Genomic DNA, 112,500 nt, shown 5'->3' with positions numbered 1-112,500 from the left:
GTCACGGCTGACAGCCTGGGTCACACAAATTTATATGCAGGTGCACAGAAGTGCAGGGTTTCCTGCAGCACGCAGGCAGCTTCTCATGTCAGAGACCTACTGAGGCATGACTTGAGAAGACACACACACACACCTCCCCTCTGGGCAGCCGTCCGCCACAGGACGGCTGATAAAAATATCGCAGGCCCTATCAGGCAATTAAACAAGGAGACACAGCAGAGTGTGTTGGCTGCTAAATGGCTTCAGCCGCCCTGCAGAGAAGTCCGTGTGACTGGCCAGCAGGAGGGAGGCGGCGCCCTGGTGGAGAGCAAAAATCATAAGGAGGGAGAAGAAGCTGCACTGGTCACTGGTTAGCCGTTCTCTGTCAGGTCCTCAAGCATTTCAGCTGAAACGTAGGTTAAAAACCATGCAACACCTTCTCTGAAGGCCACATTTATGATGCAGGAGAAAAACGGTCCTGAGACGCTTTAATTTCTGCAGTCTTTCCTAAAATCATGATGTAGAAGTCTGGCTGCTTTCTATTTTCACACTTTATGATGAGTTTGAGCTGCAGCCTTCAATCGTTTAAATGAGCAAAACTCAATTATCTTCACAAAGTTTATTCAGCACAAAATAACATGTAGTAATATCACCATGATGTTCTCCTTTTGGACACACACACACACACACACACACACACACACACACACACACACCACATCCCAACCCTGAAAGTGAGCCTGCCGGCTGATGCACAGAGCATCATGAGGGTGACGGGTCTGTGCTCCATAATGGACGTTCCTGGAGGACCTAATGGGCTCTATCTGAGGGCTGATAGAGTCCGGTCGGTATCTGCTCCGTGTCTCGGGTCCTGCCATGACCACCTCTCTCACCTCAGCAGGAGCTCTTTGATGAACTCGGTATCACATCACACAATCTCAGCGATACAAGGTGGCACCATCATGGACCTGGGCAGCAACATGAGATTGTGTGTGTGTGTGTGTGTGTGTGTGTGTGTGTGTGTGTGTGTGTGTGTGTGTGTGTGTGTGTGTGTGTGTGTGTGTGTGTGTGTGTGTGTGTGTGTGTGTGTGTGTGTGTGTGTGTGTGCGTGCGTGCGTGAGAGAGAGAGAGAGAGAGAGAGAGAGAGAGAGAGAGAGAGAGAGAGAGAGAGAGAGAGAGAGAGAGTAAAGAAGATTTTTTCACCACTGACAGCGTCTGGTCCATGTCCTCAGTTCAGGCTGCCGTTAATGGAAACCGATAGGAGCCCCTCCATCACAGGCCCGGTTCTGATAACCCAAACAGACATAAACATTCACCACAGAGGCCGAACGCCATGAGGAGGAAATGATTGCTTGGCTGGAAAAACCCTGTTTAGGCTCACGCTGACCGTGACACTCTTCTGTGAACATTCAGATATTTTAGTTTGATGTGTTGAAGATCCCAAACAGAAAATACGTGTATGGGCTTTAAGTAACTTAAGATCCTCCGCTGGATGATCATGCATGTGTTTGTTTTGTGTTGTTCACCTGTAGATTGATGCCTGAAACTAAAGATCAGCACCAGCTAGGATCGTGCACCCAGCTGCGTCACCTTACCCGGTTTTGGAAAAGGGATTAAAAATGTCTTCCCTGACTTCCGGTCTGGGTCTCTAGAGTCAGCTTTGCACAACTCACAGCAGCCATGCTTCGTGTCTTCCCTTCTGAAAATCTTTAGGAGAGGAAACGTTATGACGAGTGGAAACACTCAGACCCATAAGCACCCATGCAAGTTACACACCTGTTTTCCTAGGATACGTCCCAGAATGCATTGCAACATTGTGTCACGATCTGTTTTGAAGCACTGTGAAAGGCACTACTAAAAACAGTCATCTCTAAAATATCTCAGGCTACTTTTTCAGTTACTAACAACTTGATGTTCCAGTGAAATGTGTTTCTCTACTGCTTTTGTGTGTGTGTGTGTGTGTGTGGGGGGGGGGGGGGGGGGGGGGGGTTGTCCGTGTCCAAAAACAACATGACGTTTTATTTAACAGACACTGGTCGAACACTAGGACCCAGCGGAAAACAACCGCTGGTGCTGACGCTCATCTATTGGCTCTGCTGATACTTGCTAACGTGTGATTGGCCATTCCTGCCACCTGTGTTCTTGACATTTCTGCATTCCTGACATAGCATAAAAGAGCCTCTAGGCTGTAGTTTTATACATATTTTTTGTATACTTATCGTAAAGACGCCCCCACCACCACCACCACCCCCCACCCATGCTGGTTGGGTCCCCCCGACTTCTTAAGTCAAAACTCCACTGATCAACTTGCTGTTTGTGACTCTTGTTATCCAGAATCGTCGGGCGCTGATCCGTAGATGGCAACAGCCATGAAACTCTCAAATATGAGGGTGTTGCTTGTTTGTTTTCAACATAGACTGCAGTTCCCACATTTGACCACAGGGTGTCACTCTTACTTCATCCACCTTTGAATAATAATACTGTCACCTGGTCCCAGCTTTATCTGTTTGGTTCTAGTCTAACATCAGGAAGGGTGGGGACAAATATTGCCTTTTAAATGTTGGGCAGCAATTACAGTAGTAATACAGGAATTCAGTTACAGTTACTTTAGTTACAAAGGCTCATTAATAAGTTTCAGTGAAGATCCATTTTGCTAAATATACTTTGATGTCTTCGTTATGAGTCTGGTGACAACGTGAATGACAGTGTTTATGATGAGCGGGGTCCAAGCTTGCTGCCAAAGTGGCACTGGTCCACCCTGGACCCTCCCCCTGAACTGCCCCTGCCTGTAGAAAGCTCTCAGGTGTATTCTCATGACCTGATTGAACTCTCATTTCCTGTCAGCTCTTCTTCAGTGTTTCCTTTCGTAGACTCTTATTTTGGGAACCCCGCCCACTATCGTCCACTGGATCGCGGTCTAGACGTGGTGCTTTCCACTCATCCAAACCGTAATAATGCAGGACCCACACCCTCCGAGTGTTTATATCCTGCAGCTCGTAAGAGATCCAGCTGGATTCTGCTGGAATTTGAAGTCATTGTCAGAATTTAAAAGTGATTATCGGGAGAAAAAACAGTTTTTCCTAACAAGTAACAGAGAAGGGCGCTCACCAAGGTGAACAAGGGAAGGTGGAGAATAAAACCCACACAGGAAGTGGGCCACAACAGATACCATTGAGACTAAGGCCTAGTCCACACGTAGCCGGGGTTTTTTAAAAACCAATATCCACCCCTCCAAAAACTTGCATCCACACCACCGCGTTTTAAAAAAACTCTGTCCACACGTACCCGGATAAATACGTTGTTAAGGACATGCCAGACCTGTAGGCGGCAGTACTTCCCCCGTTCTTAACCTCGTCCTTCGTCTGTGGTCTTCCGCAAGGAGCAGTAATTCCTCTTGCAAAAACAAACAAGCAAAAAGCGCTTGGACAATTGATAAAGCGAGCGCAGCTCTGAGGGCATCCATGCTGTCGGCTAGTGTAAACACAGGTCGCACACGTGATGTCAGCATTTTTTTGTCGCGGAAAGTGACGTTGCGAACCTTAAAACTCCGGTTTTGTCCGTCCACACGCAGACACCCAAAACGGAGAAAACGCAGATCTTCACTTTGGCCGGAGTTTTTAAAAAGATCCGTTTTCGTGTGAAAAAACTCCGTTTTCGTGTGGATGACAGGCCAAAACGTAGAAAAATATCTACGTTTTGGCAGATCTCCGACTACGTGTGGACAGGGCCTAAAAAATGCTCATCTGTGTGTGTTTTCGTCCTCATCCAGCTTTGCTCTGTGCCAAGAACATCTGGAAAAGGGGCTGCTAAGTGAGTTCTGGTTCTGCTGCCCTTCCTCCCGGTGTGTGTGTGTTCTGCAGACAACATGACCTCAACGGGCCGGCACAATGCAGCTCAAAGGCTCGCGCTTCTGTCAGCTCGCTCAGCCACACATTTTCTGATGGAGAAAATAAACTAGTCCACACATCCCAACATGCTGGACCAGTGACTAAAGGACTCATTACTCCTTGCTTCACCACCTCCCTCTCCCCTCCCTCCAAAATGGCTGGCACCTCCTCGTGCTGGTTCAGCCTGCATGTCACCTTCCTCTGCAGTGACCTTGAGACGGCAGGACGTTGTTCCCATAACCGCTGCGCCGGAGTTCCTCTCCCGGCACGACAAACACACAGAAACGGTTCTCGCTTACACCGAGAGCTCGGGGGAGGGCAGAAAAAACTCCCTCAGCATCTTCACATCAATCAAAAGAAGATGAGGCTGTCTCTCCCTCCCTCTCTGGTCCGTTTTACTTCCTGTTCATTTAAAGTTGCTAATGAAATACAGGACGGCAACAGAGACACTTTATGGCTTTAACTTTACTTTCATTCAGTTTCATCTCAGCAGAGACGACAAAAGCAAACATGCATCCCATAAAGGATTCAGTTTCCCAGCATCAGTGCTGGTGACCTGCAGCGAGAAGCTCAGAAGAAACCGCGTGGGACACAAAGCTGTCGTGATCAACCACCCCCACTTCAGGAGGAGGCAACTTGTGACCGGTCACATGACCCGTCCAATGCTATTCGTCCATTTCTCCATAGAAAAAGACAAGCAGCCAACCAATGAGTTGTTTATCAGGTAAAGACAGTGGGAGGTGATGGGAGTGGACGGCGACGACGGTCCGACTGGTCGTCCGGAATAAAGGCGCCTGCTTCCACTCTCACGCCGGGTTTCTGAAGGACATCAGCCAGCTTCCTGTCCACCTTCGTCCAGCTGGGTGAGGAGGAGGTCCGGGCCTTGAAGTGTTGGACCCTGTTTTGGGCCATAATAAAAATTCTCATTTTCCAGTCACGGCCCAGCTGAGGATGAGAGGGTGAATTCACGACCTCCCAGGGCCTCGAGGTCGAAGCCCATCCCAATTCTGTCCAGAACCACCTGAGCCTGTTCTGTGTGTCCGTCTGCTGGCAGCTGACTCAAGCAGCACATCTGATGCTTCACACGTATTCGAGATAGAGTTACACACCCACCCTGTCAGCTCACACGTTTACCTCCCACCCTCCCCCCTAAAAGGCTCACCCCACAACCAGTTCCCCCCTCGGAGAAAGTACACATTAGTGGTGGAACAGGTGAGCATTCCTGCAGCAGCCGGCTCCTGTGTCATACGCAGCGATGTCAAACCAAGCCCAATGCCATTTGCATACAAATTGCCCAGCTGGTACCTTGTTGTTATGACAACGGCACACAGCCCTCAGAAATCATTTGAAAGTGAAATATAAAAGGAGAAGAGGCAGCGAGGAGTGCCGTCGTTGATGAGACTCCCTCTGCTTTAAAATGTACACGAATGCATCCGCTCATGGTCCAGCAGCTGTAGGACGTGTCAACCGGGGGGGTCTAAAACCCCCCAACATCTGCAGTCTCAAACCTTCAAAAGTAAGGACGGAAACAGCAAAGTCCCGTTAAGTTGCTGCTCTGAATCAAAACACCGCCTCCCCTCTGACGCTACCGGATTTAGCTAAATAAAAACGATGTCATTTGTTGCACGAGTCACGTCAGATCCTCGGAGCTGGAGGGAGAAGCTGAAGTCTGCTGACAGCACAGTGTCCTCTGCTGGTGGAGCTTGGACCACCACCGCCTGCGCTGCTAAACAGATAACATTTAGCTGAAGGGCGAGCGCCCTGATGCTGTCCCGGAGTCGTCCTGGCTCAGCTTACTGGGCAGTTAAATTGCCCTGCGTTAGGCTCCGTGAGCGTTCTGTCTACCCAGCAGCTGGCCGTCAGACCATCATAGTTCCTCCACCCGGAGAGAAGTGCACCAGATGTTTGACCCCAGCTCATTTGAAGGCGGGGTGAGCCTTTGTGTGTTAAATCGTGCGCTGCTGATCCCATTCATGACATGTTAATGATGGGCAAGACCTCGGCGATCGTGCTGTTGCAGATTGTTGGATAACCGGTGCAAACCACCTCTGCCTGGATGGAAAAGCCTGCATCAGCAACCGCAGGGGACGTGTGTGTTTGTGTGTGAGTGTGTGTGTTACAACCTCCACCTCAGGGTGGGAGCAGCAGGAAGGTGACACATTGTGCCTCTCCAGCATATAAATGGAGCCTGCTACCCGCTGGCACGGCAGCTTGACAGTTTAGTGAGTTTCTCCTCCTGAACGCGCTGAACTCCTCCCAAGGTCACGACTCGCCTGCAGCTCAGACCCGAACCAAAGCAGCATCTCTCTCGTTTGTCACTCACCATCCAGTTCAACACGGCAACTCGATGGGGACTCTGTGGCGCGGGGAAGATCAGCCACGACTTCAGCGTGACCATGAAGACCCTCCCACCTGAAGATCACCGGGTGATCAGCGCGCAGACTTCCTCGTTAAGACCTCAGGTGTCTGCTTTGATCCTGACTACAGTTTTGTCTCACAGATTCCTGCCGTTGCATCAAGAAGTTTGGAGAGGGCCAGAGGTCTTGCCAAGAAGGCTCATGGCCGTTACGAGGAGCTGGCAGCAGGTCCAGACATTGGTGAGAGCAGAGCAGGAACGTTGTTACCTGTGAAAATGAAACACCTGTGTCATCACAGACGTCGTACACCTGGGGGTGCTGCACACGGAGCACTGGAGAGTTGGACTTCTGCTCCTTGAGGCTGGGAAGAACGTGCTCTGTGAGAAACCCTTCGCTATGAACGCCAGACAGCTGAAGGACCTGGTGGAGGAGGCCGAGAAAAGCCGCGTCTCCTGATGGAGGTGAGGCGGCTCCTGCTGCTGCTGGTGATCATTTGGATCGGCGCCGGGTGCAGAGCTTCTGTCTCTTTGCATGAACTGCAGACATAATGAGAACATTTAAGACGCTTTATGAAGACATGACGTCAACAAAGCGTTTGTATTTTCTGTGGGTCGCGGGCGTCTTGGAAAAGTGTTTTACAGCAAAACAGGATTCCAACTGATGAGCTGGCTTCAGGAGTCGTTCATCACAGCTCACCTCATCTCCATCCTGAAGTACTCATGCTGAGTTTGATACTAGATTCTTGGTAGTTTTCACAAATATAGTAAATGTAGTCAAATGTGTTGCTAAATACATTTTACCACACTCTCAAGGTACTTAAGGAAGTACCTCTTCTTTTAGGGTTCATCTAGACTTTTGGCCTAGGTGGTGATTTTCATGGCTAACTTGCATGTGTGCAACACTAAACACTGGAAGTTCTCCACATCTGCCACAGATCTGGGTAATAACCACCCCACTGGTGAAAGTTTAGTCTGGATTGTTTTGATGCGAGGTTTCTGCCTCTTTCCCTCCAGGCCATCTGGTCCCGCTGCTTCCCCGTGCATGCGGAGGTGCGCCGGCTGCTGCAGGAGGAGGCAGTAGGGGAGGTGAAGCTGGTGACAGACTGCTTCGGTTCCCGTCAGCTCCACATCCCCCGCTGGGTGGAGAAGGAGCTGGGGGGAGGAGCGCTGCTGGACATCGGCGTGTACTGCCTGCAGTTTGTGCTGATGGTGTTTAACGGCGAGAGGCCAGAGTCCATCCAGGCCACGGGGGTGCTGCTGGATTCTGGTAGGATCCAACATTCAGCTCAAGTCAGCTGGATTTCAGTTTGATTAACACTTTAACAAACTGGGTCACAAGGCTGTCGTGTGGTTAGTAGTTTTGTGCCAGGGGCGGCACATCTGATTGGTCCTGGGTCGGCAAATTAAACCTCGATGTTTAGAGAGACACGAGAACGGACGAATCCTCAAAGGGACAAAGAAGAATCTTCAAGAGTAAAATCACGTGTAAATGATCCTTAAGGAGCCATTCTGCTTTCACACACTCAAAGATTACTATTATAAAGATGTCCCACTAATCCAAATCCCCTCAGAGAAAACAGGAATACAGAGGAACTGGCGGGGGAGCACGTCTCCCAGAATCCTTCACTGTAAGAACATGGCAGCATCCCTGCATCAGCCTCCTCCTGCCAACATAGGGAGGAATGTCTCCTTTGTGTGTATGTAGAGATTTCCTTTTACAAAAGTATCATGCAACAAGTACACCACTGGAAAGTATCATGCAACAAGTACTCCACTGGAAAGTATCGTGCAACAAGTACTCCACTGGAAAGTATCGTGCAACAAGTACTCCACTGGAAAGTATCGTGCAACAAGTACTCCACTGGAAAGTATCATGCAACAAGTACTCCACTGAAAAGTATCATGTAACAAGTACTCCACTGAAAAGTATCATGCAACAAGTACGCCACTGAAAAGTATCATGCAACAAGTACGCCACTGAAAAGTATCATGCAACAAGTACTCCACTGAAAAGTATCGTGCAACAAGTACTCCACTGAAAAGTATCATGCAACAAGTACTCCACTGAAAAGTATCATGCAACAAGTACTCCACTGAAAAGTATCATGCAACAAGTACTCCACTGAAAAGTATCGTGCAACAAGTACTCCACTGAAAAGTATCGTGCAACATGTACTCCACTGAAAAGTATCGTGCAACAAGTACGCCACTGGAAAGTATCATGTAACAAGTACACCACTGAAAAGTATCATGCAACAAGTACTCCACTGAAAAGTATCATGTAACAAGTACGCCACTGAAAAGTTTCATGCAACAAGTACTCCACTGAAAAGTATCATGCAACAAATACTCCACTGAAAAGTATCTTGCAACAAGTACTCCACTGAAAAGTATCATGCAACAAGTACTCCACTGAAAAGTATCGTGCAACAAGTACTCCACTGAAAAGTATCGTGCAACAAGTACTCCACTGAAAAGTATCGTGCAACAAGTACACCACTGAAAAGTATCGTGCAACAAGTACTCCACTGAAAAGTATCGTGCAACAAGTACTCCACTGAAAAGTATCGTGCAACAAGTACTCCACTGAAAAGTATCGTGCAACAAGTACTCCACTGAAAAGTATCGTGCAACAAGTACTCCACTGAAAAGTATCGTGCAACAAGTACTCCACTGAAAAGTATCATGCAACAAGTACTCCACTGAAAAGTATCGTGCAACAAGTACTCCACTGAAAAGTACCGTGCAACAAGTACACCACTGAAAAGTATCGTGCAACAAATACTCCACTGAAAAGTATCATGCAACAAGTACTCCACTGAAAAGTATCATGCAACAAGTACACCACTGAAAAGTATCATGCAACAAGTACACCACTGAAAAGTATCATGCAACAAGTACACCACTGAAAAGTATCGTGCAACAAGTACTCCACTGAAAAGTATCATGCAACAAATACTCCACTGAAAAGTATCGTGCAACAGGTACTCCACTGAAAAGTATCGTGCAACAAGTACGCCACTGAAAAGTATCATGCAACAAGTACTCCACTGAAAAGTATCATGCAACAAGTACTCCACTGAAAAGTATCATGCAACAAGTACTCCACTGAAAAGTATCATGCAACAAGTACTCCACTGAAAAGTATCATGCAACAAGTACTCCACTGAAAAGTATCATGCAACAAGTACTCCACTGAAAAGTATCGTGCAACAAGTACTCCACTGAAAAGTATCGTGCAACATGTACTCCACTGAAAAGTATCGTGCAACAAGTACGCCACTGGAAAGTATCATGTAACAAGTACACCACTGAAAAGTATCATGCAACAAGTACTCCACTGAAAAGTATCATGTAACAAGTACTCCACTGAAAAGTTTCATGCAACAAGTACTCCACTGAAAAGTATCATGCAACAAATACTCCACTGAAAAGTATCATGCAACAAGTACTCCACTGAAAAGTATCATGCAACAAGTACACCACTGAAAAGTATCATGCAACAAGTACACCACTGAAAAGTATCATGCAACAAGTACATCACTGAAAAGTATCATGCAACAAATACTCCACTGAAAAGTATCGTGCAACAGGTACTCCACTGAAAAGTATCGTGCAACAAGTACGCCACTGAAAAGTATCGTGCAACAAGTACTCCACTGAAAAGTATCATGCAACAAGTACTCCACTGAAAAGTATCATGCAACAAGTACTCCACTGAAAAGTATCATGCAACAAGTACTCCACTGAAAAGTATCATGCAACAAGTACTCCACTGAAAAGTATCATGCAACAAGTACTCCACTGAAAAGTATCATGCAACAAGTACTCCACTGAAAAGTATCGTGCAACAAGTACTCCACTGAAAAGTATCGTGCAACATGTACTCCACTGAAAAGTATCGTGCAACAAGTACGCCACTGGAAAGTATCATGTAACAAGTACACCACTGAAAAGTATCATGCAACAAGTACTCCACTGAAAAGTATCATGTAACAAGTACTCCACTGAAAAGTTTCATGCAACAAGTACTCCACTGAAAAGTATCATGCAACAAATACTCCACTGAAAAGTATCTTGCAACAAGTACTCCACTGAAAAGTATCATGCAACAAGTACTCCACTGAAAAGTATCATGCAACAAGTACTCCACTGAAAAGTATCGTGCAACAAGTACTCCACTGAAAAGTATCGTGCAACAAGTACTCCACTGAAAAGTATCGTGCAACAAGTACACCACTGAAAAGTATCGTGCAACAAGTACTCCACTGAAAAGTATCGTGCAACAAGTACTCCACTGAAAAGTATCGTGCAACAAGTACTCCACTGAAAAGTATCGTGCAACAAGTACTCCACTGAAAAGAATCGTGCAACAAGTACTCCACTGAAAAGAATCGTGCAACAAGTACTCCACTGAAAAGTATCGTGCAACAAGTACTCCACTGAAAAGTATCGTGCAACAAGTACTCCACTGAAAAGTATCGTGCAACAAGTACTCCACTGAAAAGTATCATGCAACAAGTACTCCACTGAAAAGTATCGTGCAACAAGTACTCCACTGAAAAGTATCGTACAACAAGTACTCCACTGAAAAGTATCGTGCAACAAGTACTCCACTGAAAAGTATCATGCAACAAGTACTCCACTGAAAACCATGCAGCTAAAACGATTTAAATCAACTTTATTCAGATCTTTTAGTTCCTTACTGGTTTATGAGAGTCTGCTGTGTTTTGTAGGAGTGGACGAGTCAGTGATTGTGGTGATGAAGTTCTCCAGGAAGAGGATGGCTGTCTGTGCTTTTTCAATCGCAGCTCAGCTTCCCAACGATGCCATCATCAGCGGCACCGAGGGCTCTGTTCAAGTACGCTAAACAAGTACTGCACGAGAACACTTGACTTAAAGGGGGAATAGGAAATTTGTTTTCTTGCTGTTTAATCAAACGCTGCTAATTAAAAACATACAGGTCAAAGGTTGAACATCTCCAGAATACAAGAACACACAATGCCAATTCCCAAAAGTTCAGTTTTAGATTTTGGACCTGCTGTTGGCACCTATATAACTATAACTACATAACTATTTAGTAGGCTAGCATTCATGGTGTGGTGAAACACGATGCCGTTTTTAGCTTTCTTAGTTTATTCCTAGCTTTGCAATCATAGCAGTTCAATTGCACCAGCAATCTGGGAGAAAAGAACGGAAAACAGGTTAAAACTTCTAGAACTCAACCTGAACCTTGCTCTCTCCTCTCTGCTGGCTCAAACTAACCGATGGCTCTGCCAGCCGACAGAAGACCAGCTGCATTCACAAACAACAGGTCCGTCACCTAATGAAACTAGTTCTGACCAGTTGGGCCGTGTTGTTGCCATCTTTAAACTACCATAATCTACGACTATGTAAGACAGAATTATTCACAATAGAAATGGCAGGGCAGCAGTTACTTCATTGGGCAGCAGCAGCTCAACAGGTTGAGCGGGTTGTTCAGTAATCAGAAGGTTGCAGGTTCGATCCCGGCTCCAATCCTGCTGTTGTTTAACCCAGCTTGCCTGCTGGTGGTGGTCGGAGGGACCGGTGGCGCCTGTGCTCGGCAGCCTCGCCTCTGTCAGTGCGCCCCAGGGCAGCTGTGGCTACATCGTAGCTCATCACCATCAGTGTGTGAATGAGTGTGTGAATGGATGAACGATACACTGTAGTGTAAAGTACTTTGGAGTCGTTACTCGTAGAGGCGCTATACAAGTGCGGGTCATTTATCATTTATCCACAGACCTTTATTACGGACCGCTATGGCCAATCCCAATGCTCGCACCGCGCCCTGCGGCCTTCAGCAGGGCAACGTAAGGCTTCTAGTGCGTGATACACAAATGTGCAAATGATTGCTGAATTGAGATGGGGAGCATTGTGTCATTGACCACAACGTATGCCGGGATGCTGGTCGCTGTGAAACCTTTTCAAAAGAAACTTTATTAACAACTTTCCAACAAACAAACAAACAAACAATTATTTGAAATAATTGAACATTTGTTGCTGCTTTGTCTAAAAGTGTTAGAGCATCAACTAATCATCCTGCAAGGAACTACTTCCAATAGGAAACAACTATTTTCAGACAATGAACTTGAGCCTGTTCTCCTGCAGCGTTGGCTTGTGGGTAACGCACTTCACCCAAGTCCGCATCGATGCAGACTTGGGTGAAGTATGGATCAAGGATGCAAAAGGGGCGTGATCAACTTCTGCACTTGAGAATCAGGACACCCTACACACTCGCACCCCTAGTCGGGATCGTGCAATTGAAGGGCGCAAGTGTGCGAGAATTGGGATTGGGCCAATGTCACATCCGGCTTCCATCTTACATTCTTCTTCTCCTCTGAATGTCTGCAAGCACATCCTGCCCCCTAGTGGTCACAGAACATAACAAACATGTGAGATTGGCGTGATTTCTGTGTTGTTCTTGGATTCACTGTAACTAGTTTGTCAGTGTAATATCTAGTTCTTCAAACTGAGGTCATTCAAAGAGCTATCTAAAACAGGTAAGATGCTGACTGTTTCAAGCCTTTCCTCAGAACCAACTTTCATAGATCCTGTTAACTTAATGCTGCTAAGTTGCCAAATTAATCAAACCAAAATGTTCAGATTGTACATCTGATGGTTTATGGGTGATGGGATCAAACATTGTGGTGTTCTAGGTCCTTGGCCCCATGCACTGCCCCACCGAATGTGTGGTTAACGACAGAGAGACGGAGCACCCTCTGCCTGAACCATGTCTCCCTCTGAACTTCACCAACAGCACCGGGCTCCTCTACGAGGCAGAAGAAGTGAGACGTGTCTGCTGAGAGGTAAGTCAGGATATCACAAAGATCACATTATTATCTGGAGGCTCAAATCTGTGTTTCAAAGAGGAGGTGAGTTTAAAAGGAAGACGGTGCAACTGAGCTGCATTTTTGTGGCTTCTGGGAAACTTTAGATGAATGTTCCCACACGGATGCATCGGCGCGGCTTTCTGCCCTTGAGATGTCCTCCGTGGTGTGCTCTGCTTCAAGCTCGTTGTCTCTGCTTCCTACGCTCATTTGCATAACTGTTTCCATCCCGGCTTTACCAAACTGTCTGCTTCAGTATGAATGTGTACATAATTTAAACGTGCTTTTGTACAAATGTGAATCTCTCTCTCTCTCAGTCTGTCTGCCTGACCTGGTTTCTTCGTCTGTCCCTGCAGGACTGAAGGAGAGTCCACGGATGCCTCTGGCAGAATCTGTCTTACTGACAGAGATCATGGATGAAATCAGGGAGCAGGTGGGAGTCATCTTCAACCAGGACAGACAGTGACATCACTCCAAAGTGGAGAGGTTTCACGTGACCCCACCCAGGTGGAACAGAGAGAGGGAGCCGCTGAAGGCAGGCTGGTCTGAACGAGCAGATCCAGCACGGCAGCCTGGGACAAAGCCTGAGAGACTCCGAGGATTTTACTGCAGAAATGAGAAGTGGGATTTGCTTTGGAATTTAACAATAAGGAAATGATGAGAAAATGAAACTCTGATTGCTGATCGCTCTGCATTTCTTCTCCGAGCTCTCGTTTATTTCTGTAATTCACACGAGAAGCATCGTCTAATGATTCTGCAGAAACGGAAAAGAACACAGATGAATCAGAGTGCAAACAGAGAAACGGCCTCCTGTAACGATGGACCCGTCGCTGTGAGGTGTGTGATTGTAAAAGCTGCGATTTATTTGAAACTGCATCAAAGACGAAGAAGACGAGATCCATGTGGGAACATTTAAGTGAAGGTTCAGAATTACTCCTCCAGGTTACGGCAGTAAAACGCCTCCATGAGTCAGCAGCCTGGCCTGCTGGTCTCACGGGACATTTAGACATCTAGGGAGGTAACTTTAGGAGTGTTTCCCCTTGTTTTGCTCTTTGTGTTGTAATCTGATTACAATAATAAACACAAAATGTTCCTTCTCTTTTGAACAGTTATGGTAATTAAATGATGCAACTTCAAACAGCAAAGGGACAAATGTCAGCAGTCAGACTGAATCTCAACTCAACCCAGGCGTGGATCTCCATCACGACCCCAGAACTGGAGGAGCTGACCTCTTTCCGACCACTTCGACCTTGAACCGCTCCGGCGCACGCTAGAGGTCACGTCTCAGAGAGGTCCGCTGAACGGCAGAGCTGAAGCCCAGAAGTTAAACTAGACGCCCTCCTGTTCTGGACTTCTTTCAGGCTTTGGAGTATTGTGATGTAGCACAAATCTTCTGCGGTGAAGAAGGAGCTGATGCACAAAACAAAGCTCTTTTTTCATGTTTGTTGACACAAAAACCCACAAGACTCGGATCGTGACCAGAAAAACAAATCTGGATTAAAACGAGCTTCCTTTGTCAGGAAGGCTCAGAGTCTAGGATGAGGTGAGAAACATGCAGAGCTGCTCCTCCTCGTGGACGAGTCAGCGTAGCAACCAGGACTCCTTTACGTTAAAGGTTTTGCGACAGGTCAACGCTTAACCGAGAAGCCTTGCTCTGGCAGTTTATGAGAAAAGTAGTAAAAACTTTGTTCATATTTGATGTTTAATGAACGTCTTTGGCGGTGGTGTGCCCGAACGCGTTCATTGAACGATCGTTCGTGAATGTCTTCGTTTTTCCGTGAACTGAACTCGTTCGTGTTTTGCCTGATGAACTTATAAGTGAGTGCGTTCGTCCAGGCGTGCGTGAACGGGTTTATGGGCGCGTTCTTTCGTCGTACTAGCTCCAGATCTCCACGGAGCTTTTCCGGAGCTAAAGCCTAGCTCAAACATCCTGTTAGCCACAGAGTTTATAAAAGTAGAACCCGCAAATGCGGCCAAACGTCGGCAGTAGCAGCGTCTACTCTCCTACGCCTATGCTGTGTGCAGGGGTCAAAGTTCATTCAGAAAAACTGAAAAGGGACTTAACTGAAAGAATATACATTTTTTAAATGTTTAGCACTTTTAATATTGCACTTCCTCATTTCCTATAAAAAATCCTCATGTTACTGAGAATATACTGCAGCTGGCTATGAGTGTGGACTGAACGGGTGCCAGCTATTGGAAAATTATTTCATCCATCCATGATGAAGAGAGCGGTTGAGAGTCAGTCTCATGCAGACTGACCAATGAAGAGAAGGCCTCAAGTTAAGACCCTCTCCTCATTGGTCAGTCCACACGAGGTGGGTCAAAGGTTACCCTGAGCGGGTTACGTGACGTCAGGCATTCAAGTATTGAGTATATTTACTGCATATTACAGTAAAGTATTCTGTATGTGACCATATTATGGTGATCCTTGGGTCGTGATGATGGGGCCCTTGAATATTGTTGCCCAAAGTGCTAATCTGGCCCTGAACTGTGGCTCTTTATTAATAAACAAACAAATAAAAAAAACATTCACAATTGTTACAAGTATTGAAAACAACTTAAAAAAAAAGAATCCTGCATTGAATTACCAAACATCTTCAGAGCAAATGAAATGAAGCCCAACAGGTTTTCACCTGAGATACATTTGCAGAGTTTGTCTGAGGAATTGAGAAATTTAAAATATGCTTTTAAAATATAATTTTTCTGAATAAATGTTGCACGCACCAAAAAAACAAAAACAAAACAAAAAAAAACAACAATCGGTTTTGTAATACAGAGTCCAGCAGATACGGTCAAAATGATGCTTTGTTGCCCTCATGAGGCAGAAAAGACAAACTGCTCATTCCATTTGCTCATGTTGGACTTTGACTTGTTTAGCAGGAAGTTTCAATGAAACTGTAATAAAGTATTTTCTTATCTGTTGTAAAGAAAACTCGTCTAACAATCAGGTCAGAGGTCAGAGGTCATTTCTGACCAGAACGAGTGGAGCAAGCATGCAACAGGCTTCTAAACTGTACAATTCAAATAAACCCTTTGATGCATGAATTATGAAATCTTCAACCATGATTTTTTTTAACATTTTTTTTATTCATCTTTAGGTGTGAATGAAACAAATTTCAACAAATATTTTTTGTAAAATTTTATAATTTACAAATAATTTATTACATGCCCACCTCAGTGGACAGCGTGCGTTCTGAACATGAAATGTGTTGGCTTGGCTTGCTGAAGTCCAAATGGAGGGGCTCACATGCAACAAGGTCTTCAACAGCTGTGCTTAATAGCAAAAACAAATAAAAAACAATTTTGAGTACCTGTCCACTGTAGTGACCATTATGCACCAAAGGGTTAAATGCTCTGTTTCAATGTGTGCAGATGAATTTTTTACTGTTCCTTTCTGATCAGGACTTCATAATTCCTCCAGAATAACCGGGAAATATCATTAAATTGTATTTGCACGAAATTGTTCTAAGAACCATTTGCTGTTTCTCCACAACCATAAATATAAATATAATTTAAAAATGAATCATCAACAAACTTCCGCACCAACGCGCCTCTGAAGAGGTGAACTTTCAACCCAACATGATTCTGATAAAGCAGCCAGAAACGGGGCTGTCGCCACCTTGTGGTGGAGAACACCCACTGCACCTGCCAGCACAGAGCAACATGGCAACCAGGTGGGGGATCTGCAGCGCTGGGAAGATCAGTAATGACTTCACGGTGGCTCTAAAAACTCTTCCAGCTGAGGAGCACCAGGTAAGCCAGCCAGCAGCAGCGGAAGGACGCGTTAAACACCCGGAAGCGCGTCTCTAACCGGCTTTTTCTGCCCGGCCGTGAACCCGCGGGTCACAAGTTCAGCTAAAGCTGTAGACCTGCTGGAGGACGCAGCCATGAGTCACCTGTCCGGCTGCAGGTGTTGAATTTAGAACGAGTTTTACCGTAAACGACATCTAAACGCGCACTTAGATGTTAAAAAAGTAGTAAAAAGGCGTGGGATTGGTCGAAGCGACGTAACTTCCGTGGCTCTGTGGTGACCACGCCCCCTTTAAATGTGAACGTTGATGAGATCAGCATGTTTTCATTTTTGTTACACCCTTAAATAAAATGAGACATTAAAGGAGAAATTGGTTTTATTGGTTAGGAGAAATAAACACGTAAACGTCAGAAGCTGCTGGGTTAGGGTTCTACACGCCTGGGTGCTGCACAGAAATGGTATGCAGCCTTCACCTGTGACGTTTTTACAGGTTGTTGCAGTGGCAGCTCGTAAAGTGGAGGATGCTCAGGAATTTGCCGGAAAGCACAACATCCCCCGATCATACGGCAGCTACGAGGAGCTGGCGAGAGATCCAGACGTAGGTCGGTGTCTGTCAGAGGTTGCTGGTTAGATTCTGCCTGATAGTCACTAAATGAAAACTTTTGCTAGATGTCATTTCCTGCTGTCACTCCTTCAGTTTTACTCCTGATCTCTTTCTGTGTGTAGATGTTGTGTACATTGGGGTCATCCACCCTCACCATCTGAAGACGTGTCTGCTCTTCACGAATGCCAAGAAGAACGTTCTGTGTGAGAAGCCTCTGGCCATGAACACCAGAGAGGTGAAGGAGATCCTGGACTCTGCTAAGAGGAACAACGTCTTCCTCATGGAGGTAAACACAGAGCAGGAAGGAAGTTCCCAAGTTTGACGTAAAAGCCATCCGACTGCTTATTTTCTCCAGGCGGTCTGGACCCGATTTTTCCCGGTTTCTGTGGAGATCAGAAGGCTGCTGGCTCAGGGGCAGCTGGGGGAGGTGAAGATGGTCCGATCTGAGTTCGGCGTGCCACTGATGCACGTACCGAGAGCGGTGCAGAAGGAACTGGGAGGAGGGTCCTTGCTGGATGTTGGGATCTACTGCCTGCAGTTCACGTGCATGGTGTACAACGGAGAAAAGCCAGAGAGTATCCAGGCTACTGGGGTCTGCCTGGAGACAGGTAACCGAGCAACGAGGTAGAAACTCTGGCCTGTTACCAGTCATTGTTCAGCATCTATCCGTGTTTTACCAGAAACGTCTGTTTTTTACCTGCTGCAGGGGTGGACGAGACTGTGGTCGTCTCTCTGAAGTTTTCTGGGAACAGGCTGGCGGTCTTCACGTGCTCATCAGGCGTGCAGCTGCCCAATGAGGCCATTATAGCAGGAACGAAGGGAACAATCAAGGTATCGGCCGAAGCTCACTACAGAGTCCGTCGGTGACTTTGAAGGTCTGGGTTGGAAAAGGCTTTAAAGGGTAAAAAGGCCGGCTCAATGTTTGAAGCACCTGATGGTAGAAATTTTATAAAAGTATAAAATATTAGCCAGAAAGTCCTGATTCAGCACAATGTTTAACATCAAAGTTGTTCAAGTTCAAAGGTTGCAGAATTAGCAGCCATGGGTCCAGGGTGAGACGGGTCAGCTGTTACCCGACCTGCGCGCCTCAATGACCTGGAGGTGTACAGGTCCTGTATGGAGGCGAGTTTGCAGCCAGTGACCTTCTCAGCAGAGCGTGCAACACGCTGCGGCTTCTTCATGTCCCTGGTGGCTCCAGCGTACCGCACGGTGATGGAAGGGGTGAGGATGGACTCGATGACTGCGGTGTAGACCCGCCTCATCGACTCTGCTGGCAGGTTGAACTTCTTCAGCTGCGTCAGGAAGTTCATCCTCTGCTGGACCTTTTTATGGCGGAGGTGATGGTGGACTCCCACTGGAGGTCCTGGGTGATGGTGGTGTCCAGGAAGAGTCCACCATCGTGATGGGGGTGTCAGACAGGGTTATGGGGTTAGCACCAGGTTGTTGTGGCTGCACCAGGACACCAGCCGTTCCTCCTTCTGCTGGCAGACTCATCACAAAATCAGACACATGGTATGGCATGACTATTAACATATAAATATAATGAAACAAATTAAAATGTAAAATCACATCAGGTAGGCTAGAAAAGTCTAAAGTAATCCCATCTGATCTGTTTTCACCCGTACGGAGCACGGCCATAGTTGCTCAATCTGCTTTGACTAGAGAGCAAAGAGACCCATCCAATATGGCGGAAACGCTATTACACTCTCCAGCACCCAATGGATCGTCTACGCATTCATGTCTATGGGTAACCCCCCAATCCAACCACCTAAAGCTGAACCTCATGCAGGGAGGCATTGGGTCCCGTTTTTAAGGACTTTGGTACGACCCGACCAGGATTTGAACCCCGGCCCCAGGGCGGACACTACCACTAGGCCACTGAGCTGTTGATTTCTCCCTGCTCTCTGTGTAGGTTCCATCCCCGATCTGGTGCCCCACATCTCTGATCGTGAATGGGAAGGAGACCCAGTTCCCGGTACCAGAACCTGGTTTGCCTCTGAACTTCGTGAACAGCACAGGGATGTGTTATGAAGCAGAAGAGGTCCGGCAGTGTTTGCTTAAAGGTAGCAGCACACTTGGCATGTTTCAGTATTTAAGCTAAAAGCAAATGTGCTGAAAGCCCCTGAATAAGAGAAAAGCCCAGGATGATGATGATGATGATGAAGTCTCCATTAAACCAGCCTTCCACGGCCATCTTCTCTCTGCAGGGCTGAAGGAGAGTTCAGTCATGTCCCACGCCGACTCCCTTCTCCTGGCTGAGGTGGAGGATGAGGTCCGCAGGCAGGTGGGGGTGGTGTACAGCCAGGACGGCCAATAGGTCCTCATGGGCAGAATGAATGAATTAATTCACATGAATGACTGGATGAACAAATATCTATTAAATGAATTTCTTTGCAAATGATTAAACTGTGGAGTCTTGTTCGTGCTTTCTCCTAAGTTCAAGTTTATTTATATAGCGCCAAATCACGACAAGAGTCGTCTCAAGGCACTTCACATAATAAACATTCCAATTCAGGTCAGTTCATTAAGCCAATCAGAAATAATGTTTCCTATATAAGGAACCCAGCAAATTGCATCAAGTCACTGACTGTGTGTCAGTGACTATACAGCAATCCTCATACTAAGCAAGCATAAAGCGACAGTGGAGAGGAAAACTCCCTTTTAACAGGAAGAAACCTCCAGAGCATCCTGGCTCAGTATAAGCAGCCATCCTCCACGACTCACTGGGGATCGAGAAGACAGAGCAGGCAGAGACACACACACACACTCACACAGACAAGTAATGTGTCTATAGTTATATTGTGATGTCTTGGTAAATATTCTATTTGGCGAGAGATAAACTTTATTGTATTTATCCTAGTGAATCTATAATTAAACGGGTAAACTAGTAGTAGCACATCCAACGTCAAGGAAAGCAAAAAGTTATTATCAGGAGAGGGAGAATGTTTTAGTGGTTAGCAGCAGTGTGCTAGTCGATGGCCCCCTCCATGAGGCCACCACAGCTCAGCAGAACATCGTTGTAGCTTCTTCTGGGGAGAAAAACACTTAGAGAGAAAATAAAGTTAACAGCTGAAATAGCAGGAAATAATACAGTTAAAGAGCAGACTGTAGAAGAAAGCAGTAGAGTGTGGAAAGTGGTCAGTGTGTCCTCCTGCAGTCTAAGCCTATAGCAGCATAACTACAGAGATAACTCTGGATAATCTATCCTATTTAGATGGAGGCATGTTGGAGGCAGGGCAAGGGAGAGCCGTCTTTACCGACTGTACACTCCACCTCCCTGTACCCCCCCCCCCCCCCCCCCTGTCCAGATTTAGGCTAACATCAGATTTTAACCATAGGCCCTATCAAATAAAAATGTTTTAAGCCTATTCTTAAAAGTAGACAAAGTGTCTGCCTCACGGACTAAAGCTGGGAGCTGGTTCCACAGGAGAGGAGCCTGATAACTAAAAGATCTGCCTCCCATCCTAATTTTAGATATTCTGGGAACCACCAGTAGACCTGCAGTCTGAGAGCGAAGTGCTCGGTTAGGAACATATGGAACAATCAGATCACTGATGTATGATGGAGCTTGATTATTAAGAGCTTTATATGTGAGAAGAAGGATCTTAAAATCTATTCTGAATTTAACAGGTAGCCAATGTAGGGAAGCTAAGACAGGAGAGATATGATCTCTCTTTTTAATTCTCATCAGAACTCTAGCTGCAGCATTTTGGACAAGCTGAAGACTTTTAACTACATTCTGTAGACTTCCTGAGAGTAATGAGTTACAGTAATCCAGTCTTGATGTAATAAATGCATGAACTAGTTTTTCAGCATCACTCCTGGAAAGTATGCTTCTACTCTTAGCAATATTCCGAAGGTGGAAAAAGGAAATCCTGTTTAACCTGGGATTTGAATGACATGTCCTGGTCAAAGATAACACCAAGGTTCTTAACTTTGTTCTCGGAGATTAATGTAATGCCATTCAGGTCAGGCGATTGGCTAAGCAATTTCCTTTTCTGGATTTCTGGTCCAAAGATGAGAACTTCCGTCTTGTCTTGATTTAAAAGCAAAAAGTTTAGAGTCATCCAATTTTTAATGTCCTCAAGACAAGCCTGTAATCTACCCAACCGATTAGGTTCATCAGGGTTAATGGATAAATATAACTGAGTATCGTCAGCATAACAGTGGAAGTTTATCCCATGCTGTCTACTGATTTTACCAATTGGGAGCATATATATAGTAAAAAGAATTGGTCCAAGCACTGAACCCTGTGGTACTCCACAAGTAACCCTGGAGTATGAAGAAGATTTGTCATGTACGTTTACAAAATGAAATCTGTCAGACAGGTAGGATTTAAACCAGCCTAACGCTGTTCCTTTGATCCCTACAACATGTTCAAGTCTTTCTAAAAGAACATTGTGATCAACTGTGTCAAAGGCAGCACTGAGATCTAACAAGACTAGAACAGACACAAGATTCTTATCTGAGGCCATGAGAATATCATTTGTCACTCTCACTAATGCAGTTTCAGTGCTGTGATACTCTCTAAAACCAGACTGAAATTCCTCAAACAGAGCATTAGTGTTTAAATGCTGACATACTTGGATGGCCACTATTTTCTCCAGGACTTTGGATAAAAATGGAAGGTTAGATATTGGTCTATAATTCATTGGGTCATCTGGATCCAGAGAAGGCTTCTTAAGTGAAGGTTTGATTACAGCAACCTTAAAATCTTGTGGTACATACCCATTTACTAAGGATAGATTGATTATATCTAGAATGGGGGCTGTAACCAAAGGAAATGCTTCTTTAAATAATTTGGTTGGGATTGGTTCTAAAATGCAAGTTGAAGGTTTAGATGAAGCTAATATTTTTGATAACTCTGAAAGCTCAACTGGATCAAAACGGTTCAAGCACAGATGAGGTTCTACAGTCACCTCTGATGCTGCCTCACTTACTGAGGAAGAAGAAATCGCATTAGGGAGGATGCTAAAGATTTTGTTTCTAATAGAATTAATTTTACTTGTAAAAAATCCCATGGAGTCATTGCTGCTGAGGGCTAAGGGAATAGATGGCTCAGAGCTATGATTCTGTGTAAGTTTAGCAACTGTACTGAAAAGAAATTTAGGATTATGCTTATTCTCCTCAATTAATGCTGAAAAATAAGCAGTTCTAGTTTGTCGAAGCTTATTTTTATAAAGCACAAGACTATTTTTCCAGGACAGGTAGGCCTCCTCATGGTGCGTAGCGCGCCATGTTCTCTCCAATTTCCTAGAGTTTTGTTTTAAGGCTCGTAGATGAGAATTAAACCAGGGAGCCAACTTCCTGTCTCTAATTACCTTCTTTTTTAAAGGGGCAACATCATCTAATGCCACACGTAAAGAGGAATTAACATGATGAACTAAGGCATCAATTTGTGAGGGGCTAGAACTGAAAATATTGCCCTCTGCTACGTTCCTCTGAGATGCTGAGGACAGTAAAGATGGAACAGTTGATTTAAAAGATGCAACTGCCTTGTCAGATAGACAGACTAGTGAAATTGACTTTCATGTCTCGAGGCCTGTGGTGCTGCTGCAGCCTTCAGGTCATCTGTAGTGTTTTCAGGTGTCTCATCGTCCTCAGCCAAGATCTCGTTCTCCTGGGTCCAGGTGAGCTGGTGTCTCTGGTTCAGCAGCTGTTCAAGATGAGGAATGTGACATTTGAGGCCCGTGTGTAGAATCAGTGTGCCTAGAGGCTCTTGATGCTCCGACTCGATTCCTGAATGGAAAACGGTGAACCTTTGACCTGTAGATGTTTGATCAACAGGGGGCATCAGGAACTGTTCCTTCTTTGCAGTTTTATTGGGTTGGACCTGAAACGGTTCATCTTTCATACAAACACTCAGTAGTTCTACTTCTAGCATCTGAACCGAAACACTTCTGACCGTAGCTCTAAAAGACGTCGTTTTATCATCTTGATTGCAACGGGACGACGGTGGCACAGGAGTTAAGTGCTCGCCCCATAACTGGAAGGTCCTGTGCAATAATTTGTATATAACACTTACTTTCCATATGTACATAGCGCTGCAGAACTGTACCCCCCCCCCCCAAAGTATGTTTGTTTTACACGGAGTAGGAGATGCTCTGTATCTCACTTTACACCTGTATAGTGACAAAGGCATTCTATTCTATTCTAGGTTGCAGGTTCAAGCCCCGCTCAGTCTGTCGCTGTTGTGCTGCTGGCGGTCGGCAGCCTGGCCTCTCAGTGCAGCGCAGGACGGCTTCATCATAGCTCATCCCAACCAGGGTGTGAATGACTGCTGTAAAAGGCCTTGGGGGGTTCCAGGACTCTAGAGGGCGCTGTACCAAACACAGGCCATTAGAGAAATGCAACAGAAGCTTAAAAAACCAAAAGCCAGGTGAGTTCAGGTAGGCGATCAGTTTTATTGACAGAAGTCCAGTCTTGTGGGACAGGTTAGTACACCAGCTAAACATCAGGTTACTCCGTTAAATATAGTCGGCTCTTAAACTCTAGCTTTACAATCAGAAGCAGACTCAAAGACGGTTACAGCAGGATACCGACAAGGATGAGAGGAACAGGCCGTCTCATCAGTCGTCACGAGCATTCACAACTCAAAGCTTCATCGAACATCTAATAACACAAAAACAGTAACTCTGGACTGGAAACATCTTCTCTTAAAGCAGAATCGGATCTGATGAACATCGTCACGAAGTCAAGTAGAACATCTGAATGGAACAAGGTGAGGAGTGCAGCTCTAACGATACAGGAAGCTTCAGACAGGCAGCGTTGTGGAGGGAGTCTAGGCCACGCCCCCAGGGGCCCATCGTTATAGGGTGACTTTGTTCTGGAGTGTGATCGATAACTGTTACAGTGCTCTCACACACGCACGCACGCACGCACGCACGCACACACACACACACACGCACACACACGCACGGGTGTAATAATCTGCAGACTGGTCTGATTGTGAAAATCAAAGCTAAAGGAATGAAACGTACAGAAGGAAACTTCTCCCACACCCAGACTGCTCTTTGGCCCTCGAGCCCAACTTCCATCCCACATTTCTTTGCCCTGCTGCCTAAAGGCTGAGCCGTTACAGCCAGTGAGCCGGAGTGAGGGCGAGGACGGGGAGCTACGAAAGACAGGTGGAGGTGAAGGGAGGAGGCAGGACAGGTGCTGGCTGTTAGGCCACGAGAACCACCCGCATGGTGTTGGTGTAACCGGAGCCCGGACGCCATCCGGTCAGGATGATCACAACATCACCCTCCTTGAAGAAGCCTCGGGCCTTGCCTGGAGAAGAGAAGGAAAACACTCGAGCTTTCCTCATCATGGATGTAGCCCCGTTCTGGAGGTTTTCCATGCAGGTACGCCAACTTTGACCTCTTACCCATTTCCATTGCAAAGTTCACACGCATGTCAACATCCTCGGCCCAGACGTCGTGGGGGGGTTGGGTGTAGAGGACGGGGAAGATGCCGCGGTACAGGTGGGCCTGGCGAGCAGTCTGAGCGTTCCGGGTCACAGCGAGGATGGGGGCACGGGGCCTGTACCTGGACAGCAGGTGGGCTGACCTGCAAACACAGACCAAAGGTCAGCAGCAGAATATAAACATTCATTCACTCAGCGATGAAAACAAAACTGTGCTGATCATAAAGTTCAACTCGGAGCTGCTTTGTGGTTTTAAATCCTCTAAAACTAAAGTTTACGTTGTACCTGCACACGACACCCAACCGGACAGGTGAGTTCTGCTCGGCTACGACGGTTCGCTAAATGCTAAAGCATGTTAGCGTTAGCATGTTGGCGAGAAATGACGTCACTAAAACATTTTTAAGTTGAATGATTTTGAAACTAATGAAAAGAATAATTCTAAATCAGTGCAGATACAAGTTTTATTACAGGACGAATAAACCAGCTGGAAGTAAGACGGAGCTCCTCTTTTAACCTACGCTTCAATAAAATTTAAAATCAGCTAAAAACTCAGTTTTCTTAGCATGATCAGCACAGTTTGGTCCGCCTGAGGCCGTGTTTCCCACCCCGGTCCTCAGGGACCCGTCCTGCATGCTCCATGTAGCCCATGTGTCTCCGCTGCCACGACTTCCATGAACGAGTGACTCAGAGAGATGGAAAACGTGGAGGACAGCGGTCCGTGAGGACCGGGGCTGGGAAGCACGGCCTAAGGCATCAACACTTCTGTAGCATGTGGGAGTGCAGCGGCTCCAAACAACAACCAGTCGTCTCTTTATTAAACATGTTTCAGACGTTTATTACAGGAACCGTAAAACTCCGATCTGATGATGACGTAACTCAGAATATCAGATCGGCGTGTAAACGACACCCCCTTTAACAGCCGGGGTCCCCCGTGTGTCTCTACATCTGCAGGTGTCCTGCTGAAGGGTCCTTGGGTGTTATGACGACAGGCCAGACATTCGCTAGCAGACAGCCTTCCACCTGACTGACGGGTTTCTCTTTCTGTTTGGAAAAAACAAACAAATCTTTTCTTTATCGTTTTAAATCCTCCAGACGTCCATCGTGTGTCTGATGGCCCATTTAGACACGTTTCATGTGAAACTGGTGAAAATGACTCAACTTGGGTGATCTGGACGGTTTTCTTTAAAACGACGAAGCTCTGAAATAACTTAAAAACGTTTTTGCTGCCCTCGACGTTTATCCGAGTCTAGAAAAGACTTGTAGAGAAAACGGAGACTTTACGGGAGCGGCAGCTCCTCCACACGAGTCGGACGACGCGACTCCTCAGACATTTAGAGCCACTGCACTTGTTCAGGTTTCAACTGTCAAAATGATTCATTCAGCAGAAAAACATCCTGATTGAACCCCCCATCCCCCACTCTCACTCTGCTGTTGTCTCTTCCCACCCTGCACACACACACACACACACACACACACACGATTACAGGTGAATTATGGGAGAAAAGTGAGAATCAGGTATGAGCTGAGCAGCACGTACCTTCAGGAGCAGAAACATCACCGCTGCCCCCCCCTTACCTTCCACTCTTAGTTAAAATAATGATGGCGCTGGCGCAGGATTTGAAGGACGCTTCGACGGCTCCGACTGCGACCGCCTCCGAAGGGTCTCGGGTCAGGTAGGAGCTTCTCCTCAGCTCCTCGAACAGCTGCCTGTGGAAGGTGGCTGCTTCCGCCTCTCGTGCTATCTGAGCCCCGGAGGGAAGGGTGGGTCGGGGGTTACTCTCAGTCACGCTGCACATCAAAGCATTCACACCACTGGGAGGGACGGGCAAACCCCTAACTAGACTCCAACGGGGAGGAAACGCCTCGCCGTGGGCACTCATTTGGAAGCGTTGATCTTAAACATCTTTAGAGGAAACAAGGTCAAGAATTAGGCTCTTTAACGGTCTAGTTAAAGGTTTTGCCAGCTCTCCCAGCTACACCACCTAACAATGCCTGCCTGGCCCTACGCTCCCTCTCTGAATCCATCAGGCGACCAGCGCCACGTCACCTCCCTACCTTCCAGAGCCCGTGAGCACAATGACCGCAGAGGCTAAGCTCTTAAAGGAGGCCTCGACAGCGCCGATAGCAATGGCCTCAGCGGGATCACTGCAGTGGGGCGTGGAACGACGCAGGTCCTCAAACACCTGCCGGTGGAACATGGCTGCCTCGGCCTCACGGGCAATCTGGCACAACGGCGAGATGCACCGAGCAAAGGCATTCCCGCACCAGGAGCGCACATAGATGGGAAAAAAAAGTAGGAGCAAAAGGGAGAAAAGACGAGATGGAAACAGTTAGAGAGACAAAGCCAGAAGTTAAAGGAAAGAAATGAACAGAAGAAGTCAAAGATGGACAATTAACAAGAGTTAGGGTGTGCGGTGGGGGGGTGGGGTGGGGGGGTAAACATGGACACACGGGTTAAAATGGCATCAGAACCTAAATAAAACCCCAACAAGCTGAAATGTAAATCTGACATTTAAAAATAAACATTTTAAAATGAAAATGTTGACAGAAAACGAGACTTTGGTTAAATGGAGCCGAGCTTAGATACACACACGCACACACACACGCGAGGTTAAAGGGCATACTGCAGGTTAGAGAAACGCAACAGGAACTCGTTCTAACACACACACACACACACACACACACACACACACACACACACACACACACACACACACACACACACACACACACACACACACACAAGTCCTGTTAGCTAGATCCAGAGAAATTTTAATGCCGCCTCTGAAACAGGAAACTTTAAATGTTTATATTTACACCTGCGGCGGACCACACCCACAGGTCTGACACGCCCCGGAGAGCAGAGACAGGCCAGAGGGAGAAACGATGGCCAGCACGAAGGTTGCAGGTTCGAAACTCGGCTGCGGCCTTTCTGCGTGGAGTTGCGTGTTCTCCCATGCATGCGTGGGTTTCCTCCGGGTACTCCGGTTTCCCCCACAGATCACAACACGCCCTCTAGGTTATAAACTGTAAGTCGCTTTGGATAAAAGCGTCTGCTAAATACATAAACATAAACAGGCGGCTCGGACCTGGATCTGACCCAGAAACCAGCAACCCTGGCCCTCTAGGACTTTTAAAAGTTCTCCATCCTCCTCTGGAGCTCAGCGTGGACCTTCCTGACCCGGGCTCTAGGAGCTTGCAAGTCCTCCGCCACGGGGCTCTGGAGGATGGGGACGTCGACTTCCCATCACATCACTGGGATTGTAATCCTCCGGTCTGAAGAGCGAACCACAAACGGCCCAAAACGCACCACGAATTAAAGATGGTGCCATTCATTCTCTTTGTCCAGACCTGCTGGAGTTCCAACAGCCGTCACAAACACAATAGTTCACCATTGATAACAACAGTGAACACAACCCAGAACTAGAACACCCACACAGACTCCTTAACGCGACCTCTCTAATTACCACACGGAGCTTCAGGCAGGACTAGCTTCCAGCTCCCCGTCGTTAGGGATGGTACCTTTGACATTTGAATCGATCCGGTACTAATTCCCGGTACCTAGGAATCGATACCGGTATTTAACGGTACCAATTTTCGATACTTTTGAGTGTTTAATATTTTAATTCCCTTTTATAATTAAATAAGCATTTTTCTCAATATATAACCATATTTGATAAATATCACGATAAATAACATACAACTGTTTGTATTTTAACATTGTCCTTGTAGTTTTATAAGCTGATAATTAAACTGAAGCAAACATCTTTACTGTAAACTAAATTTACTGTGTATCTTCATTCCTTTTGCCGTCCTTTTTACTTTGATTTTTCCTACTGGGAAGTTAGAATTTCCGAGGAGAAAGCGAACGCACCATTAGCTGATAACAATGGTGGCAATGGAAGCTAACATATCAAGCTAACGTTATCTTAAACAGTTTATTTAGCTGCTGGAGCAGATTAAAACGATGATGCCTCACACTTAGATTGTTGTCGCTGGTTTCATCTTCACCCAATCACCCGTCGCATTCAGTAAAGTGAAGCCAAACTTTAGAGCTCGTTCATGTTCTTCTAGTAGGGAATTCGGAGTTCCGAGGAGAAAGCGAACGCACCATTAGCGAAACGGAAGCTAACATATCAAGCTAATTATATTTACCTACCAGAGCAGATTAAGATGAGGATGTCTCACTTAGATCGTTGTCGCTGGTTTCATCATCACCCAGTTACCCATCACATTTAGTGAAGTGGACCCAAGCGTTAGCGTGCGTTCTTTCTACCATGCTGCTCTGTTTACAACACGCTCGCAGCGACCGACGACATAACGCTCTTGCGCATGCGCAGCTGTCTAAGCAAGTCTCGTTATGAAGGACGGGTACCGAAACGAGGCACCGTTTCAAATGACGTGAATCGGTGCTCAGTCGGTACTGTGGAATTCGGTCGGTACCTTAAAAAGTACCGAATTTGGTACCCATCGCTACCGTCGCTACATCAGAGTTAAGACTTTTCTGAAAAAGGCCACTTTTTACTGGAAACACGGGCCGTTGTGTAAAACAAAATACCCACAATAAGCCTTTCAAACTGGGTTTTTTGGGCAGAATTTAAATGAAATAAAACTAACCTGCAGGTTGCTCTTTAGGGTCAGCCAGCAGAAACAGAAGCTGTTAGTAACGGTGGTTAAATCTAGTCAGGCCGTTCACTCCGAACCGCCGAGTCACGGACCTGCACCGCGGCCGAGGGCAGCAGAGGTTAGCCAGAAAGGCGTGAACAGCGCTAAAGGCATTACCCATCATGCAACAGTGGGTTGGAGGGAAACATACAGATTTTTTCCACATATTTGTTTGAAATCTGAAGGATTTTCTTCTGGATCTGTCCCTGACTGAGAAACAACTGAGCAGATCAGACAAGCTTGTTAAAACTGGAGATAAATGAAAAGAAACCGCCACTAGAAGAGCCGTGTGTGCCGCCTCAGCCTCAACCTGACCCCCTACACAGGACAAGGCGCTGCCGTGTTTGGGAGTTGACATCAGCTGGGTGAAAACATGCAGGCGTGTTTATAGTTTGGAGGAGAAAAGTGCCAACATGACATTTCAGTAGGTTAACCACATGACCAACGATGACATCATGCAGCGGCTTTAGCATTGCACACACAAAGCTGGAGTGACTGTCACTAAAATCTTTTTCCTTCTAACTCCACGTCTTGTAGTTGGTGTTTTTCCATCGACGGGTGTAAATGCTGACGGCTTTCAGCAGCAGGAAAAAGGACGAGCACATAAACGACACTACAGGTGTTTAAATGCACACATTTAACTACAGTCTTCCAGAAATGACATTCAGAGAATCTACATGGCTGATATTAACCTAAATACCGTCTCTAGTCACTACTTTATGTTTATTTGACTGAACATCAGATAGAAGCTTTAAAATGTCCGACGTTGCAGATGTACGTGAACTCACCATGTGCTGAGTACGGACCGCCTCCAGGGGGTAATCTCCTTTGGCGGTCTCGCCGCTCAGCATGATGCAGTCGGCTCCATCCAGGACGGCGTTGGCGACGTCGCTGCCCTCGGCACGGGTGGGTCTCGGCTTCTTGATCATGCTCTCCAACATCTGAAGGGTTCAGAAAAATGAAGAGCTGCTGCATCAGGTGGGCTGGGTCGTAAATGTTTTATCCTCAGCGTTCAACTGACCTGAGTGGCGCATGTGATTGGCTTGCCAGCTCTGTTGCAGCGACCAATCATCATCTTCTGAGCAAGGAAGACTTTTTCTGTGGGGATCTCAATGCCCAGGTCACCACGGGCAACCATGATGCCATCGCTCGCCTCCATGATTTCATCAAATCTGGAAAAGAAAACAAAAAAACCCACCGAGGAATGAGAATGGTCGTTCGGTTTGTGTCATAATGGAACTAGGGTTGTCACGGTAACCGGTGTAGCGGTAAACCCCGGTAAAAAAGTTGACAATAATAATAACGTCTTGTTTTTTTTAAAACTATATTATCTCGGTGGGTTTACCGTGGCTGCGGTGTAGGCACGGTGACCCTTACCAGCCACCGTATCATTGGCTGAAGTTGCCGGCGGCACATGCGCACTTTGTTGTTTACAACCAAAACTTTCTTGAAGCTAAAGCTGAAATAATGGCCAAAGGAGGAGACGGCAGCGCTCAGGACATTTATTATCCCTCAAAGAAGACAAAGTGGGAAGTACGGGCATCTTTTGGATATTTGAAGAATGCCGAGGGACAGTTGATAGAAGACGGCTATCCTGTTTGCAGCACGAGCAGAAAAAGTGTCTGTGAAAGGCAGCAACGCTTCAAATCTCATGACACATCTGCGTGACCATCACCCACAACTCTACAGTCAACGCAACGCAAGCTAACGTTAGCGTTTTAGCTAAAATGCGTGATCCGAGGATTTGGGTTGAGGGAGAATGCAACGAGTCGCTATATAAAGCAGCCGCAGCGCCGCTACCTGCATATAAACCGTGTCGCGGACACCGCCATGTTGAAATGACGCTATGCATTACGGGGCTCCCAGGGGCAGATAAGAGTTGGTCTCTCTCCGAGAATAATTATGAATTTAACAACGATTACTGCCTGATGACATTTTCCCACATCTGCAAAGCTCACTGGAAGGACTCAAACCGAGGACAATATTTTCCTGATATAGGGTTTATTACTCAAGTAAGGGTAAAAAAGTATCTGATTAGAAGGCTACTTGAGTACTGAGTATCATCTGATCTAATATTTTTAAATGATGACATCAAACAGACACAAAATAAGAAGTTATGGGCGAATATTGGTATTTTAAACACTAAAGGGGAAAATGTAAACAAATAAACAACTTAATTACAAAATAACACATTTTAGGCTAAATTTAGACACAAACTGAGGACAATATTTTCCTGATATACAGGGTTTATGTAGTTGTCTGAAAATGTGACACGTTTAAAAGAATATCGTGATAATACCGAAGACCGTGATCATTTTGGTCACGATAACTGTGAGGTTACATTTTCACACCGTGACAACCCTACAGGGAACACTTGAGGGAAACCACATGGATGAAAGAAAGACCGTTTCCGTAGTAAAAGTGTCTACGCACAAACCTGCGAACACCCTCGTGGTTCTCCAGCTTGCTGATGATCTTTATGTTTTTGCCTCTCTCCCCCAGCACCTTTCTGACAGCGTGCACATCCGCAGCTTTACGAATGAATGAGGCAAAGACCATGTCCACGCCCTGGTCAACACCAAACTGAAGGTCCTGGATGTCTTTTTCTGAGACAGCCGGCAGGTCGACGGCGGCTCCAGGGAGGTTTACGCCCTTCTTGCTACCCAGAGTGCCACCATTCTCGATCTCACACTGAAGGTAATCAGGGCCTGGAGACAGGGGGAAGCACAGTCAGCACAAAGCAGCGGTATGGATCCTTTTTCACACGTTTCTCGTGTTTTCCACTCACCGATCTGCTTAACCTGCAGAGAGATGAGCCCATCATCAATGTAGACTTTGCTGCCGACTTCCACCACTTTGGTGATGTTCTTGTAGTCGAGCCAGAGGACCTCATCGCTGCAGTTGTCCTGGTAAGAGTCATCTAAGGTGATCTTGATGGAGCTGCCCTTCTTCAGCTCCACCTCAGCGGTGCCACTCTGTCGCATCAGAAACAGAAAACTTTAGCCTCCTCTCAGCGCGTGTTTCATATCAAGTGGACTTTGCTTTTATAGAAGGTTTACGTGCGATGCTAACTCACTCCCTGGATGAGGCCGGTCCTGATCTCTGGACCTTTGGTGTCCAGGGCGATACCGATGGGCCTGTAATGGATGCTGCCAGGCTCGAAGCTCTCACAGGCCTCACGGACGTTCTTGATGGTCTGTGCGTGGTACTGGACAGAAAAACGCTCCTGTTACACTTTTCCCCGAGAACATTCAGTAGACCTGAAACAGGCGGCAGGGCTGTGGCGGCGCCGCGCTTTTCCTCCGGTCAGAGTCCAATCAATCAATCAATCAATCAAAGCTTTATTTATAAAGCGCCTTCCGCAACCCTGTCAGGAAGCCCAAAGCGCTGAACATGGTACAGTTAAGTAAATATATTGAATAAATCAACAATAAAAGAAATTCAAATTACAAAATACAAAATGGAAATTACAAGATAGATGAAACATTCTGGTAAAGGACAAATGAAGTCCATTTAAAAACGAGGTGTGTGTGGATAAACGCAGCCGTGAGTGAGTTACCGTAGGGGTCAAACGGTTCCTTCTGAGCCGAGACGACAGCTTGGCTTTAGGTCGGAGCACCTGAAAGGCTTCAGGTCCAAATCTTTTACCAATGATAAAGCATCAACAATGAGAGCCCAGCAGAGTCCATTCTTACGCGTCAGGCTATAAACCTGTTGGATGTCATAAACCGAGCCACAGCGGTTCAGGTGGAGTGATGTCACCAGTTTGAGCAAGATTTAACTTTATGACATAATAACCGGCTCACCGGAGAACGGGATTACTACGCGTCGACTTTAAGTTAATGAGAAGTGAAGAACTTCTGCACTGATTAAAAATTTGAGCTAAATCTGTAAACAGACCAGAACACTGGGTCTTCCATGCTTCAGACACGGCTTCAGGAGAGAACATCTCAGATGTTTGTATTGTGATGTTTCCCAGCCCAACTGTTGTTTTCAGCCCTTAAGAAGCTTGTTCGGCATCTCTGGCTCTGAAGACAGGTGTCTGCTCCGCTCCTGTGTAACCAGAGCTTCCAGTAATAAGCTAAGTGGTGGATAATCAGGTTTTCTGTCATTTCTTTTGCTCTTCCCTTTTCCCCAGCTTTGGTAATTCCAGCTCCAGAAGTGCTGCACGGGATCAGCTTCCTGTTTTCTGACTGTCCCTTTAGTGGCATCAGTGTCGATACGGTCTCTTTTCTGACGATAACACGGTGTTTTACCCATTTGTGGCTGTATCCTCTGGTGGGGAGGCGTGGTTTTCTCCACTTGCAGGTACTGGGTGTTTAAAGTGAGGGTGAAGGCCTGGGTGGAGACGCATGTCGTCCACACTTCCTGTTAGGAAAACGCTTCTGAAAGAGGCGTTGCCTGGCAGACCGCACCCCCCCCCACCCCGTCGGAGTTTTGAAGTCTAAAACAGAGTTGTTAACAAGCACGCGCGCAAGCGTGCACGCACTCACACAACAGACTTACCGCTCAGGAGGAGAGCAGACACAGAACCTGCAGCATTCAGGAGGAGTTCCTGTTAACCCCGATCATTAGATGAAAAGGGGAGGAGGGCGTTTGTTTTCAAGTAGCGGAGCAGCTCAGAGCGCTAACGTGTCATATCGACAGGTGAGTGGCTGAGCCAGGTGGAGGTGCGACTGCCTCACCTGGAGACCGGTGCAGCCACAGAGTAACCTGCTGACACAGTTTTTCAGCGTAGCCGTCAGCCACAGCTGGTTCTGCATGAATGTGGAGCAGTTTTAACCTGAAGATGGAGGCAGAATTACAGGTGCTGGCCAGTAAATTAGAATATCATCAAAAGGTTGAAAATATTTCAGTAATTCCATTCAAAACGTGAAACTTGTACATTATATTCATGCAATGCACACAGACCAATGTATTTCCAATGTTCATTACATTTAAATTTGATATTCATAAGTGACAACTAATGAAAACTCCAAATTTGGTATCTCAAAAAATTAGAATATTCTGAAAAGGCTGAATATAGAAGACACCTGCTGCCACTCTAATCAGCTGATTTACTCAAAACACCTGCAAAGGCCTTTAAAAGGTCCCTCAGTCTTGTTTTGAAGGCACCACAATCATGGGGAAGACTTCTGACTTAACAGCTGTCCAAAAGACAATCATTGACACCTTGCACAAGGAGGGCAAGACACAAAAGGTGATTGCTAAAGAAGCTGGCTGTTCGCAGAGCTCTGTGTCCAAGCACATTAACAGACAGGCGAAGGGACGGAAAAAATGTGGTAGAAAAAAGTGTACAAGCTCTAGGGATAACCGCACCCTGCAGAGAATTGTGACGACAAACCCATTCAAAAATGTGGGGGAGATCCACAAAGAGTGGACTGCAGCTGGAGTCAGCGCTTCAAGAACCACCACGAGGAGACTCATGAAAGACATGGGATTCAGGTGTCGCATTCCGTGTGTCAAGCCACTCTTGAACAAGAAACAGCGCAAGAAGCGTCTCGCCTGGGCCAAGGACAAAAAGGACTGGACTGATGCTGAGTGGTCCAAAGTTATGTTTTCTGATGAAAGCAAGTTCTGCATTTCCTTTGGAAATCAAGGACCCAGAGTCTGGAGGAAGAGCGGAGAAGCACAGAATCCACGTTGCATGAGGTCCAGTGTAAAGTTTCCACCGTCAGTGATGGTGTGGGGTGCCATGTCATCTGCCGGTGTTGGCCCACTCTGTTTCCTGAGGTCCAGGGTCAATGCAGCCGTCTACCAGGAAGTTTTAGAGCACTTCATGCTTCCTGCTGCTGACCAACTTTATGGGGATGCAGACTTCACCTTTCAACAGGACTTGGCACCTGCACACAGTGCCAAAACCACCAGCACCTGGTTCAAGGACCATGGTATCCCTGTCCTTGATTGGCCAGCAAACTCGCCTGACCTTAACCCCATAGAAAATCTATGGGGTATTGTGAAGCGGAGGATGCAATACGCTAGACCCAACAATGCAGAGGAGCTGAAGACGACTATCAGAGCAACCTGGGCTCTCATAACACCTGAGCAGTGCCACAGACTGATCGAGTCCATGCCACGCCGCATTACTGCAGTTATTGAGGCAAAAGGAGCCCCGACTAAGTATTGAGTGCTATACATGCACATTCTTTTCATGTTCATTCTTTTCAGTTGGCCAACATTAGAGAAACAAACATTTTTTCATTGGCCTTTAGAATATTCTAATTTTCTGAGATACCAGATTTGATGTTTTCATTGGTTGTCACCTATAAATATCAAAATTAAACGTAATAAACATCGGAAATACATTGGTCTGTGTGCATTGCATGAATATAATGTACAAGTTTCACGTTTTGAATGGAATTACTGAAATATTTTCAACCTTTTGATGATATTCTAATTTACTGGCCAGCACCTGTATGGTTTGGGCTGAAAGGTTACACTTACAGTAAGTTGCACTAAACTGCCACACTAATGATTACACACGTGTACAGCACCATTAGACACTCGTCTGTACAGGTTGTCAGCAAAAAGGTGTTACTTGCTCTTTAAATACCCGATTCTGCATCAACTACTTTCTATCTTAATTCTTTTCTCATCGTCTTCCTCCGCTTGTCCGGGTCCGGGTCGCGGGGGTAGCATCCCAACTGGGGAGCTCCAGACCGTCCTCTCCCCGGCCACCTCCACCAGCTCCTCCGGCAGGACCCCAAGGCGTTCCCGGACCAGATTGGAGATGTAACCTCTCCAACGTGTCCTGGGTCGACCCGGGGGCCTCCTGCCGGCATTCTTTTCTAAAGTGTAGAAACGGGTTTTTCCTCAAACCAAAGCATGACATAGTTAACTAAATCTTTGCAAAAGTGAATGAATGCAAGCACTAGAGCGCCTTAGTTCATTTATATCAACCAAACAGGTGAAAACATGAAGCTAAAACTAAATGTTTCACAAGCAAATGAAGGAAATTGACATTAGAAAGGAAGTTAACGTGAATGTTAGGACAAAAGGCCGTTTCCTTAACTTAACGGTAAATCATCTACACAAACGCTGCTCTTTGGCCAGTTTTCACCACTTCCGTGGGTTGGTTTGGTCTTTAGTTGAATTTTAAGACTTCCCTTGTTAAAAGAAAGATTTTAATTCTTACTGCATTAACATTTAAGAACAAGGGTCCGGTGGCCACGATGGGAAGTTTTCCAGCTGAATGTTTTTCCTTCAGAAGATGGAGGAAACACCTCTGCCGCTAGGCTACTTGCTGCTAATGAAAGGCCCCGTCAGAGTTTCCCGTCTTCACAAAGGTCGTTCTTGATTAAAGACACGTGTTTCGTGCCGATTCACCGTCAGCCTGTTGACCATCTACTTTCACAACCGACTGATAGACTTGAGCACAGAACCACGGATGATAAGATCAGGAGATTTAAAACGTGTCTGTTATCTGAACAGGTAACCGTCCCAGTTTCACTTTCACACAGCAGGTAAATAAACCCACCTCGTGTGTGCCATGGGAGAAGTTCAAACGGGCAATGTTCATCCCCGACTTGATCATCTCCTTCAGCATGTCCACAGACCGAGACGCCGGCCCTGGAAGGATGGAAACAAGTCAACAACAGCAACCGAGACAAAAAAAACAACAACAACAACCCAGCATTCATTATGTTTAGTAAGACGAGTCCTACAAGACTCCACCATGAGAGGAAATGATTGTTTTATAGCCTGGACTGACCGATGGTGCAGATGATGCCAGTGTTGCGGGCCGTGGTCGGTTCAGAGTCGATGTCCAGCAGGCACATGTGTTCTAGAAAAGTGTCGGCCATGGCGGCATTAAGCTGCTGCGTCTGTATGAAGGCAGAGCCCACGTCGACGGCCTTTTGCTGAGGCATGCTGATCGCTGGTCTGGCTGGAGAGGTTCTGTGGGGGAGAGACGCTGGTAAAAGGGAACTCCAGCACCGGAGCCTGGGCTTCACTAAATACTGAACATTCATCAAGTAGAACAGAAAATATCCTCTGAGCAAGTGACTAGTTTAAAACGAGAGCCAGTGTCCTGTGTGTGTGGGACTTTGGAAAACCGACCCACAGAACCAAACATGACCCCGGAGCAGACATTTTGGTTGATTCATAGAAAAGCTCGGTTGTGAAAGACGAAGCGGATAAAAAGGACTAAAAATATGAAATGTAACCTGTGTGTTAAGAAAGGCGTGTTTGTGTTTTGCAAGGCTGTCTTTCCTCAAGTTACTCTTGAAATTTCGATTGCACAACCGGTCCCGTTTCCACCAGATCCGGACTGCTGACCTGATAAAGACAACAAAAACCCTGACCTCTGAGGTTAGGGAAGTAAAACAACCGGCGTTACAATCTACAGCAGCTTTCTTTGCCTTTGTTCCACCCCACGTCTTACTTATCGAGTCATCTATTGCAGACACAGTCACACAGCTACAACGGTGGAAGTTCCTTTGTTTCAGCGTGACACACACTCCACATGGCAACCCAGAGAGAGAGAGAGCAGTTTTATTCAATTCTGTTTTCTAACCGACGGTTTCACACCTAGACAGAAACACGACGAACGTTTAACACGATTATTGCACCAAACAGCCAAGAAGCCTTTGGGCAGGATGTAAGACGATCACGTCTGTGAGGATTGTAAAGGTTGTGCTCGAGGCTACATCACTGAGACTCAAACACCTTAATGACTAGTCAGTGTGCTGCTCGGCAGATTCGTCCAGGTGTTGGAGAGTCGGGCCCTTAAAGAAAACAGCCGTGCGTCGATAAAACCCACCTACGGCCCATACCAGTGACAACAGGACTCCATGGTGCCAGGAGTGTACACCACCCGGTGGAAGATCACATTTCCTCTCGTCTGAATTATTCACGGCAGCAGGGCATTTCAACACGCACACGGCCCCGTCTTTGTCCCTAAAGACAGAGACAGAAACTCCCTGCGACTCAACAGGTACTCATAATAAATGACCCGCACTTGTGTAGCGCCTTTTAGAGTCAGAGGACTCCAAAGCGCTTTACACTACAGTGTATCACTGGTGATGAGCTACAGTGTAGCCACAGCTGCCCTGGGGCGAGGCGAGGCTGACGAGCACAGGCGCCACCGGTCCCTCCGACCACCCCCAGCAGATAAGGCAGGTTAAGTGTCTTGCCCAAGGACACAACAGCAGAACTCTCTCTCTCTTACTGGACAACCCGCCCCATCACACAAACCCAGACAGGAGAAATGGAAGGGTTTGTGAAAGTTTTAACGGCTACTTGAGGCACGGCGGCCGCCACGTGCAAATACCAACTTCCTCTTACTCATCACATCCTCACTGCGTCTGCATCAGGGCATTCCAGGCTGAGCTGCTAAACCAACAGCAGCTCCAGGCTGGTGATGGGGATTTTCCACCACTGAGCCACACCAGGGTCCTACGTGGGTTCAGTCACATCTCACTACTCTGACACACTCGGCTAAACCACAGGGCGGGGGGGCTGAGGGTGAAACGTTTGGTGGGGAAACCATCAGTCCAACACCTGCAAATTTAACAAATGATCCGAAGTTTTAGCTGTAATTTCACACGTCTGGATAAAACTAAAAGGTTCATAGTTTACCACGGCTAAGGATTACTGGCAGATCTGGATTTTATGCTACTCTTCATCCAAATAGGTGAAAAAAAGACCCAAACAGACGTCAAGTCAAATAAATGATCAAAAAGTACCGAGTGTCAGAACAGCGAGCATCTCCTTCAGGCGTAAGCATCCTGAGAACAAGACAAGGTAGTTTCCTCAGGTGAGACGTTATGCTTGCAGAAGAGGGTTAGGGTTATACCCGGGGACAGTTTGACCACTTTAGATGTTGCAGGGAAAACAAAATAACCCGCGGAGGTTAACGCTCTAATCTAGGTGCAACAAACCAGCAACAGCACCTGTAAACTACTTTAGGAGCAGACTCCTTCATAATCTCCTCCGATCCCTTTCCAGCACATCCACCTTCACCTTTTTACTTAGTGTTTTACATTTTTAACACAAACACTCTCGAGCCTCCTTACATACCCCCAGTAGGTCCTCGGGCTCCTGCTGGGGACAACAAAGAACTTCACCAACAATGACCTCCAGAACCACCCCAGTGTGCTGCAGCTTCCAAGGCCAGTGAGAAAACAGCTCCTCAAAATGGCAGCATTGACCGCTGCAGAGTGCATGCACACGCGCAACACTTTCAGGGGCTCAAGTGTAAATCCAGTCAGTGAGGATAAAGGACAGGAAGCGTGCGAGGTGTATGAGGACAGTCGCCATGACCTGATCCTGCAGACGTGAGACAGACTTCCACCAAAACACATCAAAGCAGAGACAGACCAACGTTACAACCAGCCGAGGCCGCACACGCTCAGTCTGATCTAAATATAACTCAGCATGGAGAGGTGGTCTGTAGTAATCCAACACTGATGTGTACAGCTGCTTACAACACATGAAACTCATACAAACCCTGGGTGGGTGCACTGCTGCTGCAAGCTACAATTATCAATTAATGAGTGCGTAGAAATGATTGTAACTCATTCTGAGTGAAATTAGAGATTAAATATGCACCTGAACCTGGGGGGGGGGGGGGGGGGGGGGCATGGGAGCAGGGACATCTGTGTCCAACTTTTCCACCGATAGCTTCTACGCAGCTACCTTTTGTTGAGTTTACACAACCCTAACCCTTTACAAACTGGTGATTGTTCACCTTCCAACACTTCCTTCAGCCCTCGTTTGTTGCTTTAATGGTCTTGGCTCCACCCAGAGTGTAATTTAACCTTTTCTCAGTCGGCCTCAGGGCTTATATGCACATTTCTAATGAGGGCTCAGCGGGAATGCTGGGGAATCTCAGCCAATCACCAGACTCCAAGGTAGTTTCAGAAGTACGATCCCTCATTAAGGGTTGCTTTGGGATAAATTTCCACCATTATTGTCTATTTTTCTGGTGAATGGGAATGCCAGTATGAGCCATCCTGGTTAAGAGCTATATTTTGTAAACAGACCAAGCAGACGAACAAATTCCCCCACAATTCTGCAGAAAACAAATGTTTTATTTTGCTACACATAGAATAAACCAGCTGCAGGCTGGATAGTATCAGGTATCGCGTTATTTTCAGTAATTCGTGATTTCAACCTCACTTTGTCAAATAATTGTTGCAGCAACTTAAAGATTTGTGAAGACTGAAATGAGATTACAAACCTAAAAGAAAACAGCTGAGCGGCAGGGTGAGACCTGCCCTCAATCTGATGTAGTCTCACTGCAGCAGCAGCTGCTGCAGTGAGACTACATCACGATCTAATGAGCGACAGCAGCATGACGATGAATCCAACCTGAGAAGGACTAACTGAACAAAACACGACTTTTGGTATCAAGTCTGGACACGCCTACAGCACTTTATGCAACTAGCTTTTAACTTGTACACCTGATAGTTTTGTGGCTTCAAATTAAAAAAAGTGAAGCTAAAATTCAGACGATGCGCCAGAGGTCACGTTCTCCCATCCTGCGTCACATTTTCCTGTTCTAGAGACGTGTGGCAACTGACCAATAGGAGGCCGGGAAACCGGAGGGGCCACGCCCACGACAGTAGGCAACAGGAAGTGTTTCTATGACTGTTAGCACTAACGTATCGCGTTAAATCCGTTAAATCCCACTACTTTACACATTTAACCACACCGTGTGGACGGTATGTGCTATAACGAGTCACTCTGACCACAGATATAAAGATGTTTAAAACAAAAGAAGCCCTTCCCCTTTCTATCCGTTCATTCACAGCTAACCGTTGTGAACACAAACAGTAAAAACGTTATATTAAACAAGCGCGTTGTCTGGTCAAACCAGTCAAGATATATACACTTTAAAACTTATAGTTTGTAGAAATAACAGTATAATAATACGCATATTTGCCTGATCTAAGCACTGTTGGAAGTTACCAGCGCGTCACGTCAATCTACTATTAAATATGAAAGGCAAACTGCTAAAAAGCAGAAATGTGGCGTCAGAAAATGTCCAACTGAAAGAAAGAGCGAAGGGCCTGCTGATGATACCCACCTCGGCTGCGTCTTGGTGCTGCTGAGGCCGATGTGGCTGCTGGTAGAGTGAGAGCAGCTCAAGGTGATCTCTCCCAGTTCCTCTCTCTGTGCGGGACTACTTTCTTAGGATGCTGATACGTATCCATCCGCCACAGAGTGGGGTTTAAAATGAACGAACACCAGGTTTACACGTGGTTTTTTAAAACGAACGACATCAAAGTAGCGAAAATGGCGTTTTATTTTAGAGTGTAATTAATAGAAAGACAGTAGAATTAATATAAAGACAACAATCTGTAAAAACCAGAAAGCAACATCTGCGGAAGGATATGTTCAACGTGATGGTAGTGCTAAGGGGCATTGGTGAGCCAATGAGGTGTCGTGAATGCAAAGAGGTGAGACGTGACTGACTTACGTGAGGATGTGGGCTTTTTCCGATGATGACTAGTAAGTTTCATTTGCATCCCATGACCACATATTATATGTTACAATATTAAAGTAAATATAAAGTTTCGCAACACAGGTTTAGACTGTTCCGTCTCGCGAATGGAAGCAATCAAATATCAGTTTTACTAATAAACAACGTCCTTTTGCGTCAGCTTCTGATTAAAGGCGCAAACTCCCGCAGCATTACAGTCAGGCGATGAGTCGGATGTGGTGCTCTGTCGCCATCTACTGGTGAGCAGTAAAACTACACCAGTTACTGAACTGACGTTATATTGGATCTAAATGTAACGAAAACTCGGATTTTACTCATAAACAGTGAGTATTCTTTGCAAAGGGGCATAAGCTAGCTATATGAACTAGGCCACATAACATCAAAAACCTAAAGTATCTTAACCAAAGTGCTCAGAGGTTCAGTTCCCGAGTGCTTCACTAACAATACTAAAAGAGAAATTGAATGTCTTCAAACAAATGATAATAAAAGACATCATAATTAAACTAATAGTAATAATCCAAACTAACATGTTTTGATAATCAGATTTAGAAAATCTCTACATGTCTATAAAACAAACTCTGCTTAGCTCTAAATGTTTACTCTGAAAACATTAAAATAGTTTCATACTGCATCAAACAAAACGACACAGATGAAGCATGTTACACTGGTTGAAACAACTCAAGGCTGAAGGCTTGTTTTGTGACGGTTTGACTTTATGATCTGTTTGTTTTATTGGTCTTTGTGAAGCACATTTTTCATTGTGTGGTAAATAAATGATTGTATCTATGTAAATAAACGTTACTAAATAGAAAACTGCCATCTGGTCTGAAATAAGTGAGTAAAAAATAACTGAGTATTTGACTATTGTGTACTAGCAGAACAAATCAGAGCCGCACAGGGGGCAGAGCAAATGACCGGGTCCTAGAAACCCATAAAGGTCATGAAAGCACTATTTTAGCTGTGGTGCCCTGTATTTGGTAACTGGGCCTTTAGTGCCAGTTTACTGACCTAATGTGATGTTACAGCCAGCTGTGAATTCTGGAGAATCCCGGAACGCCCGCTGTTGGCCTTCCCCCACCTGCCAGAGATCCCCCAGGCTTCGGGAACGTCCAGCCTCCCACACTGTGCTTTAAGTGGGCCGATACGGCCACTTCTAATTTAGAGTTTTTCTGGTTATTTATTGGTCAAAATGTAAGATATTTTTTATAGTATATCTGTCCCTTCTCAAACATTAGCTATCCATGTCCATGCAGCTCCCGATACGCCATGCGCTCCACGAGGGGCCACACTTTGCACACACACTGCCGTGAGGCCTGCTGCCCATGTAGCACCATCAGTCCATGCACAGGAGAGGAAAAAAAGAGATGAGTCATCCGACACCATGCTTGTTCCTGCAAAGGTAGATAGCAGCAGCATCGGACCAACCAGTGGTTAAATGCTCCGACAGGCAGCCATCCATGGAACTCTGAATGGATGTGGACTCACTAATCCTGTTTTATACTACTAAAAAGGAGAGAAGGCTGTTGAAATACTTTCTATAAGAGGTTTCCTTAAGATTAAAAACACGTCTTTGTGTTTTAGTTCCATCAGTAAGTCCTTTTCTACGGCCATGCAGGCCAAGGCTGAGTTTTCTCTGGCGAAGACAAGCTAGCGACGGGGTTGGGCGACCTCTCGTAACGATGATCAGCTTCTCTGAAAAGGTCCGTCTTGAAAATGGAACAGAAATAATCCCTGAGACCAGATCAGTTTCTTCTTCTCCATTAGCCACCTAGTTTTCTATCTGTTGACAAGTGATGCTACGGCTGGTGATGAGTTTTACCCATAATGCACTTGGAGATGATTTCACTTGTAAATTAGCAGGTCATAGAGCTACACATGAGAGTAAAACTAAAGCATGTCATTTAATGTGTTATACCTGGGCTGCATGGTGGCGCAGTGGTTAGCACTGTTGCCTCGCAGCACGAAGGTTGCAGGTTCGAAACTCGGCTGTGGCGTTTCTGCGTGGAGTTGCGTGTTCTCCCCATGCATGCGTGGGTTTCCTCCGGGTACTCCGGTTTCCCCCACAGATCACAACATGCCCTATAGGTTATTAATTGTAAGTCGCTTTGGATAAAAGCGTCTGCTAAATAAATAAACATAAACATAAACATACCTACATCACTGAAGTCAGTCGGTCTTGTAAATTTTTAGCAGCCATGACTCAGTCCTGACTGGGGCAGCCTAAATAAACCCTAAATGCATCTGCATAAGAGAAATGATTAATGGAGCTCATTCTCCTCTAAACACAAGTTATGGAAGTGTTTGTCTTCTCCAGCGTCGTTCGTTAGTGTTAGAGGCTCCCGAGCCCGGGCTGGGGGCCCGCTACCCCACCAGCCCCCCTGAAGCTCCGCCCCTGCTTCTGTGTTAAAATAAAAGTGGGATATCCTTCTTATCGGCAATCAATTCAAAATCCATCAGCTGATCAAAACAATGCCGAAGTGCTCCGTGTGCAGAAAGACGTGTGTGGGTTTTATTTGGACTCTTTCTGAATCCCAGCTGCAGAGTTTTCACAGCTTGTTAAAAGTAAAGTTGCTGCATCGCGTCAGGAACGTTAAATGGTGTTATGTCTAAAGCACAGCAGTCAGTGCACCGAATATGAACATATAAGCAGTTATGAGCCTGTTTTTATTGTTTACCAACATTATCAGCATAACCCGCCCTGCCAGAGGGTTGGGTTAATGAAAATAAATCCTTGGCACAAACATAATTCTCACCCCGACCATGTTGACATTTTTACAGTCAACCACTACTTGGTATTCACCAAAATGCTGCTTCATTTATTTTATTTCTTCTAAGTAAAAGTGACTAAATTCGCACTTCTAAGCTGGACTAAATCATTCTCCACCACTTGGTTGACTTCTTCCTCACCTGTTTAATGTTGTCGTGGTGCTGCTGCCACTCCCACTGCTCACGCTGCTACGTGAGTGGCTGCTGAGAGCCTCTGCTTGTATTCAGACTCCGCCCCAGTTTACAGCCAATGGACACACCTGCCCAGGTGAGTAACAAATCCACAGCTCTGTCCACTAGTGAAGCACCTGGCTGTCAGCCATCAGTAACTCCTGGGTGACAGTGTGTGTGTGTGCGTGTGTGTGTGTGTGTGTGTGTGTGTGTGTGTGTGTGTGTGTGTGTGTGTGTGTGAGATAAATCTCAGATGAGTGGTTAGGAGGCCTAATGCCCTTTAAACTTGTAACGGTATCAACAGAGACCCATGAGAAACCCATTATAAGACTGCATTCAGGCACAATCAAATATCAAAGTAACGTCTCGTCTTCCTCCGCTTATCCGGGTCCGGGTCGCGGGGGCAGCATCCCAACTGGGGAGCTCCAGACCGTCCTCTCCCTGGCCACCTCCACCAGCTCCTCCGGCAGGACCCCAAGGCGTTCCCGGACCAGATTGGAGATGTAACCTCTCCAACGTGTCCTGGGTCGACCCGGGGGCCTCCTGCCGGCAGGACATGCCCGAAACACCTCCCCAGGGAGGCGTCCAGGAGGCATCCTGACCAGATGCCCAAACCACCTCAACTGGCTCCTTTCGATCTGGAGGAGCAGCGGTTCTACTCCGAGTCCCTCCCGAATGTCCGAGCTCCTCACCCTATCTCTAAGGCTGAGCCCGGCCACCCTACGGATTACATATTGATTAATTAAAAGTTACAAGGGCATCTTATGTTTCATACTTAACAGTAAAAATCGAAAACTTTTAATGCACAGTAAAGAGAGGTCCTTTTCTCTGATTTAACCCTCCCACTGTCCTGATGGGCGTGACCCCGCGAGGAAAGTTGACCATTGAGCAGGGATAAACCATCAGCCCTGCTCAATGGTCAACTTTCCTCCCGGGGTCACGCCCATCAGGACAGTGGGAGGGTTAAGACTTTTCAAAGCTGCTGAATTTCTTGCGACTTGACATCAAACTGCCGTTAAGGTTGATTTGTTGATAACTTTGATCATTCCAGTTTTTTCTCCCCTCTGGCCGAAAACACGCGTGTCAATCTTCACTGCACCTTTTGAACTGGATGGACAGGTGGCCCCGTACCTGCCCATAATCCGTGAGTTCCTAAATAGAAACCTTGAGACAATGAGGCTAAAGACTGATTAGCTCACGGGCCCAGCGACCATCGTCAGCTCCCGCATGCACACAGCGACGCATGCAGGTAGGTTTTTCTGTAAAGTAACAGAGACGTTGGCTTTATTAGAACTTATGAAATCATCTGTAATCGCTCGGTTTACATCGCAGGTGCAGAAAAGCTGTGCACGCTGAAATGTGACGTATGGTGCTTCGTGCATGGTTCACTTTTTCTTATAGAACCAAACATGAAAGCCCAGAAATAGACCAGAACTTGCCTCTAGAGCACAATGACACATTAATGGATACTGACTTGTGCAACCACGCACACACACACGCGCACACGCGCACACGCGCACACACGCACACACGCACGCACACACGCATGCACACACACACACACACACGCACACACGCACGCACACACACACACACACACACACACACACACACACACACACACACACGCACGCACACACATCAGATCAGACATTTTTCTCTCTGATTTCTCAGCAGCAGTGCAGTCAGCTGCGAGTCACATGACTGGCTTGGTTGGTCTCACTGAGCATGCTCAGACCCCTCAGTGTTGTCAGGCAAAATATAAGAGAGCAGTAAGAGCAGAGATCTGCAATAGATAAACACACAGACTCACACACACCGAGCTGACGCGCCTGCGTACACACACCGACAGAAAGACACGCCAGGAATCCGCCTGCGGTGCTCCGATTCCTCCTCGTTTGTATTTTAATGATCTTATTGTCCTTTCAGTGGAAAACGGCCACTGAGGGAGAGAGAGAGAGAGGAAAGCAGGTGTTCCCTTCAAGAGGGGGAGCAGCTGAGGCAAGGACAGCATCCCGGTCTCCATCCTCTGGAGGTAAGAGTGGATGGATGTGATGGGGGTGCAGGGCTTAGAGGGGGAGGGGAAATCCGCCCGGCTGCATCTGTGTTCAGGCTAAACTGTTATCAGAAGGGAAGGAGGAACGGGAACGATGATGGTGAATCTATGCGTGCATGCAGGGGGAGGTGGGTGGGCTCAGCTTGCCGGTGACTCGGTTGGTATGTGAGACGACAGAGGCCGGGGGAATGGCGGGGAGTGTGGGGGTGTGAGGGATGTAGATGCTAGCAGGCTTGAGAACATGGCAGCAGGCGTGTGGAGGAAGAACGAAGGGCTGAGGAGATGTGATCCGGTGATGTCAGGAAGGGTGATTTTAGGAAAGTGGGGTCCGGATCGGTGCGCATAAACAGAGACGCCTGCAGACGTGTAAACATCTGTCTGTCAGGGCAATAAACGAGCAAAAATCACGGATGCCTTCATGCATGTCTGTAGTGTTTATTTGCCCACTTCTTACTGACTTCCTTCCTTTTCTACGTTGCTTGTTGAGTCTGCGTGTGTGACTTGTCGTGTGTTACTGCAGTGCAATGCTAATCATGCTTTTTTTGCACATTTACAAAAGATAAAGACACCACAGTTTATCTGTAATTCACTTATATAACACCTCATATAACTCAAATCTCCACAATCCTTCAACATTCCAGGTTTTAATTCTCATTTATTTACCAAACACAGTTAGACAATACGCTAAAATCACTGCGTGGTTTCTGTTTTAAGAAAACTAAACAAGACAACCTCTGGCGCTCTGACGTTATCAGAAGAGCTTCCTGGAAAATGAATCTAAACAAAGACGCGGAGACGTCCTGGGTACTGATCGTACCGCACATTCCTCCCACACGTTTTCTCTACAGTGATTAATGCCACTCTGAAAGGAGGCAGAGGTGGCTGTTGCTAGGATACACGGCAAGGTGAAGTGCAGGCGATTTAAACAAAAAAGGAGGAGGGCACTACTGACGGAGCATGGCATCACTAGCAGGACCCTCTTTGTTTCGTGTTTTCTTCCTCTGCTGATTTTATTTTTGAACGTTTGATGTTTCTCTAAGGCCACGTCGTTCTGAGGAGGGAGAGAAAAGGAGGCGGTCAGACTCAGCTGTGTGCTTGTCTGTTGTTGTTCCCTTCACCTGGAGACAGGCTGCGATGGTTGGCAGCAATCAAAGGCCCAAACCTGTCTGAGAGAGCCTTATGAACAGCAGATCCAATGGTAAGACAGCTGGGATCCTATTGGTGTGATCACTGAATCTGATTTAGCTTTGTCAGAAGAGCCATCGCTTCATGTAGGATGAACCAAACCGTGCAACAGATTTTTAATTATATAAGTCTTTGTGCTTTGTTAAAAAGAACAAAGACTTATCTGTTTTCATGTTTTAAAATGGACTCTTTTCCTCCTCAGTTAGATATTTTTAGAAAGAAGAACTCCGAGAATATTCCGTCCTTCAGAAACAAATCATTCCTCTGAGATGCTACAAAGCCGTGTTTGAATAGGAGGCTAGATAGAGAGAAGAGATGAAAGGATGTTAGGAAGAGGTTGCATTTTCTCTCCGCTCTGCTTTAACGGTATTTTTAAAACGCCCCCAGGACATCAAAGGCCAGTGTTGGACAGACGAGGAGTCGGACGGGGAGAACGAACCCGAACAGTTCCTGTACGGGATTCAGGTAACGAAGGCACCTTCCCCCTCTCTCTTGGATCTTTCTGTTACTTCTGAGCATGTTTTTGTTAGTGTTTCACTTCAAAACACCTTTGAAAAAAATGAGCATTTAGCACAGGGACTAATTCTGCATCCCTTACATAGTTTCAGTTACCAGCCTGTGCAGACTTGGGTCAACTATAGGGATGTTCGATATTATCGGTCCATCATCATTATCAGCCGATATCAGCATTAAAACTCATTAGTGGAAAACATCTGTATTGGTTTTTAGTCTTAATGACACGTTTACCCGTCACGCACACATTACACATCACACTCTGCAGCTACTTCTCTCTAAATGCCAAAATATGATAGATCTGAGTTAAAGATATTCTGGTTTATTTGGAGAAGATTCAGCTGCTGTTGGAGGCAAAAATAACCACGGCACTTTTCCTGTTGTCATTCTGCACAGAACATGTTTAAAGTGTGTTACATCCCCCTCTGGAGTCTAGGAGCTTCTGAGAGGGATGTCCAATAGACTTTTCTGTGATGTTAACAATGACTGGAGTTTGCTAACTGTGCGGTTTTGGAGTGCCACCGGGGCAACTTTACCACAACCCAAACATGTTTACACAAATGTCCCAACTGGATTTAGCTTTCTTCTACAAAACTTAAAGTACCAACACAGCAGTCACATACCAGAGGAAGCTGTATTACAGAGAAGTTCAACAAAGGCCTTCAACTAAAAGGGCCTAACTCAAGGTGACTCGTTTCTAAAACGAGTAAATAACTATAAAACACTACAACCAAAGGACACACTCTCCAAAATAGAGCTATCAGGTAGTACTGCTTGAACCTATACAACCAAAAGACAACGCTCTCTGTCTGAAAAGTACAAACAAAAAGGCCTCACTATAGGCTTCCAACTTAAATGTCAAGAGCTAATTAAGCAAATTCTCGAGTTACGTAAAAGAAACTAAATTAAGGCTACCAGTTTACTTAAGTCTCATAAAACGCCAAAGAGACTAAACAAAAGCAGCTAAGTTTAAAAAGTCTCTAAATACTCAAAAGGAGACTAATCCAACACATGAGCTCTCAACCAACTCCCTTCCCGACTCTTCAACCCCCTTCCCGACTCTTCAACCCCCTTCCCGACTCTTCAACCCCCTTCCCCACTCTTCAACCCCCTTCCCCACTCTTCAACCCCCTTCCCCACTCTTCAACCCCCTTCCCGACTCTACAACCCCCTTCCCGACTCTTCAACCCCCTTCCCCACTCTTCAACCCCCTTCCCCACTCTTCAACCCCCTTCCCCACTCTTCAACCCCCTTCCCCACTCTTCAACCCCCTTCCCCACTCTTCAACCCCCTTCCCGACTCTTCAACCCCCTTCCCGACTCTACAACCCCCTTCCCGACTCTACAACCCCCTTCCCGACTCTTCAACCCCCTTCCCGACTCTTCAACCCCCTTCCCGACTCTTCAACCCCCTTCCCGACTCTTCAACCCCCTTCCCGACTCTTCAACCCCCTTCCCGACTCTTCAACCCCCTTCCCGACTCTTCAACCCCCTTCCCGACTCTTCAACCCCCTTCCCGACTCTACAACCCATTTCCCGACTCTTCAACCCCCTTCCCGACTCTTCAACCCCCTTCCCGACTCTTCAACCCCCTTCCCGACTCTTCAACCCCCTTCCCGACTCTTCAACCCCCTTCCCGACTCTTCAACCCCCTTCCCGACTCTTCAACCCCCTTCCCGACTCTACAACCCATTTCCCGACTCTTCAACCCCCTTCCCGACTCTTCAACCCCCTTCCCGACTCTTCAACCCATTTCCCGACTCTACAACCCATTTCCCGACTCTACAACCCATTTCCCGACTCTTCAACCCCCTTCCCGACTCTTCAACCCCCTTCCCGACTCTTCAACCCCCTTCCCGACTCTTCAACCCCCTTCCCGACTCTTCAACCCCCTTCCCGACTCTTCAACCCCTTTCCCGACTCTACAACCCCCTTCCCGACTCTACAACCCCCTTCCCCACTCTTCAACCCCTTTCCCCACTCTTCAACCCCTTTCCCGACTCTTCAACCCCCTTCCCGACTCTTCAACCCCTTTCCCGACTCTTCAACCCCCTTCCAGACTCTTCAACCCCCTTCCAGACTCTTCAACCCCCTTCCCGACTCTTCAAACCCTCCTTGATTGAGAGTTCAGCAGCTCCTTAAGTAGCAGCTGCAGCTGATTAGCGTGATGGGGAGCAGCTGGGTGGAGCCTTCAGCAGGCTTCACTGCATGGAGCTGAACAGCAGCAATATGGTAAGATAGGCAGGAAGGTGTGTGGGTTTACCCCTGGGGTTGTAAGTGTATGAATGTATGATAAGAGATGTTAGTAACCTAACCTAAAATATTTAGTTTTTCTTTGTTGGGGGGGGGGGGCACAGCTTATATCGATATCTGAAATTAAGACTCAGACAATATTGGTACATATCTGTAAAAAGCCAATATCGAGCATCCCTAGTCAATAATGAAGTTGTTGTGGAGACGTGTTCTTCATCCATGCCTTTTAGGTGTAGATTTAATGTAATTTATTCTTGTTTTAACATTTGTTTTTTATATTTAGAACAGTGAAGTAGAGAAGGCTGAGACCGTTAGAGACCATGCTTACGAGGGCTGATACTGTTTTCCCATTCTTGTACAACTGCGACCCGCCAATCCCGATTCTGGCCGTGTTGGAAACACAGAAATAGAAATAAAGGAAGTCATTCTTCCACATGTAAGGCCTGCAGCTGTAAGCATAAGTTAGCTTTTTTATTTTCTCAGAGAGGGAAAACTGTCCTTTCTTTTGTTTAGCACTGAAATGACTGCATCCACGAAACCCAATCATAGTGTCTGATTCTGATCTTTAGTTACAATCAGGTATTTTTTAAGCTTTTGTTTAATCGTCACAGTAAAAATGTAAATTTGAACTCTGCGTTTAAACAGTTCTCCCCAGAAATAACTGCAGCTCCTAACTCTTGGTCTTCATGTCCGACCAAATGTCTCGGCAGTGCGGTAAACAGCTGACCTGACAGGCAGACGGGTTCTGCGACGGACGTTTCCCTCACGCTTCACCGAGCAGAGCCAACATTTTTGCTTATGTCAAGAGTTTAATACCTCCTAATAAATCTGTCTTTACATTCGATTCTAAATGCAAATATGTCATTTAAACCCCAAACCCTCTAAACATGATGGAAATATAGAATTTTCTCATAAACTAATCGCAGCAGTGCTCATCGCTCACCTGTTTTCTCCCATGCAGACGGCAGCAAACGAGTTTTCATCACCAACATTCAGTTCATCCTCTCATCTTGTGAAGCTGATTGCATCACTTCTACCTAAGATCTTAATCTGTTAGCTATCCTGTTTTTGCCTCAGCGTTATCTTCCACGTCTTTTGATTGAAATGTAAATCTAGTGGAGCTCATTTCAGTGAAGTCAGAGAACATGGAAGCAGCTGAGTGAAGATAAGGATGGAGATGTGGGATCTGTAGTCTACTCCAGAGCTGAGCCGACCGGCGCCTGCGATACCAGGAACCAAAACAAGACTCAGCAGGGCTGGGCGATACGGCCTCAAATTTATATTGCGATATAATCTGAAGCATGTGCGGTAACCATGGACGTAATTTTCACTTTAGAAGTGGGGGGGACACGGGGGAGGGAGGAGGGGGGAGGGGTATCTTTATGGTATGCTCTAATAGGAAACAGACTTCAACACAAACAGTTGTTTTATGCTTGGTCCTAGAGCTCATCCAGTGTTAATTTAATATAGCGTAATATTGTTTTGGATTGTAAAAAGTGCAGGGGTCAAAACTTGACTTTGGAAAATGTGTGTGTGTGTGGGTGGGGGGGGGGGGGGCATGTCCCCCCTGTCCCCCCCCAAAATTACGTCCATGGCGGTAACAATATATATTGCGATATATTTTTTCCTCTGTTTATATATGTCAAAATGACATGCTCTTAAATATCCTCATGTGGCAAATATATGCCACTTGAGGCATATAGGCTTCCTCCTCCACCCACTCCATGCTTGCAGCCACCGCCATTCAGTTGTCCCAATGTCAGCAGGGTACACGTCTTCGTGACGTCACGTGTTATCGCCAAGAGCTCTATCATTACCCAATTTTATATCATTTCTACCTTATATCATTTATATTGCCCACCCCTAACTCTTAGTTTGTTACACTGGACAAGGATCTAGCGCAGAATATACATGAATGTCTGAACAGCCTTAAAGGGATATTTTGGCCAATTTTCAGTCTATTTCTGTGTAAAGGTTCATGCGTACAACCCCATCTCTTGTAAATAACTTCCTGAATGACATCAGTATAAAAAATAGAACGGTTGAGCTAGTGGCTAACCCGAGCTCTAGCAAGGTCAGAGTGCATTTAGGGTAGCTGGGATCTTCACCATTTCATTTTGGTTTGTGCGGTTTTATTCTCTATCGTCACTCTGCCGTTGTTTTAGCAAATCTTGTGGTTGTTTGATGCAAAACAGCAGCTGTGAAAGTTGCACGGCCAGTTCATCCTGGGTCGAACCCCGCAGGAAAATGATAACATTTCTGTTTGAGCATCTGTGTAACGACAGATCAGAGATGGTGAATGAGACATTGTGAGATTAGAGGTGACAGCACTACACTTTGTTCCTGACTGTGGAGCCTAGCCGTTTGTGCATCGATCCTTTGTTTCTCCATGTGCATCGATCCTTTGTTTCTCCATTCAGGACATTATTTATAAAGAGTTAGGCCATAAATGACCGATATTGTGATGTTGTGGTGTGTACATGTGCATGTGTGTGTGTGTGTGAGAGTAGGGGAGACTGGGGATGGTTGTAACACTCCGTTTAACCAATCAGAAGCGAGCTACGTTAATGTCGTCAATGCAGTTGATGCCCACTGAGCACACTAACAAAGCCACATGTCTCACAGTCTTTTCTGGAAGAATAAAACACATTTTCAGTTAGGAAAGTAAACATTTTCATCACGAGTATTTGCACATAATGTCCTTTGTGTTATAGATACAATTGTTTGACTTTCATAAGCTCAACCAGTAGTTTCATTCCATATCTAGCATAAGTGCTAGCTTTGAATCTAAACGCTATAGATGGTTAGCTTCTTAATGGTAGGCTGGCATGGGGTGGGTAGATGTCACAGCCTTCTCCCTGCCATGTTGTCATTTTACACTGGTCTCAGTTTTGCATCATGCCTCGGTGGCGGATGCATAAAACAGCCATCAGAGGAAGAAAATGACAATCGAAAGGCTTTAGCCTGATGACATCAGATGCAGACTCGTCAGACGACGATGAAAAGGTCTGGGCTTGCAGCACTTTGGTAGCTCAGGCCAGAGAAGAGTGGATCAGATGTCAGCGTTGTACGTGTTTCAGTACATTTATTAAATGATAAATGATAAATGACCCACACTTGTATAGCGCCTCTCAGAGTGAGGACTCCAAAACGCTTTACACTACAGTGAATCATTCATCCATTCACACACTGATGGTGATGAACTACAATGTAGCCACAGCTGCCCTGGGGCGCACTGACAGAGGCGAGGCTGCCGAGCACAGGCGCCACCGGTCCCTCTGACCACCACCAGCAGGCAAGGTGGGTTAAGTGTCTTGCCCAAGGACACAACAGCAGAATTCTCTGTCCGGAGCCGGGATTGAACCTGCAACCTTCTGATTACTGGGCAACCCGCTCAACCTGTTGAGCTACTGCTGCCCATTAATGTGGATAACTGCACTGCTACATCAGTTACAACTCCCCCGGTACTGGGGTGGGTTCTTACAACATGCCTCTTTGAATTTAACAGTAATTTAACTAATCTGTGATCGTGTGGTAGAAGCCCAAATGCATGCAATCTGTAGCAGACAAATATGGGTACCACGTGTTAAAAGTGGAGCTCTCTACCACGGTGGACCACTGAGTTACATTTGCTCGAACAAAAAGTGTTACAACCATCCTCGGTCGCCCATCTTAGGGTTGCATGAGTTAAAGAAGCCTTTGGGAATCACTGAGGATTCATTCGCTGCTATAACTGTGACCAGTGCTGCTTATTGCAGGGGAGCTGTGCTGCTGACCTGTACCGCCACCCTCAGCTAGACGCAGACGTAGAGGCTGTGAAAGACATCTACACCGACAGTGCTATCTCTGTCAGGTAGAGCGCGCGCACACACACACACACACACACACACACGCACACACACGCACGCACACACACACACGCACACGCACACGCACACACACACGCACGCGCACACACACACACACACACACACACACACACACACACACACACACACACACACACACACACACACACACACACTGAAAATCTCAGTGTTAGGAATGAAATGAGACTTGGTGAACTTGGGTCAGGGTTAGCTTGGTTCGCCGGCAGCAAAGCTGAACAACATCAGTGTAAAGAAGCGAGTTTAAGGTCTCTGTTGTGGTTTCCCTGCACAGGGAGTACGGAACCATCGATGATGTGGACATCGATCTTCATATTAACATCAGCTTCCTGGATGTGAGTCAGCATTCTCCGCACACCACAAGCCCCTCCCCTGACATTGCTCATTACTATTCTAATGTTGACATTTTGTGAAGTAACATCATTAATAATGCATCTGCTGCTCATAAGTTATTCATGTAATGAGAAATGGCCCTAATTAGGCTTCTAACTCTGTGTGTGTATGTGTATATGCATGTGTGTGTGTGTGTGTCTGACTCAGGAGGAGGTTGCCACAGCTTGGAAAGTTATCCGAACAGAGCCCATTATCCTGAGACTGCGCTTTTCTCTTTCCCAGTACCTCGACGGACCCGGTAAGTGCAGATGTCAGTGTAGATGTTGGTTTTCAGTGAGAGATGTTGGGTATTTGTGCCACTCACCGAGCGTGGGAGGGGAGCACAGTATGCGCTATACACGAGGGAGAGTGAAACAAAGCGTGTGTGTGTGTGTGTGTGTGTGTGTGTGTGTGTGTGTGTGTGTGAGCCTATTGTGTAATAACATTAGTCATCTTTGTTTACTCAGAGCCATCAGTAGATGTTTTCCAGCCTTCAAACAAAGATGGATTCAGTCTGGGACTGCAGCTCAAAAAGTAAGCAAATGTGCTTAATGCAGTAGGAACCAATCAATCAACCAATCAATCAATCAATCAACCAATCAATCAACCAATCAATCAACCAATCAATCAACCAATCAACCAATCAACCAATCAACCAATCAACCAATCAATCAATCAACCAATCAATCAACCAATCAACCAATCAATCAACCAATCAATCAAGCAGTAATTCCTTGTTGAAGGTTTCATGAAAACCTTTTCATGTGTATGTATGCATGTCTGATCTCTGAGATTAATAAAGTTTTTTTGAATTTGAATTGAAAACCTTCCCGGTGATTCGTGAGTTTTCTCTGCAAACACCACAGACAAACACAAGTTCAGACACAAAGAACATGTAATCACCTGCTGAGATGGTAATGCCGGTTTTAGCCTGTTTTTAAGGTCTGATTTACAATGAATACGTTTTTATTTTCATTAATAAAATGTAGAAAACTCCGATTGTTTTATGGTGTGGCAGGATCCTGAGCACGTTCACCTCCCAGCAGTGGAAGCACCTCAGTAATGAGTTCCTCAAGGCCCAGCAGGAGAAGAGGCACAGCTGGTTCAAAGCTGGGGGGACCATCAAAAAGTTCCGTGCTGGGCTCAGCATCTTCTCCCCCATTCCTAAGTAGGTCCCCATTCCTTCTCCCATGGGCCTTTAATGTTTCTTGGTTATTAACATAATTATTTCTTTGCTTTGTAAGCAGAGAGCTTCTAGTTGTGGTTAGGTTTTACAATGCCAGCTCTGGATTTACCACTAAGTAATACAATTCTCTGATTTTGTCTGAAAAAAGCTCAAATGTGGAAAATGAGCAGGAGAAGGAAGCTCTGACACGGCACATGGACTGGCTTCATTCAAAATGTGACAAAAGTTCCCGTGGGGAGAGCCTCTTCCCAGGCTCCGTCTGGATGCTTTGACAGTTATGAGAGCACAGGGAGCGAATCCTGGCCCACGCGATGGTGGTCAGCGCTACTAACGGGGCTGTTTTGACAGCTGGGTACATGGATAGTGCACTGAGAGTAGAGGTGGAAGTCAGCACTGGTTTCCAGGAGTTAGTGACTGGAGCTGCTGTCTAAACTTATTTCAGCCTAGCGACCTGATGTTAATGTGGGATGAGAGACCACAGCAGAAATTGTACCCAGGTATAAGCACCTTTCTAACGTTACAGCTGCTTTTGGTTCCATTTAATCACAATCTCTGGACCTAGTTCTGTAACAGATTCTGAGCTCTGTGTGTTTGGAATTTGCCAGGTCTCCAAGTTTCCCTCTGATCCAGGACACGGTTTTAAAAGGGAAGCTAAGTGTCCCTGAGCTGAGAGTGACCCGCCTAATGAACCGCTCCATCTCGTGTACGATGAAGAACTCCAAAGGGGAGCTCTTCAGCTACCCACCAAACAGCCAGGTTAGAACATCACACCTGAAATCTGTAACACACCTAGTTAATGTGCATCTATGAGACGTGTCTGCTTTAGGTTTTCTGTCAGACTTAAAAAGAGCTTCAGTTTCAGTTACTGAGGGAACAAAACTTTCCAAACCAACCTGGTGGGCCCTGTGTGCAACAGTAATTCAATTCAGTTCAATTCAATTCAATTCAATTCAGTTCAATTCAATTCAGTTCAATTCAGTTCAATTCAGTTCAATTCAGTTCAGTTCAATTCAGTTCAGTTCAGTTCAATTCAGTTCAGTTCAATTCAGTTCAGTCCAATTCAGTTCAGTTCAATTCAGTTCAGTTCAATTCATTTCAATTCAGTTCAATTCAATTCAGTTCAATTCAATTCAGTTCAATTCAGTTCAATTCAATTCAGTTCAATTCAGTTCAATTCAATTCAGTTCAATTCAATTCAGTTCAATTCAGTTCAATTCAATTCAGTTCAATTCAATTCAGTTCAATTCAGTTCAGTTCAATTCAGTTCAGTTCGGTTCAATTCAGTTCGGTTCAATTCAGTTCAATTCAGTTCAATTCAGTTCAATTCAGTTCAATTATATTCAGTTCAATTATATTCAGTTCAATTCAGTTCAATTAATTTCAAGTTTATTAAAAAGCGCCAACTCAGGACCAGAGTCGTCTCAAGGACCTTCACACATAATCATTCCACTACAGGTCAGTTCATTAAGCCAATCAGTTACAAGTTTCCTATATAAGGAACCCAGCAGGTTGCATCAAGTCACTGACTAGTGTCAGAGTCTTTACAGCAATCCTCATACTAAGCAAGCATGCAGCGACAGTGGAGAGGAAAACTCCCTTTTAACAGGAAGAAACCTCCAGAGGATCCTGGCTCAGTATAAGCAGCCTAATTACTGTAAGCAGTATAATTTACATTTTAAAATAATTGTGAGAAGGGTACATGGCGACACAGTTAAGGTTGCAGGATCAAATCCTGGTTGCAGCCTTTCTGCGTGGACTTAGGCTGTTCTCCCCATGGGTCTCTCTCTGAGTACTCCAGCTTCCTCCCTCAGACGAAGAACATGCACATTAGGGTGTGGTGGTGTAGGTGTGGCTGTGAGTGGTTGTTTGTCTTTGTGGGGCCCTGTGATGGAATGGTGACCTGTCCCAGGTGTCCCCTGCCTCCAGCTCCCTGTAACCCTAGTGAAAGACAAACAGGGTGAGAGTGGGTGCACGATTTAGAAAGCTGAGTTCAGCATCAGCAGCTTCACCCAGACCTGGTTAATGCCAAACCTTTACGTCAGTAGAACCTGCCTGAGAACACATTCTAAAGCATTCCAAGAACACGAAACCCAGAGCAACATCTACAGCACCGCAGGCCTCGCTTTCTTAAAGTTAAGGTCAGAGGTCGTGGTTCTACTATAAAGGCATTATGGGTTAGGCTTTGGGTTAGGGTTAGCAGCAGCTCAGGACGTGGAGTGGGTTGTCCTGTAATCAGAAGGTTGCAGGTTCGATCCCAGCTCTGGACAGATAATTCTGCTGTTGTGTCCTTGGGCAAGACACTTAACCCGCCCTGCCTTGGAGGGACCAGTGGCGCCAGCGCTCGGCAGCCTCGCCTCTGTTAGTGCGCCCCGGGGCAGCTGTGGCTACACTGTAGCTCACTGGTGTGAAACTGCAGTCCTCGAGCAGCGGGATCCTGCATCTTTTTGTTGTTTCCCTGCTCCGACAGTTGATTCACCTGTGCAGCACCTCATCAGGCTCTCCAGAAGCCTGTTGATCACCTGCTGATTGAAATCAGGTGTGTTGAAACAGGAAACACTAAAACATGGGATAGCGGCCCTCGAGGACTGGCGTTTGACACCGGTGCTGTAGCTCACCACCGTCAGTGTGTGAATGGATGAATGATGAATGGATGAATGATGCACTGTAGTGTAAAGCGCTTTGGAGTCCTCTGACTCTGAAAGGCGCTATGCGAGTGCGGGTCATTTATCATCTATCACAGCTGGATAGCGCTAGGACCAATCAGAATACCAGCGTGACTTACTCAGCCCGGCAGTCCATCATACAGCGTTGAACCAGCAGCTCCTCTGTCTGCTCCGTCTCTAAAGCTCAGGTCTACCGCGCCCGAAGCTGCTACCTAAGCTGTTTCAAACACGCGCCGCTCCTGAGCGGCCGCAGTCGTTTTTGTTTTGCTCTTTCTCAGCTCAACGTACTAAAAAGCTCTGCCAGAGTGGCGCTCAGCCCGCCCAGCATCTCGACACAAACACAGAGAACTGTGTTAGCCCCGCCTACCTAGCCGAGCCAATGGTAAACCTGCTGATGCCACGAGGTTAGGAAGAGCTTCTAATGTGGCTGACTTCAGACAATTCTGCAAATCAGAGTGGGACAGAAGTCTCCTTGGTTGATCAGGGTTAGGGTTAGGGTTAGGAAGGTTGCAGGTTCGAGCTCCGCTCAACCTGTCTCTGTCGTTGTGTCCTTGAGCAAGACACTTAACCCACCCTGCCTGCTGGTGGTGGTCGGAGGGACCGGTGGCGCCAGTGTACAGCAGCCTCGTCTCTGCCAGTGTGCCCCCAGGGCAGCTGTGGCTCATCAGCACCAGGGTGTGAATGGGTGAATGACTGATTGTATGTAAAGTGCCTTGGGGGGCTCCAGGACGCTAGAAGACAAATACAGGCCATTTACCACAAACATGATTCTAGGTTGTTACAATTAGGAGCCTTTTACTTGAAGCCAGGTTGGTTTGGACATAAAAATCCTCATAAGAAAATTCCATTTTTAAAAATTTACATTTGATCTGAAATTTAACAAAAAAATGGAATAAATGTCTTTTGATCCGTTAGTCTATTTAAGACTCCGGTGAGTGTGGATCTTGTCTGTGATGCTTGTAACCTCCCCGATAAGAAATGTAGCTGCAGTTTTAAGCTCATGTTGCTGTTTTAGTCCACCTGATCCACCTGTCGTTGTCACCCCCGACCCCCCACCCCCACTGAAACATGGCTGCTGCGCCCTTTCCCATAATGCTTTGTCTTCACTTGACTCATCAGACTGTGGCTGTCCCGGCGGCCAGGGCCCCAGCGCAGATTACCACGAGGCAGCTGATTGAATTGTTTTTCTCATCCCAGGCGGGCGGCCACTGCAAGAACATCCCTACTCTGGAGTACGGCTTCTTAGTGCAGGTTAGAGCTTCAGGAGATGAAGGTCCAAGCGTTTGTGCTTCCTGCCATTGGGTCATGATGACGTTAGATAAACAAATGGCTTATATTGTATCTCAGTGTTTTACTTTTCTGCCCTTGCTGCTCTACACGATGGAGTTCACGGGGGTGATCTGATCACGAACTCCTCTGTGCTTCTGCCCTGACAGATAATGAAGTACTCGGAGCAGAGGATCCCCACGCTTAACGAGTACTGCGTGGTCTGTGACGAGCAGCACGTGTTTCAGAACGGGTCCATGCTGAAGGTACCAGAGAACAGGAAAAGACAGATTTCTACTGCAGTGCAGCCCACGGTAAACGTTCGTGTGCCCTCTTCCTGTTTGGGATGTGTGTGTTTTTTATGCAGCCTGCCGTTTGCACCAGGGAGCTGTGTGTGTTCTCCTTCTACACCCTGGGCGTGATGTCTGGAGCTGCAGAGGAGGTGGCTACAGGGGCGGAGGCAAGAACAACCCAAAAGACACAACTTTTCACATGTTTTCATTTTTATTTGCTTCTGCAGGTTCTCTGGTTTCCCAGTGTGTTCGTTTAGCAGTAGAATGAACAGAAGAGGTCACGCATCGCTGAACGGTGACTTAGGCTCTGGCCAAATGCAGACGATTATTCTAGAAATAATTTTCTTCTGAATAAGATGAAGAACATATTTTCAGGGAGAGACAGGGACTTAGTTAAAAAGGTAAGGACAACGCTAGTTTTCACGAGTAAAGGTCCTTCACTGAGAAACCATTTTTAATGATTATTTCTGATAATAATGGATCAATCTGCATTTTTCATGCAGGCTGAACATGAAAAAATCTCCTGCAATAGCTTCGGTGAAACTCTGGTTGAATTCTTTATGCTGAACAGAGCTTTCCCCCCCAGAGTACGACTTACGAGGCTCTAATTTCCCTCTGGGATTAATAAAGTATCTTTGAATTTGTTCCTTAAATGTATTCAAATATGAGTGATGCACGGCTTTCATATGAAGGCAAATTAAACGATTAGTGTTTCTGCTGTTCTCAGTAAGAAAATTGAATGTTTGTATAAATATATTATAAACTGTATTTATTGGAGTTAGCTGGAAAAGAGATTTACGCTTTGACACGAGTCCTGTAATGGAAGCATGTTTATGTTTATTTATTTGGACGCTTTTGTCCAAACAACCCACAACTGTTGACCTGTTTACTCCTAAAAGTCTAACCCAGGAAGATGAATATTTTAGTTTCTTATCTAAAGATTTTTTTTACATGTTTGACTAAATAGATCAGAAGGAAACACATCGTGTCAACTCTTAGCTTGGCTGTAGCTAATCGTCCCAGACTAAAACATTAAGTGTGTTATTAGCTGGGAGTTATGCACAGCACACACTCTGAGCACTAACTGGACAGGTGGGATTTAGCATCACTGAGTGAGTGAGATCGTCAGAAACGCTTTAGCTCCGTCAGTTCTCGGCACAAAATTAGACTCCTTCATAAAAGGCAGCGGGCACAATTCATCTCTCAGTGAATTAACGAGTTTCAGGGTAATTGAGTAATAGAATAGAATAGAACCGAATAGAACAGAATAGAATAGATCCAAACCAAATAGATCCTAACCAAATAGAATAGAATAGAACTGAATAGAACAGAATAGAATCAAACCAAATAGATCCTAAACAATAGAACAGAATAGAATAGAACATAGTAGAACCAAATAGACTCAAACCAAATAGAATAGAATAGAAGCAAAGCAAATCGTTCCAAACCAAATAGAATCAAACCAAATAGAATAGAATAGAACCAAATAGATCCAAACCAAAAAGAATAGAATATAATAGAACCAAAGCAAATAGTTCCAAACCAAATAGAATCAAAACAAACTGAATCAAACCAAATAGAATAGAACCAAATAGATCCAAACCAAATAGATCATAACCAAATTGAATAGAATAGAACCGAATAGAATAGAATAGAAAAAAATAGATCCAAACCCAATATAATAAAATAGAACCAACTGGAATAGAATAGAACCAAAGAAAATAGTTCCAAACCAAATAGATCCAAACCAAATAGAATCAAACCAAATAGATCCAAACCAAATAGAATCAAACCAAATAGATCCAAACCAAATAGATCCAAACCAAATAGAATAGAACCAAACCAAATAGATCCAAACCAAATAGATCCAAACCAAATAGAATAGAACCAAAGCAAATAGTTCCAAAGCAAATAGAACCAAAGCAAATAGTTCCAAAGCAAATAGTTCCAAAGCAAATAGAATAGAATTGAACCAGATATAATATTTTATCTTATCTTATCATAGAATAGAATAGAATAAAATAGAATATCCATTTATTGTCCCTCATTTTGCGAATTGTTGCTGTCAACACAGCAATCAGATCCACAGCAGGAGTAAAGTAAAAGAAAATCAGGAAGAATAACCGGCTAAAGGAGTCAGTAAGAGCTGGAAAACGTCTCTTTCCAGGTGGTGGACCTACTCGTGGCTATGTGTCGAGCTGCACTCGAGTCTCCCCGTAAGAGCATCATCTTTGAACCTTACCCATCAGTCGTTGATCCAAATGATCCCAAGACTCTGGCGTTCAACCCGAAGGTCAGCATCCTCACGGCTGGGATTGGGTCTACCGGCCGCCCTTTTGGGAGGGTTTAAACATCAAAGTGAAACCTTCACATACTGAAGTGATTTTAGACTCTTTTATGTTGTTTTGTTTGTTTTTCTGTTCTCGTCTGACCCAACACGTTTGGCTCAACGGGTGAACACAGAAGAAGAATTATGAGAGACTGCAGAAAGCGCTGGACAGTGTCATGTCCATCCGTGAAATGACCCAGGTACAAGGAGGAGGTGGGGGAGGGATCCTGAGTGTTTGGTGGGCTGTTCATCTTTTTTAGATCAAACTGTTGTAGATCATTGACAAACAGTCTCACTGACTTCGTGTGAAGAACAAACCACCAGCAGCTTGTCTTCATGTGTTAAAGGGTTCATATCTGGAGATCAAGAAACAGATGGACAAGCTGGACCCTTTGGCCCATCCCCTGCTACAGTGGTGAGTGCAGGAATCTGATCCAAAAGCATAATTTGGTGTTTTATTTCTGATCAGAGAGCTCGGTGTGCGTGTAAACAAAATCCCAACTCAGTTTCAGATTCAGTCAGGACTGAATCGTCTCTCGTCCCTGTCTGTGCTTGCAGGATCATTTCCAGTAACAGGTCTCATATCGTCAAACTGCCTCTCAGCAGGGTAAGAATCCAGGACCGCTGGCTTCCAGAAGCACTTTCCCTTTCTTAATCATACCCTCGTCCCTCTCTGTGATGTCATTGTGACAGCAACTGAAGTTCATGCACACGTCCCACCAGTTCCTGCTGCTCAGCAGCCCCCCAGCCAAGGAAGCTCGTTTTCGCACTGCCAAGAAGCTCTATGGCAGCACCTTCGCCTTCCAGTGAGTCGACCCGCGAACACACTCAGGTTTTGAATTGAATCTTCTGCTGCATTACGTTTCAGGTAAAAATGTTCTGTTGATCCTAGTCGTCTGGATTAAAAAGGAAAGCAGAGTTAGGATCATTTGGAGCTCGACACCATGACTAACGGGGACGTGGCTGTTTAGCCGCGGCCGTTCTTTTGGACAGGGACACCGTCGTTCATAGCCAGCACACGGAGCCAGCTATAATCGTGTTTGAGACAGATTTGTACTGTGGCAGATGGGGCTCTGCTGAATATTTTAGATACACGCCACCCATCTGGGCACTGGCATGGTACGACCAACACACAAGCACAGCTAACAGTCTCTCTTTGCTGCAAGTCGATGCTTCAGATTTAATCATTCTGAACGAAACAAGCCCAAAGTGTGCTTTAGCCTGGCTTCCCTCTCGTTATTCTCATATGATTAGATTCATGCAAGCATGCACGTGCTCAGAGTGGGTTTAGGGCTGCAAAACCTTCAGATACAACACCGTTTTTAGGTAAAATACGTTTTTATCTGTTTGAAGATGTAGGAAAAAGGATTTTGGTTTCAGATGTTCCAAAAATATCATCATAAAACTATTTTTACTGTTTTCTTTGAAGACATTTGGAGAAGCAGCCAGCAGTGATAGGCTGCCCTGCTGGAGCTGCATGTTTTCAACAGATTCATGTATAAAAGCTGGTTTTAGTGAACTCACAAAAGATCATTCCTGTGCATGTTTAAGAAACAGAGCTGTAATAACCCCCCTACACACACGCATACAGTACACGCACACACACACACACACACACACACACACACACTCGCACTCACGCACACACACACACACACACACTTCTTTCTTATTAATTAAATAAGAGATCAACAGTCATGAAAAGCAAACAGAATAAGTTATTTTGTCATTTCTTTAAAAGGTGTTTTTCCCCTCGGGGATTTGCTCCGAACACTAACTGTTGCACAGGATTTTAAGTTCCCACAAGCTTTTGTTGAATTTCTCTTTTCTCTTGCCTCGTCCATCTGGCTCCAGTGGTTCCCATATAGAGAACTGGCACTCTGTTCTGAGGAATGGACTGGTCAACGCCTCCTACACTAAACTGCAGGTAGGGAACCGCAGCTTCAGGGTTCTTCTGAGCAGTGGCGTTTTTACCATTAGGCATAGGTCGGCGGCCGCCTGGGGGCCCTTATGTTGGGGGGCCCCTATCCCTAACTGCTGGCACCCCTCTGTTAATGCCACAATGGACCATTCCTTTAAGACGCTGATGCACAAACAGGAAGTGATTGGTTGTCATTCCAGTCCAATCCAGTTGGTGGCAGTAATGCACCAAAGTGTTGTTTGTCAAGTGCCATAAGACCACAAATAAGAAGAAGAAGAAGAGAGGCGGGAGCGTTCGTAACAAACTCGAAGCGGTAGTCAAAACATGAAGCATGAAATGGAGTTATCCTAGTGGCTCCATTTGACCCTTTGTACTGACGTCACCTAGTCACGTGGGTCCACCATGCTGGACGGCAAAAGCATGTAACCAGTGAGCGACACGAGTACTAAACAAAGGGAAAAGTAGAGCCTGAAATTGTTTTTGCAATCAAAACAAAAACAAAACTCCTCCAGCATTCCTTCAACTAGTCCATGCCCAGTTCAGTTATCAGAAGAAGTAGCGCATCTAGCGGTATGCTAACTAGCTTACCAACGTTAGCTTACGTTCTCTCTGCAGCTGTTCACTGATGTAAACATGTTGCTGACTTTTCCTAAATTCACCCCTCTGGATTTATAACTTTATGTTGTAAACAGCGTTTCACTTTACACCAAAGCTGACTGTTAAAACGTCCGGATCCCGACCAGCTTCTTTTGCTGGTGGTGTTACCGGGTCCAGCTGCTGCTGTCACACCGGAATGAGAAGATCTCTGAACGCCGACGCTCATATAAATAAATAACGTCATTTTAACACACGTAATCATACATCGGAGCTTTAATATTGTTAATGATTGTCTCGCTTTACACTACAGTGGACGGAGCGCAGCCTCCGTGGTGAAACACCCATCCATCAGGATTATCAATAACTAGTATAAACACATCACATTTATCCCTGTCCCTGTCTTCCTCGTGGAATAAATTAACGTTAATCTTACCGGTAAAAACATGTTCGCTGCTAATCTGAGGGCTGCTAGTCCGCTTGATTGATCGCTGCAGTTCATCTCCGTCCTCAGTCTCCATCAAAGTTATTAAGAATAAAAAACGAGTTGAGTTTACGTCCTCGTCTGTTAGTGCAGCCGACCACGCAGCAAGCTCAAACCATTTTACTGTCAAATCAACTCCATAAACCATGAAAGGCTACAAACTGGCTTGTTTTGACTAGCTTCGCTGGAGTTTCTACGGGTGTAAACGGTCTTTTTGCCGTCCATCATGGCGAAGGGGGCGGTCACATGAGTGGCGTGACATCACGTGCAAAGGGTCAGTAAGAGAAAGGAGCAGCTTGCTTTAAAAAAGCTTTTATCTTCACTTCAAAAGTGACGTCGTTTTTCCATGTAAACATCAACGTAAGCAGAAAGGAACGACAATGGAAAACTTTTAAAGGAGGAAAACATGGACCAAAATAAAAAATAGAAGAAAAAAAAGAAAGGCAACAGCACGGGAGCGCTGACAGGAAGAAGAAAGCAGAGCAAATATTGAAGGAACTCAGAGAGAGAGAGACAGGAAAACAGAGGAGGACTGATAAAAAGGGAAAATAAGTCATGCCAGAAGAGAGGAGAGCTTCGCAAATCCGTTTAAAGAGAAGATTGTCAAAACTTAATTGTAAGGGGCCCCATGTCTGTGTTCGCCTTGGGCCCTCAAATTGCTAAATCCGCCACTGTTTCTGAGTCGATCTTACAGCTAACTGACTCCATTTTGCCAGCTGTGTCTGGCGTTTCAGTGAGCGGGGCACTGTGGGTGCTTTTCTGGCCAGCGTCAGCTGCTTCATTGTCTGCTGACTGCAGCAACATTTTGCTCTTGTTGTGGCATTTATAGGGTGTGCTGTAGTGCCAGCTGGGATGCCAGGAGGGTCGGCCACCTTAAGCAGCACACAAGCTTGGTCTGAATCTAAAAGATGCAAAGGACAAGCTCTGTCGTGATTACTTCTGCCCCCTTTGTGCTGTCAGACGGGTAATCATATACCTAGAACAAAACATTAGTGAGAGGGACTATTAAACCAAATCAGAATGATGAACTGACTGAAAACAACTTCTGCATCCATCTTTAGCTCTCAGCTCCTTTGCTGAGGTTGTAACCGAGCAACAGAGAATGCACAGGATTGTCTCATTGGCACAATGCCTCCGATAATGAGTGCTCGGAGATATCCTGAAAACAGATTAAATGCAATTAAATGTGAAATCCCAGGACTGGTTGAACTGTTCACGTTGGTCAGGATTGTTCCATCACGCTGAGACACGTCTCATTTGTGCCGTCTTTGTTCTCGAACTTTTTGAACTCTCCATCTTTGATCTCAGCTCATCTGCCTCCCTCTCCTCACCGTTTCAGCTCCCACGCCTTTCTTCTGTCACCGTTTCACAGGAAAAGAGGGACTGAGTCGGCTTCAATCCCCAAATCTCATTTTATTGTTTGGTTTTAATTCCAGTACAGTTTGCAGATGTGTGCTGCACGCTGTCGTCTACCTTTCTCCCTCCTAAAACCCAAACTCTTTGTTCTGCTCCCATGCTCTTTCACCTCTTCTCCATCAGTTTTCACAAGCCTCATGTCTCTTGATCTGCGCTCTCATGGCATCTCATTTGTCATGTGAGCATTACTTCAATCCCTGAGCAACGTAAGATTTCACAATATTCAAAAAGCATCTAATCTCCACTAAAATGGGAAGTGTTCACATCCTTTTCATATTTAAGATGTTCAGACCAGATCTGAGTGACTTTTCACCGTCTGTCAGGAGGCGTCTAGATACCTGATGCTTGGATTCAGCAGAGGATGCATTGTGCTTTACTTGTGTGTAAATGTAGGGCTGCTCAGTTCATCATCTTTCTTCCTCCTTTTTAAATCTGCAGCTTCACGGAGCGGCGTACGGAAAAGGAATCTATCTAAGCCCCATCTCCAGCATATCTTTTGGATACTCAGGTAGGAACCTGTTCACTCGGTGTGTTTGTGATGTGAACCTGGAGCTTCCCTTACGTCACATGTGTCAGACAAGGCCCATGGGCCAGATGTGGCCCGCGAAGCATTTTTATGTGGCCCGTGAGATAAATATCAAAAATATATTAAAACTGACCCACTGACTTTTACCGCAAAGACTACAACTTCCATGATGCTTTGCGGCGTTAGCGTGGAGCCGAAGCGCCCCCTCCTTTGTGTTTTTTCCAGCGTCTGCTGCCGGTGTCTGCAGCTCCGCTGTCTCGGACAAACCAAACACTCCTCTCACTCAGCGCCGAGTTCACTCAGCTATTTTCCGACGTTGAAGCCCAGAAACGGAGATTCTAGCCGCTCAGTAATGTGTTCACGACTGAAATGGAAAGTTTTCCAACTAACGTCCAGAGTCGATATAACTCCAGCGAGCAGCGACACGCTAAAATCCGCAGACTCTGTGGCTGCTGTAGTTTTTATTTTTCCTCCCCGACACACAACAACGTGGTCAAGCTGCTCAGACATGTTCAGCAGCACAAACCTATGTGAGCACCTGTTGTCATCTAATGTTGTCGTTATTATGATGAAGATGAACAAAACAACAGGAGTCTCCTCCTCAGCTCAGATCAACCCCATGATGCAGGTATCTGGCTGGAACAGGTGAGCATCACAGTAAACCAGTGGAGCAAACTGAGCTTTAAATATGTTGGTTTTATGCTCTTTTTCTGCTCCAAAACATGAAAGTTAACAGGTGAGATGTTGCATTTTCATTTAAGATAAAATTATATTTTATTTTGTTGTTGGCCCGTGAGAAAAGATTTAACCTACAGTAAACAGGAAGTGGAAAGGCTGCAGATAGATGAATAGAATAGAAAATCCCTTTATTGTTCCTGGGAAAGCTAGACGTCACAGCAGCGATGACACGCATTACAGGAGAAAAAAGGAGAATAAAACATAAGAAAAATGAATAAACAAGAAAACATAAATCCTGAATAGATTTATAAAATGCTGAATATACCACAAGTAATGAATACCACTGATGCCTTTTATTTAAAACTGACTTGCTCGTGTGTAATCTGGTTATTCCACATTCAGTGTTAATGCAGAAATAAGTTTGTTTCCAAATTTAAAGGTTCAAAACTGCATTTATGTTGATAAAGAAAATGTGCAAATTTACCGTCACTTTTCCAAAAAATAAGTTTGTCCCGCGACTCCGTCCCAGAGTTTCATTTCGGCCCCGTGTGGATTTGAGTTGGACACCCCTGCCTTACATCATCAGCTGATGGGGCTTTGGGCCTCTGGAGCTTGGTAGAGCTTAAATCGGACCGTGACTTGATTGAATCAGCTTGTTGGTGAGTTTGGATCTGATCTTTGGTGGCTGTTTTATCGCTGTTCTCTTTAACATGGATCCAGAAACATCCGGATATTGTAGGATTTCGTGTTGGAGATAAAAACTTGCAGTTAGCATGTTGCTAATGTTGCTTCTCTGCAAGATTGAAGAGTTAGTCGAGTCAACTTTATTTACGTAGCCCTTTACTGCAGCAAACACTGACCAAAGTGCTTAACAAAACAAAACACACACACGTTTGTCTTGTCTGTCTCCTAGTTGTACAGCATCTATGAGTTGTTGTGAAAAGTGCTTTTTAAAACTTATGTATTATTATTATCATTATTAGTATTATTGTTACATTCATGCTGAACTAAAATCGACTGAATAAGAAGATGTCACAGGTTGGGCAGGAGGAAGTTTAGGAGCCAAGATGCAGAGAACCAGATGAACGAGGCAGGAGGTGGATGATGAAAGTAAAATACTTTATTTAGGAGAAGGAAGGAAGGAAGGGAGCCAAAAACCAAAAATCAAAAATCCAAATATTTAAACCGAGAAATGCAAAAACACTAGAGACCTAGAGACACTAGGAACTAGGGCTGCACAATATATCGAAAAATTATCGTCATTGCGATAACAGGACGTGCGATAGGCCCATCGCAAAGCACGTCAAAAACAGCGATAAATGTTTGGTTCAAACATTTCCATCCGTGTCATACATCAGCTTTTTGTAAACCAGCTCTGTTTTTTACGCGGAAGTATTATTTGACCAATCAAATGTAGCCCTTCTGATATGCGGCCAATCAGATGAGTCCGTTCACGTAATACGCCCGCCCCCTACGTAGACCCTTAGGATAAGATAAGATAAGATAAGAACAACTTTATTTATCCCGAGGGAAATTCTTGTGTCATGTACATGCTCAAAGCAGTTGGAGACAAAGGAACAGGTGAAATAGAAATATGATATACAATATATACATTAAAAAATGATCTACAGTAGTATCCTGTAGGATAGTAGCCTAGTGAACTAGACCAAATTCTTGCTTTGCAAAGTTTGGTCTAGGCACGCTCCATTGGAACCTCCGCAGCTCCTACCAGGACTCTGGCTAGCCAATCACAACTCTCTAGAGGGGTTTCAAACACATAAAGAGCTGTGATTGGTCCATAATGGTGGGCCAATCATAGTGCTCTATCTGCTTAGTGAACAAATCACAGAGCTTTATCCGCTTTGTGGGCCAATCAGGGCACTCTATATGCCTGGTGGGTGGGATGATGCAACAGAGTGAAACAAGAGTATGTCACATTCATTGTCCAGTGGAATGCGGAGATCATTTGAAAGACAACGGTAGAACCCGCCCCACAACCGAGAACCGTCAATGGAGCGTGGCCAGACTAAATAATAAATTTATTTAATCTGGCTTGCCAGGCTAGTAGGATAGTGCAAAACAAGCAATCGCATATCTCAATAATTAAATACATGACTGCATCCTTGTGAATAAGTAATTAAGCCGTCGGTGCAGGCGATTCACAAAAGTGATTAAAGTATTGTGTAATACAATAAGGGGTAGTAGAAGCATATGATATGATGGGGCGATAAAAACATATTTACAATCAGAACTCTTGGGTAATATTGCACCGTCTGGGAGGGAACAGAGTAACCTAGGTAACAGTTTTAGGAGAATCACCTACAGGGTGAGGAAGAGTTAAACAATCCTATTGCCACCGGTACGAAGGATTTCCTGTGGCGGTCAGTTCTGCATTTCGGGGTAATGAGTCTTTTGCTGCGTGTGCTTCGATGGTCCATCATGTGGGCGTGCATGCGGTGGGAGGGGTTGTCCATGATAGAGAAGCTTTTTTAGCATTCTCCTCTCAGACACCTCCTCCAGGGTCTCAAGTCTAACACCCAGGACAGACCCAGCCCTTCTAATCAGCTTGTTCAGCCGGTTGGCATCAGCTATCTTCACCCCACTGCCCCAGCACACAGCTGCAAAGAACACAACGCTCTCCAACACCGAGTGGTAGAACATGGTCAGCATTTTCCTACCAACATTGACCTGAGCCGCCTCAGTAGGAAAAGCCGACTCTGCCCTTTTTTGAAGATAGCATTGGTGTTCTTGGTCCAGTCCAGTTTACAGTCCAAGTGAACCCCCAGGTACCGGTAGTCCTCAACGATCTCAACTTCAGCCCCTCTTATGGTGACAGGAGTAGGAGGTGGGGCCTGCTTCCTAAAGTCCATAATCACTTCCTTAGTCTTTGTGATGTTAAGTTGTAGGTGGTTTCGCTCACACCACTCCACAAAGCTGTCCACCACACTCCTGTACTCCACCTCCTGACCATCCCTGATACAGCCCACGATGGCAGAGTCATCAGAGAATTTCTGCAGATGGCAAGACTGAGACTTGTACCTGAAGTCAGATGTGTAAAGCGTGAAGAGGAAGGGAGATAGGACTGTCCCCTGCGGCGCCCCCGTGCTGCTCAGGATGTTATCTGAGCGGCAGCTCATCAGCCGGACATGCTATGGTCTATTTGTTAAATAGTCCGTAATCCAACCTACAAGTGGGGCGTCCACCTGCATTTCCGTGAGCTTGTTCCCCAGCAGTGATGGTCTGATCGTGTTAAAGGCACTAGAGAAGTCGAAGAACATGACCCTCACAGTACTCCCAGCAATGTCCAGATGAGAATATGCCTGGTCCAGCAGGTAGATGAGGGCATCCTCCACACCGATAAGAGGTTGATAAGCAAACTGCAGGGGATCCAGCCAAGGCTCCACCAGCAGCCGCAGATGTTTTAGGACGAGTCTCTCCAGCGTCTTCATGACATGTGAGGTCAGAGCCACTGGCCTGTAGTCACTGGGGGTCGACGGGTTGATCTTTTTAGGGACAGGAACCAGGCAGGATGTCTTCCAGAGTGATGGAACGCTCTGCATCTCCAGGCTCATGTTGAAGATCCGTTGTAAAACACTAGACAGCTGGGAAGCACAGCACCTAAGGGCTCTTGGACTGACACCATCAGGACCAGCAGCTTTGCCAGGGTGGAGTCTGCCCAGTTCTTTTTTGATGTCATCTGCTGAGAGGGACAGGGTGAGACAGTCAGAGGAGGCAGGAGAAGGGGTGGGATGGAAGGAGAAGATGGGAAGAGCTGGCTGTGGAGACAGGAGACGCTGGGCAGTCGAACCTATTGAAGAGTAGATTTAGGTTGTTAGCACTTTCGACATCCCCCTCCATCCCAACACCTCTCTTTTGTCTCAGGCCAGTGATAGCCTGCATGGCATTCCACACCTCCCTGGTGTTGTTTTCCTGCAGTTTGTTTTCCAGCCTCCGTCTGTAGGACTCTTTCCCCTCAGCAATCTTGGCTTTCAGCTCCCTTTGCACCAGTTTCAGCTGATCTCTGTCACCATTTCTGAAAGCTCTTTTTTTCTTGTTCATGGTTGCTTTTATGTCTTTGGAAACCCAGGGCTTATTGTTGGGGAAGCACAGTATGGTTTTTTTGGGGGACTACCATGCCAACACTGCAACTGGTCCAGAATTCAGCAGCCCGTATTATCACCAGAACCCCTTCCTTTCACCACATCACCCCGGTTCTCCAGCAGCTTCACTGGCTCCCAGTTAAATTCAGGTCCATCTTCAAAATTCTCCTCCATACCTTCAAAGCAATCCACAACCTCTCTCCTCCATATATCTCAGACCTTATAAGTATTCACACCCCGTCCCGTTCACTCAGATCTTCTTCTTCCATCCATCTTGCGGTTCCTTCTGCCCGTCTCGCTACCATGGGGAGCAGAGCTTTCAGCCGCTCTGCTCCCCGTCTCTGGAACTCACTTCCCTCAGACATCAGGAACATCGACAGTTTTACCCTTTTCAAAACAAAACTCAAAACACACATGTTTAAATCTGCCTACAACCTCTGATTTTATTGAACTTTTTCTCTCTTTGTTTTTTCTTGTTTGAGTTTTATTATTGTTTTATTGTATTTTATTACGTGTTTTCTGTCAAGTGACCTTGGGTGTTCTGAAAGGCGCTTTTAAATAAAATGTATTATTATTATTATTTTTATTATTATAACACAGAAGTTGATATAGTCTGTAACACAGCCCGTCAGATTGTCAATATTGTTCTGATTGGAATCACAAAGAACATCCCAGTCCGTTGACTCAAAGCATCCCTGCAGAGTCTCTTTCAACTCCCGTGTCCATGTTGTGACCATTTTTGTGGCTGCAGGTTGTCTCTTGACATCAGGTCTGTAAAGGGGCTGGAGACCAGGTTGTGATCAGCCCTGCCCAGGGGAGGGAGAGGACTGGAGGTGTATGCCTCAGCAGCATTGGCATAAAACAGGCCCAGTGTTTTATTGTTTCTTGTTTTGCAGTCCACATACTGCTTGAATGTAGGTAGAACAGTGGAGAGGTTTGTGTGGTTAAAATCGCCCGTTATAGCCACAAACGCAGAGGGACTACGATTTAGTACGTCCGCTGTCGCAGAGCTGATGACGTCACACGCCTGCGCCGCGTTGGCATCAGGAGCGATGTAAACAACGATGATAATGGCGAGGGAAAACTCACGCGGTAGATAATATGGTCGGAGACCGACCGCCAAGAGTTCTATGTGTTTGTTACACACAGCCATCCTCACCTTAACGTGACTGGGGGAACACCAGTGGTTGTTAACATAAAGAACGAGTCCTCTTCTTCTCACAACTGCCCGAGTCCCTGTCCGCTCTCACACACGTAAATCCGTTTATATCCACCACCTGGTCCGGGATGTTTTTGTGCAGCCATGTCTCCGTGTAACACATAACACTGCATTCTCGGAAAACTTTCTCTGTCCTTGTTAGCGTCGCGATCTCCTCCATCTTATTAACCAGCGATCTGACATTGCCAGTAACCACAGACGGGAGAGCAGGACGGAATCTTTTCCTCCTCAGTCTTCGCGTTTTCCCCGCTCTGCAGCCACGGTAGTTCCTCTTGATCACCACGGGAATCTCATGCTGAACGCCGGCATGGCGTTGGAATGGATGGAACGCAACACCCGAACTGAGTTAGCAGCGCCGTTCCCTTGTTCGTCATGCTGGCTCAGATTAACAAACGCACTTTGTGCTGAGGTTTCTGGATTCAGCGCTGCTTTCAAACGTGAACGTGAGTCCGCTCGGTGTCGTTAAGCAGCTGATAATAACCGGGCTGACTCCGACACGTGCCGGTGAACCAACCCACCTTCATGTCTCCTGATGACTCTCGGTCAATGGATGCACTTTTTAACTGTATTTTAGACATTGAATCCTGGATGGCAGAGAACTTTCTCCAGCTCAACCAGGACAAAACTGAAGTTTTAGTCGTTGGTCCTGAGGCCCAGAGAGAGAAGTTTTTACCGAAATTACAATCTCTGTCTTTTAATCCATCTGAACAAGTGAAGAACCTGGGTGGGATTTTTGACTCTGAGCTGACTTTTATCCCACACATTAAAAATATCACAAAAATAGGTTTTTATCATCTAAAAAGAGTCCGCCCCATTCTCTCTCGGGCCAATACGGAGACGTTGATGCATGCTTTTATCACCAGTAGGATAGACTACTGCAATGCCCTGCTTTCTGGTCTTCCCAAAAAGAGCATCTCAGGCTTACAAATTCTACAAAATTCAGCAGCTCGTGTCCTGATGAAGACCAGGAGGCGGGAGCACATGACACCAGTTTCAGAATCATTGCATTGGCTCCCCGTATGTTTCAGGGTCCATTTTAAGGTTCTTCTAATGGTTTTTAAGTGTCTTAACGGTCTTGGGCCTTCTTATCAGACCTGCTTTTACAATATGAACCCTCGCGGTCTCTGCGCTCCTCTGGCAGGCGTCTCCTGGTCATCCCTAAAGTCAGGACACAAACTCACGGCGAGGCGTCCTTCCAGTGTTACGGCCCTCGCCTCTGGAACGAGCTGCCAGAGGACCTCAGGGCCGCAGAGGACGTTCATGTTTTGAAGTCAAGACTCAAGACCCACCTATTTAGGTTAGCTTTTATCTAAATATTTACTACAGATTTATTTCTCGATTTACACGATTATATTTTATTACTTGCTGTTGCGTGTTCTATATGATTATATTTTAGCACAGTTTTAGTATTTAATATTATTATTTTACTGTCTATATGATTTTATTTATTACTTATTTTCTAACTTTTGTCATTTATATTAGCTCTTTTATTATATTTTTACTCATTTTAATCCAGTGTTTCCTCTCTAGGGGCCCTCTGCCCCGGGAGCGGTGGTCGACTGTAGCTTCCTGGGTGCTCTATAGGTGGGGGTCTATGCCCCCCTCCACTGAGCGCCCTGACTTAGTGTGGAAGACCTGATGCTGCCGGGGCAGACGGCTCCTCTGATGGCGTTTCCTTGCCTTACCTTACTTGGCTCATCTGGACTCAGCCAAATATAATTTTTACTTGTGTGTGTTCGTGTGTGAGAGAGTCTGTGTGTGTGTGCGTGTGTGTATGTGTGTGCTTGCATATGTCTGTTAATGTTTTTAACCTGTTATGTGAATCTGGGGTCATTTTGTAAAGCACTTTGTTTGAAAAGTGCTTTATAAATAAATTTGATGTCGCTAGTGTTAGCCCCAGGCTCTGGTTAGCTTCCAGCTAAAAGGCTACAGCACTCTCCTCCCAGTCCCACCCTGCTAAAGAGGGCCTGGAAAAGCTCCCCCACACATCAAAGTGATTTTTCATTTATGAGCTTTAATAACCTTGTTAATCAGGATAGTTGATTTGCTGCTGCACATAAACTGTCAGTCAGAAGCTCTGCTAGCCGGTTAGCTTAGAGGAGCTAGTTCAATTTGTTAGCTTGTTATCAGAATCATAGTTGCAGTTTCATCATCTGAGCTGCTTTTTCACATCTAGGTAAACTTGTTCAATTTGGGGTTAAAAACAAACGGTTTCACATATTTTTATGTATTTTTTTTGCCAGTTCCTCTTCTGAAAGGTAGACGATTGTTTTTCTCTTTCCCTCAGAAAATCCTAATATTCTCCTAGTTTGGCCCAGCACAGTTCACTTCCCATTACAGCAACAGCTTTATATCATAACCACATAAGTGGAGAAAATGTTCAGTAGCAATGAGAGAATTTGCTGTTGCATTTAAGTGATGTTAACTATTATTTAACATTTAAACTTATTTTCTGATTTTTTTATTTATTCTAAAAACCCTGGTAAGGGATGTTTTTCTGTATTTGGAGCATCAGAAAAAGTTTTATGGTGGAGGTGATGTTTTAAAGTCACTGAGAAACAGCATGCAGGCAGTTTGTTGTGTTGCTGCTAATACAGTAGCAGGTGCAGCTGTATATTTTTGCAATAAAAATGTTATGTTGTAATGGAATTCATGCATTAAGCACTGTTATCGAATATCGCAGGTTTTCCTAATATCGTGCAGCCCCACTAGAAACACTGGAGCACCAGAGAGCAAACGAGACGAGTCTGACAAGAAACAATGAACCGACCAACACACTGCAGACAGGGTTTTATACACTGGGGAGGATCAGAGGGAGATGGGCTGCAGGTGTGTGGGGAGAGAAATCAGGTGAACTCAATTACTAATCAGGGAGAGGGCAGTGAGGTGAAGAGGAAGAAAAATAACATGACCTAAGATTAAAGACAAAACCTAAAAACAAGAAGAATAAAATAACTAACTAATAATCTGAGGAAGGAGAACTAAAGAACCGGTGGGAGGGAAATAAACACACTAAAAGAGAATAAATGAACAGCTGAAACTAAAGGAAAAAACCACAGAAAGGAAAACTACAGGGGCGTGACTAAGGGGGACCACAGGAGCACTGGACCTGGGAGGGGGATACCTGGGGAGGGAAACCTAGAGGGGCTGCAGATCAGGGGACACGTGAGGAACACAAGGAGAAACATGAGGGAGACGTGGACACAAGAGGGCGCTAGGAGACACAAAAGGAGAACTTAGAGAGGGATGGAGAACACAAGGAGACACATTAGGGGATACGCAGACCAGACCATGACAGAAGAAGCCATCCTAATCTGACTTAAGCTTAAAGTGGCCATAAAACTAACCCAGGGTGACTTTTTAAAATTTATACTAAAGCTTGTGTTGAACTATTGCAAACAAACAGAACTGACTTTAAAGTGTAAAACATCGGGATGGTTGTTATTTGGTCGTGTTCTGTTTTACCTCATATTTATATTTAGTGGGTATTGGTATTATTTAGTAACAACATGAGATGCTGTGAACCTAAAATACCGACCTGGTTGTTTTTTCCAGACTTAAGTGACCAGATGTGCACTTTTATTGGTTTTTCCTGCAGGAATGGGGAAAGGACAGCATCGGATGCCCACCAAAGATGAGCTAGTGCAGCGATACAACCGCATGAACACCATACCGCAGGTGAGGAACACATTGTTTTATTCAGATCCTCAGAACTAAAACAAACAAACAAACCCTGGTTTTGTCAAAATATGCTTGAGTCCAGTGGATACAGTTTTATAGTCAAAACAGAGACATGGAAAATAAGGGCTGAGGATGTCAGCTCGATAAGCTAAATGCGTTTAAGATGGTCTTCTGTTGCATGTAAACTTTCAGTATTTGTATCAATTCAATTCAGTTTATTTCTAAAGCGCCAAATCAGGACCGGAGTCGTCTCAAGGACCTTCACACAGTAAACGTCCCAGTACACGTCAGGTCATTAAGCCAGTCAGTAACAAGTTTCCTATATAAAGAACCCAGCAGGTTGCATCGAGTCACTGACTAGTGTCAGAGTCTTTACAGCCATCCTCATACTAAGCAAGCATGTAGCGACAGTGGAGAGAAAAACTCCCTTTTAACAGGAAGAAACCTCCAGAGGATCCTGGCTCAGAATAAGCAGCCATCCTCCACGACTCGAGCACGCACACACACACACACACGCACGCACACACACACACACGCACACACACACACACACACGCACGCACGCACGCACGCACACACACACACACACACACGCACGCACGCACGCACACACACACACACACACACACACACACACACGTGTGTCCTCCAGCAGTCTAAGCCTATAGCAGCATAACTACTGAGATAACTCTGGATAATCTATCCTATTTAGATGGAGGCATGTTGGAGGCAGGGCAAGGGAGAGTCGTCTTTACCGACTGCACTCCACCTCCCTCTACTCCCCCACTTGTCCAGATCTGGGCTAACATCACTCAGAACGTAACTATAACTATTGTTTTTTTAAGATTTGAAACCTCTTTCTTGTCTTTTATGTTAGAGTCGTCCAATACAATCAAGATTTCTTCAGAGTCGAAACTTGAACTGCATCGCTCTTTGTGAAGGTAACTCATGTGCTGAAGAAAGAATGCATGACAGTGCAGTACACACATGATTTACACTGTAAATACGATGTTTATTGTTTGAAATAGATATCAAAGTAAAAGGCCTTTCAATAATAAAAAAAAAAACACAAATTTGATTATTTTTATATTAACAAATCTTTCAAATGTCAAAAATAGAACATGTGTCAGTTAATTTGTAATCATAATCAACAACATTAATATCATGTAGTTATTGTCATTATTACAAAAATCATCAAATTAAAGCATCTAAACATGATAGGTCATATAGCACACTCAAAATAAAGTACAAACTATGACTTCTGTTCTGTTTTATTTGTTTATTTGTTCATTTATTTGTGTGTTTATTTATTTATTCATGCTTTTATTTTTTACCAGTCATAACATCTAAGGATCTGCAGAAACATGGAAACATATGGGTGTGTCCGGTGTCCGACCACGTCTGCACCCGCTTCTTTTTTGTGTAAGTCTTTCTCAATAATAACGTTCAAACTGTGAAAATTACAGAAATAAATACTATCGTCTCACTCAAAATGCAATGTTGGTTACTAGGGATGCACCGATCAGGTTTTTTGCTGCCGATCACCGATACCGATCACCGATACCGATCACGTGGATTGGCCAGAAATTTTCTACAACATTATAATGAGTGCTACAAACTACATAATCTGGGAATAAAGGAAATGTAACCTAATCTAAAATGGTCTGTATTAGGGTTGTCACAGTGTGAAAATGTAACCTCACGGTTATTGTGACCAAAATTACCACGGTTTTCGGTATTATCGCGGTATTTTTTTTAAACGTGCTACATTTTCACACAATTAAATAAACCCTGTATATCAGGAAAATATTGTCCTCAGTTTGTGTCAAAATTTGGCCTAAAATGTGTTATTTTGTAATTAAGTTGTTTATTTGTTTACATTTTCCCCTTTAGTGTTTAAAATACCAATATTTGCCCATAACTTCTTATTTTTTGTCTATTTTTTGTCTGTTTGATGTCATCATTTTAAAAATATTAGACCAGATGATACTCAGTACTCAAGTAGCCTTCTAATCAGATACTTTTTTACCCTTACTTGAGTAATAAACCCTATATCAGGAAAATATTGTCCTCGGTTTGTGTCCTTCCAGTGAGCTTTGCAGATGTGGGAAAATGTCATCAGGCAGTAATCGTTGTTAAATTCATAATTATTCTCAGAGAGAGACCAACTCTTATCTGCCCCTGGGAGCCCCGTAATGCATAGCGTCATTTCAACATGGGGGTGTCCGCGACACCTTTTATATGCAGGTAGCGGCGCTGCGGCTGCTTTATATAGCGACTCGTTGCATTCTCCCTCAACCCAAATCCTCGGATCACGCATTTTAGCTAAAGCGCTAACGTTAGCTTGCCTTGCGTTGACTGTAGAGTTGTGGGTGATGGTCACGCAGATGTGTCATGAGATTTAAAGCGTTGCTGCCTTTCACAGATACTTTTTCTGCACGTGCTGCAAACAGGATAGCCGTCTTCTATAAACTCCCTCGGCATTCTTCAAATATCTAAAATATCTCCGTACTTCCCACTTTGTCTTCTTTGAGGGATAATAAATGTCCTGAGCACTGCCGTCTCCTCCTTTGGCCATTATTTCAGCTTTAGCTTCAAGAAAGTTTTGGTTGTAAACAACAAAGTGCGCATGTGCCGCCGGTCCTGCAACTTCAGCAGATGATACGGTGGCTGGTAAGGGTCAGCGCCCCTACACCGCAGCCACGGTAAACCCACCGAGATAATATAGTTCTTTAAAAAAACAAGACGGTTATTTTTATTGTCAACTTTTTTTTTTACCGGGGTTTACCGCTACACTGGTTACCGTGACAACCCTACCTGATCGATCTGCTTTGATCTATTTTGAAAACTCCGATCAAAACCACTCCTCCTTGAACCGTCACCTTATCGTGGTGGAGGAGTTTGAGTGCCCTAATGATCCTAGGAGTGCCCTAATGATCCTAGGAGCTATGTTGTCTGGGGCACTTTGTGCCCCTGGTAGGGTCTCCCATGACAAATTGGTCTTAGGTGAAGGGTGAGACAAAGAACGGTTCGAAGGATCTTTCATGGCGGTGAAAACGAAGAGTCGGAGTACCCGGCCCGGAGGGTTACCGGGGTCCCACCCTGGAGCCAGGCCTGGGGTTGGGGCCCGTGAGCGAGCGCCTGGTGGCCGGGCTTTCGCCCATGGGGCCCGGCCGGGCCCAGCCCGAACCGGATACATGGGCTCGTCCAACTGTGGACCCACCACCCGCAGGAGGAACATGAAGGGTCCGGTGCAATGTGAATCGGGTGGCAGACCAAGGCGGGAGCCTTGGCGGTCCAATCCCCGGACAAGAAAACTAGTTTTTGGGACATGGAACGTCACCTCGCTGGCGGGGAAGGAGCCGGAGCTTGTGGCAGAGGTTGAGCGGTACCGGCTAGATATAGTCGGACTCACCTCGACACATTGCATTGGCTCTGGAACCCGAGACCTGGAGAGGGGTTGGACACTCTACTTTGCTGGAGTTGCTCCGGGTGAGAGGCGGAGGGCTGGGGTTGGCTTTTTGTTAGCCCCGAGACTCTCTGCCTGTGTGTTGGGGTTTACCCCGGGGGACAAGAGGGTAGCTTCCTTGCGCCTTCGGGTCGGGGAACGGGTCCTGACTGTTGTTTGTGCTTATGGGCCAAATATCAGTTCAGAGTACCCACCCTTTTTGGAGTCCCTGGGACGAGTGCTAGATAGTGCTCCATCAGGGGACTCCATTGTCCTGCTGGGGGACTTCAATGCTCACGTGGGCAATGACAGCTTGACCTGGAGGGGTGTGATTGGGAGGAACGGCCCACCTGATCAGAACTCGAGCGGTGTTTTGTTATTGGACTTCTGTGCAAGCCGCAGTTTGGCCATAACGAACACCATGTTCGAACTTTATGTAACCGGATTACAGGATACAATAAGATAATTAAAAGAAAAAATAAACAAATGGGCCAATAATTAGGTTCGGGGAGAATTGGAGGTTGTTTAAGAATGACTGGAGTCACGGGTATAGCATGAAACGGTTTATATACTAAATTTTAATAATAATGGGAAATATAACACATAAAGATAACACACAAAAACAGATGAAAACAATCGACAATAGTAAAATGGTCGGTATGAGATTTGATCATATGAGTCACAAGTCAGCCGGCGTCAAGTCAAATCCCCACGCTTGGGGTGAAAGTCAGAGTCCGGTGGTGCGATTTTTTCCTACCGCACCGTTGAGATTGTTCACAGAAGAGAGCAGTCTGCTCTTCAGTTACTTGAGATGTCCTGGTTCGTTCAGTGGTTAAGGCTCGCCATCTCCCTCGTCAGGAAGAAATCCAGTTCTCGTTCCAAGTGAGTGATCATAGGAGTCGGGATCAAACCCAAGGAAAAAAAAAAAACCCAGCCTGTAAACAACAGGACTGTTAGCGAGTTGGCATCGACCCTTCTCGTCACATCACAGCATAAAGTCTTACAGACTTAAACAAATGCTTCACTCTATTGGCATAGCCAATCATGTTTGGGTTCACAGTTCAACTAACATAACATCAATTTGATTGTCTATTAAAATAATTCTCAGTAGCTCTGGAAATATAATTACATATGACAACAATTGTTCAGCTCAATAGGCTCAGTTAGATTCTATTACTCTACACTATTCAACAAGAAATACATTCATGACAACAAGGATACATTTAGTTGTGTTTCTATACAGCATTGTGACACCTTGTATATCTGTAACACAATAAATAAATAAATAAATAAATAAATAAATAAATAAATAAATAAATAAATAAAATGTTCTATAACAAAATTCAACAAAATATAAATTCTGGTCCTTTGGTCCACCTTTGTAAAATAATTCCTCCCTAATCAGTTAGCTTTTATTTATTTTTATTTATCTATTTTTTTTTATTATTAAATGTTTGGTTAAGGGACGCATTGCTAATTCTATGGCGTTAGCTATAACGCCCCTGAGGACCTTGTACATCTAGGCCGTACCACCATTAACTGGCGGTTTGAGCCGTTAACTCCTGGGAATCCCATATGCCCTACCGCCGTTAACTGGCGGTTTGAGCCGTTAACTCCTATATGCCCTACCACCGTTAACTGGTAGTTTGAGATGTTAACTCCTGGGATCTAACGTCTAGCAGCCCACTGCTGTCACCTCGGTTGCTGTAATTAGCTTTTTGAATTTAATAATTTACTGAATTTAATCTCATTCACTCACCAACGCGCTCCAACGGTTCCCTCCTACAGAGGATTGGTTCACTCTGTCGTCTCCACACAAATCTATAAGAATGGAATTAATTTGATAAGCTATTTAAGTTTCCTTTTTTTTTTTAAGTTGCATCGTTAGCTTTTTCTCTTCTTTTTTCTTTACTCACCGCGTTGGTTCCAAGTTCCTAGCTCTTATTAGAAGGAGTCAAGTCCGCCTCTCCCTCTATCTATGCGGCACCCAAATCAGGGTTCTTCACGGCCTCGACCGTTGTTTTTTTTTCTCTCTCTCTCTCTCTCTAACCGCTCAGTCTTTGCTTTCTGTATCTGCGTGCTGCACAGCCGTTTGTCTCTCCTCTCGCTCAGCTGCGTCGCACGGTTTTATTTCGCGGAGGCGGGACTTATTTCTCTCAGCCAATGAAATTTCAGATTCCCACCTGGACCAATAGTATACAGCTTTCCTCTTCTGTTTCTGTTAGTGATGTTCAAGATTCTTGTTTTAACCGATGTTTAATATTAAACTCGTTATTTTAGTTATTCACCCTTCCAATAATTCATTATGAAATTATCTATTAGTTAATTAGATATCTATTAATTAGTATTGTTAATTTCCTTAATTTATATTTTATATTTTATCTAAATTGAGGATGGATCATATTAGTAAGCCAATTAGTTAATACCTCATTAAGGTTCTAGCTTCTGGGTTACATCCTCCCCCATTAAATATCATGCACGTCCCTGTGCATTGTTTCTACGGGGTACACAACTTCTTGAGTAAGAGAGTCAATAAAAGCTTTATTAAGTCCTTGGAAAAGGGACCTAACTACGGTCACTAGTGGATTGCCCAATTGAGAGTAAGTTAGTCTTTGAGGAGGCTGACTACTTCGTTCAGATCTCCTGACATACATCTCTGGTTGCACAGTATCATGCTCATCCGTTTCGGTTTGATTCTCAACTGAGACAGGACGAAGTGAGCTCTCTGTTTCCGACAGAGCTGATGAGCTATTCTCTAAGACTTTGGTCTTTTCAGATGTATGTGTCTGATCGTGTATGATGGGTTCAAAACTTACATCACGTTGCTGCGACTTTAGGACACCATCCAATTGAGGTAGGTTTGTGTTAGTTTCATCCCCCGTTTCTACGTCAGGTAAGTATACTTCGTTTTTTTTCGTTTTTTCAGGTAAGTATGTTGCTGCTTCTTTCACTCTTTCAGGTAAGAATGTCGCAGTTTCACTCATTCTGTCGGGTAAGAATGTTTCGGTGTTGATGCCTTTGTCAAGTAAGGACAATTCAGCATTTTCATTACCAGCTAAGGTTGGTTCCTTGCGATCCCCTGTGTGTAAGGATAGTGTGTTTTGTTGTTGAATATTATTTACCGGTCCTGAATCTGCTATGAGTTCCCTATTTGGCAAGGTGACCGCTATTTGATAGGATGGTCGGTTTAGCACTTGTGGAAGATCAGAGTAATAAAACTCATCTACCTCTTCGTCAAGTGGCTCATCTGGGTCAGGTTCTAAGGCTGAACTCTGTCTTGTATGAGGTCTGTTAGGTTTCGTAACGCGTTCTGTTTCATTTTCTAATGAAGAGAGAAAACCACAAGGCAGTAAAAGATCTCTGTGGAGTGTTCTGTTGGGTCCTTCTCCGTTCTCTGGTTTTACAGTGTATACTGGCAAGTTTTCCATCTGTTTGAGAACTATATACACTGTTTGCTCCCATTTGTCTGCTAATTTATGCTTTTCTCTTAAGCGAAGATTTCGGACTAAAACACGATCTCCCACACCTAGTGTGGACTCACGAATGTTTCTGTCGAACCGTTCTTTGTTCTTCCTCGCTGTTTTTTGAGAGTTTTTTATGACAATGTCATAACTCTGTTCCAGATGACTCTTCAGTTCTTTAACATACTGAGAATGAGTTATAGAGGGCTTGTTCAAATGCGGTAACCCAAAGGCAATATCTATAGGCAACCGAGGCTGCCTACCGAACATTAGCTCGTAGGGAGAGTATCCCGTCACGTCATTTTTTTGTACAATTGTACGAGTGAGTAAGTGGTTTTACAAAATCGCGCCAGTGATGTTTCTCAGTGGCTTGTAAAGTTCCCAACATGCTGAGTAATGTACGATTGTACCGTTCAACGGGGTTGCCACGAGGGTGATAAGGGCTCGTTCTGACTTTACGGATACCAAGTAAAGAACAAAGTTCCTTGATTGTACGTGATTCGAAATCCCGTCCCTGATCACTATGAAGACGCTCAGGAAACCCGTAGTGGACTAAAAAATGTTCCCACAGGTTCTTCGCGACGGTGGTGGCTTTCTGATCTTTGGTTGGGATGGACACTGCATACTTTGTAAAATGGTCTGTAATCACTAAGACATCTTTAGTGTTCTTACTGTCTGGTTCTATGGAGAGAAAATCCATGCAAACTAACTCCATAGGTCTGGTGGTGGTAATACTCACCATTGGAGCAGCTTTGTCAGGGAGGGCCTTCCGACGGATACATCTTTCGCAAGTTTTAACTTTGATTTCGATATCACTAGCCATTTTTGGCCAGTAAAAACGGGACCGAATGAGATCTGTCGTACGTTCAACCCCAAGATGCCCCATATCATCATGTAGGCTTTGCATGACTGTTGAACGTAATGAATCAGGCAAGACTAACTGCAATGATGTCTCTGGTCCTAATTGGCGTCTCCGGTACAGTAAATCATTTTGAAACTCAAACCGTTTCCACTCTCTCAAAAGGTTAAGAACCACCGGGGGTTCTGCAATAGTATCAGTTGGCGGTTTATTGTCAGTCATAAGCAGCTGAATGACTCGGCCAATGGTTGGATCTTTCCTCTGCAAGGAGACAAGGTCAGCATGGTTATACTTGGGCACAGCAAAGAAACTGTCACTATTGTCTTCCAACTGGAATAGGTCTGGAATGGCCGCTGCAGACATGGCAAGTGACTGAACTAAACCACAAGGAGAATCAGTCTCATCCAAGACCATGTGCTTTTGGCATGTTGCCTTCACTGCTTCGGCTTGAAGTTGAAGCTCGACTTCTTTGACAGAGGATAAAAGATGAGATCGGAACTCATCTAGTCGTTGGCATTCCTCAGTGAATTTTGAGTTGTCTTCAGGTTTATCATGCAGCCTCCTAGACAGGCCATCCGCGTCAACGTTCTGTGTACCTGCACGGTATCTGATGTCAAAATTATAGGTGGACAACGCAGCTAGCCAACGATAGCTCGTTGCATCGAGTTTTGCCGTTGTTAAGAGGTAAGTTAACGGATTATTATCAGTAATGACAGTGAATGTGTTCCCATACAAATAGTCATGAAACTTATCTGTTATGGCCCACTTTAAGGCTAGAAACTCCAACTTGTGCGCAGGGTACCTAGTTTCACTAGAGCTTAAACCGCGACTTGCATAAGCGATTACCTGTGTGACACCGTTTTGCACTTGGTATAGCGCTGCACCGAGTCCGGTCGTACTAGCATCTGTGTGTACTAGATATGGGAGTTTTGCGTCCGCGTAGCCAAGAACTGGCGAAGTGGTAAGTTTTTCAATAATAGTTTGAAAGGACTTCTCACAGTCTTGGCTCCAACGATTCCCAAAGGGTTCTTTGGGGTTCAAGTACTTTGATCTACATGGTGGTGTTTTAAAGTTTTTCCGTTTGGGTGGATAACCAGCCGTGAGAGATGTTAGTGGCTTGACAATATTTGAGTAATCTTTAACGAAGCGTCGGTAATAACCGGTAAATCCTAAGAAAGATTGGAGTTCCTTCAAAGTCTGAGGCTTCGGCCATGTTTTGAGTGCTTCCACCTTATCTGGATCGGTTTTTATGCCATCTCGAGATACTATATGTCCAAGATAACGCACAGATGTCTGGAAAAAACGACACTTATCTGGTGATAGCTTGAGTCCGTATTCTCTAAGCCGTTCAAGAACGTGAGAAAGTCTGGTTTCGTGTTCTTCCAAGGAGTTGGAAAAGACGATCAAGTCGTCTAGGAAAACTAACACTTCCTTCAGATTAATGTCCTTCATACACTTTTCCATAACCCGTTGGAAAGTGCTTGGAGCATTTGTTATTCCTTGTGGCATACGGTTAAATTCATAAAACCCAAACGGGCAAACAAAAGCAGTTTTAGGTTTATCCTTTTCACACATCTCTATTTGATAGTAACCTGACTTGAGGTCCATCACAGAAAACCACTGTGATCCAGCGAGAGCAGAAAAGGACTCCTCCAAGTTAGGCAGGGCATATGCGTCGCGAATGGTTTGCAGATTAAGCTTTCTATAGTCTATACATAGACGTACCTCACCATTCTTTTTCCGAACTACCACTATTGGTGAGGCAAATGGAGACTCCGACTCTCTTATTATACCGGTTTCCAAGAGGGCTTCCAAATGTTTTCTCACGGCTTCATAATCATGTGGATGGATCGGCCGAGATTTCTGTTTGAATGGGGTCTCGTCTTTTAAGTTGATGTGATGTCTTATCTGTTGTGTATGACCAAAATCAAGATCGTGGTGCGAAAACACATCGGAGTAAGTGTTAAGTTTGTTGGTGATCCTCCCTTTCCATTCTTCGGACAAGGGCGAAGTACCGAAGTCAAAACTGAGAGGAGGGTTTGAAGGTGAAGTCTGTTGCTGCGAACTACACGCCGCAAGTACTTTCTGATCACTTTTGTCAGGTTCTGGATATGGCATAACACGATCGGCTTTAACTAACTCAGCGATCACACAGTTAGTGGGTAATGTGATGTCATGGTTAGTTTCGTTTCTTAGTACAACAGGTACTTTGTATGGACCATGTGAAGGTAAGGAAATGAGGCAACAGTCTACAATTATACCCCCTGGTAGAGAACCATTGGTGGGTTGTTCAATGAGTGCATAAGGCTCATGCTTGTTTTGGCTGGGTTGCATAAACCCTTCTAGTAACAGTTTTTTATTTGCAGGGAGAACTTCTTGGGTTCTCCCTCGAAGCTTCACCACACCAACTCGTCCATCTTTGCTTTGTTTTTTTCTGACTGCTAAGGCTTTTAGCACGTGTTGGTACCCATAAGAGAGTGCCTTGGAATCAGGTAAGTTATTGGCAGACAATTGCTCATACAAAGGATCGAGTGTGTTTGTGCCAATGAGTAGTGGTGTATCAGAGTTTGAGCTTATATCCGGAACCACTAACGCAAGGGTAGGTAACTCAAGTCCAGACTGATCGAGCTCTTTTGGAAATGTGACACTTATCTCTATGTATCCTAAATAAGGAACTGCTTGACCGTTTGCGCCCTCGACTTCTAACAGATTACTGATGGGTTTAATTGAGAGGTCAGGTAAGTGTTCTTGGTAAAAAGAATTGGCAATGGTGGTTACCTGGGACCCTGAATCCAGTAAACAATTACATTCAACACTGTTAACTGAGACTGTAGCTGTGCATCGCCCACCCACTAATCTTTTGGGAAGTTTTGGCACTGAATGAGCATGAACTGGCTTGCAAAAAAGTCTCTCTGTCCTTTCCTTAGAGGGACTTGGTTCTACTTTAGCACCTATCTGTCCCACGATAGGAGCTTCTACCGGTTTAAAGGAGGAGACTGAGCAATTGGCTTTGACATCTCCCACTCGCGCTGCTTCTGTCTAAGAGCAAGTCTTTTAGTTGCAACTAGTGCTGGATTTGGCTCGTTGCTACAGCTAGAAGCTATGTGCCCATCTTCTCCGCACTTAAAACAGTATCCAGGCTTTGGTCTGGGCACCACTGCTGTTATCTGCTGAATCTGTTTGGGCTCATCTGGAATTTTAGTCCCCACACGGGGTTTTGACTCTTTTTGAGTTTTCTTTGCCTTTTTATCTGTGTTGTTAACCTTAAGCTGTGCAATTTGGCTCCTGAGCTCAGCGATTTGTTTGCGTAAGTCATCACAGTTATCATCTATTTCCAGTTCACAAGTGTTTTTACTCTGAGAGCATGTTGTTTGCACATTTGAATACACTCTAGTTCGTTGTGCCCCTAAGTGTTGTTTCATGCGTGCTGCTTTAGTAGCCTGTTTGTCTTCTTCAGTGCGCAGTTTGAGGAGAAGTGCTGTAAAATGAGGCGGGTTGTCTTTCTTTTGTTCGAGTTGCAGGTTTGAAATCAGCGAGCTGTCCCAACAGCCTCTGCAAAACTGCTTGAGCAGCTGCTGGTCGGCGTCACTGGAGGAAATTCCATTCCTCTGAATAACTAGGTTTAACAAGGTGTATAACCTCTGAAAGTAATCGGAAGGTTTTTCACCACTGTCCTGGTTTGTGTTTAAAAAGCGAGCAAAGAGCTCGTCGCCGTCTTCGACAGCTGCGTAAGCTGAATCGAGATGTTCAAGGTACGTTTCCGGGTCGGATTTTGGACTAAGAGCTTTAACGATGCTCGCTGCTGGGGCTGACAGACTCTCCACGATTCTTCGTACAATTTGGGACTTGGTGAGTGAAGGATCATTTATGCATAACACTACACTACTACGCCAAGTATCATAGTCAGTTTCAAAAGAAGGGTGTGGAACTCGCCCTGAGAACGGTTTTAGTCTGTATTGTGAACTAGGCGGAGGGATAACCTCACTGCTTTTAACAATGTGTTCCACAATAACTCGCTGAACCTCAGGTGTGTTTAAAAGATTTGGTGGAATGCAAGGGTTTTGTTTTCCAGTCTCTGTAGGTGGACAATTGTCCTTTGAGTTGTTCATATAGTTAACTTCTGGTGTTAAAGGCAGGGAATATGTAACTTGGTCACTATGGAGCATTGGCTCTGGTTCAGTGACTGGTTCAGATGCATGGGTATCCCTTCCTAAAGATTCCCCAATTTTTGCCAGTTCCTCCATTAGAAGGTCTTTAAATGATTGATTGCTACGCGCAGCTATGTCCCTGAGCTCTGACAGATAGGCATCAGTGGCAGATGTGCTAGTTTCTAGACTGTACGCGCTGGCTAGGTCTTGAATATGGAAGAAAACATCTGGGTTCCTAGTACAAGGTTTGTCATAGGGTAAACATTGTTTCTTTAATTCCTTAACAGTGGCTTCATGTTGAAACTCCACAATAATCTGATCACAGTTTGGTAACTTAATGCGCCTGTTAACTGGTCCGAATCCTTCCATAAACCCAAAGACTTCGTTATCAAGGTCTGTATCAGTTAACCCACTGATTAAAACAGCATTTGAAACTTTGACCTTTTCTGTTTTCACAACTTCCATTTTAAAACACTCAAAAGTACCAATAATGCCAAAATGGCAAACCACTGTGACCTCCAGGCACTCTTATGATGTCAGTCAATGGTTAGCTAAGGTAACAACTCTACAATTCTCCTGGCTGGCTCGCCAAGTTTTATGTAACCGGATTACAGGATACAATAAGATAATTAAAAGAAAAAATAAACAAATGGGCCAATAATTAGGTTCGGGGAGAATTGGAGGTTGTTTAAGAATGACTGGAGTCACGGGTATAGCATGAAACGGTTTATATACTAAATTTTAATAATAATGGGAAATATAACACATAAAGATAACACACAAAAACAGATGAAAACAATCGACAATAGTAAAATGGTCGGTATGAGATTTGATCATATGAGTCACAAGTCAGCCGGCGTCAAGTCAAATCCCCACGCTTGGGGTGAAAGTCAGAGTCCGGTGGTGCGATTTTTTCCTACCGCACCGTTGAGATTGTTCACAGAAGAGAGCAGTCTGCTCTTCAGTTACTTGAGATGTCCTGGTTCGTTCAGTGGTTAAGGCTCGCCATCTCCCTCGTCAGGAAGAAATCCAGTTCTCGTTCCAAGTGAGTGATCATAGGAGTCGGGATCAAACCCAAGGAAAAAAAAAAACCCAGCCTGTAAACAACAGGACTGTTAGCGAGTTGGCATCGACCCTTCTCGTCACATCACAGCATAAAGTCTTACAGACTTAAACAAATGCTTCACTCTATTGGCATAGCCAATCATGTTTGGGTTCACAGTTCAACTAACATAACATCAATTTGATTGTCTATTAAAATAATTCTCAGTAGCTCTGGAAATATAATTACATATGACAACAATTGTTCAGCTCAATAGGCTCAGTTAGATTCTATTACTCTACACTATTCAACAAGAAATACATTCATGACAACAAGGATACATTTAGTTGTGTTTCTATACAGCATTGTGACACCTTGTATATCTGTAACACAATAAATAAATAAATAAATAAATAAATAAATAAATAAATAAATAAATAAATAAAATGTTCTATAACAAAATTCAACAAAATATAAATTCTGGTCCTTTGGTCCACCTTTGTAAAATAATTCCTCCCTAATCAGTTAGCTTTTATTTATTTTTATTTATCTATTTTTTTTTATTATTAAATGTTTGGTTAAGGGACGCATTGCTAATTCTATGGCGTTAGCTATAACGCCCCTGAGGACCTTGTACATCTAGGCCGTACCACCATTAACTGGCGGTTTGAGCCGTTAACTCCTGGGAATCCCATATGCCCTACCGCCGTTAACTGGCGGTTTGAGCCGTTAACTCCTATATGCCCTACCACCGTTAACTGGTAGTTTGAGATGTTAACTCCTGGGATCTAACGTCTAGCAGCCCACTGCTGTCACCTCGGTTGCTGTAATTAGCTTTTTGAATTTAATAATTTACTGAATTTAATCTCATTCACTCACCAACGCGCTCCAACGGTTCCCTCCTACAGAGGATTGGTTCACTCTGTCGTCTCCACACAAATCTATAAGAATGGAATTAATTTGATAAGCTATTTAAGTTTCCTTTTTTTTTTTAAGTTGCATCGTTAGCTTTTTCTCTTCTTTTTTCTTTACTCACCGCGTTGGTTCCAAGTTCCTAGCTCTTATTAGAAGGAGTCAAGTCCGCCTCTCCCTCTATCTATGCGGCACCCAAATCAGGGTTCTTCACGGCCTCGACCGTTGTTTTTTTTTCTCTCTCTCTCTCTCTCTAACCGCTCAGTCTTTGCTTTCTGTATCTGCGTGCTGCACAGCCGTTTGTCTCTCCTCTCGCTCAGCTGCGTCGCACGGTTTTATTTCGCGGAGGCGGGACTTATTTCTCTCAGCCAATGAAATTTCAGATTCCCACCTGGACCAATAGTATACAGCTTTCCTCTTCTGTTTCTGTTAGTGATGTTCAAGATTCTTGTTTTAACCGATGTTTAATATTAAACTCGTTATTTTAGTTATTCACCCTTCCAATAATTCATTATGAAATTATCTATTAGTTAATTAGATATCTATTAATTAGTATTGTTAATTTCCTTAATTTATATTTTATATTTTATCTAAATTGAGGATGGATCATATTAGTAAGCCAATTAGTTAATACCTCATTAAGGTTCTAGCTTCTGGGTTACAATAAGGATGCCCACCGGTACACTTGGTACCAGGGCAGCCTAGGTCACAGGTCGATGATAGATTTTGTAGTCGTATCATCTGACCTGCGGCCGTATGTTTTGGACACCCGAGTGAAGAGAGGGGCGGAGCTGTCAACTGATCACCACCTGGTGGTGAGTTGGATCAGATGGCAAGGGAACATGCCGCGTAGACCTGGCAGACCCAAACGCATAGTGAGGGTCTGCTGGGAACGCCTGGCAGAAGAACCTGTCAAGACGGTCTTCAACTCCCACCTCCGGCAGAGCTTTGACCACGTCCCGAGAGCAGTGGGGGACATTGAGTCCGAGTGGGCCTTGTTCCACTCTGCGATTGTCGAGGCGGCTGTTGCTAGCTGTGGTCGTAAGGTGGCCGGTGCCAGTCGTGGTGGCAACCCCCGTACCCGCTGGTGGACACCAGAGGTTCGGGGAGCCGTCAGGCTGAAGAAGGAGGCCTACAGGGCGTGGCTGGTCTGTGGGTCTCCGGAGGCAGCAGACAGGTACCGGATAGCCAAGCGGGGTGCAGCAGTGGCAGTTGCCGAGGCAAAATCTCGGGCGTGGGAGGAGTTTGGTGAGGCCATGGAGAAAGACTATCGATCGGCTCCAAAGAGGTTCTGGCAAACTGTCCGGCGCCTCAGGAGAGGAAGGCAGCAACTCGCTCACACTGTTTACAGTGGGGATGGGGAGCTGCTGACGTCAACTGAGGCTATAGTCGGACGGTGGAAGGAATACTTTGAGGAGCTCCTCAATCCCACCAATGCGCATTCCGAGGAGGAACCAGAGCTGGGAGGCCTGGGGATGGACTGTCCGATCTCGGGGGCAGAAGTTGCTGAGGTAGTCAAACAACTACACAGCGGCGGAGCCCCGGGGGCGGATGAGGTTCGTCCTGGGTATCTCAAGGCTATGGATGTTGTAGGGCTGTCATGGTTGACACGTCTCTACAACATTGCGTGGTCATCGGGGGCAGTTCCTAGGGAGTGGCAGACCGGGGTGGTGGTCCCCATCTTTAAGAAGGGTGACCTGAGGGTGTGTTCCAACTATAGGGGGATCACACTCCTCAGCCTCCCTGGAAAGGTCTACGCCAAGGTACTGGAGGGGAGGGTCCGATCGATAGTTGAATCTCAGATAGAGGAGGAGCAATGTGGTTTTCGTCCTGGCCGTGGAACTGTGGACCAGCTCTATACCCTTGCAAGGGTGATGGAGGGGGCATGGGAGTTTGCCCAACCAATCCACATGTGCTTTGTGGATTTGGAGAAGGCTTATGACCGTGTCCCCAGGGGCACCCTGTGGGGGACGCTCCAGGAGTATGGGGTGGGTGGCTTTCTGTTAAGGGCCATTCAGTCCCTTTACCAGAGGAGCGTGAGTTTGGTCCGCATAGCCGGTAGTAAGTCGGACCTGTTCCCAGTGAGGGTTGGACTCCGCCAGGGCTGCCCTTTGTCACCGGTTCTGTTCATCACTTTTATGGACAGAATTTCTAGACGCAGCCGTGGTGTGGAGTGTGTCGAGTTTGGTGGCAGGAGAATCTCGTCTCTGCTTTTTGCGGATGATGTGGTCCTCCTAGCTTCATCCAGCTCTGACCTTCAGCTCTTGCTGGGTAGGTTCGCGGCCGAATGTGAAGCGGCTGGGATGAGGATCAGCACCTCCAAATCTGAGACCATGGTTCTCGACCGGAAAAGGGTGGCTTGCCACCTCCGGGTCGGGGGAGAGGTCCTACCTCAAGTGGAGGAGTTTAAGTATCTCGGGGTCTTGTTCACGAGTGAGGGTAGGAGGGATCGGGAGATCGACAGGCGGATTGGTTCGGCGTCTGCAGTGATGCGGACGCTGAGCCGATCTGTCGTGGGGAAGAGGGAGCTGAGCCAGAAAGCCAGGCTCTCGATTTACCGGTCGATCTACGTCCCAATCCTCACCTATGGTCATGAGCTTTGGGTAATGACCGAAAGAACGAGATCGCGGATACAAGCGGCCGAAATGAGTTTCCTCCGTAGGGTGGCCGGGCTCAGCCTTAGAGATAGGGTGAGGAGCTCGGACATTCGGGAGGGACTCGGAGTAGAACCGCTGCTCCTCCGGATTGAAAGGAGCCAGTTGAGGTGGTTTGGGCATCTGGTCAGGATGCCTCCTGGACGCCTCCCCGGGGAGGTGTTTCGGGCATGTCCTGCCGGCAGAAGGCCCCCGGGTCGACCCAGGACACGTTGGAGAAGTTACATCTCCAATCTGGTCCGGGAACGCCTTGGGGTCCTGCCGGAGGAGCTGGTGGACAAGGCCGGGGAGAGGATGGCCTGGAGCTCCCTAGTTGGGATGCTGCCCCCGCGACCCGGACCCGGATAAGCGGAGGAAGACGACGACGACGACGACGATCAAAACCGATAGGGGCGCTATCGGCCAATTACGATCAAATGCCGATCCATCGTTGCATCCCTATTGGTTACTGTTACTGCTTGTTTAATAACTTCTCAGATCTAAATAACGATGGAATTTTAATATGGAACAATATGGAACATTCTGCTGTGTCCTATAATCAACCTCGGACCGCGTGGCTCATAGGTTAGAAATAAAAAGACATTTTTGAAGAGAATTTAATAAAAGCTGTTATGGTGAATCTGAAAACTGGACAGTTTTAAACGCAAACCAGAACACCAACCCCCCTCATCCCCCTTCCCTGAGACGCTTCCGCCGGAAACCCACGATGTCAGAGGAAACGAGATTGCGCTAAACACCAGCCGCCGTTTTCTAGGTCCAAACGTCAAACGATGATTTTCTTTTTTGGGACTCTGGTAGTTTGTCCTAAAGCTGAAGCGGTAGCATCCGGCTGTTTCTCCTCTGATGTTATTGAGCGGAGAACCTCTCACACCAGTGCTGTTCTGCTGCTGATTACGTGAGTGAGTGATGAGTGGAGCGCCCAGGGAAGTGTGGCGGTTCGGTGAGACCGACAACCGGATGGTCCGATGGTTGGCTTTGGCCCAAAACGTGTTCAGGGTGTCCGCGGGTCCTTAAAAAGTTTTTTAAAGTCTTAAATTTGCGCTTTGGGCTTCCTGACAGGGTTGCGGAAGGCGCTTTATAAATAAAGCTTTGATTGATTGATTGATTGATAAATTTGCTTTTACAAATGTAAGGCCTTAAAAATCATAAAAAATGACAAATAATCCTTAAATACAGTTTCCAAATGTCTTAAATTACCAAAGACCCAATAAAATAGATTCTATTATTTCTATAAAATTTTCGTGAATTTCTAGTGTTCAGCATTTTTTGAGTATGATAATAGCATAAGCGGAACCGTACACATTCAGTTGGTTGTGAAAGGGGGATATTTTTAGATGAGCACATTAGCTGGTTAAGCTAGTGGGAGCTAGCGCCATGGGGAAGTGCAAGGGTGTTTCTCAATGTCAAGGCGCCTTGCTTACGAGGACACGGTCCTTCCTTGGTCAAAGAAAACGGTTAAATGGAACAGACTTGCATCACGTGACCGCGGCTTCCACTGCTGTCGTGTAACGTCACGTGACACGGGAGACAACGTTATATTTTATATGTATTCGTTTCAATATAAATATAAAACGAGCTTTTACTTTATAAATTGTGTTTATGTTTATTAAATTAAAAATATAAGTGAGTTATTACCCGCTAGCCACCGAAGCTGCAACTACTAAGCTACTAACCAACTATAGATAACTTCTTTGGATCTAAAAAAAAAAACCATACATACCTACATACATACATATACAGATGAGGTTAAAACCTGGATGTCTGCAAATTTTTTACATTTTAATAATGACAAGACTGAGGTCATGCTTTTTAGTCCTAGTGTGTCCAGTGGGCCATGTTCTGCTGACCTTGGTCCACTAGCCCTTTTCTTGAAACCTGTAGCGACCAGTCTGGGAGTCCGGCTTGACAGTGACCTGCTTCTGGAAAAGCAAATCAGTGCCGTCACCAAAGCCAGTTTTTATCAGTTAAGGAGGATCGCCAAGGTTAAGCGTCTGCTCCCAAGTCATGACTTTGAGACGGTGATTCACACGTTTATTACATCACGTCTAGACTATTGTAACGCACTGTACCTTGGTCTTCCTCAGTCTCACTTCTCCCGTCTTCAAATGGTGCAAAATGCAGCAGCACGCCTATTGACGGGTTCGAGAAAGAGGGAGCACATTACCCCAAGTTTAGCTTCGCTGCACTGGCTGCCTGTGGTTTATAGGGTCCAGTACAAGGTTCTTTTATTGGCTTTTAAAGCTGTACATGGCCTTGCTCCGCAGTATCTGTTTGAACTTTTAGTTACTCACTCCCCGTCTCGGTCACTGAGGTCAGCCGACCAGTTTCTCCTGGAGGTGCCGAGAACAAAGAGAAAGCTCAGGGGTGATGGAGCTTTCTCAGTAGCAGCTCCAAGGTTGTGGAATGCTCTCCCGATTCAGATTAGGATGGTTTTGTAACCCAGAAGCTAGAACCTTAATGAGGTATTAACTAATTGGCTTACTAATATGATCCATCCTCAATTTAGATAAAATATAAAATATAAATTAAGGAAATTAACAATACTAATTAATAGATATCTAATTAACTAATAGATAATTTCATAATGAATTATTGGAAGGGTGAATAACTAAAATAACGAGTTTAATATTAAACATCGGTTAAAACAAGAATCTTGAACATCACTAACAGAAACAGAAGAGGAAAGCTGTATACTATTGGTCCAGGTGGGAATCTGAAATTTCATTGGCTGAGAGAAATAAGTCCCGCCTCCGCGAAATAAAACCGTGCGACGCAGCTGAGCGAGAGGAGAGACAAACGGCTGTGCAGCACGCAGATACAGAAAGCAAAGACTGAGCGGTTAGAGAGAGAGAGAGAGAGAAAAAAAACAACGGTCGAGGCCGTGAAGAACCCTGATTTGGGTGCCGCATAGATAGAGGGAGAGGCGGACTTGACTCCTTCTAATAAGAGCTAGGAACTTGGAACCAACGCGGTGAGTAAAGAAAAAAGAAGAGAAAAAGCTAACGATGCAACTTAAAAAAAAAAAGGAAACTTAAATAGCTTATCAAATTAATTCCATTCTTATAGATTTGTGTGGAGACGACAGAGTGAACCAATCCTCTGTAGGAGGGAACCGTTGGAGCGCGTTGGTGAGTGAATGAGATTAAATTCAGTAAATTATTAAATTCAAAAAGCTAATTACAGCAACCGAGGTGACAGCAGTGGGCTGCTAGACGTTAGATCCCAGGAGTTAACATCTCAAACTACCAGTTAACGGTGGTAGGGCATATAGGAGTTAACGGCTCAAACCGCCAGTTAACGGCGGTAGGGCATATGGGATTCCCAGGAGTTAACGGCTCAAACCGCCAGTTAATGGTGGTACGGCCTAGATGTACAAGGTCCTCAGGGGCGTTATAGCTAACGCCATAGAATTAGCAATGCGTCCCTTAACCAAACATTTAATAATAAAAAAATAGATAAATAAAAATAAATAAAAGCTAACTGATTAGGGAGGAATTATTTTACAAAGGTGGACCAAAGGACCAGAATTTATATTTTGTTGAATTTTGTTATAGAACATTTTATTTATTTATTTATTTATTTATTTATTTATTTATTTATTTATTTATTTATTTATTGTGTTACAGATATACAAGGTGTCACAATGCTGTATAGAAACACAACTAAATGTATCCTTGTTGTCATGAATGTATTTCTTGTTGAATAGTGTAGAGTAATAGAATCTAACTGAGCCTATTGAGCTGAACAATTGTTGTCATATGTAATTATATTTCCAGAGCTACTGAGAATTATTTTAATAGACAATCAAATTGATGTTATGTTAGTTGAACTGTGAACCCAAACATGATTGGCTATGCCAATAGAGTGAAGCATTTGTTTAAGTCTGTAAGACTTTATGCTGTGATGTGACGAGAAGGGTCGATGCCAACTCGCTAACAGTCCTGTTGTTTACAGGCTGGGTTTTTTTTTTTCCTTGGGTTTGATCCCGACTCCTATGATCACTCACTTGGAACGAGAACTGGATTTCTTCCTGACGAGGGAGATGGCGAGCCTTAACCACTGAACGAACCAGGACATCTCAAGTAACTGAAGAGCAGACTGCTCTCTTCTGTGAACAATCTCAACGGTGCGGTAGGAAAAAATCGCACCACCGGACTCTGACTTTCACCCCAAGCGTGGGGATTTGACTTGACGCCGGCTGACTTGTGACTCATATGATCAAATCTCATACCGAGCATTTTACTATTGTCGATTGTTTTCATCTGTTTTTATGTGTTATCTTTATGTGTTATATTTCCCATTATTATTAAAATTTAGTATATAAACCGTTTCATGCTATACCCGTGACTCCAGTCATTCTTAAACAACCTCCAATTCTCCCCGAACCTAATTATTGGCCCATTTGTTTATTTTTTCTTTTAATTATCTTATTGTATCCTGTAATCCGGTTACATAAAACTTGGCGAGCCAGCCAGGAGAATTGTAGAGTTGTTACCTTAGCTAACCATTGACTGACATCATAAGAGTGCCTGGAGGTCACAGTGGTTTGCCATTTTGGCATTATTGGTACTTTTGAGTGTTTTAAAATGGAAGTTGTAAAAACAGAAAAGGTCAAGGTTTCAAATGCTGTTTTAATCAGTGGGTTAACTGATACAGACCTTGATAACGAAGTCTTTGGGTTTATGGAAGGATTCGGACCAGTTAACAGGCGCATTAAGTTACCAAACTGTGATCAGATTATTGTGGAGTTTCAACATGAAGCCACTGTTAAGGAATTAAAGAAACAATGTTTACCCTATGACAAACCTTGTACTAGGAACCCAGATGTTTTCTTTCATATTCAAGACCTAGCCAGCGCGTACAGTCTAGAAACTAGCACATCTGCCACTGATGCCTATCTGTCAGAGCTCAGGGACATAGCTGCGCGTAGCAATCAATCATTTAAAGACCTTCTAATGGAGGAACTGGCAAAAATTGGGGAATCTTTAGGAAGGGATACCCATGCATCTGAACCAGTCACTGAACTAGAGCCAATGCTCCATAGTGACCAAGTTACATATTCCCTGCCTTTAACACCAGAAGTTAACTATATGAACAACTCAAAGGACAATTGTCCACCTACAGAGACTGGAAAACAAAACCCTTGCATTCCACCAAATCTTTTAAACACACCTGAGGTTCAGCGAGTTATTGTGGAACACATTGTTAAAAGCAGTGAGGTTATCCCTCCGCCTACTTCACAATACAGACTAAAACCGTTCTCAGGGCGAGTTCCACACCCTTCTTTTGAAACTGACTATGATACTTGGCGTAGTAGTGTAGTGTTATGCATAAATGATCCTTCACTCACCAAGTCCCAAATTGTACGAAGAATCGTGGAGAGTCTGTCAGCCCCAGCAGCGAGCATCGTTAAAGCTCTTAGTCCAAAATCCGACCCGGAAACGTACCTTGAACATCTCGATTCAGCTTACGCAGCTGTCGAAGACGGCGACGAGCTCTTTGCTCGCTTCTTAAACACAAACCAGGACAGTGGTGAAAAACCTTCCGATTACTTTCAGAGGTTATACACCTTGTTAAACCTAGTTATTCAGAGGAATGGAATTTCCTCCAGTGACGCCGACCAGCAGCTGCTCAAGCAGTTTTGCAGAGGCTGTTGGGACAGCTCGCTGATTTCAAACCTGCAACTCGAACAAAAGAAAGACAACCCGCCTCATTTTACAGCACTTCTCCTCAAACTGCGCACTGAAGAAGACAAACAGGCTACTAAAGCAGCACGCATGAAACAACACTTAGGGGCACAACGAACTAGAGTGTATTCAAATGTGCAAACAACATGCTCTCAGAGTAAAAACACTTGTGAACTGGAAATAGATGATAACTGTGATGACTTACGCAAACAAATCGCTGAGCTCAGGAGCCAAATTGCACAGCTTAAGGTTAACAACACAGATAAAAAGGCAAAGAAAACTCAAAAAGAGTCAAAACCCCGTGTGGGGACTAAAATTCCAGATGGGCCCAAACAGATTCAGCAGATAACAGCAATGGTGCCCAGACCAAAGCCTGGATACTGTTTTAAGTGCGGAGAAGATGGGCACATAGCTTCTAGCTGTAGCAACGAGCCAAATCCAGCACTAGTTGCAACTAAAAGACTTGCTCTTAGACAGAAGCAGCGCGAGTGGGAGATGTCAAAGCCAATTGCTCAGTCTCCTCCTTTAAACCGGTAGAAGCTCCTATCGTGGGACAGATAGGTGCTAAAGTAGAACCAAGTCCCTCTAAGGAAAGGACAGAGAGACTTTTTTGCAAGCCAGTTCATGCTCATTCAGTGCCAAAACTTCCCAAAAGATTAGTGGGTGGGCGATGCACAGCTACAGTCTCAGTTAACAGTGTTGAATGTAATTGTTTACTGGATTCAGGGTCCCAGGTAACCACCATTGCCAATTCTTTTTACCAAGAACACTTACCTGACCTCTCAATTAAACCCATCAGTAATCTGTTAGAAGTCGAGGGCGCAAACGGTCAAGCAGTTCCTTATTTAGGATACATAGAGATAAGTGTCACATTTCCAAAAGAGCTCGATCAGTCTGGACTTGAGTTACCTACCCTTGCGTTAGTGGTTCCGGATATAAGCTCAAACTCTGATACACCACTACTCATTGGCACAAACACACTCGATCCTTTGTATGAGCAATTGTCTGCCAATAACTTACCTGATTCCAAGGCACTCTCTTATGGGTACCAACACGTGCTAAAAGCCTTAGCAGTCAGAAAAAAACAAAGCAAAGATGGACGAGTTGGTGTGGTGAAGCTTCGAGGGAGAACCCAAGAAGTTCTCCCTGCAAATAAAAAACTGTTACTAGAAGGGTTTATGCAACCCAGCCAAAACAAGCATGAGCCTTATGCACTCATTGAACAACCCACCAATGGTTCTCTACCAGGGGGTATAATTGTAGACTGTTGCCTCATTTCCTTACCTTCACATGGTCCATACAAAGTACCTGTTGTACTAAGAAACGAAACTAACCATGACATCACATTACCCACTAACTGTGTGATCGCTGAGTTAGTTAAAGCCGATCGTGTTATGCCATATCCAGAACCTGACAAAAGTGATCAGAAAGTACTTGCGGCGTGTAGTTTGCAGCAACAGACTTCACCTTCAAACCCTCCTCTCAGTTTTGACTTCGGTACTTCGCCCTTGTCCGAAGAATGGAAAGGGAGGATCACCAACAAACTTAACACTTACTCCGATGTGTTTTCGCACCACGATCTTGATTTTGGTCATACACAACAGATAAGACATCACATCAACTTAAAAGACGAGACCCCATTCAAACAGAAATCTCGGCCGATCCATCCACATGATTATGAAGCCGTGAGAAAACATTTGGAAGCCCTCTTGGAAACCGGTATAATAAGAGAGTCGGAGTCTCCATTTGCCTCACCAATAGTCGTAGTTCGGAAAAAGAATGGTGAGGTACGTCTATGTATAGACTATAGAAAGCTTAATCTGCAAACCATTCGCGACGCATATGCCCTGCCTAACTTGGAGGAGTCCTTTTCTGCTCTCGCTGGATCACAGTGGTTTTCTGTGATGGACCTCAAGTCAGGTTACTATCAAATAGAGATGTGTGAAAAGGATAAACCTAAAACTGCTTTTGTTTGCCCGTTTGGGTTTTATGAATTTAACCGTATGCCACAAGGAATAACAAATGCTCCAAGCACTTTCCAACGGGTTATGGAAAAGTGTATGAAGGACATTAATCTGAAGGAAGTGTTAGTTTTCCTAGACGACTTGATCGTCTTTTCCAACTCCTTGGAAGAACACGAAACCAGACTTTCTCACGTTCTTGAACGGCTTAGAGAATACGGACTCAAGCTATCACCAGATAAGTGTCGTTTTTTCCAGACATCTGTGCGTTATCTTGGACATATAGTATCTCGAGATGGCATAAAAACCGATCCAGATAAGGTGGAAGCACTCAAAACATGGCCGAAGCCTCAGACTTTGAAGGAACTCCAATCTTTCTTAGGATTTACCGGTTATTACCGACGCTTCGTTAAAGATTACTCAAATATTGTCAAGCCACTAACATCTCTCACGGCTGGTTATCCACCCAAACGGAAAAACTTTAAAACACCACCATGTAGATCAAAGTACTTGAACCCCAAAGAACCCTTTGGGAATCGTTGGAGCCAAGACTGTGAGAAGTCCTTTCAAACTATTATTGAAAAACTTACCACTTCGCCAGTTCTTGGCTACGCTGACGCAAAACTCCCATATCTAGTACACACAGATGCTAGTACGACCGGACTCGGTGCAGCGCTATACCAAGTGCAAAACGGTGTCACACAGGTAATCGCTTATGCAAGTCGCGGTTTAAGCTCTAGTGAAACTAGGTACCCTGCGCACAAGTTGGAGTTTCTAGCCTTAAAGTGGGCCATAACAGATAAGTTTCATGACTATTTGTATGGGAACACATTCACTGTCATTACTGATAATAATCCGTTAACTTACCTCTTAACAACGGCAAAACTCGATGCAACGAGCTATCGTTGGCTAGCTGCGTTGTCCACCTATAATTTTGACATCAGATACCGTGCAGGTACACAGAACGTTGACGCGGATGGCCTGTCTAGGAGGCTGCATGATAAACCTGAAGACAACTCAAAATTCACTGAGGAATGCCAACGACTAGATGAGTTCCGATCTCATCTTTTATCCTCTGTCAAAGAAGTCGAGCTTCAACTTCAAGCCGAAGCAGTGAAGGCAACATGCCAAAAGCACATGGTCTTGGATGAGACTGATTCTCCTTGTGGTTTAGTTCAGTCACTTGCCATGTCTGCAGCGGCCATTCCAGACCTATTCCAGTTGGAAGACAATAGTGACAGTTTCTTTGCTGTGCCCAAGTATAACCATGCTGACCTTGTCTCCTTGCAGAGGAAAGATCCAACCATTGGCCGAGTCATTCAGCTGCTTATGACTGACAATAAACCGCCAACTGATACTATTGCAGAACCCCCGGTGGTTCTTAACCTTTTGAGAGAGTGGAAACGGTTTGAGTTTCAAAATGATTTACTGTACCGGAGACGCCAATTAGGACCAGAGACATCATTGCAGTTAGTCTTGCCTGATTCATTACGTTCAACAGTCATGCAAAGCCTACATGATGATATGGGGCATCTTGGGGTTGAACGTACGACAGATCTCATTCGGTCCCGTTTTTACTGGCCAAGAATGGCTAGTGATATCGAAATCAAAGTTAAAACTTGCGAAAGATGTATCCGTCGAAAGGCCCTCCCTGACAAAGCTGCTCCAATGGTGAGTATTACCACCACCAGACCTATGGAGTTAGTTTGCATGGATTTTCTCTCCATAGAACCAGACAGTAAGAACACTAAAGATGTCTTAGTGATTACAGACCATTTTACAAAGTATGCAGTGTCCATCCCAACAAAAGATCAGAAAGCCACCACCGTCGCGAAGAACCTGTGGGAACATTTTTTAGTCCACTACGGGTTTCCTGAGCGTCTTCATAGTGATCAGGGACGGGATTTCGAATCACGTACAATCAAGGAACTTTGTTCTTTACTTGGTATCCGTAAAGTCAGAACGAGCCCTTATCACCCTCGTGGCAACCCCGTTGAACGGTACAATCGTACATTACTCAGCATGTTGGGAACTTTACAAGCCACTGAGAAACATCACTGGCGCGATTTTGTAAAACCACTTACTCACTCGTACAATTGTACAAAAAATGACGTGACGGGATACTCTCCCTACGAGCTAATGTTCGGTAGGCAGCCTCGGTTGCCTATAGATATTGCCTTTGGGTTACCGCATTTGAACAAGCCCTCTATAACTCATTCTCAGTATGTTAAAGAACTGAAGAGTCATCTGGAACAGAGTTATGACATTGTCATAAAAAACTCTCAAAAAACAGCGAGGAAGAACAAAGAACGGTTCGACAGAAACATTCGTGAGTCCACACTAGGTGTGGGAGATCGTGTTTTAGTCCGAAATCTTCGCTTAAGAGAAAAGCATAAATTAGCAGACAAATGGGAGCAAACAGTGTATATAGTTCTCAAACAGATGGAAAACTTGCCAGTATACACTGTAAAACCAGAGAACGGAGAAGGACCCAACAGAACACTCCACAGAGATCTTTTACTGCCTTGTGGTTTTCTCTCTTCATTAGAAAATGAAACAGAACGCGTTACGAAACCTAGCAGACCTCATACAAGACAGAGTTCAGCCTTAGAACCTGACCCAGATGAGCCACTTGACGAAGAGGTAGATGAGTTTTATTACTCTGATCTTCCACAAGTGCTAAACCGACCATCCTATCAAATAGCGGTCACCTTGCCAAATAGGGAACTCATAGCAGATTCAGGACCGGTAAATAATATTCAACAACAAAACACACTATCCTTACACACAGGGGATCGCAAGGAACCAACCTTAGCTGGTAATGAAAATGCTGAATTGTCCTTACTTGACAAAGGCATCAACACCGAAACATTCTTACCTGACAGAATGAGTGAAACTGCGACATTCTTACCTGAAAGAGTGAAAGAAGCAGCAACATACTTACCTGAAAAAACGAAAAAAAACGAAGTATACTTACCTGACGTAGAAACGGGGGATGAAACTAACACAAACCTACCTCAATTGGATGGTGTCCTAAAGTCGCAGCAACGTGATGTAAGTTTTGAACCCATCATACACGATCAGACACATACATCTGAAAAGACCAAAGTCTTAGAGAATAGCTCATCAGCTCTGTCGGAAACAGAGAGCTCACTTCGTCCTGTCTCAGTTGAGAATCAAACCGAAACGGATGAGCATGATACTGTGCAACCAGAGATGTATGTCAGGAGATCTGAACGAAGTAGTCAGCCTCCTCAAAGACTAACTTACTCTCAATTGGGCAATCCACTAGTGACCGTAGTTAGGTCCCTTTTCCAAGGACTTAATAAAGCTTTTATTGACTCTCTTACTCAAGAAGTTGTGTACCCCGTAGAAACAATGCACAGGGACGTGCATGATATTTAATGGGGGAGGATGTAACCCAGAAGCTAGAACCTTAATGAGGTATTAACTAATTGGCTTACTAATATGATCCATCCTCAATTTAGATAAAATATAAAATATAAATTAAGGAAATTAACAATACTAATTAATAGATATCTAATTAACTAATAGATAATTTCATAATGAATTATTGGAAGGGTGAATAACTAAAATAACGAGTTTAATATTAAACATCGGTTAAAACAAGAATCTTGAACATCACTAACAGAAACAGAAGAGGAAAGCTGTATACTATTGGTCCAGGTGGGAATCTGAAATTTCATTGGCTGAGAGAAATAAGTCCCGCCTCCGCGAAATAAAACCGTGCGACGCAGCTGAGCGAGAGGAGAGACAAACGGCTGTGCAGCACGCAGATACAGAAAGCAAAGACTGAGCGGTTAGAGAGAGAGAGAGAGAGAAAAAAAACAACGGTCGAGGCCGTGAAGAACCCTGATTTGGGTGCCGCATAGATAGAGGGAGAGGCGGACTTGACTCCTTCTAATAAGAGCTAGGAACTTGGAACCAACGCGGTGAGTAAAGAAAAAAGAAGAGAAAAAGCTAACGATGCAACTTAAAAAAAAAAAGGAAACTTAAATAGCTTATCAAATTAATTCCATTCTTATAGATTTGTGTGGAGACGACAGAGTGAACCAATCCTCTGTAGGAGGGAACCGTTGGAGCGCGTTGGTGAGTGAATGAGATTAAATTCAGTAAATTATTAAATTCAAAAAGCTAATTACAGCAACCGAGGTGACAGCAGTGGGCTGCTAGACGTTAGATCCCAGGAGTTAACATCTCAAACTACCAGTTAACGGTGGTAGGGCATATAGGAGTTAACGGCTCAAACCGCCAGTTAACGGCGGTAGGGCATATGGGATTCCCAGGAGTTAACGGCTCAAACCGCCAGTTAATGGTGGTACGGCCTAGATGTACAAGGTCCTCAGGGGCGTTATAGCTAACGCCATAGAATTAGCAATGCGTCCCTTAACCAAACATTTAATAATAAAAAAATAGATAAATAAAAATAAATAAAAGCTAACTGATTAGGGAGGAATTATTTTACAAAGGTGGACCAAAGGACCAGAATTTATATTTTGTTGAATTTTGTTATAGAACATTTTATTTATTTATTTATTTATTTATTTATTTATTTATTTATTTATTTATTTATTTATTGTGTTACAGATATACAAGGTGTCACAATGCTGTATAGAAACACAACTAAATGTATCCTTGTTGTCATGAATGTATTTCTTGTTGAATAGTGTAGAGTAATAGAATCTAACTGAGCCTATTGAGCTGAACAATTGTTGTCATATGTAATTATATTTCCAGAGCTACTGAGAATTATTTTAATAGACAATCAAATTGATGTTATGTTAGTTGAACTGTGAACCCAAACATGATTGGCTATGCCAATAGAGTGAAGCATTTGTTTAAGTCTGTAAGACTTTATGCTGTGATGTGACGAGAAGGGTCGATGCCAACTCGCTAACAGTCCTGTTGTTTACAGGCTGGGTTTTTTTTTTTCCTTGGGTTTGATCCCGACTCCTATGATCACTCACTTGGAACGAGAACTGGATTTCTTCCTGACGAGGGAGATGGCGAGCCTTAACCACTGAACGAACCAGGACATCTCAAGTAACTGAAGAGCAGACTGCTCTCTTCTGTGAACAATCTCAACGGTGCGGTAGGAAAAAATCGCACCACCGGACTCTGACTTTCACCCCAAGCGTGGGGATTTGACTTGACGCCGGCTGACTTGTGACTCATATGATCAAATCTCATACCGAGCATTTTACTATTGTCGATTGTTTTCATCTGTTTTTATGTGTTATCTTTATGTGTTATATTTCCCATTATTATTAAAATTTAGTATATAAACCGTTTCATGCTATACCCGTGACTCCAGTCATTCTTAAACAACCTCCAATTCTCCCCGAACCTAATTATTGGCCCATTTGTTTATTTTTTCTTTTAATTATCTTATTGTATCCTGTAATCCGGTTACAGTTTCATCACCGTCGGGTTTTAAATCACTCTTAAAGACTCTTCTGTTCTCAGCTGCTTTTAATTCAGTATGAGAATGCATCTGTTTTTAGTAGCTTTTATGTCAGTTTGATATGTTTGTTTTATCATGTTTTTACCTTGTGATGAACTTTTTATCTTGTTTTTAGATTTTTTAGGGAACTTCTGTTCGTTTTGTCTTGTTAAGCACTTTGGTCAGCTTTTATGCTGTTATAAAGTGCTATATAAATAAAGTTGACTTGACTAAATGAGTTGACTTACTTTTAAACTCGAAAATTGTCTCCGAAATAGCTGCCGGCTTCTGATCCGCCGTCCTTTTGAAAATACCGCGGTGTATTTTGGGTTATTTTTGGCCAAGGCTAGGCTACAAGACACCTCCAGTGTGTCCTTGCTCAGCTAGCTAAACGTCTACCAAACGGAGAACACACGCCTCGGTAGAACGTGAACAATGGAACACGTCTTGGCGGCTCCTGATGACGTATCTCCTAGGCAACCGGGGCGGGGCCAAGACATCAAGGCAAGGTTCCTTGGCATTGAGAAACACCCATGGTTTAATGGTAACTGGATGGCTAATGCCACGTTCGCGACGTGTTTAGCACCGGTTCCAGGCAATAGCTGGAAATTATTAGCCTGGCAAGCCAGATTAAATAAATGTATTATTTAGTCTGGCCACGCTCCACTGACGGTTCTCGGTTGTGGGGCGGGTTCTACCGTTGTCTTTCAAATGATCTCCGCATTCCACTGGACAATGAATGTGACATCCTCTTGTTTCACTCTGTTGCATCATCCCACCCACCAGGCATATAGAGTGCCCTGATTGGCCCACAAAGCGGATAAAGCTCTGTGATTTGTTCACTAAGCAGATAGAGCACTATGATTGGCCCACCATTATGGACCAATCACAGCTCTTTATGTGTTTGAAACCCCTCTGGAGAGCTGTGATTGGCTAGCCAGAGTCTTGGTAGGAGCTGCGGAGGTTCCAGTGGAGCGTGCCTAGACCAAACTTTGCAAAGCAAGAATTTGGTCTAGTTCACTAGGCTAGGAAATTATAGCTTAAATTTGGTCAAAGTGGCCTCAAAAAAGGTCTTAAAAAGTCTTAAATTTGGCTTCCTTAAACCTGCAGATACCCTGCTGTTGTTGGTGGAGGTTTTAGATAAATGCCACTTTATTGTTATTAATATTATTTTCATTTTAATGCCCATAGTATATTTATAGTGACACTACATTAGAAAGTTGTCGAGGCATGAAAAACATTTTTTGAGCCAATTTGTTTTCCACGTTTGCCATTGCAGCTTTCATTTACCAGAAAATATTTGTACACCGTTCTATGGTGAGAAAAGGCCAAAGCATGAGAATAAATATAATTTAAACTCCTGTTCTGCGCTTTTGCAGGTATGAGGATGGCCAGGTAGGAGATGCCAACATCAACACCCAGGAGCCCAAGGTCCAGAAGGAGATAATGCGAGTGATTGGGACCCAGATCTACTCCAGCTAATGGAGGTTCAGCAGCAGATCCACTCGCCTCTGCTGGAGGAGGCAGGCGGGCAGACAGTTGAAGGGAATGTTGGGGTGAGCTGTCCTCAGGCTGGATACTGAAGGATGAAGGAGTTTTTAGGCACATCTCTACCAATATGGTTTTTATTCTGATCCTCTCTTCTTTTCTTCCTCCTCTGGGTTCATCTCCTCTAGTTGATGGCATCACTTGTTCCTTTGAGAGTCGGTCTGTTTGTCTCGATTTAAATCAGCTCATCTCATTTGGGAACATGAATTTTCCGGTTTAAACATTCAGTGGAGTCACCAGGTCTGTTGTCCACATCCATCACACATTAGGGCCGCCACAGTTATCCTTGTTTACTTTCACTGATTCCACTGACTATTTTTAAATTATTCATGTGAATTTGTAGTAAAAAAAAATTTCAAATAGGTGTTTCTGTACTTTATGAAACTATGATCTTTCATCTATTTATTCTTTAAAGAACTAGAGTTTGTGAAAGGTTTCTCGTAGACAGCACTCGGATTTTAGCCTCAGAATGAAGAAAGGTGACTTACATTTAATTAATTTGATCATAAGAACTGTTTTAAATTCATTTTTACAGAAAAGTCTGAAAATAACATTTCTGAATGTTTTGTTTATTATGTAAAAAACTGCAAGTTTTGATGAGAAAAAGTGAACATTTACTGGTAACTGAATTATTTGTGTTATTAATACAGCTCTGTTTGCCAGGGGGTTGGTGTTACAGTGCTAGATTTAACACAGCTCAGAGGCCTTCAGGTGTTTTGGTGTGTTCACCATTGTTACAAAAATATATTTAATGATTTAATCATTTCCAACTCGAATTCTTGCACAGCTGCTTTGACTTATAACATTTGTGGTTTGCAGAAGCTATGATGGGTGAAATATCAGATGTCAGATTTAAAAGCACTATTCTCTGACTCCAAAACAAGAGAACAATCCAATTACTCTTCATCATCCATGTGTTATGTTGTTTATTTATTTTTAAGTGCTCACTAGTAATCCATGATCTGGGCAACTCATTTAACATCTATGCATACGAAGTACACCAAGGACTCACAAACTATTGATCCAATGTAAAGAAAATGATGGATCCCAATACTTCAGCATCCGCTCCGGTCTGCACCGGTCCGGAAGGGATCACATCCTGTCCACCTGTAATTTAGTTCAATTCTCAACCTCATTGAGTTGAACCTTTTAGGTTTCATTTAGGATACTAGCAACCTTGTATAGCTAGTTTATCATTTAGTCATGTATGTATGTATGTAACTATGTACATATGTAAGATCACATGTATGTACGCACATATGTATGTATGTATGTATGTATGTATGTATGTACGTATGCATGTATGTATGTACATACATACATACATGCATACGTACATACATATGTATGTACGTATGCATGTATGTATGCATGTACATACATACGTATGTATGTATGTACATACATATGTATGTACATACATATGTATGTACATACGTACATACATATGTATGTACGTATGTATGTATGTATGCATGTATATACATACGTATGTATGTATGTATGTACATATGTATGTATGTATGTAGGTACGTATGTATGTATGTAGGTACGTATGTATGTAGGTACGTATGTATGTATGTAGGTACATTTGTGTGTGTTTAGTTTCCTTTTTTTGATTATTCACTGTAAGTTGCACTTTTACAACATTTGCCTAAACTGGAGAAACTGTCCCCAGACCTGCAGTGGACAGAGCAGTGGGAGAAAGAGGCGTTGCAAAAACGACTTAAAGGGTCAACAACATTCTGGTGTCCAACACCTGAACCTGTACTGAGATGGTCTTTCGTTGATCTCCTGCATCCTGACTGCCAAATGGACAGAGAGACATTAAAGAGAAGCAACTTGTATATATGAACACCGGAGACACTGGTGAAACAAACTGCCCTGGAAGATGTGCACATGATGGACATGATGGACATGATGGACGTGTGAAACAGACCCAGTGATTGCCGGACGTCTAATAGCTGATATCTGTTTCTGCCAGAAGGTATGAGCTCCAAGCCTGTGCCTCTGTGTCTCTGGTCAGCGTTGCTTCTGAGATGATGTTGACAACAATGATGGTGATTATGAAGATGAAAGGAGGCGCTGGAGGAGAAAAAGAATAAAGCTTCATTTTGCACAGTTTTACAAACAGTCTTTTTTGCTTGGATGTCTGTTAAAAATAGTGCTGTCATTAGGGGGGGGGGGGGGGGGGGGGGGGGCTTGTTCTACTCAGGTTTTGAACAGAAGGGGGCACTGTTACTCCACTTCCAACAGACCGTCTGTTCCAACCTTTCTTTGACTCTAAACTCACCTATCATTTATTTTGTTCTGGGCGTTGACATGAAACCGGTCACCTGTATTCATGGAGTCATTATGTCTGTGGAGAATTCAGGAAGGTTAGCGTCACTCAAAGACCGAGAAATAGGATTTAAATTGGTTAAAGTTTTTCAGACTTTTTAAAATAACGTTGTTAATGTTTTACTCTGTGAGCAGGGCTAGGAAATGTTGAATTATATGAATATGATAAGTATATTTCATAGTACAGATTAGATGACATTTGTGTATTTAAAGAAATAATAAATCATAACTGAGTTAATTTCCATAACGAATCTCCTGAAAGTGATCAGCTTTGACCTTTAAAATGGTTCGTTTCATTCCTGAGACCACGCTCCAGCTCTCTGTCCTCATGCTCTGTGAGTTCTCCGTGGTTCTAGTAGAGAGAAGGTTCCGCTTTCGCCGCTGCCGACCAGCTAAATGTTCACACCATCCTGTCTCGCTGGGCTTCTTCTGCTCTCTCTGACCACAGAGAGCTCTCCTCTCTCAAACCTCTGCTCTAGTCCGCTCTGATAGCTGTTCTGGCACCGGAGGCCCTGGACGTGTACGAGAGCTGGCCGTGTTGAGAGTGGATTTAATAATCGGGAAGCCGAAGCACTCATGGGCTCTTGAGAGGCACTTTATGTGTGTATTTGTGGCTACGGTAATTGGGCGCCTCCCTTTTGTAAGTTGACCCATTTGACAGTACCCGTGGCTGGGCCTTTTGCACCGATACTTGTACATGTGCTAGCAGATGATGTGTATGGGTCACAAATTACTGTGATCTCTGAAACCCAGCCCCCATGTTGGACACGGCCCCCTGGTTTGGCTTTGTCCTCCATTACCAAAGCCAGCTGGCTGGTTGCTCGCGAGTGCAAACCGCTCCGGTCCAAACGTCGCTTTGCCACGTGCAGTTGCGTCGTTCCCCACCGAGGGGAGCTCTGGAGCCGCTCTGCTCTTTCCTGTTTTCATGGCTTTCTTTGCATGCTCAACATACACACGTGTAGACGGACACACACTCGCTATGCAGCGGTTGTTTGGTCAGATGTAGAAGTAGTGGCTGGAGGGCACAGGGGTCGCCGAGGCTGTTGAGCCCTCAGCGGAGGCGGCTGCTCCCAGCCACCTCCCTTTCTCCCGCCTCCATAACGAGTGTGACCGTTTGATTCTTGCACAAAAGGAGCAATTACAGGGAGTTGTTTAATCACCCACTTTTTTATTGAGCCCAGGGTCTCTTAACTTGCGGCTCAGGCCCCTGTCGCGGGCAGCAGCGGGCGACAGCAGTGACAGAGAAGGTCTAACAGGGCGCGACGGGGCTTCGTTTGAATTAAGACTTGCAGAGTGCTCTGCACGCTGCCGGGGCTCCTGGGACGGAGACAAAGAGCTAGATGAGACCAGAAGACAGATGGCCGGCCGAGCAAGAGAGATAGATGAACTTAAGCGAGAGAGAAAGGAGTCTGGAGGGGAGAGCTTGGTGGACACTGGGGTCATTTTATTTGCCTGGAACGATAAATTTG

At 44.9% G+C, this 112,500-nt stretch overlaps 3 protein-coding genes across 15 annotated transcripts; 2 read left to right on the top strand and 1 right to left on the bottom strand.

Annotated features, from left to right (window-relative positions):
* Window positions 1–16,675: 16,675 nt before the first annotated feature.
* On the top strand, window positions 16,676–19,834 carry dhdh.2 (dihydrodiol dehydrogenase, tandem duplicate 2). The gene is made up of 7 exons (XM_070554565.1): window positions 16,676–16,826; window positions 17,315–17,426; window positions 17,551–17,714; window positions 17,784–18,036; window positions 18,135–18,259; window positions 19,341–19,491; window positions 19,636–19,834. Exons 1-7 carry the CDS (start codon window positions 16,737–16,739, stop codon window positions 19,743–19,745), a joined length of 1,005 nt encoding a protein of 334 aa, XP_070410666.1. The 5' UTR covers window positions 16,676–16,736; the 3' UTR covers window positions 19,746–19,834.
* A 4,424-nt stretch (window positions 19,835–24,258) lies between these two features.
* Window positions 24,259–41,670, bottom strand: pkma (pyruvate kinase M1/2a). 3 transcript variants are annotated; one of them, XM_070554564.1, is made up of 11 exons: window positions 41,533–41,670; window positions 37,213–37,397; window positions 36,979–37,070; window positions 32,578–32,709; window positions 32,290–32,476; window positions 31,939–32,209; window positions 30,523–30,673; window positions 30,290–30,442; window positions 26,892–27,058; window positions 24,798–24,979; window positions 24,259–24,700 (listed from the first exon to the last, which is right to left on the bottom strand). In XM_070554564.1, the coding sequence occupies exons 2-11, from the start codon at window positions 37,367–37,369 to the stop codon at window positions 24,594–24,596; spliced, it is 1,599 nt and encodes a 532-aa protein (XP_070410665.1). In that variant the 5' UTR covers window positions 37,370–37,397; window positions 41,533–41,670; the 3' UTR covers window positions 24,259–24,593. The 3 variants fall into 3 exon arrangements, with proteins under 3 accessions (XP_070410665.1, XP_070410663.1, XP_070410664.1); XM_070554562.1 differs by lacking the exon at window positions 41,533–41,670 and adding an exon at window positions 39,522–39,839; XM_070554563.1 differs by lacking the exons at window positions 26,892–27,058; window positions 41,533–41,670 and adding exons at window positions 26,412–26,578; window positions 39,522–39,839.
* A 4,846-nt stretch (window positions 41,671–46,516) lies between these two features.
* LOC139071863 (protein mono-ADP-ribosyltransferase PARP6) lies at window positions 46,517–110,815 on the top strand. Of its 11 annotated transcripts, none has more exons than XM_070555179.1 (24): window positions 46,519–46,921; window positions 47,983–48,140; window positions 48,515–48,592; window positions 54,636–54,745; window positions 55,054–55,114; window positions 55,320–55,410; window positions 55,619–55,685; window positions 56,170–56,319; window positions 56,943–57,093; window positions 60,120–60,251; window positions 60,437–60,532; window positions 60,634–60,726; window positions 62,727–62,852; window positions 63,023–63,088; window positions 63,236–63,303; window positions 63,447–63,495; window positions 63,582–63,694; window positions 64,743–64,815; window positions 67,742–67,811; window positions 77,425–77,504; window positions 78,385–78,448; window positions 78,845–78,929; window positions 97,098–97,159; window positions 97,986–98,371. In XM_070555179.1, the coding sequence occupies exons 2-24, from the start codon at window positions 48,138–48,140 to the stop codon at window positions 98,012–98,014; spliced, it is 1,917 nt and encodes a 638-aa protein (XP_070411280.1). In that variant the 5' UTR covers window positions 46,519–46,921; window positions 47,983–48,137; the 3' UTR covers window positions 98,015–98,371. The 11 variants fall into 11 exon arrangements, 10 of the variants coding, with proteins under 10 accessions (XP_070411282.1, XP_070411284.1, XP_070411277.1 ...); XR_011521668.1 differs by lacking the exons at window positions 97,098–97,159; window positions 97,986–98,371 and adding exons at window positions 108,523–108,699; window positions 108,820–110,815 and having other exon boundaries at window positions 46,521–46,921; XM_070555181.1 differs by lacking the exon at window positions 97,098–97,159 and having other exon boundaries at window positions 46,517–46,921; window positions 60,198–60,251.
* Window positions 110,816–112,500: the final 1,685 nt, after the last annotated feature.

Source organism: Nothobranchius furzeri, chromosome 9, assembly GCF_043380555.1.
Source record: "Nothobranchius furzeri strain GRZ-AD chromosome 9, NfurGRZ-RIMD1, whole genome shotgun sequence".
Lineage (NCBI taxonomy): Eukaryota > Metazoa > Chordata > Actinopteri > Cyprinodontiformes > Nothobranchiidae > Nothobranchius > Nothobranchius furzeri.
This window is presented reverse-complemented; position numbering and strand designations above follow the sequence as displayed.

Excerpts from the sequence above, each read along its gene's own strand:
- dhdh.2 (XM_070554565.1), top strand. The coding sequence starts at position 16,737 with ATGGCAACCAGGTGGGGGATCTGCAGCGCTGGGAAGATCAGTAATGAC. Across the intron at positions 17,427-17,550 it reads GGCGAGAGATCCAGACGTAG|ATGTTGTGTACATTGGGGTC; the intron begins GTCGGTGTCTGT and ends TTCTGTGTGTAG. Across the intron at positions 19,492-19,635 it reads CCGGCAGTGTTTGCTTAAAG|GGCTGAAGGAGAGTTCAGTC; the intron begins GTAGCAGCACAC and ends TTCTCTCTGCAG.
- pkma (XM_070554562.1), bottom strand. The coding sequence starts at position 39,805 with ATGTGTTTTGGTGGAAGTCTGTCTCACGTCTGCAGGATCAGGTCATGG. Across the intron at positions 37,398-39,521 it reads AGCCCGAGGACCTACTGGGG|AACCTCTCCAGCCAGACCAG; the intron begins GTATGTAAGGAG and ends TCTCCCCCACAG. Across the intron at positions 37,071-37,212 it reads TGGCATCATCTGCACCATCG|GGCCGGCGTCTCGGTCTGTG; the intron begins GTCAGTCCAGGC and ends CCATCCTTCCAG.
- LOC139071863 (XM_070555175.1), top strand. Across the intron at positions 48,593-54,635 it reads AGTTCCTGTACGGGATTCAG|TGCTGCTTATTGCAGGGGAG; the intron begins GTAACGAAGGCA and ends AACTGTGACCAG. Across the intron at positions 56,320-56,942 it reads ATCTTCTCCCCCATTCCTAA|GTCTCCAAGTTTCCCTCTGA; the intron begins GTAGGTCCCCAT and ends GGAATTTGCCAG.